Here is a 144,179-nt window from a genome sequence, read left to right as displayed (position 1 = left end):
GCGAAATACGTGGCTTCGTCGAATCATCACGAGGCATACGAGCGGAAATATAACGTGAATGCATGATGAGCCTTTATAAACGTAGTAAGTCATAATAATTTAATAAAAATACTTGTTTAAACATGAGTGCGAAATAACATAAATGAGCCAAAATGGCTATACGACTCCGAATGTCGACATAACATAACCGACTTATCTAGTCTATGAAACCTCTATCATGAGTCCGACCGGAAAACATACTTATCGGGACAAGGCCCCAAGATACCTTAGATGCGTAACTAATCATAAAATAAAGAGTTGACTAAACCCGAATGAGATGGGGCTCACCAATAAGCCGATACGAATGCGTCCTGCGAGCGTACGTGTCGTCACGTATATCAATACCGCGTCGTGGAAATGCAGGCCCCGGCAATAAAAGGGGACGTCGATATGAATGTACTAGTATGTAAAGCAACCGAATGAAATAACATGGGACATAAAGTAACAAAGATAAGCCCCGAACGTGAACCGAAACCTGGTTATGAGCATGAACATGAATACATATATAATATAAAGCATGAGTAAAACATGGTAGGTAGGGAGAGCATTTCATAACCGACATATATAATATCACCACGTGGGTACGCGAGTCCGGTCCTCGCGCGACCGGCGAGAGCCTCATACCTTGCCGGGGTATAAGATGGTATCGTGCCTGATGGATCCATTCAGTGTAAAATTAAGGTATCGTCCTATCTTGGCGGAGCGATCCTTGTCCTACGGTGGCTACGTAGTTTCAGGCTATCTGAGCCTTCTCGGTAATTTGTGCAACTCCCAAAAACATACGAACATAATATAGTTGGCTAAGAAGCCCATGATTTTCGTGAATTAACTTGTACTTGTCTTGTAATCATGATTTCACGAAATAACTTGTAAACATGGTTTCATGAAATAGCTTGTAAATATGGTTTCATGAAATAAATTGTATTTTAGTATGTATGTATCTTGTATCATAGCATGAAAGTAATTATATAATACGATTGTATGAAAACTTATAGATATGTAGGATATTCATGAAATAATCATCTTATTTAAAAACATGCATGCAAAGAGCCCATGGAATACAAGATATGGGTTTTCATGGATTACGGACGGATTCTCAATAATCATAAAGAAATATTAAGAACTCAATGATGGAATTATAGCAATTCATACATAATATAATCATGGACATGGACCTAGGGTTATCATAAGCATGGTATAGAAACCCTAGTTTTAGTAGAGAATCATAATTTATGGGTTATGAGGCGTGGGGAAGAAACAATGATGTTCCCACACGTAGATAGTATCTCTACATACCTGGTAATGCCTCAAACTTGAATTAAAGACTTTAACTTTGAAGAGGATTTCCAAAATCTTGAACTCTTGAACCTTGAGATAGGTTTACTCAAGTTAGAAAGAGATTAGGGACTTGAATTCAACCTAAAATCATGATAAAACTTACCTTGTAGGGTTCTTGAGGCTTGGTACTTGTTCTTCTTGACCTTAGGTTAATTTTTCGTGAATGGGGTGCTGGGGAAAGAAACCCCAAACCTTAAATACAACTTAAAACGCCAAACCCGACCTTTTGACCCGAAACTGACCCGTTTCGCGATGGTTCCGCGATGCGGGTGCATCGCGCAACATTCTGAAGCTAAAAACTCAGAGTTGTGCGATCTCTCCGCGAAGCGGGGCCATGGCGCGCTCTCTCACGCGCCCTCACGCGCCCCGAGAAGCGACGGGTGTCGGTTTTGCACAGTGTTCGGTAAAATGGGCATAACTTCTCGTAAGTAACTCTGTTCAAGACCCATAACATACCGTTGGAAAGCTATTTCAAAGGGCTACAACTTTCATCAAGGAAGGTTCCTCAAATTCCCAACGGATTTGCACGAAATTTGGATGGAAGTCAGACGTATCGAAAACTTAGCCGATTCTATAGGATATCAAGTGCCTTACTATTAGCCATATTGAGATGATCATATCTCCTCGATCCGATCTCTCGATTGGCTTGGTCCTTATATCGTTAGAAAGGTATTTCTACGTACTACAACTTTCATTGAGGGTACTTTTCCTAAATTCCCAACTAATCGAAGAGTTATCACTGCCCGAAGTAGGCCTATCAACCATTTTCGCAAAACGCTCAAACCTTCATTTTTTATTTTTATTTTCGCTACAACTCTAATGATATGAGTCTAACCTTAGTTCTAAGATACGGGGTGTTACACCATCACAACTATCACCATCACTACTGCAAAGCATCTCCACCATCAATAGCGAACTTAAATGATTCATTTTTTTATCAAATAATAATTTAATTTTATCAGATTTATATTTATTTTTCACTATTTAGTTACTTTTTTTATTTGAATTGTATATTGATTATGTTTAAATAAATATATTATGCACATTCAGATGTTGAAAAACAAACAGTCTTAATCATTCAATGTACAGATTTAGAGACATCATCTTAATCATTCAAACGTGCATTTTGATTCAAACGCATTAATCAAACAAATGAGGCCTTAGTTGAAAGCCAAGTTCATTTAGGAAAGAACTTACATCTTTTAGTTGGTTCTCTTCAATTACTATTTTCTACTAAATTAAGAGTCAAAATTCATAAAAAGTAAGATGAAAGAGTCTTATATGAAAGGTTGCCAAAGTGTAATTGTACTAATGGAAATCTTGGTGACACCTGAAAAGAGTATGAGCTTTTGAAAATCTTTTAAATTCTCTGGACACAAAAATAAACGAATCTATAAAGCCTCAATTATGGATATAACTATACCAATTTTAAAGTCATCTCTTTCATAATAGAGTTTAGGTAAGCTATATAATAGGATACTTGCGCAGTTGTGCACCTTGATTGATTCCTTTCATTTTTTGATTAAGTTTTATCTTGTTATTCAATTTCTCTAACTCTGATACAATATGAAAAAGCTACCACGGAATAAATAAAAGTTTAGGTTCATCAATTGAGGTTATCTATTGAAAAATGTAAATTCTGACTTCTTATGTTATCCTTCCAATTTGTTCGACATATTTTTGTATTTGAAATTAATTAACTTTAAGCGTTTCATTTTATAATCAATAATAATATGACATATTTAATCATAAGTTTTCAAGAGTTTTATAGCCAGACAAATTTTATAATAATTTTTAAAATCTTCATTACTTTCTTAAATTACGTATCAAGTTAAACTATGTCAAATAAATTAAAAAGAAAAACTAGTAGTAGGACACTTGGCGAAATACACCCTATTCGCTGTACTTAAAAAAACTAAGAAAAGTGCATTCTAGAAAATATTTAATTATTTTGCCTGTCAAATCTCTTGATTCTCTTCTTCATTATCTTCGGCTCGTGTATATATTTTTCTGGGGTCAAAAAAACACTTACCCACCTAAGATTGGACGTCAGCTCAACAAATCAATTTTAATATGATCTGAAAACCCACTACCGTATATAATATTAAATGACAAGGACATATAATATTGCGGTCCACTTTATTTTGAAGTACTAAAAGGATTCTATATATTTAATGATTTATATATATATATATATATATATATTGGTTAGAAAGGATGTCCCTGCTTAATTATGGACACAATAGAGAGCATCAATGTGTCATCCGTATATTACTTTGCACTCTGTCAAGCACGCACTGATAAGGAGTCGTTTGGTTGTTTTGGGAGAGAGTTATACTCTCTCATTTCATATTAAGTGACCTTTTCATTTTTTATTTTATTTTAAAATAAGTGATATTTTAAGATTTTAAGAAGAAATTAATCTTATTTTTTCAAACTTACCGTTATTTATAATCAAGAATCATTATGTAACTTTTCTTTTTCTAAGCATTAATTATGAGTAAGTTAGTAAAAATACTCATAATTTTCTAGGAGTAACTAATTTCTTAAAGGGTGTGTATGCGCTAAAAGAGTCACTTGTTATGGAATGGATGGAGTATTTATAAAGCAAAACTGACATAATTAATATTATATTTGGTAGCTTTTTAGTTGTTTGGTATAAGATTCAACATAACTAATTTCTGCACAACTAATTCATATATTATTAATACATGCACAATTCACACCAGCAACCAAACGACCCCTAAAGATCGTGATAAGTGGTAAGTATATTTTATACCTTTAATTAGAGATATCGGGTTCAATTTTAAATATAGAGTCTCCTTTAATAGAATTTACTTTATCTAAGAAATAAAATTTTCCGATGCTAATCTGAATTAACAAACTTCGAAGAAATATCGAACACCGGACGAAAACAAACAAAAATCTATGAACCAAAGATATTTTGAAGAGAATATGCACATTACTCCTAGAACATCGCTGTCCATTCGCATCCGAGAATTGCTCTATCAAGTCTTTTTCTTTTATGTTTCTCTTTTTCAACCAAATAAAGAGATCACTTATATGTTAAAACATTTCTTTGATGGACCCTTGCGCAGATTTTTACATGAATTAATTTTGTCTATCCCTTTCCTTTAACTTCTTGATATATGTAATAGAGAGTTTGACGTGCATTTGTTAAGATAAAATAGCCCACGAATATTATTATGTAGCTTAATTTTGTCTGTTCTAGTTATGTTAGTACAATTTTTATTTTATTTTTTTAAATATCTTACACTATTAAAAGAGTCTCTGTAATTTATATGGAACTACTTTTTCTTATTAAGTTTCAGTATGGAATTTGTCCGAAGACCCGATAATTTCTTTTTCGAGCTAAAATATCACAGGGTTCATTATCAAGGTTGATGAGGTTATTTACAATTCATTATATACCACTCATGTCATTCGACGAATTATGACACCAAAGACCATTGGCTTCCTTTTGCTGTGTTTCTCCACTACATGATAAGAACTACTCTCAACCATCTTCATATCTTGCGTCATTGAACAAACAATTCTGATTTTAATTTGTTGAGCTAATTAAGCCTATCCAAAACATCTGAATATTGCGTTATATTGTCCGATTTGACATAATCTGCATAATATTTCTCAAGAAACATATCATTAGGGATATGCATACCCGAACTTTATCTTTTCTTATCCACTTTCTGTAGAGAACTTTAACTATGAACAGAATCCAACAACATTATCCCTAAATGGTCGTCTAAATTTCCCTATTAGAAAATTATATAGTTATTATAGAATTTGATTAACTTTTTTTTTTTTTTTTTCATTTTCTCTTGTTATGAACTCTCAACATAATTTACAAAGATAACAAAGATATTAAAATTAAAGTGGTCACTGAGCACTAAAATCACATCAGAGTTACAACTCCACGGTCTACAAATGGCGTGCTAAATTATTCACACTTATTATTACTTCAAACAAATGTTCTAGAAGTATGAGAAGTATATAAAATTTTCCAACAACACACTACAAGAAAAAATATATGTGGCAACAAAAAAAAATTTGTTGGCATAGATTGATTATACAAATAAAAAAAGTAGCAGACACACTTTTGACCAAAAAAAATATTTTGTTGCATTAATTTTTTCAATTCGATCTGATTTTTCGTACTTGTGAACGGGGAAAGGGTAAAAAGGAATTACTTGTCCTACTCCTAGATCATTAGCTTCCTTTTTTCATTCTTCTTTCCTTTAACTTTTACTGTGGTCCACTTTTTGTTGTATATCTTTTTTTTTTTTTTTGTCCCTTAGTACAGTTGCCGACGTAGCACGTGTTCTACGGGATCACAAAGCGCTCATTAATTTTTGTATAGATTTTGTGTGTATGCTAGATGATGAAAGCTCGTGCTAACACTAATTCAACACAAAAATAGATATTTTTTTTTACCATTTTAAAAAATTATATATTTTTACGTTTAAAAATCATTTAACTCAAACTTCTCCTTTTTACCTTAAAACAATAATGCTTTAAATTCATCTTTGGCAACAAATTAAATTCTTTGGCAACAAAATTATTTTTTAACAATATAATTATGAAATTTTTATTATAGAAAGTATTATAATTTAATTAATTGAAATATAAAACCTTTTGTTGAGATATCTTGAAAGATATTTTCTTACCTAACAACACCGAAAAAACGTGGTTAGTAGCCATTTCGCATCGTGACAACAACAGTGTTTATGACAATGCGGCTATGTTCTAAAGTAATTTTAACGTACAGTTGTTAGAATATTAATCGTGTGAGCATGGAAAATATTGAGCAGCGGATGAAAAAGGAGAAAAAAATGGTAATAGTGACAAAATGACATACCTTACCTCCGCCGCATTATTATGGCCGGAAAAGAGAAAAAGAAAAGGATTAGTTACATTGTTTCCATAGACAGAGACCCCTCATATTTACCAATAGAATATATATATAGCTGAAAGAAAGAAAGAAAACAAGAAAGAAAGATGTAAATAGAGAAAAAAGATCCAAAAATAATAAGATACCAAAATTTCAAGATACAAATTAAACAAATGACGCAATATATAGTAAGTAATACACACATCAGGATAATGATCTATATGATATCAAAATAATATAAAATTTTCCAAGCTGAAAAAATACTTTTACTTCAATCTTGATCTGATTAATACAAAGTAGTAGGTATCAAAACAATTTAAGTACTTGTGAACGGGAAAGGGTAAAAAGGAATTACTTGTCCTACTCCTAGATCATTAGCTTCCTTTTTTCATTTTTCTTTCCTTTAACTTTTACTGCGGTCCACTTTTTGTTGTATATATATGACAATGACAATTAGTGAAAAGGAAAATTCTTGTCCCTTAGTACAGTTGCCGACGTAGCACGTGTTCTACGGGATCACAAAGCGCTCATTAATCAAGTCTTTTTAATTTTCGCAAACAAGGATTTCAGAAGCATAGATTTTGTATGTATACTAGATGATGAAAGCACGTGCTAACACGAATCTAACATAAAAAATAGTATTTATATTTTGTTTTTAGTCTATTTTAAAAAAATGATATATTTTTACGTTAGTAAATTATTTAAGCCTCAAACTTTCCCTTTTACCTTTAATTGAAATGATTTAAATACACAAATATTTATGACTGTTTTAGATCCATCACAAGTTTGAAAGATCTTTCTTTTCTTTTTTTAAACGTGCTTTTGGTCAAACTATGTCTACATAAATTGTGACATAGAGAGTACCTTTTAGTAATATAATTATGAAATTTTTATTATAGAAAGTATTATAATTCAATTAATTGAAAACATCAATAAATTATTTTCTTAAATCCGCTTCTCCCATATATGACTTTCTCGATTTGGTTCTCTAATTGAAAGATTTGAAATACACCTTTTCCTCTAGAAGCTTCTTGCCATCATCTCTTTCTACTCAACAACACCGACAAATATATATTTTATTTCCGATTTAAAAGCGATTGAAAATATCTACACAAATATCATGTCGGCGCCATCACACCCTGATCAAGATTAAGGTGTGACAGATTGAGAATATCCACACAAATATCATGTGTTAGCATCTGTTGCAGTCTTAAATTTTTAAGTATACACATACTTCATCATTTTAAGAAAAATATGTGTATATATTAATAAAATTAATTATTAATTATTAATTAAATATTTATAAATATTTTATTATTAATTCAATTATTATAATATTAACTTGATATTGTTGTATGCGCCTACAAACTTCAAATCTGAAATCTTATTCCGCTTTAATAACCACGCCAACTACTGAATTTGTAAGTGAGTTTCATCATTTCGTGAAAGCCTTTTTGTATTACTTTTTACTTACAACAACAATTACCAGTAAACACCATGTATAAAGAGAGAAGATATCATATTCTATGCGTTTCAAAAAGAATTGGGGAATTTGAAGTACGAGAGTGTCAAATTCTCAAAATTTCGATCTCAATTAAGTATCAATTTCTTAATTTTTTTAAAGAAAATAAAAAGTTACATATTTAGATACCGGATAAAAATACTTCATCTTTCTAATTTACGTGGCAGTATTTGATTGGGCATGAAATTTAAGAAAAAAGAAAAAAAATTAAAATTTGTGATCTAAACAAACCATAAATATTTGTGTATATATACACCATCTTCTTAAGGATAACATATAAAGTTAAAATTGTTTCTTTTTTGCGGACACACTAAAAAATAAAGTATACCGCGAATAAATACTATAAATTATAATTTTTTATTCATAAATATTTTTAAGAATAAAAATTATTTAACTCTCCAAACAGAAACAATGCCATATAAAATGAAACAATGAAAATCAAGATATTCTCGCATGTATCAAATAATTAAACAATAATATATTAAATCACAATAATATTAATTAAGGAAGATTGATGAAGTATCATTATCGGTCAAGGTTTAAAATACAAGGTCAAAGTTTAATTTGAATATGAGATCTGGTGAATTAGCTAGTGAATAAGTGGATTAGACATTTATGCTATTAATTAACTATTTTTATTTAGGTAGGAAATTGAAAGGAAAATTGAAGACTAGAAGTTAAAAAAAAAATATTGATAATAAATTAAAATTTTAAAAACTAACACATATAGAGTGACATTTTAGAGACATAGAGAATAATCTGGAAAACTAAAAAAGTGGATCAATAATTTTATTTAGGTAGGAAATTGAAAGGAAAAATCAAGACTAGAAGTTGAAAAAAATATATTGATAATAAATTAAAATTTTAAAAACTAACACACAGAGTGACATTTTTAGAGACATAGAGAATAATCTGGAAAAATAAAAAACAGTGGGACAATAATTTGATTAGAAATTAGTTATAAATGGAACCCACAATAAGTGAGGGTATTTTTGTCAAACAAAAGTTTGGCAAATCTAATAAAGCATATATCAAGAATAATCCCATTTTTATTCCACTCCTCCACCTTAAAATCTAGAGCAACTTGCCTTTTTGCCTTTAAGGGCCCACATTTCTTACTAATTCACTATCCGCGCCCTCAATTTCACAAAAAGTCAAAAAAGTGACATTTCACTTTGCTTACGTGGTACAACAAGTACTTTCTTTTAATGCCACGGGATTTGGAGCTGCAGCTTTTTGAACATTTCCCGAAAGGTTTCTTTCTCTTACTAAAACAAGAAGATGAAAAAAAAAAAAAAAATTACTAAAACAAGAAAAAAAAAATACTCCTCTTCTAAAATTAGGGTCTTTTGGGTTTTTTTCATTTTATTTCAAAATAAATAATATTATAAAATTTTAAGAAGAAATTAATTTTATTCTTTCAAAATTATCTTTATTTATATATTTAAAAATTATTAAATAGTTTTTCTAGGAAATATGTAATTTAGAAAAAAGTAAAATTTGATTAGAAGTAAATTAGTAAAAACACTTATAATTTTTTAAGAGTAACCAATTTCCTAAAGGATTTGCGTAAGCTAAAAACATCATTTATTATGAACGGAGGAGTACAGAAATAGTTTTGTAAATAACATTTTACTACCTATAACTTGTTTAAATATGAATAGGATCCCCGCTTTCTTTTTTCTTGTAGGACATTATTTACTTTTTGCCCCAAATTCATATAATCTTACTTTTGATATGATGAATTTAATTCCATTTAAAAGCCTATCTCTTCCATAAAAGGGAAAATGAATGCAATGCAATTCTTTTAACGTCATGTCATTCAATTATTGTACTTGCTTACCTTGTTGAAATTTTAAATAGGGAAGAAATAAATGTGATATAGTTTTTTTCACATCATTTCATTCAATTATCATACCTATTTACCTTCTTGAGTTTAATTTAAAAAAATAGCATTTAATGTTTTTTGTATACATATCGATAAAAAATAAAGAAAATACTTTAAAAAATACTAAATTCAGTACAAGTCTTTGTAAAATTTTCACTAATAAATGTTGACATGTAAGTTCTACATAGAGAAATTAAACCAATTTATAGGTTTAAATTTCTCATTTAAGTTTTCACTAAATAATTAAACACTGATTTCTTTACTAGGGGTCACAAAAGTGAGTCGTCTCTGAAGTCGTTATCCTTTTCTATTGAATCTGATCCATCGATGAAAGTTCTTTCTTTTGTAGCCCTGAAGAGTACAATGGTAAGCCCTGAAAATGATTTGTTTAGACATATTTCTTAATCTATCAGTGCATCTGATAATTTAATAGTTTTTTTTCATTAGCGGTGATAGAATAAAGGGTTAAAAGCACCGAATGTATTTACACCATCATCGGTAACACCACGAATGACGCGTTTTACATATGCCAATTCTCAGTCCAACACATTCAATTACACTGTTAATTTGACATATTACGCAATGTATTTGTAACATCATCATCTACAAATAAGGTATTTTCTACATTAACACCATTAATGGCACATTTTACAGTTGTCAATTCTCAATCGAAAACATTCAATTATAAAATTAATTTGACATATTTATTACTTTTTAAAAGTTGAGTGATTTTTTAATTTTGACGAAAAAGTTTACAGGAATCATAACACAAATTCATTCTCCTCCCATTCCAATTTAAATAGCACCTTTCGAATTTCAACAGTCAATCAAGTTCTTCTTTTGGCCGAAATTTTCTTATACGCCTTCTAATTATCTTAAGTTGTTAATTATCGTGATTTAATTTTATATAGTTTCACGACTAAAATTTAAAACTTAAAATGTCAAACTCGCACATAAATTAGAACAGAGTAAAATATAAAAATTTGACTTCACTTTTACTTCTCTTTTCAAAAGAGAAGAATCTCCTATATATTAGCATCCTATTCTCTTGGCTTACTTAAAAATATTCTTCCTTTTTAACTCATTTTTCTTCTTCAACTATTTCTAAAAAATTCTCTCTTTACTGTCCTTATCATTTCATCACCTCCCCTAGTAGTTCTTTCAAATTCCAATCCATATATCTAGAACCATCTATTCTTCTCCACTAATCTCTCTCTCTCTCTCTATATATATATATAATTATCTCACATTTACAGGGCGGCAGAGATGGCGGGGAATGATTGGATAAACAGTTATTTAGAAGCGATATTGGATGTAGGACAAGGTGTTGATGATAAGAAATCATCGTTGTTGTTGAGAGAAAGAGGAAGGTTTAGTCCTACAAGGTATTTTGTTGAAGAAGTTATTACTGGTTTTGATGAGTCTGATCTACATCGCTCTTGGATCCGAGTAAGTTTTAATTACTGGAACTCTATTAATGTGTGTTTGATGTGAAAATGTTTTATTTGTAAATTTATTTGAATCTCTGAATGCTCTCTGTAATCGAAAATAGCTAGCAGAGCTTCTATTTGTATCTGAGAAAAGTTTGAATTTTACTGTATTATTGTGTGTTTTTGGTTTGTTTGTAATGTTCTCTGTAATGAATATATTTAGCGGAGCTCCTATTTCGATCTGAGTAAGTTTGAATTTTACTGTATTAATGTGTGTTTTTGGTTTGTTTGATGTGGAAATGTTTTTATTCGTAAAATTTTATGAGTCTCTGAATGCTCTCTGTAATCGAAAATAGCTAGCAGAGCTGATATTTCGATCCGAGTAAGTTTGAATTTTACTGTAATTAATGTGTGTTTTTAGTTGTTTGATGTGAAAATGTTTTATTCGTAAAATTTTATGAGTCTCTGAATGCTCTCTGTAATCGAAAATAGCTAGCAGAGCTCCTATTTGTATCCGAGTAAGTTGAATTTTACTGTATTAATGTGTGTTTTTCGTTTGTTTGATGCGAAAATATTTTATTCGTAAAATTTTATGAATCTCTGAATGCTCTCTGTAATCGAAAATAGCTAGCGGCGCTCCTATTTGGATCCGAGAAAGTTGAATCTTACTGTATTATTGTGTGTTTTTGTTTGTTTGATGTGAAAATGTTTTATCCGTAAAATTTTATGAGTCTCTGAATGCTCTCTGTAATGAAAATAGCTAGCAGCGCTCTTATTTGGATCCGAATAAGTTGAATTTTACTGTATTAATGTGTGTTTTGATGAGTTGTTTGAAGGAAAATATTTTATTCATAAAAAATTCTGTGAGTCTTTTAATGCTCTCTGTAATCTACACAGTATAAAAATAGCTAGCAGCAATCCTATTACTTGCTCTTGGATCCGATTAAGTTGAATTATATATACTTGATTTTTTTTTGGAAGTGTATCAATGTGTGTTTTTGGTTTGTTTGATGTATTTGTGTACTTGAATTTTGAAGGAAAATGTTTTATTCATAAGTTCTATGAATCTCTGAATGCTCTCTCAAAATCTCTGCACTGTGAAAATAGCTAGCAGCACTCTTAATTATAGTATATTAGTATGAAACCTATTTTAACTCAATTTGAGGATCCTGCACTTGGTTGAAGAAGTAGAAAAATGGATAATTATAGTGATAATTTGATTCTTCGCCGTAGTAAATAGGAGAGAAAAGATCGAATTTAATTATTCCGTTTTTGTTGTAAGTTATGTGATTTTTTTCATGGATGAAATAGGCACAAGCTACTCGGAGTCTACAGGAAAATATTTTATTCATAAATTTTATGAATCTCTGAACGCTCTCTGCAATGTCCACAATATGAAATAGCTAGCAGCACCTCTGTTTATAATAGTATGAAACCTACTTTAACTGAAAATAGGAAAATCCGTGTTCCTGAATAAATTTGACCATCTATCCTAACTAGACATGAATTTAAAATACCAAATCCTAACCAATTTTGGTACCTTACCAATCCTAATGAGGTAAATAACCTCTACAAATTAACAGGCATGAAGAAAATAAGAGCTAGAAAGAACTAGGTATTCTATGATCACCATGGAGTTTGTAATACACTCTAGAATGTTGAGGATTTGTTGTTTGTTTATGTGATTTTTTTGATGGATGAAATAGGCACAAGCTACTCGGAGTCCACAAGAGAGGAATACTAGGCTTGAGAATATGTGTTGGAGGATTTGGAATTTGGCTCGCCAGAAAAAACAGGTCTCTCTCTCTCTCTCTCTCTCTCTCTCTCTTTGTGTGTGTTTGTTTCAAGGGAATCCATTGTTTCAAAAGTAGAATTTCTGTTGTGTATGTATGGTTTTTCCTCTGTAGCTAAGGATAAAAGTAATTTACTTTTGTAGTGGAGATGGAAAGTTTTCAATTAATTTTATTTTTAATAATACAAAGACTGAGCTGAAATGAACGTCAACTTTTCAGCCTGCCCACCATTTGTCCCATGGGAATAAAAAAAGTATAAAGGTGAACATTATTGACAATTGGATACATTGATCTAAAAAGTTTATAAAGGTGAACATTATTGACAATTGGATACATTGATCTAAAAAGTCCACTTGACTACATATGTTCATCGTTGTTTTTATATGTTTACTTTGTTCAATCTCTTGCTCTATCAAATGGAAAAACTGTCTGTTTACTTTGGTCGATCTATTAGAATATTTGCTCGCTATACTGGGGAACCTATATTTGTCAATATGCGTTTAACATTACATGTGAATAATGAGTTATACAGATCACTCCGTCAACTGTGTCTGATTCCAAAATTAGTTGGAGAATAACAAGCAATGTATGATTTTTATGGACTATTTTAATAGAAACATCAATTTTTTTGGCAATGATTGATCATTTGGGAGTCATTTTCTATCATTTAGCTTAATATTACTCAATTATATAATGATTTAGGCATTGCAAACTTGGCTACTTCAAATTTGTAAAGTTTCACGTAGGTTTTAGTTTGCATGCTTGCTAGTTTGTCCAGCTCCCAGTCAGTGATATGTTGTATTCTTCCTTCACTAGTGGTCCCACTCCCGTTTTACTGGCTATTCATTTTATAAAGATCATCTGTAGAAGTGTTGCCATTTCAGTGGTGTTTATAAAGTATAGGCATGTTCTACTTTCTCAAATTTCAGCCTTGTATTTATGTAGCTTGAGGGAGAGCAAGCTCAATGGAAGGCAAAACGCCGTCAAGAACGTGAGAAAGGTCGCAGAGAGGCAGTTGCTGATATGTCAGAGGATCTATCTGAGGGAGAGAAAGGAGATACAGTCAGTGAGATGTCATCTCTTGGTGAAAGTACCAGAGGTCGATTGCCTAGAATCAGTTCTGTTGAGACGATGGAAGCCTGGGTTAGTCAGCAGAGGGGAAAGAAGCTTTATATCGTGCTTATAAGGTGTGACTCAATCTTCTCCTGTAGTACTGTGTGATGAACTCGACTTTGAAACTTACTTCATATTCCAGTGCAATATCTATCTAAAGAGAAAATATGAAATACCATCATTGACCTTGTTCCTATAGTACCTTGAGGGACCATTCTTCAAATTTTAGTCTTACCTTCCTGTTTAAGCAAGGCAATTAGCAGCTTCAGAGCTTCTAGCTGCCTGCTTCATTCAGTTGAACTTTCTGTCTCATTAGAGAATTACAGCCTTTGTGTCTAATGGTTTTCTTCTTATTAACACTACATTCTTGCAGTTTACATGGTTTAATTCGGGGTGAGAATATGGAGCTTGGACGGGATTCTGATACTGGTGGTCAGGTGATTATTATTCCACGTGTTTTAACTATACTTCTTGAGTAGTGACTAGTCATTATATTTATGCTTATGCAAATTCATCGTGTCTCGGCTCTTTGCCGTTGGAAAGCTACTCGCATTGTTCTCTTGCCTTCTGTTTGTCGTCTATGGCAGAAGAAGATTTTATGATCTTTATGTCCCCTTTCAGGTGAAGTATGTTGTTGAGCTTGCGAGAGCCTTAGGGTCGATGCCGGGTGTATATCGGGTTGACTTGCTTACTAGACAAGTATCTTCGCCAGAAGTAGATTGGAGCTACGGTGAGCCGACAGAGATGCTGACACCAATAAGTACAGAAGGCTTGATGACTGAGATTGGGGAGAGTAGTGGTGCTTATATTATTCGCATCCCTTTTGGACCAAGAGAGAAATATATTTCAAAAGAACAACTATGGCCTTATATTCCCGAATTTGTTGATGGTGCACTCAATCATATTATTCAAATGTCCAAAGTTCTGGGTGAGCAAATTGGTAACGGCCGTCCTGTGTGGCCTGTTGCCATACATGGACATTATGCCGATGCTGGCGACTCAGCCGCACTCCTATCAGGTGCTTTAAATGTACCAATGCTTTTCACTGGTCACTCACTTGGTAGAGATAAGTTGGAGCAACTGTTGCGACAAGGTCGGTTGTCAAAGGATGAAATAAATTCAACCTACAAGATAATGCGGAGAATAGAGGCTGAGGAGTTAACTCTTGACGCTTCCGAACTTGTCATAACTAGTACAAGACAGGAGATTGACGAGCAATGGCGTTTGTATGATGGGTTTGATCCAATATTAGAGCGTAAGTTACGTGCAAGGATCAAGCGCAATGTCAGCTGTTATGGCAGGTTTATGCCTCGCATGTCTGTAAGTAGTGCATCACATCTCTAATATGCTAATATCAACTTCAATTGTAGTTGGATATGTGATTAAGCCAGTGAATGTGAAGCTCTCAGTTGCATTCAGTAGTTTCTGAAATAGGTAAATATCCACTATTTTTTTATGCAGGTGGCATTATTTCACATCACTACTTACAACGACAAGTTGAAAAATTTAGATTTAAGGAAAAAAAAAATTCCGTTCATAATCTGGGATTCTTTCAGCAGCATTAGTAACAGTTATATATGTCTATTATTCATATAATGGCAAAAAGAGATATTAGATGAGTAATTCAAGAAATTTTTTCCTTCATGATCCAGGATTTTTCAGCAATATTAGTAATAGTTATATGTCCCAGACCCCACTTGTAGTCATATCTTGGTGAAAAGCGATTTTGATGAGTAATGGAACTTGTTTTTATCTCTTTTTCTTCAAGCTGACCATACAACTTATGTAAACCTTCAAGTTAAATAGGTTCGACTTCTACTGTTCTGAATTTACCTGAAATGGCTGGCTGCATTTTTCTTTTGCAATTTCCTCAAGAGCCTCTTGTGATAAACTGAGCATCCATGTGCAGGTAATTCCTCCAGGGATGGAGTTCCACCATATTGTTCCACATGAAGGTGACATGGATGGTGAAACAGAAGGAAGTGGAGATGGAAAAGCACCGGATCCAGCTATTTGGACAGAGGTTTCCATCGACACCAGCTTTCTTTTCCTTTGAGTGGCCTTCCACTTTTTCTGCATTCTTGTATTCTTGCTAATTTCTTAATTTGATTTCCTGTTCCTAGATTATGCGCTTCTTTTCTAATCCAAGGAAGCCTATGATACTCGCCCTTGCTAGGCCAGATCCCAAGAAGAACCTCACTACTTTAGTGAAAGCATTTGGTGAATGTCGTCCATTGAGAGAGCTTGCTAATCTTGTAAGTTTGAGTTGACACCAGTGGTACAGGTGAATTGCGTGCTGTTACGGGGTAGGGAAGCTGAGCTAGCAGTGCAATTGATGTTCCTCTTTCCTTTCTTTTTGCAGACTTTGATAATGGGTAATCGAGATAATATCGACGAAATGTCTGGCACCAGTTCAGCACTTCTTCTTTCAATCTTGAAGATGATAGATAAGTATGATCTTTATGGTCAAGTCGCTTATCCCAAACACCACAAGCAGTCTGATGTTCCTGATATCTATCGTCTTGCTGCAAAGACTAAGGTACAGTCTGTCATTTTAATTTCAAGTGCATAGTTCTTTCACTCCCTTAGTTGATTTGATTGATTGTACGCATAGGGTGTGTCATTTCTTGGTTGAATATGTTCCAATTTTTTTAATTTTTATTTTTTAATTTTATGTAGTAGTAGTTTCTTTTTCTATTTCCAATTGGTAATATGTGGAAAGTATTTCATGGTATATGAAACAACTACTTTGCATTTTATCAGCGCATCATTACTCATTTTGTGAATAACTAGATTATACCAAGACAGAAACCACAGGAGGATGTTATTTGTCAATGAGATAAGTAATGATTTTTAGAACGCGGAAGAGACCGTTTTGTACCTTCTTCGTCATATTTCATGTAAATATAAGAGAATGGGCTCCTAATATGTCTCTCTCACGTGCATACCTGAAGCCACATCTAATAAAATGGATAGATAGAAAGGGTAGGATTATCGCATTGTAGTGGTGACAAAAGAGCAACTCTTATAAGTGTGGCATAAGAAACCTTCATTGCTTCCCACTCATGAATTAAAAATATGGACAAATAATTCTAGATGATGTTGTCAAGGTTGGTTCAGCTATTTCTAGAAATGTGCATGGAACAGGGGTATTTGCTCCTCTTTCATAGTCTCATACACAGGTGCAGAAATACGGATAGTGGTAGCATGCTTGTATTCCCTTCAGCAATTAGTGGCTTCAGTAAACAATATGGTGATACTTCCTTCTCAAATTTCCTTTTTACAGGGTGTTTTTATTAATCCGGCTTTTATTGAGCCTTTTGGACTGACTTTGATTGAGGTATTCTTCTTCACTCAGAGGTTTAAGCTTTAGTTGCTAATTTTGTTATTCTTCATCATAAGTTGGTAAGTCTTCTTTATTGACTTGTGCACTTATCTCCCTTGCAACAGGCAGCAGCCTATGGTCTCCCAATGGTTGCCACAAAAAATGGAGGACCTGTTGATATACATAGGGTATGCTGTTGCATTTATGTCATATACTGCCTTTGATGCCTTCCATCCTGTTCTGACTAGCTTCCAACCAAAGTAGATTCAAATTGATCGTCGACCCGTTTGCAGGTTCTTGACAATGGTCTCTTAGTGGATCCCCATGATCAGCAGGCAATCGCTGATGCTCTTTTGAAGTTGGTTGCTGATAAGCAATTGTGGGCTAAATGCAGGGCAAATGGATTGAAAAATATCCACCTTTTCTCATGGCCTGAGCACTGTAAAACTTATCTTTCCCGGATAGCTAGCTGCAAACCAAGGCAACCACGCTGGCTGAGATCCGATGATGATGATGATGAAAATTCAGAAACAGATTCACCTAGTGATTCGTTGAGAGATATTCATGATATATCTCTGAATTTGAGATTTTCATTTGACGGTGAAAAGAATGATAATAAAGAAAATGCTGATAATACATTAGACCCCGAAGCTCGAAAGAGCAAGTTAGAGAATGCTGTTTTGTCCTGGTCTAAGGGTGCACTGAAGAGCACACCAAAAACTTGGTCGTCAGATAAGGCCGACCAGAACTCTGGTGCTGGTAAATTCCCAGCGATGAGGAGGAGAAGACATATTTTTGTTATTGCAGTGGATTGTGACGCTAGCTCAGGACTCTCTGGAAGTGTGAAAAAGATATTTGAGGCTGTAGAGAAGGAAAAGGCAGAGGGTTCCATTGGATTTATCCTGGCTTCATCTTTCAATATATCAGAAGTACAGTCTTTCCTGGTTTCAGAGGGCATGAATCCTACTGATTTTGATGCTTACATATGCAATAGTGGCGGTGATCTTTATTATTCGTCCTTCCACTCTGAACAAAATCCTTTTGTTGTAGACTTGTACTACCACTCACATATAGAGTATCGTTGGGGGGGCGAAGGGTTAAGGAAGACTTTGGTGCGTTGGGCCTCTTCTATCATTGACAGTAAGGGTGGAAATGAAGATCACATTGTTGTTGAGGATGAAGACAATTCAGCCGATTACTGCTATAGTTTCAAAGTCTGCAAGCCTGGGACGGTAAATCGACTTCTGTTCTCCATCTTTGGGTGTTCCTTTTTCCTTCTCAATTTCGCTTCTTTGACTCTTTGATCACACCTCCTGCCATCCTGGGGGCGGTTTAATGCAGTAGCAGAAGCTTTTCTATTTTTTCTTTGAGAATCTGCTTTCACTGATGCTGGCTGCTGAAGCAAGTTATTGATTCAGGCTTGTGCTAGATATTCTTTGAAACATCTGCAATCTATTTTCTCCAAGCATCTGATGTTATAAGGCAATTGCTGGTCAATTGAATTTTTAATTACACCCTCTTAAAGTGATTGTTTTGTTGCTTTTGCAGGTTCCTCCGGTTAAAGAACTTAGAAAAGTAATGAGAATTCAGGCACTTCGCTGTCACGCAGTTTATTGTCAAAATGGGAGTCGGATTAATGTGATCCCTGTACTGGCATCTCGGTCCCAAGCACTCAGGTAATGTTTTTAGTTCCATCTGCTAGAAGGTTACTGGGGTATCTCTGCCAACTATTCTGTTTGAAGTTTCACCTCCCGATTTTCAAATTGATGCATCTATGGTGCATCTTGCTTTAGAATAACAACTACGCCTCAGTCCCAAGCAAGTTGGGGTTGCCTATATGAATTCCCACTTTATTCAAGCTCTTTTCATATATATATATATATATATATATATATATATATATAGTAATAATAACATTAGAAGTTCTTTAACAGATGCATCTCTGGTGCATCTTTCTTCATAATGCACATCAAATATTGATTTTGTTGAACTACAATTGCTAATCAATTTTTGCTTATACGCTTTTACTTACATCTCTAGAGAGACTGAATATGAGTGGCATGCTGTCTAAAATTGCTGTCGCATGGTCCTGCCATCTGTGCTTTGTAAGTGTTGTGTTAACTATGTGTGCCATTTTTGTGGCTAGTTCAATTATTACTGATTGCCTCGTCGTCTCCATCAGCGGAAAAGATGGCGGGGCAGGGATTTGGGGCTGCAATTCTTTTGGTTTGTTTTTCTTGATATCAGGATTTTGTTAGTACATTTAGGTGTTTGCATAGTCAGAATAATAACACTGCCCGATTAAAGCCAGCCCATAGCCAATAAGTAATAGATATGATTATTGAACTTGCTTTAAATGTTCTGTGGTGGTTGTAATATTCACTATTTGCGTCCAGAAAAGAGACTTCACGTCTATAGGCCCACCTCTTGTTATTTCTCCAAATGACAATATAGCACTCTCTAGTCTTTATGTTTTTCCATGAATATAGTGGTTTTGAGGTCATATCCTTTTCAGCTCTGCTGTTCCCTGCCAGTCAAACGCTTGCTACAATAATCTTGCTGTCATTCTGGATCATATTTAAATTGGTTTCTAACTATAGAGTAGTTACGCGGTTGTATCTTTCAAGAATTTCCGGGATCACTTCTACATGTTTAAGGGGAGGGGTGAACATAAAAGCTGAAGCTGAGGCAGAAAGCTTTTGTCCACTGGTAGTATGCACTGATACCTTGATTGCTATTAATGACTTTAACATTGTCTACAGGTACTTGTATCTGCGATGGGGAATGGACTTGTCAAAGTTGGTGGTTTTCGTTGGAGAAAGTGGTGATACTGATTATGAAGGATTGATCGGCGGTCTACGCAAGTCTGTCATAATGAAAGGACTCTGCACTAATGCAAGCAGCTTACTTCATGGTAGTAGGAGTTACGCGCTCTCTGATGTTTTACCACTCGACAGCCCTAATGTTGTCCAAGCTGCTGAGGAGTGTAGCAGCACTGAAATCCGTTCCTTACTGGAGAAACTAGGGGTACTCAAAGGATAACACCCTTCCCCTTTGATTGGCAAAAACCTATACGAGCTAAGATTATGCCATGAAAGAATGGCCATCCATTTCGCCCGTCTTTTGAAGCTGTTAATAGTTTTCAACAGACTACTAAATGAGATGAGCCTTTTGATGCTTTTTAAAGGACATAAAACCTTCATTATGTTCCCAGTGTTATGCAAGTCTTTAGCTGAATCAATGCTGTATAGTTGTAGATTTCTTTTGCTGTGACATTCGACAGGACCTGTTCTGGTTCATATACTGCAAGAAAAATAAATTTCAACTTGAAAACATCGACGGATCTTGTAAATTATTATACACATCCACCAGAGGCATTATCGGTGGTTTATCAATTTTTTTGAACTTTGTCGATCAGTTAATCTGATCATCCCTCATGTAAAGAGGTGCACTTGACATTTCATCTTTAAGTTCAATTTCATATAACGGATTCGGTTTCAGATCATGCAACCTGTATGTGATGCTAATCACCAACTGTTTCAACGAAGAACAGTAGATGTTCTAAACAGGCTTTTGTAACTTTTGAGTTTGGAATCGTAAGTCTCCATTTTGTTTCTTGGTCTTCGTTTTCGCCATGAATTTTAACATCAGTATTTAACAATTATGGTCGTCAAATTTGACCATAAATATTTAACTTGCCGTCGAGCGAGGAAACGCTTAAATGTATGTACGGCATTAGATGAGATTGATATCAAACTTGTTTGTTTTAGTCACTTTTAGCTATAACTGAAGCTTGAGTAGTCTTCCGCAGACTGTAAGTGTTAATTTTGACATTATAAATCCAATGTCTGACTGAAAAAAAGTACTTGAAGTGAAGATCAATGAGCAATTACGACAAGGCACAGATTCCTTGACAATGTGTTTTAAGTACTGCAAGCAGATCTTATGTTCTGTTTAGCATCCTAATTTTCCTCTTGGCTTTGTTACCAAGAATGAAAAAGAGAGAAACCTTTAAAAGAAAACGATCGTCATGTTGCACACTTAATTTTTGTTGTCCCCAATGGTTTGTGAAAGCAAATAAGCAATAGGAGACTTGCTTCATACAATCAGGGGAGGCAGAAGTTCAGATATGGATTCGGTCGAACTCAGTAGCTTTTGCTTAAGAAGTATACTTGTTTTAAGAAATTCATTTAGTATGTATAGATACTTACCGGAAACATGTACACATACTTACCGGAAACAACCTTCCTATCTTTATCTTAGAGGTAGAGGTGAGTCGTAGACACTCTACCCTCCCTGCACTACCTTTTCAGGAAATTATCCGGGATATGTTATGTCTTTAGTATGTACACATAAAATTTAGGGGTCGTTTGGTACGCGGGATAAGGTGAGATATCTCGGTAATTAAGTTTGGGATTAAATTTATATTGTGTATAGTCGTGCTAGGAAGCTTCTTAATGTTTGATAAGGTCCTCAGCCCAGATCGTAGATTTTAATCAGCATGACTATGAGAAGGGGCTTTGTATGACATAAATGCTTGATCATCAATTAAAGAACTCACATTGGGCAAAGCTTGGTGATTAGCCAAACGTAAAAGAAGAACGAGAAAGGATAGCATATTATGCTTTCTTATTGGAAAGATGAACAGGAATACTATATACTAGTTGCTATTTGAACTTCTTTATGAACGAGTCAATCTAACGCTACTTTCGGTTCCAAATATTAGTCGTTTCTGAATTTTTTTTGAGATATTTAGCGTTTTAGAAAAACAAAAAGTATTTGTTATTTTTTTTTTTTTCAAATCTACCCCTACTATTCTAATTGATGGAGTGTTAATATAGTGATAGGAGAGAGATAAATAGAGTTTAGACAAATATTCTAACTATTAAGACTATTAAATATTTTTTTTAAGGGGTGTGCAAAAACTTTTGGAACAGAAGAAAGTTTTTTCTTGAGAAAGAATTGTGGATATATTCCATTTCATTTTCAAACTTTTCTTTTCTATTGAGCATGACGTGACGGTCCAAATTGGATGACGTTTTGATACAAATTAAAGCTCAACTACCTTACAACTTGAAAGAATGGAGCACTTGCATGAGCAACAAAAAATAATAAATGAACGCATGGTGCAGTAACATTTGACTCTACAAAATGTTCACATTTGGCATTTAAGTTGGTTCTGCATCTAAAGTTTTTGTAAAAGTGACATACAATGTCCTCCTAATAAATGCTCCTGCCACTAGCTCCAGCCCTCCTTCTCAAAATAGTTGTTGTATTTTTTATTTACACGCTTTTTAAGAAAAACATTAATAAGGGTAGCATTTTGACTATTTTATTCTCTTAAAATATTGCATCATGTTATCTCTCCTCAATGATATTTATTATATAGTTATGCCAACTTCATCAATGATGTGCTCCTTCTTAAGGGCTCGTGTGGTACGAGAGATAAGGGATATTTAATTCCGAAATTAAATTTGAGATAAGTTTATCCCCACATTTGATTGGGATAAAATCGCGGTATAACTAATTTTGGAGTTAGTTATTTTGGGATTGTAGTGTATTTTCTATCCATGTCGTAGGGTGGGACAATGTCGGGATAACTAATCCTTGTGATAATTAATCCTGGAATAACTTGTTCCCCAACCAAACAATCCCAATGTTGTAATTAATGCAAAGGGTGAAATGGAAAAAAGTTACTTAATTTTATCTTGAGTTTTTAAAATGACAAATATTTTAAAATTGATATTTTTGATAAGGACGATAAGTATTTTGAGACGAAAAGAGTACCAATTGTCTATTAATGAAAGTGATGGGCTTAGAAATGTAAAAGCAAGACATGGAATGGACTTCCAAAACTGGGATATCAAACAGCTCAGGAAGTCAATTCATATTCAACTGATTTGCCAGCAGTAACCACGTTAGCTGTTAGTTAGTAGGCACCTTCCCTACAATGACGGAGTCAGAAATTTATGAGATTCAAAGAGATTCAACAAATATGTCAAATCAATCTTAAACTACTTTTGACCCTACACTAAAAGTTTTCCATATGTTAGAGAAATTATTATACGTACATACCTATACATATACATGCATAAATTTGCTTGTGTCTTATCTGCACGGTATAATTTTTGGACCATAGAAATTCAATTAAACCCTTACTATACATGTAGAGACGAATGCACCGTTTCAACGAGGGATGCATCTGAATCCAATACTTTAAGCATAGAAATATGTGTAATAATGCACTGAAATATAACAAATAGTAAATATGTACCAATACTCAGTTATAATTGTAAAACATAACAAAGTTTAAAGTTAAAAATCTTGAAGGTTGGAGTCAATGAGCTTAAACCTTCAATCCTTTGTACATGTAAGTTTTCTCTTGCTCTCCCTCACCCATGTTGTTGTGGTCCCTAATTTGCTTTACCATTAAAGTAGCTAGAATTTCCAACATCATGAACATGGAATGGCTTGCCATCAATCTTTTATGGGTATACCTCTGAGGATTGTATTTCTTTCAAGGATTTTAAAATGTGTATTAACAATTGAAAAATATATTTATACAATCAGATCGTTATATGATAATTACAGATAAATTTATTGATAAGTATTAAGCAATACAATAACAACAACATATTCAATATAATTCTACAAATAGGGTCTGGAAAGGGTAGAGTGTACGCAGACTTTACTTTTACCTTGGAAGGTAGAGAGGTTGTTCCGATAAGACTCTCAGCTCAAAGAAAAGAAATAACGGAAGTAAAGAAGTCAGGCAGAAACTATAGGAATCAAAAGAAAGCAGTCTGAAAAAAGAGACAGTAACTACCACAAAATAATACGATGATCGAAGTACAAAAAACAATAGATATTAAGTGATAATCTAGTTAAAATAATAATTAACTGGTTATCATGAGTTAAAATTCACTGATAATATAAAAAAGCGTGCACCTTATCAGCGTACATAATTTAAATCCTATTTTTTTATTAAAAAAAAAAAAACTCTCTGAGTTATGTCAGGAGGACACAAAATGCAAGCCTATGGAACTATCCGGAGTTCAACAATAAGTATTAGGTCCAGAAATTTGCTTTATTACACACCTCCCACCCACACACCTTCATTTTGAACCTCTTGAAAGTTTTTTTTTTTTTTTTGTTTTCCAAAAGGTTAAAATTCGAATCTCACTGAGTTTAATCTTAATTGTCTGTCGACACTTTTCAAAAAGGTAACGTTAAAACTCGTCTCGATGTGAGATTAAATGACTTTCAACACGATAATAAAGAGCTAAAGTCACATGATACCTCGGAAGGTCGTTCATCAATTTTACATCTTAGGTGATTAGTGTTGTATATATGCTCCAGGACATTGGACGTGTTTTACATTGCGAATTATCTATCTTGAATGCCCTAATTTTCTTATTACTGTATATATATTTTAAGTATTTGATTATAGTTTTAATTTAAATACTTTTTTCTAGAATAAGAGTTTGAGTGACTTTATGTATACTATTATACCTAGATATAAAATGTTTTGTACATTTTTTTAATTTTGTATTTTATGAAATTTGTTATATTTCCCACTTCTTGTAATTCTTAGATATAAATGTTTTGTACATTTTTTAATTTTTAATTTTATGAAATTTGTTATACCTCACCATTTTCTAGACCTCATTTTATTTTTTATTATACAAATACTTATAAATAAAACTTTGTGGAGATCTACATCCGTGCGTTTGGGTTGACGCCTGGTCATGCACCTACACTTTTTCTAGTAATCAGTTACTTATTTTTTTCGTTTTTAATTATTTTATTTATATTTTGACATAGATTTTAATGTAGAAACTATATAAAAAATCTAAGTCATTTTAGAAAAAACATAAACAAAAGAGAGTGAAACAGAGGAAGAAACATTTAATGTAGATCTGCATTTTACATAAACAAAGAGAGTAATTTTGCGCATACCAATACTACATTATATTTATAGGTGCTATAGATTTTTACTTGTTCTTTTGTTTATTATAAAACCTTATGCATGTGTAAATTTGATGATAACAAGTTTCAACTTGTTTAAGAAAATTAATTTAAGTTTGGATTTGATGTTTCTTAAGGGCAACAAAGAAAGATGTTAAGCAAAATCTTCCAATTGTTGGCCACTTTTCTTCAACACGCAAAATAACTTTGCCTAATTGCTAGGTAATCATCATTTGCTATAATATGACCTGTTTCACAATATTATACTCCCTTTGTCTCAAAATACTTGTCATTTTTCGCTTCTCTAGATTCAGACTAAATAAATTTTGATCAATATTTTAAGATGTAATTTTCACCATATTGATATGAGAAGAATTGCAACTTATTGCACTTTTCATATAGTCTTTGAATAGCTAAATTTTAATCTTAAAATATTAAATTAATCTAACCTAATTTAGTTTCGAAGATTCGTCAAATTGATTTTCGAGAAGCGAAACGTAACAAATATTTTGGAACGGAAGAAATACTTTTCAGCATGGCTTAATGAAACACATTCCAAGCATTTCACACTATAATTTGAGTGAAAGAAACTTTAAGCTAGAAATTAGCTTAGCTTCCTCAACCAAAACTGGTAGGAAAATTTTCCATCTACCCATTGCTCATTTCCCACTCTTACATATGTCAATATTCAAAGTACTAGGTGGACACTCAACATGTGAACATTGTTTAATTAAAAATGGTGTTATATGGCTATACCTTGCAAAGTTAGTCCAAAATATTTCTTGTTATTCAATTTCATGGAAATTCCAACACCGTCATATAAATTGAAATGGAAAAAGTACGTATGATGGTGGGAAGTACTAAATATTCTATGAAATAATTGAGATGTGTCTGTTGGCTCGAACCGCATTGATATAAGAAGAAGTTTTTACCTATGCATAAAAAATTATATTTGGGGATTGCATTATGGTGGTAAATGGTGACTATACTCATGATTTAAGTTGTTATAATAGTGTTGAAGTCACAGGTAAGATTTAGATGATAAAAAGTAATTTAGCTTTTAGAGAAGATGAAAAAGTAGAGAAGAAAGTAGAGGTTTTTACTTTACTTAGCTTTAGAAATTCTTCAAGAAAGGGGTCAATTACGTGTGGAAAGCAAATTAATTTGAGGAAAAAAAATTAATTAACCAAAAAAAAATTGTCTGGGAAAGTGAATTAGAAAATAAAAAAAAAAACGAATATCATGTTGTCATTTGACTTATAAAACTTCTCCTAATTTTTGAATTTCTTATCGCTTTAATTAGACCATCATTTTCTTAAATTATTTAGTTGATTCACTGCAAGTAAGACTTAATTATTTGGCACCTTTTAATCATAGTTCTGTGAGTCCATGTCGTAATTTATTTTTCTTAATTTGAGTGATTTAAGTTAAAATGGCATTCCACACGAATTGGTTAATTTTACTGCTAACATCAGTTTGTACTTGAAGAAAGAGAGAAATTATACTTCAAGATTTCTAAAGAACGTAATGTGAGTTAAGAAAGTTAGTTTCACATGTTAAGATTAAATTAAATTCATATGATTATCTTACTTTTTACACTTCTTTTCTTTAATATTTTTGTTTTCACATCAGTTAAAGGAATGCACTAATATCCAGCAGGGAATGCTTTATCCTTGATCATTATGAAATTATTTCTTTCCACAAAAGGAAAAATATCATTATCCAAGAAAAGAGAAATTGCTTTTAAGTTTGTTATTGCCTTTTTAGCTACTCAATAGTAACTTTTTCATCTTAACTACCATTACCCTTACGTGTATATATCAATCTTAAACCGTTCGATAAGATAATCTACTACTTGGCTTATAATTATCATCCCATTCCCCACAATTATTTAATATGTAAAATTTGAATTTTAGGTAAGTCGCTCGAAGCACAATACGAGTATATATTTTCAATACGTTTAATATAATAAATCAAAAGACAACTAGAGGTAAAGCTCCTTAAAATATGAGATTTGAAATTTTAAAGATAAACTATTTTATCTGCTACAACAAATAAAAATGACTTGTCGTTTGTCGGTATAAAAATTATTTACACTAAAGATGTATAGTTCTTAAACTCATTGCTAAAACTACATGCATATCCTTTATAAGATATAACTACTAAGAAAATGAAAATGTCACTTATTAAATAGGATGTCGAAATGCTACATGTCGGAAAAGAATAATCCGAAAAGTCAAAAATATTAAAAGACAGATAATATGGACCAGTTGGAGATAGCAATCACTACTCGGCTTATAATTATAACCTCATAGTCATGCCACACCTATTTAATTTTTAGGTAGCTCAAACCATGTACAATACGCGTATGCATTGCAAAACAAATACATATATTTTTCAATCAACAAATCTAACAATGAATTAAAAAAATAGCAAATGTCACCAATTAAATGGGATGTCTAAGTGCCACGTGTGCCAATTTTTTGAAAAACCACAAGGGTGGTGGGGGTAGGGTCATCAAAGTAACATGACAAAGAAGTTATTGATGACCTAACTTATAGGCATTGTCCTAACTGTTAAAAGTCTTAGAAATCAAAATAAAAGAATTTAAAAAAACTCTATAAATACTCACATCTTCTTCTTACACTTTCTAACATACCCTAAAAACCTTCACTTATTACTCGGACAAACACACCCCAAAAAAAAAAAACTAAAAGAAAAAAGAGAAGAAACTCAACCCAAAAGACAAAAGAAAAATTGTTTTCTTTTTTTCTCTTAATAATTTCAGATTGATTTGAAGGAGTAATGATTAAAAGCTCTGAAGGGTCTGTTTTGAAGAGGAAAAATAATAAGGAGATAATGAATCAAGAAAAGGATGATCAGAATATTATTACAAACAAAAAGTGCAAGAAGATGAAGAAGACTATTGGAAAAATAAACAAAGGAGAAAATAATAATTACCCTTTGGTTTGTTATCATGAATTGCCAGAGTACATGAAGGATAATGAGTTTATTTTGAATTATTATAGAGCTAATTGGCCTATTAAACAAGCTCTTCTCAGCATTTTTCGTTGGCATAATGAAACTCTTAATGTCTGGACGTAAGTATATATCCATCTCATTTCATTTTTGTATATTTTCTCTTGGATATAACTTATATACACTACTAAAAATGCAAATTTTAGATGAACTCCGTCGAAAATTGGCTCATCGAAAATGTTTCCAACGAACTTTCTGTCTGACCGCGTTCAAACGGGAACAACCATCAGAAATTTGCGGTTTTTTAGTAGTGTAGTTACCGTCTGAAAAATATTATACTCTCTGTCTATAAGTGTATATTAATATGTTGCATGTAATAAATAACTTACTTATTATTGGTTACTTTAATCTGATCGTGTAGAAATTCTAATACACATATGTGTTAAAAGATTTAAACTCTTTTGCTCTTTCTTTTTGTGGTTAATTTTTAAAATTGGATTTGTTAGGTGGAGTATTTATTAATATATTGATCTATTATTCTATTTTCAGTTTGTATATTTAACCTAGTTTAAACAAAGGTTAAACTTGTTGATTCTCTTTTGCAGGCATTTACTTGGGTTTATTCTATTTGTGGTATTAACCTTATCCAATGTAGTGCAAGTGCCTCAGCTTGCTGATTTCATGACTATGTTTAACTGGTAAGTCACCTAAATTCTATGTTTATACTTGTTTTTCCTTTCACTCTACCAATGACTAATTTTCACATTAAGTTTTGTTTATGAAATTAAAAGTAAGAAAATGGTTCTTTTTTTTTCGTTCCTAGTGAATGCAAATAAATTCAGAGATTGCATTTCTTTAAGATCCCTAATTCTCATTTTTCTCATTAATAGTTGTTCATTTTTTTCAATTTTCTCCCTTTTCATGTATAGACCACCTTTTCCTTCAAGCAATCGAGAACCCTTTTTTTGTACGGTCTCCAATTAGGTATCTAATACTCGTATTGAGACTCCCGACTAAATTCAAATTTGTGCTAAAAGTCCCATGTTGAGTTAAACGCTCCCTAATAAAGTAATAATAGCGACTCCATATTCAACGATTTGAACCCGTGAGCTCTTTATTTCTAAAGTTACCTAAAAGAGACACTTTTGTAAGTGTTATTAAATTGAGCAAGGTAAAAGAGAGTTAGGTCACCTAACCTATAAAATCTTTTTGTTTTTTCTAGTTTCCCAACAAAATCCATTTGTCTCTTATTTCCCACTAATCAAAAATGCAAAATTAGTACCATGAAAAGTGAACTTTTTATTTTTTTTTATTTTTTTTGGAAATTTGAATTATTTCTATAGTAGATCCTAGTCCTAGTGACAGCTAACAGACACCCTATAGGGGTCCATTTTAATAGACGAAAAGTTGGTGAATTGGATAGTAGTTTTTAGCATATGCTTTTATGGAAGTTGTTGGCTATCAAACTTCCAACTACATTCCATAAATACGTTCGCATTTATTTATGCTATAACTTTTTTCTTGGCTGACACCCACGTCACATTTTGTTTTATACAGTAATAAAAATAAACTTAGTCTATGCTTCATCAAAGTATCACACCCTCCAACAATTTTTTGGAATTTATATATCAATTCACTTTAATATAAAGTGAAAGAAGGAAAAAGGACGGAATATAAAATATAAGTACTAAATAATGTTTAATTTTTTTTCATCTTGCTTCACTAATTAAAAAGCGTTTCAATTTCATCAAAGGCCTTAATTTCTGATGTTATTTGGGGTTCCCCCCCGCCCCCCAGCCCAACAACAAAACAAATTACAAAGAAGAAAAGAAAAAAAACAATTGTTGGATTTATTGTTTGATAATTAATTGTTAAATTTTGATTCAATCTTGCAGGAACTTACCCACGAGTGGTGATGTAAATGTCTCCAATAAATCAAAGGAATATTTCGGGGTGAGTTATTTAATTCTAAAAGGCCAGGAAAAAAATAACATGAAACATGAACAATGTGTCTCTTTTTGTAAAACAGAAGTAACTGTCTATGACAAACAAGATCTAATAACTTGGAAAATAAAGTAAATAACAAGTTATAATTTGTTAAACTACACTAGTAACAAATTTCACTTCTTTTCCATAGTGACATGTATAATAGGGAAATTAACATGAATCATCGCCCACCAAGAAAATAGTTGGTATTTGTATATTTTTTATATATTAATGTATAAAATACATATTTTATACATAATTAGTATATATCTTTTGTATATTTGGTTAGCGGCTGTAATTATTTTCGGCCTAGCAGTAAAATGTGTTAAAATCCAGGGAAATTAATTTAATAACCCCCACCACCACCACACCCCCCCCCCCCCCGCGGCACCTCCACAACAAAAAAGTAGCCGACAGATACGTAATATATGTATAATTAGCATATAATATTATATTGGTTCGGCCGAGCAAATAAATGTGTAACATCCCCTAATTTAAACCCTCTTATATTTCAGGGTCCAGCTAGACTAATTGATTTGAAGCAGGACCAAAACTTACAATTGGACATGATGTCAACAAATAGGGTAACAAGTGAAACAACATGGCCATTTTATGTATTCTTGGCTGGTTCAATGTTCTGTCTGCTCTCAAGCAGCATTTGTCACCTCTTCTCATGCCATTCCCACAAATTAAACACCCTCTTGTTGAGAATGGACTATGTTGGAATCACAGTCATGATAATCACCTCATTTTTCCCACCAATTTACTACATCTTTCAATGTTCACCACATTGGCAAATTGTGTACCTAAGTGGGATTACAATCATGGGAATTTGCACCATCATCACCCTCCTTTCCCCCGTGTTTTCGACCGGGAAGTACAGATCGTTTCGAGCTGTTCTGTTCATGTCCATGGGATTATTCGGCCTGGTACCTGCTGTCCACGCGATAATATTGAACTGGGATGTGCCCGAGAGGAACGTCACGCTAGCTTACGAGTTGGCCATGGCGCTGTCTTATTTAATTGGGACTATGTTTTACATTACTCGTATCCCGGAGAGATGGAGACCTGGATTTTTTGACCTAGCTGGTCATAGTCATCAAATATTTCATGTATTTGTGATCTTAGGTGCATTGTCACACTATGGTGCTGCACAAGTTTTCTTGGAGTATAGGGGTCGATTGGGATGTGACAATCAATAAATTACAATGCACTATAACTTTATTTACAAACGAAAAAAAGGAAAGAAAAGAACAGGATTATCATACTTTTTCTTTTTTTCTTTTGTATTTTAAAAATTATTTATTGTTGATGTAAGGTATTGCTTTGTGTTATGCAAGGGGTTAACTTTTTTACCCTTTTAGATATAGGACAACCATTCATTTGTAATGTAATGAACTTCTAATATACGATTGCCATTATTTTTTACTTTTTCATCTCAAGAAAATGTTAGGCTCAGTTTTTCTTTTAAATTCTTCTTCTTTTCCTTCTTCTTCATGTATAAAAAACAATTAATGAAGATGCTCACCACACCTTATGTTTATCTCATCAAAATTTAGGAGTCAAATATTAAAGTGAGAATATACATAACCGAATCATTTTTTAGGGATAAATTTATCAGCTAGTGCAAAGAATTCCTTCACCGATCATTTGAATATCTTGGTTGTAGGAAAGTTTTCTGGAATTTACACAAATAACAGGTCGGATTCACTGTTTACTTTGCATAGCTCAGTATATATAAATTATACACTGATTATACCTAAATTATACATATATGATAGACTATGTAATAGTACACGTAAATATTGTAAATATTCTCTTCCTTATGTATTGTAATCAGGTCCTATAATTTAGCCTAGTATCATTCTGATAGGAGATACCTACTTTGTATATAATGACTTTAAGGCTTTTTTGATCAATCCCAGTAAACGGATTGATTTCCTACATGGGACTAGGTTTCTCCCAAAAAACCCTAGCATCCCAAACCCTAGGCCGTCCCTCTCTCTCCATAACCCTAGCCGTAGCCGCCGCTCCTTCCTCCTCCCTCTTTTCTCTTCAATGACAACAAAAATTTCCATTCTCGTCACAAATGTGAAATCTTTAATCCCAATCACTCTGAGACATGAACCGCCACTATCGCGAATCACATTATTCAAAGTTCTAGCCCGCATCCACTCGTACTTGAACAAACCAATCGACACCTTAGAACTCACGCGTGCAACGCAACAAAGGCACTAACCTTCCGCTCCGGAAACGGCTAGATGCGGTGGTCCTTCAATGGATATACGCCACCGTCTATATATTTCTTACCTCTATTCTCGTGGCGGATGATGTTGCGAGAAGAGCTTGGAATCGAGTTGCTCAACTTTTCCAAGATAACAAGCAAAGTACCTTGAAACCGAATTCACCACCACAAAAATGGCCGACTTCGGCTCGGTTATGGCTATTATAATAGGCTCGAGTCTCGCGGATCGACTTGCCAACGTGGGGTCGCCGTGTCCGACTAAAGCACTACATATACACACTTTGTCACCACCATCCAACGAAGGATGTGTTGCCCTCTTTCTCCGAAGTGTGCTCCGGACTCGAAGCTCGAAGACGCGGCGGCCGAGAACGTGCCCGCGATTCCAATCCCGAGGATCTACTAACGTTGATAAATCCTCGCCACCCGGCGCGTGACAATAATTCAACCGTCGTGATAATAATCGTGGCAGGAATTCTAACAGGAACAAAGGAAAGGGTAACAATAACAACAACAACCGCGGGAAACTCGGTGGCGGCGGCGGGGGACGGTCTGATGTTACCGGCGAGGGGGCTCTTGCGCGCCGGCCGCCCCCGGCCGGGACGATGCCCCCCTGCCGTATCCGAGGCAGGTGGCGGCGTCCCGCCACGGCGGCGCGGCCCGGCGCATTCTCGGTGCGGGTCCACACACACACACCACGTGGAGGCGACCATGCACAATGCATCAACCGGATGATAACACGTGGACACCGGAGCGACTTCCGTGACCGCCAACTCGGGTTGTTATATTTCGTATTTTTGTACGTCGGATTAAAGGCGAGGTGGGGCCCACACATTGAGATTTTTTTGGGACATGCGACAATTTATATGAATCACATATGTGAAGTTAAATATAACTCAAGAAGGACCCTTGAGCCAAATCAAAGTGGAAGTCCTGCAAATATTTTTAAGTAACGTTTTCGGGTGATCGCGAGGGGAAGAAACGGTATTATAAGTTTGGAATTTGGAAAAATACCAAAGATAGAATTTGTAGATAATTGAATTATCTTTCCAACCATAGGTCGTGGGCCCCACGGGGTGACATCGGGATAAGGAGATATGGACGTTTTAAGACGGAAAGGTCGGTGGGCTAGGCCCAAACCGGCCCAATCGGGTTAGGCCATGACCCATGCCTATTTAAGTGAAATTTCAGCCCTTTTCTCTCATTTTCAGACCAAGAACACCAGAAAATTCTGGAAAGAGAGAGAAGAGCCTTGGAGAGAAAAAAAACCAATTTTGACCAAAACATGAAGCCCATGAAGAGAAAAGTGTTGTCTGTTGCGTTGTCTTCAATTTGAGCTAAAAATCAACCAAGGAGAAGAGTGATAACGTGGAGGCTGCATGCTTAAGGTATGAATACGGTTCCTTTTCATTGTTAACGAGTTTATTTAGAATTTTAACGGATTAACAGAGGAATAGTCCGATAAATTCGTTTAAAATGAATTATGGAAGGAGATTTGAAAGAATTTTGGATGAAAATAAATGTATTTACCTTGTAAAATGTGAAGGCTGTTGTTATTGATGTTGTTCATATGAATTTCGACTCCTTTACGGAAATAAAATTATTAAATAGTTATATCGCAAATTTGGTTGGTTGAGAAATTTAGAAAACCTGTTTTATGGCATACGTCGGTATTGGAAATGATGTTAATACTATTGGTATTGTTGTTGGTGTTGTTGGTTCTTGAATTGAGAATTCGGGCTAGGCATATAAAAATGTGGGAAATCTTGCCCAATTTCGTAAACAAAAATAGATTGAATTCCTAAGTGCCTATAGCTAATGTTTGGTATTTATTGACGTATTTATGAGAAGCCGAGACTTAAGTTTGGATTAGCTTAGGAAGCGGACGAGGTATGTAAATACTCTTTTTTGGCATGTCTTAGACGGGATTAAGGTATGACGTGATTTGTGCATAGGGTAACTCCATTCTTAAGTTAGAGTATGTTATGATTCTTATTTGCTTTTTGATGTTGACATTCTTCATATGGTCGGACTATGGTCCTTAAGTCTTACGTATGATTGAATTTCAAATGTTGCAAAAAGAATTTTGTTCTTAAAAGATCCTATGTCTATAAATGTAACTTTCATAGTTAACCGGATTGCTTTGATATGTTCGCAAATGATTCTATAACGTATAATGACTTTAAATTTCATGGGCGAGCCCGGATTGGTTTGATGCATATCCGTGTTCCCGAGATTTTCGCCCACGACTCTTTTGAAAGAACTTGATATGATTATCGTTTTAATCGACTACTTACTTATAACGTAATGATGATTTATGTGCATATGGTTTCTCACTTCTCTTCGCTCGTGCAAAGCTAATATGTCTTTCACCGAGTGTACGTATTCGTGCACATTCCATTTGCAGTCCCTCGCCGAGGGCGGGGCACGGTATATATATGATGATATGATGATGTAATGATATGGGGATGGCGGCCGAGGATGGCATATGATGAATTCACCGAGTCCCTCACTAGAGGGCCGGGTACCTGTGATATATGTATATGACGACATGATGACATGATGATATGATGATTTTATTTACCGAGTTCTTCACTAGAGGGCGGGACACGCTATATGTACATGTATATGATGATTTTACTACCGAGAGAGGGTCGGGACACGCTATGCATGCATATGTACACGATGATTATTTGTTTATGTTTAGTCAAGCCTTATGATTTTTCGTACTCCTTATTCAGATGATGTATTTCATGCTTTACAACATATTCGTACCGACCCGCTCTTCGGGCCGCGTTTCGTGCCAGTACTACGGAGTAACAACGTTGAGATGATATCCAACAGCTCTGATTCCTCCGGAGGCCGCCGAGTCGAGTGCTTTGTTATGGTATCCGGAGTTGTTAGAGACTTTGCGAGACAATGTCGTGTGTATATAAGATGTCGGTTTTGTCTGTAAGCCGATGTATTATTGTGCATTATGTTACAAGTTTCATATGCGATTTTATTTGATTTGAGAAAGATGAAAAGCATATTGTTCTTCGAAAAGCTTTCCTTTCTTGGATTTAAGGGCCCGGCATGATTATGAGTATAACCGGGTTCGCTCACAGTAAGGGTCGGGTGCCCGTTATCGAAAATTAGGGTGTGACACCAGTACTCTCACGTCTTATTTTAATTTGAGCAATAATTCCCGGAATCATTGTTGGTAATGGTAGCACTATTCCAATTCGAGGCTATGGTCATACATCCCTTCCCCACCTAATCCTCGATTACGTCTCCGAAATGTCTTTCCCAAACTCATCAAAAACCTTATTTTCGTACGTAAATTCACTAAGGACAATAATGTTTCTGTTGAGTTTGATCCTTTGGGGCGTGAAGGATTTGGAGTACCTAATGAGATGTGAGAGCACCGGGAATTGTATCCTATCAATGCCATAGAATGGGAATCCACGCTTCATTGCCGTCACCAGGCTTGTGGCATTCCCGACTCGGCCTCGGAAATGCTATTCTTAGTTCTCTTCGTAGTAATGCCTTAATTGAATGTAATAGGGCCCGAACTTCTTTTTGCACTCTTCGTCCTTTGGGGAAACATGTTAAATTGCCATTTTATGATTCATTGTCATTTACTACTATGCCGTTTGACATCATTCATAGTGATTTATGTCTGTTTCAAGTTCTAATGGGCACCGCTATTATGTTTTCTTTCTTGATGATTATAGTAATTTTCTTTGGACTTTTCCAATCTCTAACAAGTCCCAAGTCTATTCCACTTTTCTATCTTTTAAGGCATTAATACGGACCAATTCGAAAGAGACATTAAAAACATTCAATGTGATAATGGGCGGGAGTTCGCCAATGGGCATTTTCAATCTTTTTGCGCCTCAAATGGTTTAAATTTCCGATTTTCTTGCCCCCATAGAAAGCAAACTGAAAGAAAAATTAAATCATTAACAACATAGCACTCTTCTTGTCCACTCCTCCGTCCCCCCTCTTTTTGGCATCATGCTCTCCAAATGGCCATATACCTCCTTAATGTACTTCCCACCAAAGTCCTTGGGTATAAATCACCCACGCAAGTTCTCTATCAACGAACCCCCTCCTATTCTCATCTCCCTAGGGTTTTACCATGTCTATCTATCCACTTTTTCCCATCTACAACTATTCATGGAAGATCCACCCCGTGTGTTTTTTGGGCTATCCGTTGAATCATAGAGGATATAAATGTTATGATTTATCCACCAACAAAATCATCATCTCACGGCATGTCATCTTGAAGAAACTCAATTTCCTTCTCCAAATGCACTCCCCAACCCCAACTTCTTATGACTTTTTGGACCTTGGGATTTCTCCATATACCTCGGGTGCTACTCCACCCGTCGTTCCCTCGGTCCAGCCCCCCTTCCCCCACCAGGCCGCACCCGGCCACCGCTTCCAAGCCCCTTTTTGCCCGCCCTCACCCCCCACCGCCCCGCCGGGTCCACCCCGGTGGTCGCGGCGGCCATCGCCCCACCCGTAACCCGCCCGGTGCCACGCCCCACCCGTATGGTCACTAGAAGCCAACATGGGATTTTTAAGCCCAAACAACCGTTCAACTTAAATACTTACAACTCTCTCCATCTCGCCTATCCCACGAAATCTCGTTTATCTAAATGACCACAATGGAAAAACATGGTTGATGAATATAATGCTCTAATTAATAATAAGACGTGGGGAGTTGGTTTCACGTCACCGATGTGAATCTTATTCGTTCTATGTGGATTTTTTTAAAAAGAAATCGATGGTTCTTTTTTTCCGTGATTGTCTAAGGTTGGAAATTATTTATCCGAGTTGTCAAACCGGCTACTATTCGCGTGAGCATTGCACTTGCACACTCTTGGCCCATTCATCGGTTGGACGTCAAGAATGCTTTCTACACGGTAATCTTTCGTTTATATGCATCGGACTATTGGGTTTAAGGATCCAAAGCATCCCCATCATGTCTCGTCTCTTGAAGAAATCGTTGTACGGACTTAAGCAAGCTCCCGTGCATGGTTCCAACGCTTTGCGTACTATGTCTCCACTATTAGTTTTTCACATAGCCAATCGATCACTCTCTTTATTTATTGTCGAGGTTCCGACATTGCTTACATTCGCTATATGTTGATGATATTATTCTTTTTCATGCTCTCAAAAATCCAATGTCTCTCGCTAGTGCCGAATTTGCTATGAAGGATTTGGGTTATTTTTTTCGGGTATCGCCGTTACCGGACTTCATGTTTCTCTCTCGAAAAAATTGCTGCATATTATTCTTCGTTCGACACCAAAGCCAAACTTGTGCCACGGCCGGCCTCCTGCGATGATATATCGTAAGTTGGCCGCGCGTTGCGCCTTACATTTACATCTCCTATGCGGTTCAACAAGTATGCCTTCACATGCATGATCCTAAGGTTGCACATATACATGCTCTTAAACGCATAGTCCGATACATTCAAGGGGTAATTTTGAGTTTGGTCTCCATCAAATCCTCCATCGTTGCCTCTCTTGTCTCTTATACAAATGCAGATTGGGGTGGTTGTCCGACACTCGCCGATCCACATCGGTTACCGGTGTCTTCCGGTGATAACCTCCTCTCATGGTCATCCAAACGGCAACCTACTATGTCTAAGTCGAGTGCGAGGCCGAATACCGTGGCGTCGCTAAAACGAAGCTCCGTTGTCCCAGGACATTTCTACGTTTCGTTTATTGTAATAATGTTAGTGTCATATACCTATCGTGTAATCCGAAAAGACCAACGCACTAAATATATTGAGACGGACATACATTTCGTACGTGAGAAAGTTGCCGTGGGAAGTTCGTGTTCTTCACGTCCCGTCCGTTACGGATCGCATATCTTCACTAAAGGTCTTCCGCGCGTGCTCTTTGATGATTTCGGGGACGGTCTAAGCGTACGACAACCTCCCCCGCTTTCGACCGCGGGGGTGTGATAGACTATGTAATAGTACACGTAAATATTATAAATATTCTCTTCCTTGTATTGTAAGTCCTATAATTTAGCCTAGTATCATTCGATAGGAGATACCTACTTTGTATATAATGACTTTCATACATCAATACGAACACGGATTGATTTCCTACAATATATTATATGTTAACTCTTCAAGTTTAGGCGGAGGATTATTTAGGTCAATTCTTCAAGTTTTCTGTATTTTCGGGCCTTGATATATATGTTTGCTGATCTGCTTGAAATACGGACCAATATTTTGAGCTTCTTGTTTCTGGAAGATTTATTACAACTGGGCCAACTTCTGCTTCATACTTGGTAATGGTGGGGTTTCAACTAGCCAACCCAAGTTCATTTTAGGACCATACAACAATGACTTTAGAAAATAAAAACCAAGTATATTATATTATATGGGAGATGACCCCAAAATGTTTTGTAAGATAAATATAAACACGAGTGAGATAGACACTAAACTTACTCAAAGTGTATTTTTCAAGTTTTCCGGTTGTTTTAAAAACAAAAATTATATTTTTCAAACACTCACAATTTTCATGGCCAAACAAGCCCTAAATATATCACAAATTTTTTTTTTTTTAAAATGCAAAAATAAGGCAAATGCATATACATGAGACTATGAATGTGCACTTAAACCAATAAATACTCGCTAATCGCAATTTTGCAGCTTTCAATTAACTCGGATTTTTTTTTTACACTTGAATAATTAAAAACAATAACTTTAACCAATAAAAATCCTTAAAAAAAGAAATTTCAAATTAAGAAAAGCAGAAAGCCGAGAAGAAAATCCTTAAAAAAAAGAAATTTCTTAATTTGAAATTTCTTTTTTTAAGGATTTTTATTATTAAAGTTATTGTTTTTTAATTATTCAAGTGTAAAAAAAAAAAATCCGAGTTAATTGAAAACCAAAATTGCGATTAGCGAGTATTTATTGGTTTAAGTGCACATTTATAGTCTCATGTATATGCGTTTGCCTTATTTTTGCATTTTAAAAAAAATATTTTGTGATATATTTAGGGCTTGTTTGGCCATGAAAATTGTGAGTGTTTGAAAAATATAGTTTTTGTTTTCAAAACAACTGGAAAACTTGAAAAATACACTTTGAGTAAGTTTAAGTGTCTATCACGGTCACCTTGTAAGTTTATATCCTATCTTACAAAACATGCCAAGTTTAAGCCATTCATCTAGGTATTAAGCCTTTATATAATTATAAATACATGAAAAGCAGCCGGGGTAAAAGAAGAAAGAAGGGATAGCAATTTTGACCCCTCAATTATAGTATTATTTCAATTTCGATCCCCGTAATATTAGACTAAGCATTCTCAACCTTCAATTAAATGAAGTTGGTGGTATTAATTCTATTACTAATGAAGCTGAACAAAGTTAACGGACCGTTGCATATTAATAAAGGTAATTTGGACATTAACCATACTGAAGTTAGCTATGTTTTATTAAAGCATTTGATAGTACGTCTCCAGATCAACACATCTCACATTCACACAAATGCGTTTTCCTTTTAAGCTCTTCAAAACGTTCTCCCATCAAAACAAGTGTGAAGCCCCGAGCTATTTCAATGCTCCTTAAAGTCTTGAATTACTCTTACCGCGGTGCTTATATGAGAGGATTAAATTTCTAAGTCCCAAGACGATATGAATATACAAATTAGTCCCATGAGATTATTTGGAACTTAGTTATATGTATGTTCTCTCTTCGAAATAATATATAGTCGTAATATAATGAATATGAAGACTGTGTTATAAAATAAATAAGTTTGCTAGTGGGCCACGGTTCATATGTAGGCATATAGCAATGCATTATGGACCCGTTTCCCCATTATTTATAAGAATAATTTCCTAGGCATAACCTATCTATCCTGATGAACCATAGAGGCATTCAAAGCCGAAAGTGGCTCCGATGTAGACAGAGATGATTTTGAGCGTAACCCTACTGAACACTTTCGCAGACTTCGTGATTATGTCACCAGTGATCAAAAGCACTCCATTTTTTACGATGGTGATGGAAATTATTGAAATCTAAGAATTCCGCCGCACTTTGCAAGATCGTCTAAATTAAAATAACTCTTTAATTTTATTTTTTGTAAATGAAAAAAAGTTTCAAAAAATTACTACTGATTTCCTTACTTCTATGAGAATTACACATCATACTTTCCTTTCAATCTTTATCTTCATGTTTGTTTGTTTGTTTTTTTTTTTTTTCCTATGAGATGTAATATTGAATAGCTTTTCTTCGGCGTAAGTGTTTATTTACAAATCATTTTTTGCACTTAAAGAATTGCTTCTTAAACACGTAACAATCTGAATTGACAAATACTGTACTGCTTTACATGAACGGCAAAATTATTAGTCCATAATTTAACGTAAAGGCAGCTATTAATGCAGTACGTTCCTTCGTTCTCTAGTATGAAATTAAGTTAAGAAATCTTCTAAAATAAAAAAAATGAAATGTGTGTCCTCTATTTTTCAATTGTATGTAATAATCGTAAACCAAACTCAGAGTACATTAGAAAATGTGAAAGAAAGAACCAAAAAATATGCAAAACAAAGAAAAGATTTGAGAAAATGAAATAAAAAATACTTTGTATGATGTGACCGTAAATTGACTTTTATTTTCTCAGGCAGCCTAAATCTTCTCCTTTACCATTGACACTGCCTATGGTGTTTCACACTTTCACCTGCCAAAGTTCCTAATTTTTCCTTGAACTCTTGATTTATAAAAGGTACCAGCTGGTTAAGCAAGATATTTCATTTACCATCGTGGATCACTTATGCAGTCTCTCACTAAAATCATGATAAAAGCATTGACAATTAGTCTGCTTCCTTCTAATAACCTCGTCCTACTATTTGAAAAATAACAAATTCTCCTGAAATTCAAATTGAAATATCAAACGTAAATATTATGATTGGAAGGTTTATTTTCAAAGTTTAAAAGAGATAAAGGAAAAATAAAGCTGAGAAAGATTTGGTACAACCGCCAATGTGATTGGAATATAATTCCTTGATGAATATTACAAATATGTAAACAAATAGTTATGTGAAGGAATAGATTTTAACAGACAATGGCGAAATTTGGAGAAGAATACCAGACAGTAAAGGTGTCACTCTGCACCGGACTTTGGATAGTTATTATGTGTACATCTCTATCACTCTCGACAAACTGTAAAGTGGGAGAATAAGAAAATATATAAGAGATATATGCTCTTCACTTTATACTACTAACAAACAAATAGTTAATGAAAAAAACAACTACTCTATAATATTAGGAGAGTACTTTCACAGACCTTTACATCCGCTTCCACCTACTTGATTGTTTGAGTTTTTTCACTGGGTCTGCCATGGAATACAAATTGCTCAAGCAGTAGCGGATAACAACATTTTATGAATTAATATGATATATTTATACTATCTTATTATCCTCACCTTATCTTCTTGTTTGCTACTTCCATTCGAAGGAGTTGGCAGCGGCCTCCGCATTCCATCATCGTGTCATTGATGGAGATTTCACGGACACTTTTGCATCACTTTCTATAGAATTTAATTAGTGTTAACAATGACATTGGTTAAAAATTGGTTCTCTTTGGGGAGAGTAGAGGCTATTACTTCATTATTATATTTGTAAAGGATGAAACGTACTTGTTAACAACATCGATGGGTTCATGTAATGGGATAGTTAATGTAATACAATAAGAGAAAAAAGTTTGTAGAAGTAATTACTTTTCATCTTTTATCTTACAAAGTAATGCTTTCAGAAAAACCGTTTGAAAGTAATGACTTTTCATCTTTCATTTTACAAAGTAACTGCTTTCCGCTTTAATTAAATAACTATGTAGCTAATTTTAGGCTTTTTAAATTAAGATAAAGTGGGAAATAAGGAGGAAAAAGTCAAAAAAAAAAAAATTAAATGAGTTTCTTGGCCAAAAAGAGGTACCACATCACTCTTCTTTTGTCTAGCTTTATATTATATATAGATATAGATTAAGCGCAGTCTTGTTTTCTTTAAGTTGGAGGTTGTCTTCAGAATTGATAGTTTGTTAACTATTAAGCCAGCATCTTCTTAAATTGATCTAATGATCAAAAGAAAGGTATCAAGGTTGATTTGGTTTATTACTTGCAGCAGTGGGAATTACATGAATCAAGCTTAGATGCTTGGATTGAATCATAGAATAACGTGAAGTTGGGATTTATAATGCAAGGTATCAAGATTGACGCTTTTGAACAGGATGTGAACGTCGGAGGTGCTTCGTACACTTTGGAGCTTTGAGGTAAGTTAGACTTACTCTTATAATAAGAAATTCTAGTAAAACCTAGGTACTCTGTGTGTCCGAAAGAATGTCCTAAGAAGAATTCTTGTCATTAAGTACTCAGTTTAATCCGTTCTTATCATTACGATCATAAGTAGTAGTGCAAGAATCTTTTTATATGTTGCTTGATGTCTTATATGTGTTATATAATTTTTAGATTCAGTTTTCAAGAAATATATGCTTACGTGTTACACTGTTAAAAAAATATTATATCTCAAAAGAATATTTTCATTAACCTCCTTAATGTCTTTCAGCCAATATAGTCAAATGTATTTGTTGCCCAACGTATTTGATAATTCATTTTATTGTCTTTATGACTAATTACGCTTTTGACTCATATTAAAATATTTGCGACGTTTGCAGATAACAAAAATCATTAGAAATCATCTCTTTCTTTGGACTATATAAATATGATCTTCAGTGGTCATGTTGGATGTAGAAAAAACCAAGAATCAAATTCCTTCTTCTCATTTTTTTTTTTTTTGTTTTGTTTTGTTGGGTTTTATAATTTTACTTAAATCATTGTTAGATTCTGGCTCCTAGTTTTGTACTAGAAGAGTTTGTTGAATCCTGGGGATACGCTTATACCGGGTGAAATATTCTTAAGGACAGTGTCTTAATTGACATGCCTCAAGCTTTGAAAAATTCGCTTCAGTGTTCGTGATGAGTATTTTTCCGTAAGATTTCCAATAATCTTAAGAATATTTTACACTATAATTTTATGGAGAATACGAATTACAATGTGAATCAAAGGGGCGAGACGAGCAAACAATAATAGCAGACATGGATGGAATACAAAGGTTGATGAGGTAACAACTTTTGAGTTATGTAATGAGGTATGCAACGATACTATAACCTCTATGTTTGAATAAGTGAAAGAAAAAAAGTTATTGTTACAAGTCCAAAGATAATAATAACGATTATTTTATGTGTGGCAAACTAAGTCATCATGTCGCTCAATGTAATAGAAGATACGGAGAAATGATAATCCCGCTAAGAAAAATATAGTTGATTGAGCGGATGATATAAATTATTTTGGTCATTTCTTAAGCGAATCTTGTGGCTAACGTGAGAGATTGGGTGTTAGACTGTGATGCTACTAAACATATTTGTGCTAATATAATTTTTTATTCTACACCCAAATTGAAGAAGAAAAAGAATGATTATTTATGCTGGTGGATCTGGAACTACTCAAGTTCTTGGAATGAAAAAGTTCTTCTTAAACTCACATATGAAAAATATTGACATTAACTGGGGTAATTCATGTTCCTAATATTCGGACCGATTTGGTTCTTGCGAGATTTTATTAAAAAAAAATGAAGGTTTTATTTGAGTTTGATAAGGTATTACTAAAAATAAAAAATTTGTGGGCGATAAATGTATATATTATAATCATTTTTTATCTGTACATAATATTTTTCAGAGAAGAAAATGATAGTGTGCATTTTCCACCTGCTCTAGGCTGAAATTGATTGCATGGTTCTTGGCATATATTTTAATGTCATTATTGATATCTTATAGGGGCTATGAATACAGTTATCAGACTTTTCTTTGTTTAATTAATTTCAAGATGATTTTAATACTGGTGAGATTCATCAAAAAAAAAAAAAGGATAGAAAAATAATTTGATGAAAATTTTTAGACTTATCTTGTTAATTGAGGTTTTCATCCAGTTTGAAGTCCTGTTGGTGTCTCATAAAGGAAAAAAAAAAGAAAGTTAAGAGTTGTTTATGAAAATATAACTACAATTTTCATGTTGCTTATATTTCTGTGATGAAGATATTACATTTTTTTTTTAGACTTGAATAAACTCTTTGATATGTTTAGTTATAAATTTGTGTATCACATACAAAATGTGAATACCTTACAAGAATTTTCTTTTGTGAATTTTGAAAAAATTATCCCCTTGGATTGAAATATTTAAAAGTGTGGGGGTGTCTTGTTAATGTTATGCTACTTTTTTATGGAGGGTAAAAAAATATTTGAGAGATACCACAATTATGATTCTACATATACTGAAATGTTTCCTGTTTTACTAGAGTGTTTCAATTGGTTCTCAAAATTTATAAGTGGTTATGTGTTTATCCTTTGTGGGGGGTGTAATTATATGAAAATCAGCCAAATAGACCATAATGAATTTTGAGTTTGTGGTTTGAAGTTGGCTGGTAATGAGGCTAGGAGACTCTTAGTGAGTATTCCAATCGGAATAAAACCAACATATTTTGTGTTTATATATTGTTGTTGCCGAGCAAAAAATAATTTTTTTATTGGCAAAAATAGACACATTTATTTGAGATATAATGTGATAAAGCAGATGCTGTGAGATGAAATTATTTATGTAAATTATGTGAAGTCGGAGGTGAATCTAATCAATTCACGGAGTATAAGAAGCATCGAGGGGATTGAGATTTTTTAGTCAATTTGGGAAGATCAACAATGATGGTGACCCAATCTATGTGGTTGGAGATCCACGAATTAGGTTCATATGGGTAATAACAAGTCATTAGTTGATCAAGTAAGCACTATTAACTTATGTCCCTTCCTATGATGTGTGAATGTAGTGCAGCTGAACAAGGCAAAGTGAGGCTGAGTTATAAACTCTTAATCCATTACCATATCCTTTATAGGTGGTGTATTTCTCTACAAAATACAACTTGATGTGTGGACCTATATGAGTGTGGAATGGTGCCGCTCCTATGAAATTGTGACAGATTTCTAGAGCGTTCATGAATAGCAGGACAAGCGCATGGCCTCTTAGCGCAAAATCGCAATAAAGGCAGTGGATTGTGAATCCACCATGCGCGGGTTCAATTCCCTTCGTTCGCCCATAATTCATAAATATTAGACAAATGATTGGCTAAAAAGGGATTTTTTTTTAGTGAACGTGTAACAAGCTTACTCCTTTTTTTTTTTTTTTTTGTAAATTTTTTGTAAAAACGAAGAATTAAATTCGATTTTCTCTCCTATTTACTACGGCAACGAAGGCGACATGGGGGCGAAAACGGAAAGAGAGCGATGGGGTTTCTCTCATTTTTGGCATAGCGGGCCCCCAGTGGGAGGCTCGCACGACGGCCTATTAGCTCAGTGGTAGAGCGCGCCCCTGATAATTGCGTCGTGTCTTCTTTTCGATTATAATCGATGGAATCGACCATTTCGCTACATAAAGAATGATCGGTCTGAACAGGCTGTAAGAACGGAAATGTCACAATATTTTTTTGACACATGTAAAAGTGATGGAAAACAAAGAATATCTTTTACATATTCGCCAAGTTTATCAACTTGAGATGGAAATTCCTATACATTCTCTTCTATTTGACTATTTGTTAAGATTGTGCTAGTATAATGTGATAGAATAAGGCTATGGGCTTATAAAAGAATTCTTGGTCCATAGAAGTTCTAAGCTTCACCAACTATTCTGTAAGTATAATCTTATTTTACCTAGGTTTGGTTCATAGTCTATGCGACACCAGATTTGATGCACTGTACTCATATGTGGAAACCCAGCAAAATTCTATTTTATTCCTTATTATTCTTTTGACACACGAGGGGGATTGTTAAAAATATATTATATCTCAAAAGATTAATAATATTTCGTTCCTTAATGTCTTTCATTCAATTTGATCAAATGTATTTGTTGCCCAACGTATTTGATAATTCAATTTATTGTCTTTATGACTAATTACCTTTATGGCTTTTAACTCCTACTAAATATTTGAGACGTTTGCAGATAACAAAAATCATTAGAAATCATCTCTTTCTTTGGACTATATAAATATGATCGTCTATGGTCATATTGGATGTAGAAAAAAAATACAAGAATCAAATTCCTTTTTCTCATTTTCTTTTGCTGGGTTTTATAATATTACTTAAATCTTTGTTAGATTCTGGCTCCTAGTTTTGTACTAGAAGAGCTTGTTGAATCCTGGGGGATACACCTATACCGGGTGAAATATCCTTATGGATAGTGTCTTACTTGACATGCCTCAAACTTTGAAGAATTCGCTACAGCGTTTGTGATGAGTGATTTTTCCGTAAGATTTCCAATTTACACTTTATTTTATGTTCAATTGCTTGTAAATTATATCCTTAGTTCATGTCAAGTTACTGGTGTGATCACATCCAAACTCAGACAGAGCTAGCCGACCTCCCCTTGCATGAGTGCCACGACCGCATGGGTTAGATACCCACAAGCTCGTAGTGGCTATTGTTTGCTAGGGAAATAAGCTGACACTTCCCAGTGCGTGTTGCTAAACCCTCATGTACGTAGGGCCATTTTGTGAAATGTTCTTTTTACTCAGAAAAGTTATTTCTACTACAAAATAACTCAGATTTTAGCTTTAGTTTCAGTTATCAGATTCAGACTCTGTTTCCCATTCAGTTATCTTATGTTAGTTTTCAATACTTTATATGATTTACACGTTCTTGTGAAACTAGTTTTTCCTTGTTTGTTACGCTCTTATCCCAGATTGTCTAGATCCGCCCTTTTTAGGAGGTAGTCTATGAGACTTATTGGGCACCCTCAGAGATACTTATCCTATTTGGGCCTCCCACGTTGTGTGGCAGGTGTTGAGTATGCATGTGACAAATCACATGGCTGGAGGCAGATGTTCTAGACTCCGTTAGCAGGCTTCATTGATTCATCCCACCGTTAGCAGATCCTTCCAGTCTTTTATTTACTTTAGATATTTACATTATTCCCGGAGAATGCCCCGAAGCTCTGTGCATTTAAAGTTCAATTAGAGGCTCATGGCTTGACAGTGGGTTAGCTTTATAGACACCTTGAGATTATGTTTCTTAGTTAGTTTGCTTGACAATGTTTAATCAAGACTTTTTTTTTCTTTTTACTATTGAGATCAGTTTAGACCTTCAGTTAGCTAGCACGGGGTTTACTCAACGGGTAGTAAGAGTTGGATGCCAATCACGTCCCATCCTAGCTTAGGGGCATGACAATAAGTGCAAAATCATCTTAGCTAAATTTCACCAAATCCTACCGTTTGTGTGTTTTGGTAGAAGTGACCAACACCCCAACTGCAAAAGTCCCAATGGCCAAGGAATGGGCCAGCTATCCTTACACTCATTGGTGTCATTGTTTGTTAGAAATTTCAAAAAAAAAAAAAAAATCCATATTCAATTATGAGAACTTAACTTAGTTCAAATTCAATTTAATTTATCAGAGACTCAAATTTTATACATTTAGTTTCAGTTATCAATTTCAGACTCAATTTTTAGGTTCAGTTTCAGTTATCAATTTCAGACTCAATTTTTAGGTTCAGTTTCAATTATCTGTTTTCAAACAAAATTTTCGAATAGTTTCATGGTTAAAGATTGACAATAATTGTTATGTGAATTGCTTGCTTTATTTTTTGCATTTTATTCTATATGTAAACATAGCCCAGATTAGTCTCGTCCTCCGCTTAAGGGGTTGTCAACGAGATCTATCGTTTACAGGTACTTAGAATGTTTAGTTGCCACGTCATGTGGTAGGTGTTTTGTGTGCAGGTAACGAAGCAAGTGGCTAGAGGCGGACATTCCTACACTCGGTGACAAGCTTCGTTGATTTAGCCCACTGATAGCAGCCTCGTCCCAAAATTTTATTTATTCTTAGATGTTATGTTATTAATTTTGCGGGGAAGGCCCCAAAGGCTTTGTATTAAGACATCATTCCTTACAGGTTCATGATTTGTCAGTGAGTTACTATAATATAATTTACATTATGTCCATAATTTGATTTTCAGCCTATACTCATTGTAGATTTGAATAACATTTATTGTTGTGTTAAGTTTATTATTAGCCATCATACAATTAGATTTTTTTTTTCAGACAATCAAAATAAGGTTTACTCGACGAGTAGTATATATAGGTGTTAATCACGTATCACCCCAATTTGGGGGCGTGACACATTATCTATCTTTAATTGTTTTTTGAATCATTTTTTACTACAAATTCACACTCACAATAAAGACAATTTATAATAAGACAAAATGAATTCTACAATACAAAAGTATATGCAGTAAACCAAACTTTGAACTTTCTCTCGAAGACCTTGCTGGCCACCAGCGTTTCTACGTACACTAGGCTGGGATGTATATTCATTCATGATCGTATAAGTTATCGATTTTCGTGTTCTTATTATTTGTTTATAATCTCTTGTCCATCTGGTTATGTCATTTTCTAATTTGTTTGCTCTAAGGAATCATAACCTAGGATTTTGGTTTTAAAAAAAAGGGATTCAGTGTGTTCTTACTATTCCTTTATAATTTCTTATCGTGTACGAATTCAGTCCCGTTATATCAAAAAATTCAAAAGATCAATAGGATCCCTAACACCACTACTATTGATCACGGTGTAACTACATCCGCCGACAGTCTTGATACCAATTAACAAGGTATTGAGGGAATTCGAACAGGAAAATAGAGGAAGGAGAAGAATTGAGAGAGAGAATTAGGAAGAGAGGGAAGAATTCAGAGAAAGAAGGGAGATAATTCCACCAACACATCAAAAGTGTGTATTCCTATTACAAATGAGCAACTGGAGGGAGATAATTGCATCAAACACATCAAAAGTGTGGATTCCTATTACAAATGAACTACTTATACTTGTTAAACTAAAGCAATTAAAAATGAAAATGCAAATTACAGTAATTGAATAATTTGAAAGTGCAGAAATGGAATTAACTAAAATAACCAAATTTCTTGCCAAAATCCTGCAAGCTCAATTCGTGTGACTCGATCCATTTGCCAGCTGACTTGGCATCCCATGTGCGTTTCCATGTGCTTTTCCATAACTAAGCATCCAAATGTGTATCAGTCTCATTTCAGTAGCTGCATAATCTTTTAGCAGTTATAAAATGAACTCTCTTTTTTTTCTCATAAACAAGATGCACTTGTTTTCCATTTTTGACATTGAAATATTGCAAAACTCAAAAAGAATAACCAAATCATATAAATCATTATTAGAACAAAGATGGTTGGAGAGTCTCATATAATAAGGTCATACAGAGTGTAGTTATAAAATTAGAAGTTATTTTTTCTTACATTTATGTGAAACTTAACACTTTAGATTGGTTTCTATAAATTTGTGTAAAATATTACATTTTTATTTGATATATTTTATAAATCACGAAAAATACTTGAGAGTTGAGATTATTTGAATGGATAAAAAGAAGTTTGATCAAAGCCTAAATTCCTTCTATTAATCGAATGAACAATCAAGAACTAAATTCATCGACTTCTCTCTCGTTGTAACACAAGTAATATATAATACGATATAATACCAAATTGTTTTATTTATTTTTGCTTTTTTGCTCAGACTTATATATCCTGAGTTTATGTAACTTTCAAGATGTTATTAATTTAATAACTACATTAGATGCTTTCGAACTAGCCTTTTACATGAATTTCAGCATTATGAACTTGAAAGTACAAGAGGAGGTTGGGGGGAGGGTGAATTGTAATTTTTCTTTTTCTAGTCGACTGATTGGGTTTAATAGTCGACAGTAAATTATATAGAGGATACCTTAAAGTCATGCAGTAAGTAAATTGCATAAAGTAAATGACTCCGAATGTTTTTATACTGGTTGGGATTCAATGTGGATCTTAGTTCAGTCCCCTTGGGTTTCAAGGGTGTTCTCTGTAGCTCTTTCAAGTGTTCTTCGTACAATGGTGTTTAGAGTAGAGCTCCTACACTCAAACTCTCATAATCTTTTTGATACAATGCGTCACCAACTATAATTTTTCTTTCTTTCTTTTTTTTTTTTTTTTTTTGTGTGTGTGTATACACAGTAAATAACTTGGAAATACAATGCATGTTAAAAGTAGAGCAAAGAACTCGAGATGTTGAGACAAAGTATGTCTCTTCTTCGTTGGTTGAGCCTTTATATATATTCTTCAGGATATAGTTGTTTGGATCTTTAATCAGAGATGGTGATAAGCCGTGGATTTTGGACCATTTACATCCCCTCCTTATACTTTTTAGGAGTCTTTTAAGTATTATTCTCCGTTTTTATTGTGTTTTCTTATGTTTTTAGGTTTTTGGGAGTTGAAGAACAAAAAGAGAACAAAGGAGCTGAAACAGGACTAGAAAGGGCGTAAATGCGGCCTCTAATGCGACGTTGCAATGTCCAAATGCGACCACATGTGCAAATAAGAAAGAATCAACCAAAATGCGAAAGCGACACCGCAAACACTGAATGCGGCCGCATACTCAGAGCCTGAGTAAAATAGTGAAAAATCCAAAATCGTAGGAAATGTGGCGCCTACTGGAGGATGCGAATACGTCTGCATACTCATTGATGAGAAGATTCAAGATCTAGGGTTTTGGAATGCGGTCAACATGCGACCGCATACTCAAGATGCGGCCTGAAATGCGATCGCATTTGGGTCGACGCAACTTATCATTTTCAGGCTTTTTTGTACTTTTTGTGCTTTGACTATAAATACTTTGTCTACGGCTATGAGCTCATGTGTCACACCCCACCCTAGGTAAGGCGTGATTGGCACCCGGCACCTTGCGAAAACCGAGCGAACCAACTTACAACTCATAACCTATATGTCTCGAATTGCAACAATAAGATCAAGAGGCTAAATATGAACATAATATCATTCATAAATATATGTACAATAGACCCATGATGCGACATTACTCTTTGCCACACTATGACTAATTCGTACACTGGAGGCGTCCGCAAAGCCTCTATGAACGTGACTGAGGTATGCAAGTCGAGACAGGGCCCCCGACGTACCCTTAACACAATTCATATATATATGTATAGACTCAGACTCGGCAATGCTCCAGGAGGAAGTGGAGCCACCGCTCAAGACCAAGACACGGCGGCGACCTACGATGAAAGATCCTCGTCTCGCCTATCTACACACGCGGGCATGAACGCGGCGTCCGAAGGGGACGTCGGTACGAGTAATGTACTGAGTATGTGGCATAAATAACAATATAATGAAAGTATGAAGATAACGTAATATAAAAGAGATCAGCCTGTGTCTCTGAATGCCTTTTTAAGGCGAATGTCATGCACGCTTAGCTTTTAAAAAAAAGAACTTTTCCGTATATAGCCATATATACTATCTTGTTCGGCCGTTAAGGCGCGATAATATATATACATATATATAGCATCTTACCCGGTCATTAAGGCACGGTAACATATATATATATAGCATCTTGCCCAGCCATTAAGGCACGGTAATAGATATAGCATCTTGCCCGGTCATTAAGGCACGGTGTTATCTTGCCCGGCCATATAGGCGCGGTGTTATCTTGCCCAGCCATATAGGCGCTGTGTTATCTTGCCCGGCCATGTAGGCGCGGTATTATCTTGCCCGGCCATGTAGGCGCGGTATTATCTTGCCCGGCCATGTAGGCGCGTTATTATCCCCAGCTGATCAGTGAGATGCAATGCATACATACATACATACATACATACATACATACATACATACATACGCATAAAAATACATAAATGAAACCAACGCCATCATTAGCACTGCCATTGTCACTATATCATTCCTTGAAGAATCAACCATCGTAAGATGAAATCGATAATGTCATGGGAGTCTCGAGAATCATGAACTTAGATAGAGTTGAAAATAGAATCATTATCTTCTCTACATCTCACCTCGAAAGAACGAGTAACATGAGGTGAGACCATCAACAATAAGTAAGATCAAGAGATTCATGAAATGACTCAATAATCTCATAATGCCCTCAAATCATAGCTTCGGAATTTCTAGAATTAAAATCATCATCATCATCATGTTCATTATAGAAAATGTCTCATCCTTAGCATCATAAAAAGCTTTTAAGAATCATGAACTTCTAACTTTTGGAAGTAAGAAGGTTATGAAAAATATGTATGGAATCATAACATAGAAATCATGCCTTTGAAAGAAAGGGACTAGCCTTAACATACCTGTTCGGCCTCTAATTATCTACACTTATTCGTCCGAGCTCGCAAGTCTACATTTAAGAGGATTCACACAATCGTTAGACTCATCGTAGTATATTTGTGCTAAGTTCTCAAGTCAAACTATTTTATATCTGTGAAAATCGGGAAGATCTCCCCCCGTTTATATGCCTAGCCCGGAATCTCAATTCGACAACCAACAACAACAACAACAATACCAACATCAATAATATCATTTCCAACACCAATATGTACCATAAAACAGCCCACACGCTGTTTTCCAACTTCTAGAACTAACCAACTTACTATATAATTATTTAACGACTTTATCTCCGTAAATAAGCCTTAAATAATACCAAAAGAGAAAGATTCATACCTTCTTTCTTGTTAAGACAGCAATATCCTCAATATCCACACTAAAATCCACCGCAAAACAATACTAGAATCACAACCATGCGTTACCCGGACATAAACCACTACTCCGCGACTTAAAAATTGCTCACTTTTTGTTTCCCTCTCTCTCTCTCTTTAATTTTCGGAATTTTCTAGGAAAATCTGATGAAAAAAGGGGGTTATTACCCTTTATATAGGGGTCAAATTCAGGTCGGGTTCATGTAGCGATCTTTGTAGGTGCGTTTTCTGCTCTGTCAGCTGAACTTGTAACGTCCATAATTCTCTACTCCGATGTCCTCTCGACGAGTGGTTTATTGCGTTGGAAACTAGACTCGACAAACTTCATTTTAGGCTTTTGTTTCACTTCAAAACACTTCATATGATAAGAGATATTCGTCTCTCAATTTAGATCAAAATTTTCACACGAAACTTTACCCATCCTTTCTCCAAGGTTGTATTACTCCATTTCTTCCACTCATTTCCTTATAAAACCTTCCGGTATACCTTATATACATCCTTCACTCATTAAATGTACTTGATAATGCTTGCTTATATTTCGAAGTGGTTTTACTTAACCATAACTCAACGTACTTACGTTTCAAATTTGATAAATGCTTCTTTGAAGATACGGGGTGTAACATCATGATTCAGTATTCCAACTTTAGTTTTTGTTCTTAGCATTGAAGAAAATATTAGTGTTGGTGAAGCTTTTAATAGAGATTTCCTCTTCTTGTCATCTTGTCCAACTACTTTTTGTAAGCATCATGAATACTTATTCCATTCTTGTCTTTAATTTAATGAATATGAGTAGCTAATCCCATTAGCTAAGGTTGTGGGACCAAAATGTGTTAGTTATGTGATTGGGTTGTTATATTCAAACTCTATTTGTACGTAAAATATGTTTTCTATTAACTCTTCATGCTTTAATGACTTTTAATAGTGGCCAACATTACTTGTGCCTAAATATTTTTACTTTGCTTGGAAAAGAAAGTAGAAGTCAGGAAAAGAGTCAAATAGCAAGAATTTGGGGCTTTAAACCCTATTTAATAGCTTGAGCTAGGGATAGGAAAGCTAACTTGAAACTAAAATGGGTGCTCATATTTCTACATTTTGTGGCTTGGAAAAGCTTATTAATGACATTTATCGATTTGATTGGTAAACTTTTGGTAAACTCAAAGAAACCCATTGTTTATTACATCTAGACATATAAGTGAGTTGAATCGATACCCACTTGCATTACTTCCCATTTGGGACTACAACCTTAGTCCCTTTATCAATTGATTGTAATTCCAACAATATTCTCTAGCAATTAGTATAACAATCGTCAAACCAAACAATTTTTATACCCTTTTTCCCTAGAAATATAGACTAATAGTCGAGCATTATACTGAACAAGTACATTTATTCATTGTATTCTCTGTGGGATTCGACCCCAACATCGTTGGGTTCTATATTTGACCAACGACCGCTTTATACTTATTTAAAAGGTGTAATTTGGGCGTATCAGCTGACAACCCAAGAGATTTGATATTTGGAAAAGAGGAATATTGAGGATCCTAATTTCCAAGAAAAAAGTAAGAGCATTTATTGCCGCCTAAACTTCAATATCTTCCAACGCTTGTTTCCTTGTGAGGAGGCTGCTTGTGATTTGATTTGATAATCTCCAGTACTTGCTTCCTTAATTGTCTCATGTTGATTTGATTCCCTGATACTTGCTTCCTCAATTACAGAAATCTTATATATGATTGCTTTGATTGACAGAGTGGAGACTATATTCTTTCCTTTGGTTGAATATCCTTTTGATTCTTTTACTGCGGCTTAATATCCTTTTCCTTAGTAAGTTGGGCAGAAGTGTGTGAGTAGTTCATAGCTTTGTGGGCTGAAAATATATTTTGGTTCATTAATCTCTTAGTTATAATTTTCCATTTGTTTGATAAGATCCTTTGCAATTCTTAACTTCATTTATCTAATTCAGAACGCCCAAATATGAAGTGAATATGCTACAAAACGTGGAGAGTAAAAAAGACCAACTTAAATCGCAATATCACATTGATTGTTCCATATGATTGTTTTGCATCTTTACTGAAAACTGGATAATAGAACATATCGGATGAACATTACAGATGAGTTACAAGAAGCCAAAGAGATAAAAAAGGTGGGCGATTAAATCACCGTGATTTATGAGACGAGAAAGACAACATTTTTTAAGGGATGAGAGAGAGAGAGAGAGAGAGAGAACAACGTTATATTTTAGAAGTAAAAAAGTAAAAAAAAAAAAAAAAAAAAAAAAAAAAAAAGAAACATTGACAAGTTGCTATAGCAGGTAAGTAAATGTTACCTGATAGTGTAAAGAAAATGTATACACTAAACATGCACAAAGTCTAAACTGTTGAAATTATGGAGTCCGCATTAGATAATTGGTAAGTACGGATGTTAAATTGGATATTAAACCAAATTTAAAAGAAAAAGTGGATTAATTAAGGGTGTGTTTAGAATAAAGGAAAAAATTTTCCACACGAAATACTTTTTGAAAATATTTTCCTGAAAAATAAATGGATATCTTACATTTGTATATAGTCTAGGCAAACACTATAGGTATAAAACTAAGCAAACACTATAGAGGTGCGGGTGAGAGATAGGGGTGTGCACGTGGTGGGGATGAGAGCTATAGGGGTGGGGTTGGGTTGACGTGTGTTGACGGGCGTAGAGACAATTAGTGTGAAATGCTACTTATAAAACTTATTTCCCCACTTTCACTAGGAAATTCATTATTCTCATTTTAAAATAAACTACCAAAATTGAAAAAATATCTCATACCAAACACACTATAAATTTTCTCATCTTACTTTCTTTTCTTAACGATTTATTGGTTACCAAGTGAGATATTTACAACGCCATAGCAGATTGAAACTTTATTTGCTATCTAACATGAAAACTCAAAAAAAACTATGAAGAAGAGCTAGACTCTAGAACTTAAATCTATTAATTGGCTTTCTAATTCTAATTGAAGCTCTAAGATAGCAAACTACATTAATTTCTCGAACCAAACTTTCCAAAGATACTCTTAACATGGTGTGATATTATTCGTTTTGGGCCAAGCCCGCACGGTTTTCCCCAAAAAGCCTCACACCATTAAGAGTATCCAACACCTTATAAGTAGCTCATTTTTCTTTTCAGCTACTAATGTGGTACTTTGTTCACACACCTAAAAAACTCCCCCGCGAACTAAGTTCCACATGGCTCATTACCATAACTCATGGATCAGAGATTCAACATGTCTCTATGCCACCCACATCGTCAAAGTATTTACGGTCACCGAAGCCCAAAGGTTGGGTATGCATCTTCAAAGCTATGGGTAAATGTGGTAAACAATCCCATATACGGTAAAGGCACTAAGCCGGGCCCCACGCCACACTCCGCCATCTTTATACTCGTCCCACCAAAGCATTGGCTCTGATATCACTTTGTTTGGAAGAAACAAGCAAAAACTAAGAAACAAGAAATAACTAAATAACACAACAAGGTAACAACGAAAGAAAATACCCAAGTCAAACTTCCCACACTATTTGAACACGAGAAGCAAAGTAATTATAAGTACAAATGGAAATCCGGAGAGCAACTACAATAAAATAGCAAAAGCAAGCAAAATAAACCAATTGCAAGAGACATCAAATTTACGTGGAAAAAGCCCCTTCAATGTGAAGAGGAAACAACCACGGGACCTCCGCCCACAAAAGCTCCACTAAAATCAACAAGAGTTACAATAATGTTCTCCAAATGGCTACAACATCAGCGCCAAACACGGAGCAATAATACATAAAAGATAGCACCAAAACTAGTGAAGAAATGAGAGAAATCACCCCCAAAATGAGCCACTGTTCATGCCTCCAAAATTGAATCTACAGACAACAAAATCCGATCTCCACCATTAAAATTCAAGAACTAGATGTTGAGAACCCCCATTTCAAATTTGTGCACGATCCAATTAATGAATCGGAAAATGGAGTTTTAAGCCGACTGCCTGAGCAAAAAAATTCTGGAGCGAAAAACACAATTTTTCTCTCTCAAGACTTCAAAAATGGTTGCACCTCTCTTTTTCTCTCTTGTTGTCTTTAAGACCTAAAATATGTCATATTTATATGTCCTTGACATTAGTGGGCTATAAGGAAAAGTAAGCTAGGTCCAAAAGGTGTTTTATTTATCCACATAGAAAGGAAAAAAGCCCAAAAACCCAACAATTCTCCCCCTCCCGACTATTTGTGTCACGACCCAAACTGGAGGCCATGACGGGCACCTGACCATACTAGTCAAGCACCATCCAGCATGCATCTGTGACATCAACATAAACATAGGTGGGCCGATAGGGCCATCATATGACTCTCAGTAAACTCATAAAGAACATGCATGTATCAACTAATCTGAAAGACTCATCTGTATGAATATACTGGACATACTGTATGAGCCGATAAGGCTATCATAACCACCCTTGTGATGACATATGAAACCTCAAGTCTGGACATCATTTGACTGTACATAACTGACTACAAGCCTCTACTGGGAAGCATAACATAACGTGGCCAGGAAAGGGACCCCTCATACCCACACATATATAGACATATATATACACATAAGACCATGCTGACTCCTGGCATCTCCGGAACAAATGGAGTGCATCAACCTCATCCGTTGAGCTGACATCCTAGTAGATGGATCGCTAACCTGTATCTCAGGACCTGCGGGCATGAAACCTAGCCCCCCCAGGCAATAGGGGAGCCAGTACGAATAATGTACCGAGTATGAAAGGCATGAAAACAGCATATACATAAAAATCATGAAAGGAATCTGAGATATGAGAGTCAATTTGTACATCTGAATGTGTCTGCATGACTGAAAGTGTTTACATAACTCTGTATACCTCTGAGAATCATGAAGCATGTAAGTATCATGCTTATGCATATGAAACATGAGGTCGTACATAAATATGTGCATATATCATCATCAAGCCTCTGAAGGTATCCCATCATAACATATCATAGCCCCTCTATGGGCATCATCATCGTATACCAGCTGATCAGGTGGTGATGCATGTATAACGCCTATCCCTTTCCCCATACCCCATATACATATAATATACGCGTATATAACGCCTTCTGGTCATGGGTCAATGTGCATAGGTATAAATGAATGTAATGCATAAGTAAGATGAATAAATAGAACTTCCGGAGTGACGTAAGGTCGTGCTACCTCCGATAAACATCTTTGAGCTAATATCATCAATATATGTAATCTCAAGACCCACGAACAGAAGGAATAATCATAAAAGGGGTACAGGAACATCAAAGATTAGAGTACTCCCAGTGCTTGTAAGAGTAGAGTGATATGGGAATTCATTCATTCATTCGTTCGTTCGTATCATAAAGATCATGCCAAAATAGAGGAAAGGATAGCCTTAACATACATTGTCATTTACCTAAAAGTCCAACGCTTATCTTTCAAGATCACAATTCTACAAATAAGGTAATTATATACCATAATCAGACCATATGTATGCTTGAAAACTTGTTCTAGACTAGCGAGTGATTTAACAAAATTTGGGCAGCATTTCCCCTATAATTTCCATTCCAATCCAACTCAACATAGCCCAAAACATACAATAACATCAACAACGACAACAATGAGATATACTAACATAATCAAGTAGAAATCTCATCAAAACCTTATTCCAAATCAGCCCCAAAGGCAACCATGACAACAAGTCAATTTATACCCCTCATAACATGTTTTCTTCACTTCAAAACTTACAAATTCCTCCACACAAGACTTATAACAAAGTTAAAGTAGCATTCTTACCTTGAATACTCAGAATCTCCAAGAAAATCTTCAGCTTCGATTCACAAACAGGTAGCCACGCAACAAGCACGCAACTACTACGATTTCCTTACTAGTTTCAAGGTTATAAGTTGGAACCTTCACTCAATTTGATGGAATATAGTTAGAAACACTTAGAGAGGGTTTAGGAGAGCTTATGCTTATGTGGAAATTAATAAAATGAAGGCAGATTGTGGTATATATATATTTGAGTCGTTCTGGAAATTGCACCGCCTCAACTTTGACGGTGCATATTGACGCTCGTCAATCATGTCGACGGTCCGTCCAATTGCACCGTCCAATTGCACGGTTCATAATTTAGTCTATATTTCTCCAAATTGCGATCTGCCAAATGCATTGGAAAGAAGACTCTCTGAACTTATGTTTACATAGGCTATAGATTTCGTAAGTCCTCGTATGCTAGCAGATATGCCCCTCACAAATGGACCCAAAAAATCTTGTCTGAAAACTTGCCAAGTTCTCCCAAAGTCTAGACAACTAAATTCCTTTGATTCGTTTGATCTCCAAACTTCCAATACTTGTTACATATGAACTTAAACCTTCATATATGAGGGATAACATATCCAATATCTCATAACCTCGAAGGCTAACACTTGAGACAAAGACGACTAGTGTACCATATACATCAATGCAACAAATGAGAGGCGTAGCGTATTCTTTCTTGATTCGCTTAGCTCTCGACTCTCACATTCTCTAAGATATAAGTTGATGATTATATCTTCCTTTAACAAACACTCGTAAGCTACTTGTACAATTTCCCCAATAGATCCTCGGCACGAGTCTAAATCACTAAGATCATTATGGAACCTCAAAGTACGGGGAAAGAGTGACACGAAATCTTATCTTGTCTTCTTAACTCTGGAAATTCTTGAAACTTGTCCCACTCATACCAGCTTGCTTACGTCGCAAGATAGCAAAATTTTCCAAGGTGTAACAATTTGGAGGAGACCGCCATCCCGACGATGATGCAACACTCTTCAAATTTCCCTCTTGGCAAAGCTTTAGTCATCATTTCCTAACCACGACATCAGTGTGAATCTTCTCAAGTTCAAGCAACTTAGAATCCAGTACATCTCTAATCTAATGGTATCTCACATCATTATGTTTCGACGTACCATGAGAGTTCTTACCAAGATGAATAGCACTTTGACTGTCGCAATAAAGCACATACCTCTCTTGAGCAAAGACAAGTTCCTCCATAAATATCTTCATCCATAGCAACTCTTTACAAGCTTCAACGGCAGCAATAAGCTTAGCTTATGTAGTAGATAAAGCAACGCATTTTTGCAACTTATATTGCCAAGACATAGCTCCCCCTGCAAAAGTAACCAAGTAGCCTGAAATAGACTTGCAAGTATCAATATCACCGGCCATATTTGAATTAGTGTAACCATAAAGAATAGGCTTCCCTGTCCCAAAACACAAACTCAGACTAGAAGTACCACAAAGATATCTCATAAGCCACTTTACAGCATTCCAATGCCCTCTTTCTGAATTAGAAAGAAAATGGCTAACAATACCAACAACATGAGCAATACTTGGTCTTGTACAAATCATCGTATACATCAGACTGCTAACAACTGAAGCATAAGGAGCTTTCTTCATACCTTCCTTCTCATTATCACTAGAAGGACACTGCTTCATGCTCAATTTGAAGTGCATAGCTAAAAGTGTACTTACAACCTTAGTTTTATCCATGTTGAACCTGCGAAGTACTTTATGAATGTACTTCTCTTGTAATAATCACAGCTTTTTGGCCTTTCTGTCACGAACAATCTGCATGCCAAGAATATGCCTTGCTGGCCCTAAGTCTTTCGTAGCAAAAGACTTATTCAACTCTTACTTTAACTTCTGAATTCTGCAAGCATTATGACTAACAACAAGCATGTCGTCAATATAAAGCAATAGAATGATAAAGTCACCATCAGAGAATATTTGCACAAAAGCACAATGATTTGAAGAAGTCTTCTCGAAGTCCTGTTGACTCATAAAAGAACCAAACTTCATGTACCACTGTTTGGGAGCTTGTTTTAAACTATACAAGCTCTTCTTCAATTTGCAAACATAATTCTCTTTATCCTTGACTTCAAAACCTTCTGCCTGCTCCATATAAATTTCTTCATCTAAGTCACCATAGAGAAAAGTAGTTTTAACATCTATTTGCTCAACCTTTAAATCTAGACTTACAGCCAAGCCCAGAACAACCCGAAAGGATGACATCTTCATAACTGGAGAAAAGATTTCATCAAAATCAACTCCCTTCTTCCTATTAAAGCCCTTTACAACCAATCTAGCCTTGTACCTCGGAACTGGGTTACTATCTTCATGTTTCACCCTGAAAACCCACCATTGTTCAAAGCTTTTCTATCTTTAGGAAGCTTAACCAGATCAAATGTATGATTATCATGCAAGGATTTAATCTCATCTTGCATAGCGTCATACCACTTTTCTTTTTCTTTACTATCCATGGCCTCATCAATACTTCCAGGTTCTCCCAAATCAGTCAAGAGTACAAACTCATTGAGAGAATAATGAGATGAAGGTACTTTCTCTCTAGTAGATCTTCTGAGAGAACTCTCTAGAGCATCAATAGTAGCTGGTTGCTGGCCAACCACATCATCTTCTACTGGAGCATCAACAACATCATGCTGGTAATTCTGAACCTGACAACTACCTGCATTATCAACTTGATCTTCATTATTTTGAAGATTTTCTTCAAGTGCAATAGTCACAAGAACTAGATCAACATCAACTAAGCTCTCAATGCTTTGAGAATCAAACTTCTCAGCTTTGTCAAAATCTTCAATTGTCTGGTCTTCAAAGAACACAATATCACAGCTTCTAACAAGTTTCTTCTCAACTAAATCATAGAAACGATAGCCAAATTCGTCTTGATCATAATCAATGAAGATACACTGCTTAGTTTTAACTTCCAGCTTTGACTTCTCATCCTTAGGAACATGCACAAAGGCCTTACACCCGAAGACTCTCAAAATAAGCATTAGAGACATCCTTACTAAACCAAACTCTATCAGGGACATCACCATCCAAAGCAACAGTAGGAGAAAAATTGATAACATAAGCAACAGTATTAAGTGCTTCTGCCCAAAAGGAATCTGGCAAGTAGCATCTGAAAACAAATATCTAACCCTCTCAACTAAAGTTCTGTTCATTCTCTCTGCTAAACCATTTAACTGAGGAATCCTTGGAGGAGTTTCCCTGCTCTCTGTAATAATTATCAAAAGGACCAATGTATTTACCACTATTGTTTGAGCGAATATATTATAGTTTCTTCCCTGTCTGTCTCTCAACCAAGGCCTGAAAAGTCTTGGACACATCAAATGCTTGATTCTTGGACTTCAAAGGAAATACTCAGAGTTTGCAAGAATGATCATCGATAAAAGTCACAAAGTAAAGTGCACCACCACGAGACCTTACTTTAAAAGTACCACACAAATCAAAATGTACCAACTCCAGCAAATCAAGCTTTCTTGAAGGCAAATGACTCTGAAAAGAAATTCTTTTCTGTTTCCTAGCTAAGAAATGGACACATCTCTTTAACTTTGCTTGTTTCACTCCAGAAAGCAAATTCTTATTAGCCTAATTATCAATCCCTTCTAGCTCATATAACTCAACTTTCTATGCCATAACTCTGATGAAGTATCATTCTCCAACAAATTTATTAAGTCACTACAAATGGAGCCCTGAAATAAGTACAAGTCAGATATCTTGTCACCTCAATCCATAACCATTGAACCTCTAAGAAGCTTCCACTGGCCACTACCAACGGTTTGATCATAACCCTCATCATCAAGCTTTCCTACAGAAATTAAATTCAGACGAACATCTGGAGCATGCTTGACATTGTTAAGAACCAACCTTGAACTATTCTTACTTTTCAAGAAAATTATGTCAATCCTAAATACCTCAACCTCACTATCGTTGTCCATTCATAACATTTCAAAATTACCTGGAGTATAAGAAGAAAATAATTCCTTCTTTGGCATGACATGAGAAGTGGAACCTGAATCCACAAACTAGGTAAACTCATCACAAACAAGATTGATATCATTTTTACCACAAGCAACAAGAAGATTATTTTCAGCAACAATAGCAACACGATTTTCATTATTGCCATTCTTTTTTTATTGTTTCTGGTCTCTCTTAAACTTGTAGCAATGTTTCTTGTTATGCCATTCGTTGTGACAATAGTGACATGTAACATTCTTGTACCTGGATCTTGACTTGCTTCTACTTTTGCCTTTGTCATTCTGACCTCTGAAGTTGCTTCTTCCCCCTGTCTGCAGTAACCAAAACATCAGAGTGTGAAGTTGAAAAAGACGAAGCTTAAGATCTTCTTCTCATCTCTTCATTCAAAACACCACTCTTATCATATTTCGTAGTTACACTATCACTGGGAGCATAATTAGTCAAAGAAACTCGAAGAGTTTCCCAAGAGTCTAACAGAGTATTAAGAAGCCAAAGTCTTTGTATTTCTTCATCAAACTTGACACCCATTCCAGACAGCTGATCATGGACACCCTGAAAATTAGTTATATGATCAGAAATAGGACTACCCTCTTTGTATCTAATATTCATCAATTGTTTCAATAGGAACAACTTGTTATTTTCAGTCTTCGGAGCATACAGTGTCTCGAGCTTTTCCCACAAGCTTTTAGCCTTTGTCTCATTCACAATATGATTTAGAACATTATCTTTAACCCATTCCCTAATATAGCCACAAACCTATAAGATCTCGAATTCCCAATCCTCATCACTAATAGACTCGGGTTTCTTAGAAGCAAACACAGGTAAATGCATTTTCTTGAGAAATAGAAGATCTTTCATTTTGCTTTTCCAAATATGGTAATCACTGTCATTTAAACAAACCATCTTGCTCATATTTGCCTCCATCATTCAAATAGATAATCAACACAATCAAATACAACCACAAGCTCTGATACCGTTTTTTTGGGCTAAAACGACCTAAAGATACTCCGAACATGGTGTGATATTGTCCTATTTGGGCCAAGCCCGCACGTTTTTTCTCCAAAAGGCCTCAGACCATTAAGAGTATCTAACACCTTATAAGTAACTCTTTTTTTCTTTTCAGCTATCAGTGTGGTACTTTATTCGCACACCCAACAATGTTGTGGATGAACTCAACATAGATCATTTGAAAGATTTGAGCTTGTTGTGACTTTTCTTTTGATCTTCTGATTATATTTTGTATATGTGGTCTTTTCTAGGAAACATATAATGTTGAACTTATATCAATGTTATCAACTTTTGCCACAGTTAAGTTGCAAACATACACTCTATGAACAAATGATCATGTGATTCCTCATGACTATGACACAGTGAGCATTCAATATCCACCCATTTGCTAAGGCTATTGGAAAAAGTAAAAGGTAAACTTTTTTTAAAAAAAACTGGTAAAGTTGTATTCCTCAGCATTAAGGGTATGCTGGCCACCTCCAAAAAGTGAGTAATCGAAAGAAAGGAAAAAGATTTACAAGAAACCTAGTAAATCTACAATCTGATCTGTTTCCTCTATACAAAATTGTTTACAGCAAAAAAGTAAAGATACAATACAATTCCATTTAACTTTCCTAGATGAATTGGATCTATCTTCAAAACATCTCCCATTTCTTTCACTCCACATAGTCCACCATATGCGGTGGTATTATCCTCCACCACCTTTTCCGACTTTTGCTCCCTCCTTTTAATCCAACATTTGAAACGGATACGAAGTGTGCTTTGGCATGATCCATCTTGTATTAGAATGTTTGAGAAATATTTCCCAAAGATGGGTAGTGAACTTACAATGAAGAAATAGATGTTTGTTAGTTTCCCCTATTTTGTTGCAGAAAAAACATCTTGGTACTAATTGCATCCCTTTCTTTTGTAAAACTTCTTGAGTAAGACAGGCTCTCTTACCACTAACCACGTGAAACATTTCACCTTGGTAGGTACCAAGGTTTTCCGGACGGAACTCCGTTGATATTGTGGCCTTCCACCTCCACCGCATCTCTATCTTGTATGCCTGTTGTTGTGTGAAACAACCATCCTTGCTATGCTTCCATATTATCTTATTAGGTTCTGTTGTGATACCGCTGGAGCCTCATAGTTTTACAAGTAATGATGCCACCCTGCACTTCCCAATCATTTAGCACCTTCAAAAAAGGTCCCACCCGGGGTGTCCAACATTCACACACTCTTGCTTCGGGATTATTACAAATAATGACCGGATCTGCGAATGATTCCATTAGAGGTTTGGTTAATCCATCCTTCTTTCGAAATTTAATCTTGACCCATTACCTACCTTAACTTTCGATTTGCTTCCATCGATAGCCACAAAGCCACGATAGTTCTCACACTCCAACTAAAGGGTTCGGTGATTGTTTACGTACACCAAGAACTAAGTTCACCAAATTTAGCCATGATCACTTCCTTCCATAGGGCATTTTCCTCTCCATTATATCTCCATAGCCACTTCATCATAAAACTATTGTTTTGTAGTCTTAGACTTCTGATTTCCAATCCACCCCTTGCTTTGCTAAGTATTACTTTATCCATTCCACCATTTATGTAACCCTTTCTTCTTTACACCTTGCCGTAGAAATTTTCTTTTTAGCTTGTCTAATTTTTTCACTACTGTTGAAGGAATAGGAAATAAGGACATCACATATATGGGGAGAGAATCTAGCACAGAGTTAATTAAGGTTAATCTTCCCCTAAGTGACAAATATTCTGATTTCCAACTTGCAAGCTTCTTCTCAGTTTTCTCCACTATACCATCCCAGATCTCAAGTGCCTTATGCTTGATACCCAATGGCATACCTAGGTAAGTCGTAGGCAAATTCTCCACTCTGCACCTTAACATGCTTACCAGATCTTGAATATGAGGGACTTCTTTGACAGGGAATAGACTGCTTTTCCCCCAACTGACCTCAAACTTGCTACAACTTCAAAATTATCAACATCAATCTGATATAGTAGATCTGTTCAGCCTTTGGTTCACAAAAAAATAATAGTGTCGTCAGCATACAATAAGTGACAGATCTCCATTTCCTCCCCAGCTCTACCAACAATCTGAAATCCCCTGATCTATCTATTATGTATTCCAATTCTCATCATGCAATCAAATCTTTCCATCGCCAGAATAAAAAGAAAAGGAGATAGAGTGTCACCCTGTCTCAAACCCCTTTTAGATGGAAAACCCCCCACAGATTCTCCATTTATAAGAACAGAAAACCTGACAGTTTTATTACAAAACTCAATCCAGCTCAGCCATTTGCTACCAAACCCCATCTGCACGAGTGTTTAATAAGAATTACCAATTTACATGGTCATAGGCTTTTTGAATATCAAGTTTGCACATAACACCAGGTTTCACTCCGTTCATTCTTGAATCAATACATTCACTCGCTATGAGTGCATCATCCATAATTTGTCTCCCTTTTATAAAAGCCATATGATGTTTGTTGATTAGCATACTCACCACTTTCTTTAACCTTTCTGCTAGTAACTTTGCAATAATTTTGTAGACTCCACCTACCAAACTTATTGGCTTGTAGCATGAAAGTTTTTTTCAAAAGTCTGGTTAGAGTGTAAGAACTGGATAGTGCTTATGATATCTTCCTTCAACATGTCCCAGAAAGAAAGAAAAAATAACATAGGAAAGCCATCTGGTCTAGGAGCCTTCTCCATAGCATATAAATTGATACACTCCAGAATTTCCTCCTCCTCAAATTGTCTTTGTAACCATATCTGTTCTTCACTAGAGATCACTAAAGTTTCCTGAAGCTGCAAATCAGGTCTCCAAGATTCAGTCTCCTTATATAATTCTTGATAAAAATTCTGAGCAGCCTCCTTAATCTCCTCAAGGTCAGGGACATTAACCCTATCCACGTCTAGATGATTCATGGAATTAAATCATTTGTGAGCCGTAGCAATTTTGTGAAAAACTTTGGTGTTCTTATCACCATATTTCAATCATTGTATCTTAGATCTTTGCTTCCATGCTAAATATCCGTTTTTGCAATTATTATAAAAATAGCTAGATTTGTTATTTTATAACAGATTTTTACTGTATGTATAATATATATGCATTATGTATGATGTTCAGTATATGTATGTATGACTTTGTATGTATTTACGCTCCCTAGTATTTACGCTCCCTAGTATAAGTATGATATGTTTTGAAAAGGAAACTACTATTGCAGATTTTTACTGTATGTATATATGCATTATGTATGACGTTCTGTATATGTATGTATGTATTTACGCTCTCTAGTATGTGTATAAGTATGATATGTTTTGAAAAGGAAACTACTATTGCAGATTGTTACTGTATGTATATATGCATTATGTATGACGTTCAGTATACATATGAATGACTTTGTATGTATTTACGCTCGCTAGTATGTGTATAAGTATGATATGTTTTGAAAAGGAAACAACTATTGCTATGTTTTAAAAACTCAAAAATATTGCCATAATTTGTTATTAAAAGCATAAATAGTACTCCTATTTGTGAATATTCACCTAAAGTAAAAACTAACAGCCTATTTGGCCATGAATAATTTTCATTTTTTTTTGGAATTGTATTCCTCAGTCATGTTTGAAAATAAAATTGTTACAATTTTTCAAAATTCAAAAAACTCCAGATACCTATTTTCACATTTTTCACTTCAAATCACTCACAAAACTTTAACTATTTTTTAAGTTGTATTTACGTCCAAACACAACTCCATTTTCAACTTTTTCCAAATTTTATTTTTCCCTTTTTCAAATTTCACATTGGACTAAATCGGGTCGTGAAGGTCCATATCCGATAGGGTCCGACCCATTACTTGCCCTACCATTTTGATCACATGAATTCTCTTCTATACACTTCTTCTCTTTTCTTGCAGCAATAGCACGCCAAAACTTGGATAGTAATCACTAAATTTCAGTTTCAAGAATCCAACTTCTTTAGTTTATTTATTACAAAATCTAGCACATACCCAGATAAGTTTTGTTTCAGTTTGTGGAAAAATATGGCAGATGTTTGTGAAGGTGAAAGAGATAGAGAAGTACCAATTTGCCCTTCAATTCCTTCTGGTGAACAAACTGTTTGGGCTGATGCTTCTTCCCTTCTTCACCTCGCTTGTAACGGTATCTATCACTTTATTTTGTTTCTTTTCTTGACAAAATGTGATGGTCTATGAGAGATTATTTGTTGCATTTATATTTTTGATTCTTAGGGTGTTCTTGATTTCTGCTACTATCTGTTGTTTTTTATACTTTGATTATCGTATTATTATTTTTTGATGACATGGGAACCCCATATTTACCTTTCGGGTGCGCACAGGGTAAACCAGCTCCTGTGCAATAGCTCGCAAACCCAGCTTATGGTAGTTATGGCTCTTTTTTTTTTTTTTTTCCAGTCAGCTTTATCATGCTTTTTATAGTATTTTGCTACGGCTTTTATACTGCTTTGAATTGCTTGTCCTTGTGCCAGAGGGTCTACTGGAAACAACTTCTCTACCTTGGGAGGTAGAGGTAAGGTCTGCGTACACTCTACCCTCCCCAGACCGTATGCTGTTGTTCTGGCGAGAAAATATCCTGGTCCATGAGAGATTATTTGGTGCATTTATATTATTTGATTCTTAGGGTGTGTTTGGTACGAAGGAAAATGTTTTCCATGGAAAATGTTTTCTTGGGAAATAAGTGGGTTCTTACTTAGTGGGTGTTTGGACATAAAAATTGTGAAATTTGAAAAAAAAGTATAGTACTCCCTCTGTTCCAATTTATGTGGCACCATTTGACTAGGCATGGTGTTTAAGAAAGAAATGAAGACTTGAAATTTGTGGTCCAAAACAACAATCCTTTAGATATTTGTGTGGTTGTATATCATCTGAATTATTTCTAAGTATAGAAAGGTGACATTATTTTTGGGACAGACTAAAAAGGAAAGTGTGCCACATAAATCGGGACAGAGGGAGTATTTGGTTTCAAGTTGAAAATGTATTTGGAAATTGGAGTTGTGTATGGACATGAATACAAACTTGAGTTGTTTTTGAGTTTCTGTGAGTGATTTGGAGTGAAAATTGTGAAAATAGCTTTTTGGAGTTTTTTCGAATCCCGGAATTCAACTAAACAATTTTCTGGAATAAAATTCCAAAAAAAAGAGTGAAAACTATCCATGGCCAAACAGGCACTTAGTTACTTGTGTTTGGTAAATAAGCTGAAGATATTATCCAAAAACATACGTATATAATTTAGGTAAACACTATTGGGGTTGGCATTGGAGGCTAGGGGTGCCCGAGTAGTAGGGATGGGGGCTATGGGGTTCGGGGTGTAGGTGGGGTGGGCTGTGCTAGAGTGTGGATATTAGATAATTAGTGTGGAATGCCACTTATGGAACTTGTTTTCCCTTATTCCACTACGGAAGTCATTTTTCTCATTTTTAAGGAACTTGTTTCCCTAGAGAAAATATTTTCCGAAAACTTTGACCAACCAAATACGAGAAAATTGAAAAACATTTTCCTCCATACCAAACACACCCTTATGGAAAAAAAATCTGGAATGTGATACTATAGGGAAGCAGGGACAAAGTAGAGCTAGAAAGTATTGATGTTGTTTTAGCTATTATCATGTCACTGAAGTACCATGTATGGTATCATAGGTGTTATTATATTGGATGCAATATGTTAAATACTTTGCTAAAATTTTATGTGCAGCAAAATGTTGGGATCATTAAACTGGGTGTATTGCACTATGTTTATTCAATTAGATTGCGAGATGTAATAATATGAGATGAAGCTACAGAAGGCAAAGGTTGCTTTCGAAGAAGAGACTTTTATCTATAAAATTGCCAGTAATATCCTTATAGAGAGGATTTTTTTTTTTTTTTTTTTTTTAATAACCGTGGTGTCCGGGTCAGCTTGCGCGCACCTTGACTAATTCCACGGGATACCTACTAACTTCCACCATCAGGTACTAGGTAACTCTGTTCACCAAGGCTAGGCTAGGAAAGATGGGAAGAAATCACCTAGTGTTTTTTGTCTCTGCTGGGATTTGAACACGAGGTCTCATGATTCTCAACCCACTTCATTGCCCGCCACACCCTTGGGTGCCTTATAGAAAAGACATTTCCTTATTCTTTTTTACCTTGTTGGGACTCGACCACTAGGACCACACCATTGGGTGCCATTAGGGGAGGAAGAATGCATTGTTATATTAGATGTGACGTTTGAGTTGGAAAGAAAATAAAGAATATTGAAGAAGCTATGAATTTAATTAGTGAGCTTGATGTGGTCTTGGGTTTTTTTTTTTTTTTCATTACGCGGTCAAATATTACTTCTGTGTAATTCAAGGAAGAAGATTGACTTATGTGGATCTGGTTCAAAATATTTGGTCACAGATCTTCAAGATGGGGAGCTGATACACGGGGAGAATTTTAATCTTTTTGCTGCCATGTCGGCGTTAGAGGTAAATTTGCGTTTCCAGTTTTGTGCTTTTCTTCAATTCTCGGATTATCTTGTGGATGGTACCAGTCATCCTTTTTCTTGTTACTTATATGAAGCGGTATAGATTTCTTGGATATTATCTGCTAGATTCTGCTTGATATTTTTCTTTATTTTCAATTAATCCAATCGCCTATATTATGATCACCTGAGGTGTTGGGTGGTTTGGCTTAGACCCCTACCTCGTCCGTTTATTTCGCAAAAAGATAATACTGTATAGACTCTGCTTGATATGTTGTTACTTTTGTCATACATTAATGAACTGTTTTTTTGCTTCATGACGATACTCTCTATATTTGTGTTGCACTTACATGTTTCGTGAATTGAACTAGATAATGGACCCAAAGATGGATTCAGGCATGGTACGTACATACTATTCAGTAGATGAAGCTATTGAGTATGGTGTTGCTCCTATTCCTTTGAGCTTTGACAAAACAGTTGATGTTCAAGGTACCATTGATATCATGGATCATCTTCTTGCTTGTGAGGTACTCCTAGCTTCTTTCACAAAGCAGTTAGCTAGTCGAGCAAGAAGTTTGTTTTTGGCTGATATATATTGAAATGCAGGCAACATGGCATAAAGGTTGTTCACTGGCTCAGACTGTTTTTTCTTGCTTATACCTTTTGAGGCCTGATAGAACGTCATCGCATGCACTACTACATTCATATTGCAGAGTCGTGCGTGCAACCTGCAATGCGGTTGTTTGCACAGTCTCAGATACACGTACAAATGAAGTAAGCACCATGCAACTCTTTAATGTTTATCATTTTGTGTCCTCATGGAACATATTTCCGACAAGTTGAATTTCTGACAAGTTGAATCTATAGAAAAGGTGACAAATGTGATCTGTTTGTTGTTTTAGTCAAGTGTTGAATATGATGGTTTAGCCTAATGTATAGGAGGTAGATGAGTCCTATACTGCTGCTTTACCATCTTGATACCTTATTAAACTTGTCCTCATAACATAAAAAACTGATGTATATGATATTTCTGGAAACAGTTTACAAAACTGGGCAGCCCTTTTAAATGCAGACTTATGTCAGTGCTTTCTCCATTTCTGCACCTAGGAGGGGGGACTGAAACATTTATCTTTCACTTTCTTCCTAAAATAGTGTTGACAGTAAAGAAAGTTGAATAGCTTTGACGCGAACCATTCCCTAGGTTCCTTCTTTTATGTGGAGCGCTCGGTGGGTATGCAATGACGGAATGCCGAAGATTGACTTTTCCTTTTTCCTTTATCTTTTGAGGATTTGGTAGGGTGGTGGTAGTGAATAGGCCGACAGGGTACCATTTGGTTAAGACAATAGGAAGCCAGTAGGACTACTACATCACCCCTTTGAAGAATTTGCAACAATATGAATCATTTAAGGCTTTGTTTTTTTGATAGATAATGGAAGGCTTTGTCTTTTGTATAATTATTGAGGTGAGTAACTATCACATCTAAAAGCTTAATCTGTTAGAAAGAGCACTTTGCTTTTACTTATTATTTCTTCAATAAACCTCCTCATGTGAGGGATTGATTTTTTTTTTTCATAGGTCAAGACTGTGGAAATTCTTTTTGATAATGGGTGGCGATGAGATTCGAACCCAAGACCTTTGTCTGCTATGATGCCATGTTGAAGTGTGTGACCAACTCATCTAAAAGCTTAAGCTGTTACGGGGAGCACACTTTTAATTGCTTAATTATATTATTTCTCAACACACTTCCTCATGTGTAGCCCCAGTTTTTGTCACAGGCCAAATACGTAGAATATTTTTCTTTTTAGGTCGTGGTGAGATTTAAATTCAGGACCTTTTGCCTGCAATATCATGTTGAAGTGTGTAACCATCTCATCTGAAATCTTAAGCTATTAGAAAGGGTAGACTTTTATTTACTTAATTATATTTTCAACAATATTTTCTTGTACTTTATCCCTTTAATGACTTCTTTTGCTTAGCCGAGGGTCTTTCGGAAACAGCCTCTCTACCTCCCAAGGTAGGGGTAAGGTCTGCGTACACCCTACCTTCCCCAGTCCCCACTAATGGGATTACACTGGTATGATGTTGTTGTTGTTGTTTTAATGACTTATTTTGCTTCTCCTCCTCTCCACCCATAATATAAAGTCCTTTTTTTTCTTGGGTAAGCACCCATATCTTAAAACTTCCCCCTACGAGTGTTTTAGTAAAAGAAAAATGTTGCAGTCAATTGACGACAAACGTAAAACCGATATAATTATGATAAATACTTTTAGTACTTTGGAGCATTATGGAAGTTTCCATCTAAATTTGATTGATGCCGTAGTTAATGCTCCAATAATGAGATTGGCTTCTGATGACTACACATAAACAGGATACTGTGTGGACAGATACGGGCCATACAATTCGTAGCACTTGGAAAAAGAACCTTATTAGAAAAAAGATAAATACTTTTAGTACTAATGAAATGAGCATGAAATAGAGTGGAATTGCTTACAGGATTCATATAAGCCGAGCTAATTACTTGGAGCTGAGGCGTACTTGAACATATTTGTGTATAGTTTTCTTAAAGGTAAATAACCTTATTGATATATTGGCAACCAGTATACTTGTTGTATGCATGAAGTAGAGAATCTAAATTATATTATAGCTATATATAAGAGAGAATGTGAGCTTCTTGTAGTCCTCACACGGCTATAATTGTCATTTACTAGATTCCTTTATTTCCTACATTGAAGGAGTGACACTTGTTACCCAACTTTTAGATTTTGAGCCTCTTTTTTATTTTGCCCCTTGTTTACTTCCGTATTGCTTCAATTGTAGGAGTAGTAACTTTTTGTGAACTTTTTCTTTTCCCTTACTTCGCCCAATCTATTTATATGGTATTTTTTAGCTTTTACACTTATTCAGAATAAATACTCTCTCCGTCCCAATTTATGTGATATAGTTTGAGTAGACACGGAGTTGAAGAAAAATTAGGAACACTTTTGAAACTTATGGTCTAAAACAAGTTATAGTTATTTGTATGGCTGTAAATCATTTTGTTAAGAGTAAAGGGGGAAGTTTTGTTAAATTATTTCTAAATATAGAATTGTATCATTCATTCATTTCGGGGCAGACAAAAAAGGAAATTGTATCAAGTAACTTTTTACATAATAAAAAAGATATTCATAGTTTTTTTTTAAAAATAATCTTATTTAGATAAGTGAATTTTTATATAACCAAGAAATTATATTAAAATTGGTACTACTATTTAATTAAGGATACTTTATTGAAAATACTTCTTACTTTTTAAGGGTAAGCTAAAAACACCATATAATATGAATCGGAGAGAGTATTAAATTACCCTCAACACAATTTGGTAACTTTGAAGCCACATTTTCGTTTCCAACTAGAGCATTTATTAAATCTTACAATTTTTTTTTTTTTTTTAGATGACAAGGAACCCGCAGCTGCTACCCTTTGGGTGTGCACAGGGTAAACCCCGCTCCTGTGAAATTATTCTCCCTTCGTTTCAATTTGTCTGACACTTTCCGTTTATTGAGAGTCAATTTGACTAAACTTTGAAGCTAAATTGAATTAGATTGACTTAATAGTTTGGATAATTTTTTTTTAAATTTTTTTTTACTATAAATAGTCATTTTAACTGATAATTAATAACCGCCAAAAGAAATGGTGCAGCGGATGAGGCTGCTCCTTCCTTACTCAGAGGTCTCGAGTTCGAGCCTTAGGTATGGAAATCCTTGATAGGGAGCGCTCCCCCGGAATGGGGCCCTAACCAATCCGGATATAGTCGAGCTCCAATGCGGATATCAGACACCGGGTGGGAAACAAAAATAAAATAAAATAATGATAATTAATAAACTATATATGATGGACTAAATTGATTTTTCAGGTTCATTTAATGAATTTAATTTTGTCCTTAAATCATCACATTTAACTAGCACAAACTCTTGCCGCATGGAATATCATGAGTGAAACTACAACTTAATAAATGCCAAATATATCTATTTCTATCTATAAATACAAGTTATATGCCCACAGATTCATAAAAATGCCAATATTTTCAGTTTATGGTTTTCACTGTGTTGTAATTTTTCACATGATTTAAAATCATGTTACTTTACAGAATGTCGAATCGATTGTGTCCCGTTGGTATTTGTAATCCTTCTGCCAAAATTTCTTCTCCATAAATAATTTTTTTATTTAAAAATTATCTAATTATGTGGCTAAGAAACTTCAATAATCATGAAGACTTATCAACAATACATAATGAACGTGCCACTGAATTATCTAATTATGCGGTAAGAAAATATGATACATATTCTACTATTAAAATATTACTATTTTTATATCGTGAAGCCCGGACCTCAGGTAATTAGTAGAAATATAATTGTATACACATGTAACTCAGTCATTTATACTAACTGGAATCTTATGGGTGCACAATTCTTTATTAGAAGCAAAAAACTAGCCCTTATCTGACAAAAGCATCTTCCACCCCTTGAAAAGCTCGCTGGTTTCTTTCTCCCCAAAGTAACCATATCAGTGCCAAGGGAGCTACATTCCATGCTCCGTGTCCTTTTATGTATCTTAGGCATAACTGTGGCTTGTCTGCGGACAATTTTAGCAGTGTCCACCATAATTGGCTCCCAACCTGACAATGCTTAGGACTTAGGTGGTTCACATCCTCTTCTAAACATATACACTTGTGACATTAGCTGATATTTGTTCTCTCTTTCCTTAGATTTTCAGTTGTGAGGATAACTGCCTTGCTTCTATTTTGGCAACCGTACTGAGAAATGTGGAAATGTTGTATCCTCTCTCTTTAATAGCATGTGATAGAACGATTTAACATTGAAGATTTCACTCTCTTCGTTCTATTTCCATGCATCTTGATCCTTTAGTGTGATATTCTGTTGTGTAGTAATTTAATAAGGTTTTGGAATGCCTCCACCTTCCAATCCTGTGGGATTCTTTTCAACCTCAAATTTCCTCCTCATAGTGTCTTGCATAGTTGAGCAATTGACATTGTCTTTGCTCAAGATGTTGAACCTTGTTGGAAAAACATTACTTAGGATGTCAACACACCATGACTTCCTAAAGTTCTTGTTCCTATTTTCAACTTTGACCTTAACATTGACAAAGGAGGTAAAGTTATTGGTAAGGAACCTCCAGGTTCAACTGAAAAGTTAGGTTTCGAATCACCAAAGTGGAAAATGACCACTATTGAACACCTTGGTAGAAAAAGTTTTGTGGGTGGGGGGTTCCATTTCCAAAGAATCCCTTTTGAAGTTGATGTCTCCATTGGAATGCTCTCATGCTTCCATTATGTTCGTCCACGGGAATCATGATGATTTTTGTCCTACAGTCCCTAATTGAATACCATACTTGCCTTCTCTCAATGTTCTCCGGAGTGTTTGCACCTTGTTGTAAAATCTCCATAGCCAACAACAACATACAAGTGGGGTTTGGAAAATCTCCATAGCCATTTCCTTAAAAGAGCTTTGATGAATACCCTTTAAATATTTAACGTAGGACCTTTATACTTTATCAGTTAGAACTTGATAAAGAACTTAGAAACACACAATAGCTACAAAGAATAAACTTATCACTTTTCAATTTACCGAGTGGGGTTTTTCCTCATCCTTTGCATCCTAAGAGAAATTCCTTTAGAGGTTCTCAAACTTTCCAATAACCATGATAGGTGCATATTTGAGAGACATGTAGTATCTGGTTCGTTGGTATTACATGTCTTTGATTTTACTGCTAGGTTCGGTATTATTATTATGAAGGTGGCAAACTCTCTTATCTTAAATTATCAATCTCGTCCTTTACCATGTCTCAACATTGATATCCTCGGGTCATGCAAAACTCTCCATACTTCCCTTCCATGAGAGACAATGTTATCTGACCAAATTCTAGCCCTCCTAGGGTTGGCCTCACTACTCTTCTTCTTTGTACAATTGAGTATAAGGTACATGTCTTTGATTTTACTGCTAGATTGCTTGTCGGTATTATTATTATGAAGGTGGCATTAAGGCACTTCCCTGACTCTCTGGATATCTTAAATTTATCTTTATAATCTCGTCCTTTACCATGTCTCAACATTGAAAAAAGTAAAAGTGAATCCTCGGGTCATGCAAAACTCTCCACTGTTTCCAGCACTTCCCTTCCATGATATCCCCGTCTAGACATTTCGTCAACTTCCGTTATCTGACCAAATTCTAGCCCTCCTAGGGTTGGCCTCACTACTCTTCTTCTTTGTACAATTGAGTATAAGGCCCACAATTGCCCTTTTCACCTCCTCTCTACCTCTTGCACCATTCCCTCTATCTCTATTGATTGTACAATGTTTCTTTTCGTGGTCGCCTCCTATGAAAGAACTTTGTATTCTCGTCTTCTTTTCAACCAAAGAGCCAAATATTTTTGGAGATTGAATCAGACAACAAAAAAGGCTTCCACCTGTGCGGCAACTCATGCCAAGAACTCCCATCTTTTTTTCTTTTTTCTTTTTTGAAACAAGAACTCCCATCTTTCCTGAACTTAATCTGACTTAATAAATTTTATCTCTGGGTGGTAAACATTGGATGCTTAGAATAGAATATAGAAAATGTTGTATTACTCAAAAGTGATATGAAGGCGTTGTCTCCCTTTCTTTTATGCGACGTTAATGAAATAGGTCAATTTCTTAATATCTGGCTGACTTTCTTTGTTCTTCTTTACACACACTGTAAAGTTATATTTTGGTTGTACTTCTGTCCAGCTTTTTCTTAAAGTTAGCCCCTTCTTTACATCAATAATATTCTTTCAGTTACCTATCAAGTTTTTTTCCCCCCTTAATATCCCTTTGCTGATCTGCAGTTATGTTGGAGTTGCTTGTTTGTCATAAGTTTAAGGAAATTTGGTCCTCACTCTAATACCCCTCTCTTCGAATAGAATATTCTTTCTACTGAAAGCACTCAGACTCAGTTATCTTGAAGTAAGTGCTCAAATTTGTTTTTTTGTTATTGATTATCATTGTTTTCTTGTTATGTTGCTGTCAGGAAGAAGATCTCTTTACTATGACACATGGCCTTCCTCTAAAGGTAGATGGAGATGACAAATGTTTGACAATGCTACATGCAGTTGAAGAAACAATTGCTCGTCAATTACGGGCTTGTAAAGCTACATTGTCTAAGAAGAGAGTTACAGAAGGTAGTCATTGTGCATGGTGAGAGCAACTTTAAATATAAAATAATTTAGACGTGAAAAAGCTCAGTAGATAGTGCATAACAGTTCGTCCTTTGTACTTTCCCGCTTCTCTGCCTTATCAAAAAAAAAATGGAAGAATTATTTACATCTGGCTTGGCAAACAAACTTCAATTCTAATCTTACAGCTGACTTCAGGAAAAGAGAAATTGTTCCAAAAATTTCACTATTCCTTTTTACTTTTTGAAGTCTGAGTTGTTACTTTGTATTTACCATCATAATGCCTAAAATCATTTGAGAGAGGGGCACTACCATGTCTCCTCTTGGTATCTTTTAGCTATTAAGGGCAGCCCGGTGCACTAAGTTTCAGCTATGCGCGGGGTCCTGGGAAGGGCCGGACAACAAAGGTCTATTGTACGCAGCCTTACCCTGTATCTTTAAGCTATTATCACCTCAAAAAAGTTTGCAAAATGAAGGCATTATGTTATTATCAATCATGAGATATTGCCTTGGCTATAAAGTACGGACTGTTGAAGTTTGTTTTTTTGAGTGAGGCTGTATTGCCCTTTTAGCAAGAGCCGGCATCTATTTTTTTTTCTTGTTTTATTTTTTCCCATTTTGGAACCGGTCTTACATAAATGGGTAATTTTATGCTGTCACTTGGGCAGCTTTGATTGGAAATTTATTACAATGAGGTAGCCTTCAAACTTCGTATTCTAGGTGTATTATATTGTGCAAAAACATTCATGGTCCTAATATCTGATAAAGCTGAGCTTTCTCAACTTTCTAACATAATGAAATATTTCCCCATAATCTTTGAGCCCTTAAAAAGGTTGTAATGCTTGCATTAGTTATGGTACATGAGGTGCATCTTTTGAGTAAGAATGCATGATACAACTATTTTAATCAAGATTATATTAATACCATGAAAGCTTGTGCTTTTTATGAGGATTTTTTATGATAAATTTGGCAGAATCATAACTGTGTCAATTTTGGGTGTTTTATTTTTTTAGATTTTTATCCCTGTATTAGTATAAGTCTGGTCCTCCAATATCTGAGAACTTTATTTCTCATAAACAAAACCCTTTTCTATTAAGGAAAAAAAGAACACTTCATATTTTCTGAAAATTATAGTTATAAAAGTTTGACGTGGTCAGAGAGTCATTCTCATGGAGAAAACTGCAGGAAGCTTAGTGAAAATTTAACTATACTAATCCCATTGACCACCATATGTTCTTATGGGTTGCTTATCTTTTGTGCAGATATAGAACCATTACAAAATAACCCTGATTTGGAGGAAGGATTCTGCAAATCTTTGTTATGCCGATTACGTTTTCGTAAGGTCTTACTCTGTGTTGTCATTTCAATAAAAATCTGTTATATACGTCTCGCTATGGCTTTTATTCTTTTTTTATTTTTTTTATTTTTTTTAACTGTCATTTCACTCTATTAAGCTAGACATTGATAATGATCTTGAGGATGTAGAGAAATCTTACTTGTTGACCAGGTTTCATGGCTCCCGAGTCTTTTCTACGTGTCTCTCTTCCGATTGATTTCTCTACCTTTGTATCTCTCTCCAAAGTTGATGATTAGATATCTGATTTTGCCTTTCAATTCAGTAACCTTTGTTCAAAAGAAGATTAAATTAGGAAAGTGACTGAAGCCCACTTATCAAAAGGAAAAAGGATATAACTCAAGACCAAGATTTTTTGAGTTTCACTGGGTCCATATGAATCATACAAATGAATATTAGAATGTTATCTGTTATTATCAGATTGTTAGACTAGTAGCCTATTTGGCCAAGCTTCTAAAATCAGCTTATTTTGAAAAGTGCTTTTTCCAAAAGTGCTTTTCAAAGATGTACTTTTGGTGATAAGCAGTCTGTGTTTGGCCAATTAATTTGAAAATAATTTTTGAGCAGCAATTAATGTTTGGCCAAGCTTTTAAAAACTGTTTCTAAGTGTATTTTTTCAAAAGTGCTTTTCAAAAAAATGCTTTAGGGAAAAGCTACTTTTTTCAGCTTTTGAAAAACAGCTTCTGCTACTCCCTAAAAGCACTTATTTTCTCCCAAAAGCTTTGCCAAACACCTTACTTTTTAAAAATAAGCACTTTTGGCCTCCCAAAAGCTTGGCCAAACAGGCTATAGAGCTTTAGAACTGTTGAGTTCTTATTAGTGAAATAACTATTAGTGTTTTTTCTCTCTTCGCCCTCTCTCTCTCTTGGTGAATGAGCCTCTGCTATTTTTTCTCTGAACCATGCTCCGAAAAGGCTGTTTTCTGGGGACTCGTTGCTCTCTTTACTTCAATTATTTATTTTGTATAATGTTGATTTGAGATGAAATTAAATGGAGAAACACAGTCAGTGAGGATTCATATGACTGACCATACCTTTGTTGAGATTGAGGTGTAACGATTGTTGTATTTTGTACAGAGGTATTCCTGATACTTTTACTGCCTTAGCACCATCTTGGTGCCAAGTTGCTTCTTTTTAAATATACAATCTACTTACCTTTTTAAAAAATAATTATTCTTGTTCAATATTGACTATTCTGCCATCAAATGCACCATGAAGGATAATTTTCTAATCTAAATTTTACTGGTCAGGGTTTATGGAATATAAGCACTTGTGCATGCTCTAACCAGCATAGCTGTTAAGAGTTAAGACAGTACCTTGCTGTTGCTAAATATTGCCATGGGCAGAGATGGAAAGAAATGGAGTAAATTAGTTGTTTCTTTAGCAATAAGAGAATTACTTTTATGCTTGTATTGTAAACCAGCTCCCTTGTTGAAGTATGTATGAAAAGGGTGTTGAATAAAATTATATTCAACTTGCTATAACTTTTAATTCTTCAGAGTTTTTGCTGGTTCATTCCACAGTTGATTAATGAACAAATGAATGAGGCGTAGTGATTCTACATCATAGCACATTTCTATTCATTTTGTAAACATATAATGTATGTCATCAGGGCTTACTGCGAAAGGTCACTGCTGTTCCTCTTAATACTTATACTATTCTCACTTTGGGTTTTCAGCACTTTTACCATGTTGTGACAAATATGAAGAGACCACAAGGCAGAGGTTTGGAATTGGCAAAGAAACATATCGTTTGTTGCTTTGAGGAGTTAGATTCCATGATTAAGTCGGCAGAATTCTTGAGGTCTATCAGTGCACCGGGAACTTTGGAAGATGGAATGAAAAATGAAACAACTGCTTCAGGTAGTCAACCTTTTGGGTTTGATTCTACCTTAAACAGTAGATTATCGGCTCCAACTCCACCTCGTGCTATCGAGACAATTAGCTGGAAGAAGGTAAGGCGTGAAAACGCACACAAGCACCTTGCTTTGATCCAAGTATTACAACAAATCATGTTTACGCCTATATATGAATTTCTTGGATATGCTAGGAAGAGTATAGTAGGCTGCTTTTTGTATTTTCTGTTGTTTTTGTTTCTTTTCCTGTATCATCTTGGTACCATTTAATAAAATCTTTACCTAATCAAAAAAAAAAAAAAATCATGTTTGCATTCTTCTACCAGGCAGCTGAATATTTCCAAAAGCTTCTTCATGAGCTAGAGATCATATGTTCCTACAATTTAGATCCAGTCTTTGAAGGTGTTTTACGATTTGTGGTCGAGTTTCAAAAGATTCAACCAGAATTGGTTGCTCGAGCTCATCTCCAGGTAATTTCTAGCACATGTAAATTCTGCATGCTTTCATTCACGAACATTGTGCACAGCAATTTTGCATGTTCTATTCTTGTTAATTCACACGGCTCAGTCCCTGAAATGGGAAACTGATGTAGGCAACTCTTAGAAATGCCCACATTATGTTGCTGTCTTTACTCTTGTACTCCAGAGAACAAATTGTGCAGGCTAAGGACTTTATAATCCTAAAAATCATTGTCTGTGTATAGACCCAAAGACTGGATCTTAGAGTTCATAAAAAGGTATTCTTAAATTCAGGCCAAGTTGTTAAGCCATGAAGTGGACTGTACAGGTTGGAAAGTTTATATTTATCTGCTCCCAATGTCAATGATTTTGCTAACATATGCAGATGATCACTTTCATTTTCATGTTCATGTATCTTGGTATGTGTGGTGATGACGTGATTGGAAATTTGTACATGAACAGGATTTTATTAATCTGTTATGCCTATCTTTTCTCTACAAGTTTTTGGGGAACTCTGATGTATAAACTTAATTAAAGTATTTGCATAATATTTTATTATTATTGGACCATCTTATGACTGAATAAGCCTTGTAATTCTGAAGCAAAAGGTTGGCTTTAACTTTTCGAGTTATCGATAATCAATGAAGAGATTTGCTATCTGAATTCCCATGAAGAAAAATATGTCACCAACAGATTATTTGTTTATCAGTCGCCCAGAGGGGTTGCCTGGGGTTTTGGGGGTGGGGGGTGGGTTCATATACTGGTATGATTTACCTTCTATTGTATGTAGCAGAATTAGCTACCCAGGTCCACTTTTTTAACTTGTTGAACTTTGAGATGCATTTTATCTTTTCACAATGACATTCTCATGTGAAAGACTAATCAACAGCATTTGCTGGTTCAAGATGGGAAGCTTTATGGGCGTGATTCTATCTTTGCTGTGATTTGTAAAGCTTCTTTGTTACCTGAGGTGGCGAAGAACCATGATATTCAGAAGAACGAAACTGTTGTACAGCTTGGGCAAGTAAGCATGAATTTATTTTTAGGGAGATTATTTCTATGTCCAGAGCTTTGATAAAAAATCTATCCTAAAACTTTTCTGTGCCTTTTCCTGGTATTGGTACTTGTAAAATGTCGAACTGATCTGTTTTAGGTTTTATTTGTTTTGAATAGGCTAGTCTTCTGCTTTTATCAAATTTCATTTGCCTAGTCTATTTAATGAGATCTTTCACCATTAAAAGCATGTTTTCGTCAAATGCAGTTGTTGATTACTTTGCTTCGAGTTCTTTGTACCAACATTTCCTGGCAAAGGCGTAAACTTGGAAAGATTTTGCAAGATTGGCGCATCATACACGTACAGGTTTGAACATTATATACTTGTCGAAATGCTGTTTCTTATCCCATTTGTACTTCTGATTCTTGTGTATTTGTCTCTTTCTATTTAATCATGATCATTACTCTGCAAACATTTTGTGGCTACCTGCATCTTAGATTCTTGCATGGATATCTGCTCCCTGTTCAGATGGAAAAGGAAGAATAGTTGAATTTGAACTCTTCACATGTTCGAGTTGGCAGATTAAAAAACGTATAATGAGTAAATCACAGTCCTTGAAATGTTCCCTTACTTAAATTTAAGCATGATGATTGGTGCGGAATGCAAGTGGAATATGAACAAGTATCTTTCTTTATGATGGTTTACATAAGGTGTGTTTTTCCCAAGGCTGCATTTGTGCCTTGTACATGGTAATAAGTAAACTGCTGATAGGGGATGCATCAGTTAAGCTATTAGGGGGAATTAATTTAGTTAGCAATATTCTTTTGGTGTTAAAGAGAGATATAAAACTTAGAAATTGCTCAAATGTATATGTTTTGCCCTGATGTTAGAGTAGTAGTCATTTAGTAAGCTGGTATTTGTATCAAATTTAGTAGCTCCGCTTAATGATATTTAGATGTTTTCTTAAAGATTTGTATAAAAAAGGGGCAGCCTCATGCACTGAGCGCCCACTATGCCCAGGGTCTAGGGAAGGGTCAGAGCACATTGGATTTATTGCAGGCAGCCTTACCTTGCATTTCTGCAAGAGGCTATCTCCATGCCTTGGACCTGTGACCTCCTGGTCTCACTGCGACAACTCTTACTGTTGCACTGAGGTCTCCTCTTGGTTCAAATAGATTAAGGAAATTTAGACCGAGTATTTCTTCCACTGCTACCTTTGTTGTGCATTATTGTATTGCTTGTTTTCCCCAACACATGGATGATTCACACAACTGACCCCATCTAGTTTGGATTGAGGTGTAGTTGGTTCTAAATGATCTTTAGTAAATCTACATTGTATAGCACATCGTTTCAAAGCAAAGAAAGAAGTAATGTTCTTGTTGGCCTGTAAACTCGTCTACCCCCCTCTATATATATACACGCACTAACTGTGTACCTCTGGAGCCTTTTTGCCTTTCTTTAGGCCTTAAGGGAAATCTGACTGAGTGCATTTTCTGGTGTGCAATGGAATCAGATTTCTGGTGTAAAAAACCCTCCGGTGTATATTGATAACATTGGTTTCTATCCAGGCATTTGTAGAACTGGGATGCTGTATATTGCACTATAGCTAAACTTGTTTAAAGTAGAGGCTTCTGTTTCTGTTGCTGCAACTGGGTCATCTGTACTAATCTAGAAATTTAACATAACCTTCTCTTTGTGATGCGAAAATATGCTCCCAGGCACTAAAATCGAGGTTGGACCTAAAATAAACTTTTCCAGCACTCCCTCTCCTCAAACCTTCACGCCGACAGTAGCAACCACTGTTCCGACATGACCCAGCCTCCTCTCTTCTTTTCTCTCTCCTCCCTAGACTATTCCGACACAACCCAGCCCCTTTTCTCACCTTCTCTCTCCTCTCTAGCATCGATTCAGCCTCTCGTTGTTATTCTCTCTCTCCGGTGAGGCCTCTCCTAGGTTCAGCCATCTTTTGGGATGGGGGATAGGCTGGTTTTCCCATCAGGAGAAAAATCTTTTGAGATTTTAGACATTAGTGAAGGGAAATTCCGTTGGTTCCTTAATACAGAGAAAAGTAGTCGTTTTGTTAGCAAGATTAAGCTCGATGAAAGTAACCTTCGATGGGTATGTGACTCTTTGAAGCAAGCATCAAAAGGGGCGGGGAATTTATATAGAAGATGGGGAAGAAAGCAGCAAAACATATTACATAGGGTGTATCAAAATTACAATATTTATGGGCGATTCACTTGAATCGAGAAATGGAATGGGACAAGGAAAACTGCAATCATCCTCCCAGAAAAGGATTACAATGCAGGCTGGTGCGATTTTGCTGAAAAGGTGCTCAAATTTCTGGGCAAGTCAAAGCCGGTATTGCAAAGGTTTGTTTCACCGGAGATATCCTACTCTCAAGCTGCTAGAATCCAATCTTGGCCTGTTATGAATGGTCAGTCCACTTCAGAGAGCGGAAACAAACACATTCTGAGCTGATGTTTGGTGGCGGCTTTCAATGACTCTTTTAGTGCTAATCCGACACTGGATGTTATCCAGAAATGGTTCTATAGTCGCTGGTCGATGACAGCTGGGTTGAAGGTCTCAGCTCTTGCTCACAACCTCTTCCTTTTCGAACTGCCATCGAGGCAAGAGGCTGAGAGGGTCAAGTTTGGCGACTGGTACTACAATGGGAGAAGGCTCTCACTCGACTGGTGGTCGCCGGTCTTGAGGAACAATACGGTGGCAGAAGAGCAGGGGAGAAAATGGATAAGGGTCTTTGCAATCCCTTTGCATGAATGGTCTGAGGAAACCTCAGGTTCATTGGTGGTAAATGCGGTGGATATGTCGATGCTGACGAGGATACCAAGAAAAGAAGCAATCTCCTATGGGCTCGTATCCTTGTTAAGGATTCGGATCTCGTTCTTCCTTGTAAACTGGAACTTCCGTCTGGGGATTGCTCCTTTGAACTCTCCATTATCATGGATAGCCCCTTGAAAGTTGTCGCTAATCGGAATATGGCTGGAAGAGACAAAAGAACTTACCCTAATAACCTTTGGTCCATGGACCTTCGGTCCAAAGAAGGGGATTAGCCTGTTCAAATTTTGAATTCCAAAAACTCTCAGTGGGCTGGATCTTTAACTGATTCAGCCCAACAAGTGGTCAACTGTGAAGTCAATATTTCTAATTCCCTTAATAGGGACCACCCCTATTATCACTATAACAACAACAGCAGCAAGCCCAAAAGGAAAAGGCCCAAATCAAGAGCAAAGCCCAGACCGATAAAGAGTTGGAAAGCAAAAGGGCCAGCCCAAATTCAGCATTATTCCAGAAGTTTCATTAACGACCCCATCATTGAGAAGGCTGTGGTAGCCCTTTCTGATCAAAATATAGAGAACTTCGGAGCAGAGGACGCAGATGATGAAGCCGATCCCCCTCTTTACTCTATTCTGACATCGCTAAGCGACTATCCTATTGACAACTTCATGGATTTTGAAATCTCTCCCTTCTCTGGCAGCGAGACACACTTGTTAGTTCTGCATGAGGGGTTAAATAATGGGAATTGTTTAATCAACACACCTACGGTAATCGAGACTTCTCACTGGACCAAGCTGTTTATGAATAAGGCTTGCAAAGCCTTTGGAGTTAATCTGGCTGGATTCGAGCACGAGATGTTCGATATGATTCTCAGGATGGAACAGAGAAGGCAAGCTCAATTAATGCTACAAAAAGAAAAGAAGAGCGGGGGAAGGAGCTTTGCAAAGAAAGGGGTAAGAGAGGCCAGGAATATGGAATGCACTGTTACTTATGAAAAAGGGGAAAGATCAGCTAGGGGCAGGTTTCAAAAAGCTTTCTCTGAATGAAATTAAAACTTATTAGCTGGAACGTGAGGGGGCTCAATGATATCAGCAAAAGGAGTACTATCAGGGCTCTTATGCAAAAATGGAAACCAGACATTTTGTGCTTGCAAGAGACCAAAACAGATGGCTGTCCAGTGGCTACTGTCACACAAATTTGGGGCTCTAGATGGGTTGGTTGGGCTGAATTGAGGGCTCGTGGTACTAGAGGAGGCATAATTATTATATGGGACAAGAGACAATTGTCTGGACTCCCAACAAGGTCAGTTTACTATCACAACTATGTTGGAAGGGGTGCATTCAAATTTTAGGTTTTGCTTTACTGGAGTTTATGGACCCCACACTAATTGGGAGAGGGCTGAATTATGGGAGGAACTGGCTGATGTTAGAGGATTATGGGATGAAGGCTGGGTGGTTGGTGGGGACTTCAATGTTTGTAGATTCGAGAATGAAAGATACAATTGCATCAGGAGATCCAGGGCAATGACGCAATGACTGCTTTCTCTGATTTCATTCAAGATATGGGACTGATTGGCTTTCCTCTTCAAGGGGCATTCTACACTTGGACCAGGAATGCTGATTTTCTTCAAGCCTCCAAAATTGATAGGTTTCTTGTCTCTTCCGAATGGAGTGATCACTTTGGGGTTATTTCCCAAAAAGCTCTACCCAAAGTTGTCTCTGATCATTGCCCTATAGCGCTAGAATGTGGGGATTGGACATCTGAACCTTCCTACTTTAAGTTTGAGAACATGTGGTTGCAACATGAAGGCTTTGGTGATATGGTGAAACAGTGGTGGCAGGGGTATGAAGTGAATGGATCCTCAGAATTTGCGCTTTCTCAGAAGCTCAGAATGCTCAAAAAGGATCTGGTCACGTGAAACAAGGAAGTATTTGGTAGCCTCAACACTAAGATCAACAAGGCTTTGGAGGAGCTGCAGATGTTGGATCAAGTTGCTGAAAATAGAGTGTTGACTCAAGACGAGACTAACAAATCCTTGTCACTAAAATTGGAACTTCAACAACTAGCCAAGGTTGAGGAAATCTCATGGAGGCAGAAATCTAGATGCTTGTGGTTGAAGGAAGGGGATAGAAATACTAAGTACTTTTAGAGAATTGCCAATTCCCATAGGAGGTACAACTGTATCGACAGGCTGCAAGTGTCTGATGACATTATTGAGGATAAAGAACATATTAAGCAAGTGATCTTGGACTTCTACCAAGAACTATACTCTGAGAATGAAGAATGGAGGCCTACTACTGATTTTGAAGGTTTGAATTGTCTTGACAATGAAGACAAAGAAACCTTAGAATGTTCTTTTGAAGAAGAAGAAGTCCTCAATGCTATCAACTCTTGTGCTCCAGATAAGAGTCCTGGACCAGATGGATTTACTATGGCTTTCTTTCAGAATTGTTGGCCCACTATCAAGCAGGATGTCATGAACACCTTCAACCATTTTCACACCGTCATATGGTGAAATCCTTTAATGCCTCATTCATAGCCCCTATCCCTAAAAGGAAAGGGGCAATTGAACTAAAGGACTTCAGACCCATCAGCTTGATAGGCAGCGTGTACAAGATAGTGGCTAAAGTGCTCTCTGAAAGACTCAAAAGGGTAATCTGGAAGTTGGTCTCAGGCTATCAAAGTGCATTCATAAAAGGTAGACAGATAACTGATGCTTCTCTTATTGCCAATGAAGTATTAGATTGGAGACAAAAAAGTGGTGTTCCTGGTCTGCTTTTCAAACTGGACATAGAAAAGGCTTTTGACAAACTCAACTGGAAATACCTAATCTCTATTTTGAGGGAAATGGGATTTGGAGACAGGTGGATCAGATGGATCAGGTTCTCCTTTTCTACTGTTAAATACTCTGTTCTTGTTAACAGGAGTCCAGTTGGATTTTTTTCTCTCAAGAGAGGAATAAGGCAAGGGGATCCTCTGTCCCCTTTCCTTTTTATCATAGCAATGGAGGGACTTAGCAGGATGCTTGACAAGGCAAAAGAACTTCACTGGTTGGAGGGATTTGATGTGGGCAACAGGATTGGTCAATCAATCTCTATCCCCACCTTCTATTTGCTGATGATACCCTTATATTTTGTGGTGCTGAGAGGTCCCAGGTTCAACATCTTAATATTACCTTAATGATCTTTGAGGCTATATCTGGACTTCACATCAATATGTCTAGGAGTGTAATCTATCCGTTGAATATGGTTAATGGTTTGGAAGATCTGGCCGAGATAATGTGTTGCAGTACAGGGACCTTCCCAACTACCTATCTGAGACTTCCTTTGGGTGCCAGCTACGAATCTGTTGAAGCTTGGAATGGGGTGGTTGAAAATTTTGAAAAAAGATTGGCCTCTTGGCAACAACAATATCTCTCTCTCGGAGGCAGAATTACACTGATCAACAGTGTATTGGACAGCATCCCAACTTATTTCATGTCCTTATTTCCCGTACCAGGTGAAGTCTTGAAGCAGCTTGATAGGCTTAGGTGCTTATTTTTATGGGATGACAAAGATGAGAACCACAAACTTCATTTGGTGAATTGGGATAAGGTCACCATCCCAAAATCTCTTGGTGGCCTAGGAGTGAAGGATTTGGCACTCCATAGCAAAAGCATGCTCATGAAATGGCATTGGAGGTACAACCAAGAGAATATGGGATTGTGGAAGGAAGTGGTCCAGGCTAAATATGGAAATGATAGCCATTGGGTTTCCAATCTCAGCAGATTACCTCATGGCTGCGGATTGTGGAAAGAAATTAGGAAGCTGTGGACTGATTTTTCTTCTAACTCATCTTTACATGTAGGCAATGGGAACCGCATCCGCTTCTGGGAAGACAACTGGTTAGGGCAGAATCCCTTGAAGGAGCTCTATCCTATGATTTTTTCAATTGCCTCTAATCCTAACTCTACTGTCTCACAAAACTGGGAGGGGCATACTTGGTGCCCTAACTTGAGAAGGAACCTGAATGATTGGGAATTTGATGAACTTGCAGTGCTTCTGGGAAGATTGCAGCCCAGTGTTGTTAACACATTGAGAAATGACATGCTCAAATGGGGCACTAGCATGGATGGATTTTACTCAGTTAAGGCTAATTATCAGCTCTTGAATTCCAACAAAATTCTGATTGATCAGTGGCCATGGAAGCTGATATGGAAGGTCAAATTGCCCCCCAAGATCAGTGCTTTCTGCTGGATAGCTTTGAACAACTCTTGTTCCACTATAGATAATCTTAACAGAAAAGGCTTCAATACTGTTAACAGATGCTATACGTGTTTAAACAAGCTTGAAACTGTCAACCACCTTTTTTTGCACTGCCCTATTGCTAGAGACATTTGGTCAATGTTTTTTTCCCTTTTTGGTCTCCAGTGGGTTTTGCCAAATAGTCTCAGGGAAGTTTTTGTAAGTTGGGGCAATTGGAAAGTTGAGAAGTCCATCAGAAGAATCTGGTATATGGTTCCCGCTGTTGTTGTGTGGGGCTTATGGACAGAAAGGAACCAAAGATGTTTTGATGGCATCGCAACTAACAGCTCCAATTTTAAAGGCAGATGCCTAGTCTTACTTTTTAGTTGGGTTAACCATACTCCTTTGTATAACCCTGAACAATTCTTGGATTTTGTCAGCTCTCTAGTTTTATGATAGGTCCTTTTTTTTGGCCTTTTCTAGAGCTGACTTTCCTACTTTTGTAAATCTCGCATCCCCTGGATGCCTTGTTATTAATATACCACTTATTTCATCAAAAAAAAAAAAACTGGGTCATCTGTACTATTTTATTTTATTGTTTGGCTGTTGATAAATTTTCTAGGATGCTAAATAATACTCCCTCCGGATCAAAAAGAGTGTTCACTTAGCCATTTGCGCACTCCTTAAGAAAATACTAACTCCTAAAAAAAAAAAAAATTAGGTAATTTGACTAAACTGCCCCTAATTAAATAGGTATTGGAATTTGATCACATAGCACTTAGTAGGGGAAAATCTGGAAAAATAAGGTTAATTCTTTCTTGATTTGATAAGTGAACACTCTTTTTGACCCAAGAAAAAAAGGCTAAGTTCCCCACTTATTTGCTTATGTCTATCTTTTGATTAACAATACTGTTTTTACTCGCAAGGGTGGCTCAGTTGGTTGAGCATGAGGCTTTCATAATGGAGGTCTCAGGTTCGAAACCCTCTGCCTATAGCAGGGAATTTGCCTTCCGGGTCGAGCTCGTCGCACGGGCTTGCCTAGTGCGGGTTATCTCTCTGTGTTGTTTGTGAGCTATTGCACGGAGCCGGGTTTACCCCCGTGCGCACCCGAAGGGTAGCGGCTGCGTGGTTCCTATGTCATCAAAAAAAAAAAAAAAAAAAAAAAAAAAGCCAAGTGGACACTCTTTTCGATCCGGGGGGAGTGCCAAACTTGTTTAAAGTATAGGCTTCTGTTTCTGTTGATGCGACTGGGTCATCTATATTATTTCTTTTGTTAATTGCCTTCCTTTGAACTGAATTCTGCATTTGTTTCTTTGATTTCTCCTTAGCTGGAACTGGCTTTTAGGAAAGAGTTCGGAGATATCTCAGCCACTTCAAGTAACGAGGTGAATATCTTCTGCAACTACAGGGCATTATTTGAGGGTTCAGAATAATAGCTTTCCAAAATAAAATGTGTCTTGAGGACCTGTAAAAAGCAGCTCTTGCTGCTCTGGTTTCCACTTTGTGCTATTTTTTCAAAGTGGAAATTCCTGATCTTTCTTGCTCTGTCATCTTCTCAGTGAACATTTTTCTTACGGAGAGTATTATTCGTTTTCTGAATTTTGTCGCAGAATATTTGCATGAAGATATGCAGACACATTCTCATATGGGTGGAGGAGCAAACATACTGGATTGCTTCCCGTTTCCTGATGTTGGGCTTTGAATTAGACTTGTATTCTACTGGTGAATATTGTATGGTCTATTGGTACATGTATATTATCCTGATCAAGCTTGCTGAGAAAACACATATGAGGGCAATGACGAGCAATGAAATCAGTAAGAATGCTGCTTACTTGTTTAACCATCTATTTTCCCCTAGTAATTGTTGTAAGTCTCTCAAACAAGGAATTTGGGTCTACGTCCTTGGTGGTTATATGTGGATTTCTAGTTTCCCACTGGAAGTTTTGTTGTTCAAGGGTCAGATCTTTTGGTTAATAGGTTCTTCCTTTCCTGTACCAAGTTTATAGAAATTGATTTACTGGTTGGAGTTTTAAGATTCTTGTCATAGTGAGGCTCTGAAAGAATTTAAGATGTGTATCCATGTTACCAGTCTCAAAAAAAAAAAAAAAAAAAAAGAATTTAAGATGTGTATCACTGTTTTCCTGTTTAGGTCTCTTGATCTTGAATTGCTTGTTTAGGAAAACTTTTTGCTGGCTGGTTGAATAGAGCTAAAATGTTATGTCATTAGATCATTAACTGGAATGCCAAAAAATAAAATAAACCAGAAGTCGAAAAAGAAGGAAAGAAGGGTCATCGACATCTCATTTTTCATGATATATGTCATTTTTTGACTCAAAGTGTATTCAACCAAAAAATTGTGAAGGCATGAGTTGAATCAGTAAAATGTTTTAACATCTGATATCTAGACGGCGTAGAGGTCTTAAGATATTTAGACTAACAATTATGGCTTCATCAGAAGCAAGTTAATAGTGTTTGCTTAGTAGTCAATGAAGTGGGTGCAAATGTTGGAGATGAGGGTTCAAACTATAGCAGAGATAAAATAACACTAGGTGGGTATTTCCTATCTACCTAAGCAGTGGCAGAGTTATCCAGTACCTGAACTGGTAGGAGGTAGCAAGTGGCGGACCTACATAGTGGGTTGAGGGTGCAACGGCACCCAGAAACTTCACCAAATGTATTATTTGTAATATCTTTAAGGATTATGCATAAACAGAGACACTAAATTAATTGGATATTACCCCCTACGGTCTTTATAGCCAGGGATAGATTTATATTGAATGTAATTGTGCACCCTCCACTTGCAAATCCTAGGTTTGCCTCTGCAGGTAGCAGGTATCCGGTGAAATAATCGAGTTGTGTACAAGCTGACCAGACACCAAAGTTAACAAAAAATAAAACTAAAATACTAGAGTGCTGAATAGGTTCTCAGTAGTCAGTCCTGAATAAAAATTACTTCATAATTGGGGTATAGATGGTTAAGAATTCGAATGTTTCTTTGATCTCTAAGTTACCGACTCTCAAACAGGGATTATCGAATAGTTTCCAAAGGGAAATTTACTATTAGCCATAATAAATCACTAAAGTCGTTGACTGAGGAAAATCTTGATCAATTGGTGGCTACCTCTTGCAGACGACTTCGGACTTGCTACTACCCACCTAAATGCTCAAATCTGATGTGACTCATTCACATATATAAAACAAATAGACAAATGAATCTTATTATGGATTTTCCAGATAAGGGACATGTTATCTAAATGTTTGACTTGTATCAGGTAAAAAGAAAGGGAAGAAGAGACGAGATTTGGTGAAAGATGGGGGAAAAGATTATCAACTCCCACCTGCAATTTTGTTTCTTCAGTGCCATGTATATCTTGCTGAAGGTCTTACCATGGTAATTAGCTTTTTTTGCTTTTGTTTATGTGCTTTCATTAATGCTCACGGCCTGCAAATTGTTCTCCCATTTTGGTTGTAGCATCTCTTTCATATCTGCACAATGCAATTAGCCTTTTAGTTAAACTTACAATTGATTCTGAATTGCTTGAGAACTTATTGGTTATTGGTTCCTCCAGATGCTTGCAGCTTTGAGGAATGAATGGCAAATCTATCTCAGTACAGGACCTTTCAACAGTGAGCATGAGGTTTGCCTTCTCATATTTGTCACGACTTTTTTCTTTTTGGACCACCTTAGCTGGATTTGTAGTGGATCTTACTAACAGTAATGACACATAGAACTTGACCTACTTAATATTCAGACGAAGCCCCCCCGCAACCCCCCCCCCCCCCCCCCACAAAAAAAAACCATAAAAAAAAAAAAATGGTCATCCATTGTTGCTCGGTGTTGCATCTGCTCTCATTGATATGCTTGTCAAATAGTTAGGCGATATGCGTTTCCATTCTTGACTGATCTTGCAATAATTTTCAGAGGTTTGTCCAGCACTTTGAGTTGCTTCTGAAAGCTTGCCTGCCCGATCATGTCTCATATTATTCATTTGAGGAGACAACTGCTCATGCTCGGCTATCTGTGAGTCATCCTGTCATTGACAAATTATGCCTTTCTGAATTTTTTCTTTTTATTGGATATATTACGTGCTCTTTCTTTCTTGTTTATTTTTTTTCCTTTCGAGGGGTTTGCAAAACTTGGTCTTTTGCTCAGTGTGTGACTTGAACTCTAATTATGCAGAACTTATCTATGTATAACTGCTTCAAAGAAGCTCAGAGAATAACGAAGGAGCTAAGGAGCAGTTTTTCTAATGATTCGGATAAAATGGCAGAGCTTCGTCGTATAGAACAGGTAGCAGAACATAACAGTGTTGCGCTTGGTCTTATTTCCCGGCTAGGGACCGTTGACCCGTCGCTTAAGGTTCAATTTGAGTTCAGCCATCATCCTTTCTTTGCAACTGCTGTTGTGAAGAGATCTTGAAGATAAACTTCTCTTGATCTCCAAATTTTGCCTTCATTGTCACTGTTGTGAAGAGATCTTGAAGATGATTTTCTCTTGATCTCCAGTTTTGAAGTATTGTTAGGTCTCATTGGATGATGTAGCATATTTCAGTTAATTTCACCTCTGATTTTTTCTTTGATATTTCCATTTATTTATTTATTTATCGTTTCCAATTGATTTGATGTAATATTGTAATTTGGCAAGGAATAGTCATATATTTCATGTATAATATAGCATCTAGTGTGGGACATATGAGGCTTTGCTAGATCATATACTGTGTTTTAAACATAAATATAAAACCTTCATTTGAAATCTCATTAGTTTTGTGTTTATGTGAAGGGTAGAGGAGTAAACCCATCATCCATCGAGTTTCGAATTATGCACCACGCTCTAGGGATCTCTCAGTTTTTTTGGTAAAAGAATCAAGGTAGTTTTTAACCTGCACAACTAGGGGTGTCAATGATACCGGTTCGTGCGGTTATTTTAGAAAATTTAGATTGTATCAATTTTTCGATTATTTTATTTTGTAGAACCATAATTAGACTTTGCGAAATTGTCCCATCATCTCAGTTTCTCTTCGGTATCGGTACGATTTGGTTAATTTTTGGGGTTCCTTTTTTTTTTTTTTTTTTTTTTGGTTAAAAAAAGAACATCGTGTTATAGTCACTGGTAAAAGTTAAAAGACACGATATCATGCATACTTCTGTAGGACTTTGGCACAATTCTTTACTCATTTTTACCTTTAAAAGGTGATTAATCTAGAAAATATGAAAGACGATAAGAATAAAAATTGATCACACTATTTTACGATAGTGTAAAATATGTTAAACAAAAACAAAAAGTATAACTTAGATCGCACGAGGGGGTAAAATTCAATCAAGATGGGACTCAAGAATTGAGTCTATTAAGATTTGAGTATCCAATAAGAGATTTAAAATCATACGAGGGGAAAGACATCTTAATACTTTGTAGCTTTCCATCTAAGATCGTTGGAATACCTTGTAGCTTACAAGCTAATTACTACTTGAGATCTTTGGAACTAATTTAATTTCCATAGGAATAATATAATAGGTTTCAAGAGTTGGAACTTTAGGTGTTAATTATATTGCTGACTTGTAGTCATTGTCATCATCCTGAACCTAGGGCGAAATTTTTTCATTATATTTAAATTTAATATATAGAATATATTTAACACATATAAACTTATTCGGTATGATTCGGTATTTTTCGGTTTATTTTTATAAAATTAAAAACCAACCTAATTATTCGGTACGGTTATAAATTTATATAAAAATCGTCGATTTTATTAAAAGAAACCTAAAAATCGGTTCGGTATGGTACAATTCGGTCAGTTAAGTCGGTTTTTCGAAAACCATGACACCCCTATAACTGCACAAGCACTGTATAAGTGGTGTTGCATTCAGATTAAATGCAGTATTAGGTTTTTTAATTTTTTATGTCTACCCACTTCAAAACAACTTAACTCTAGACATTTATGTCTGAAACCAGACAAATATGGATGAACTTCAGATAAAAATATTTGAATTTCAATCTTATGAAACTTCAGACTTTTTGTTTGGCGTTAGGCTTTGTCAAGATTAACTTTAGACATTACACTTCTGAAGTTGTTTCAAAGTAGGTAAGAGTTGCAAAAAATTATAAACTAATGGCATAACTTAAATATTAACACCAAAAAATGGTATTCAGTTATCCATATCTGTTGTGGGACTCGACTAATCAGGATTTAGGCATGCACGTTTCATTTTGGGGTTAAAGTGTTTCCTATTAATGGTGATTTTATTTTTACAGTTTGAATCTAAAACTTCTAATTAAGGATAGATGGATATTCACCATCCCGTCACAACCTTTAGTAGTAAGTAGAGTGCTAGTTGTTAGCCCTTTATATTTCCTTTTGCAAGAATAGAAACAATAGCTGTCTGAACGCAAACTGTATAATAGTATTAGGAGACAAAAATGGAACTTCAAAAATAAGTTGTAGAATAAAAGAACAAGCTGGTGCACATGAAACAGTATTAATTATTCTCCTTAACTGGCAAAACCACGAGCTTAATTGCTGGATAACGAAGCATCTTGCTGCTAGCTGGAATCCATTATTTCATACTAATTAAAGATTGTTGAGTAATGGATTGCTCATCTAAAAATTTATCTATTCTTGCGTAAATATTTTTGGTTGATGCAGTGTTGGAAATCAAGAATGTTTGTCTGCTTTAATGCTATGTTAAAATTGTATGGATTTTTTCATCTAAAACTTAAACGGTTCGATAAGACTCTTTTATTACTAAAACTAATTTTAGATGCCTATTCTTTTTTAATGCCATATCAAGTTTGGACAATGGATGTCAAATTAAAATTCCATATATGGAAATTATAACCAAGAGAAATCCACAATGAATTGCCACTTGCCAGCTCCTTTTCAACCGACCAACAACACTCCCAATCCCATGGACCAAAATAAAAGAAAGGCAAGAATATAACAATAATAATAATAATAATAATAATAATAATAATAATAATTATTATTATTATTATTATTATTATTATTATTATTATTATTATTATTATTATTATTATTACCATTTATATATTGTGAATTTGTTTTTCACTATAATAATGAAGGTATATCAATAATATAGCATTCACTATAATGTTACGCGTGACTTTAGGTCTATGAAACTATCTCAATCGATCTTTTCTTATTTTATTCTCAATCCGTGCTACTTACGCCTTCTGGAACCTGTAATATATATACACATGCACCACGTGCTATAGTATAATTTTGTGTAGATGATCTTGTTGGTTATTTCATATGGTCTATATTTCATTTAGGACTATCCTAAGCTTTAGATTTGAATAGCGGGTAATTGTAATTGACTTCATGATTAAGTTTGAATGCATAATTAGTCACCAGTCGCAACATGAGGAAATGATGCTAAGTTCTAGATAGAATAAAATTCAAAGTTGAAAACTCCAATTAAAAAGGTATTCTAGGGTCCTTTTAACATCTAGAAGAAACTAATATCTCTTTTAAACTAAATTAAAAAATACACGTAATATGCTCTTTTATTCTTTTGAAAAAGAAACAAAAGACATAAACTTTAAGTCCACTGCCACTAAGTAACCATTCAAAAATGAAATAAAGAAAAATCATAAAGGTGGAGTTTAAATTAGTAATATTTGGTTTTTAAATTATGTAAAAAATCATTGGGATAATTTATAATGTTTATAATTATTTATATAAATATTCGGTCATAAATAATTAAAGATATTTTATACTTTTTTATTAATTTAATATACATAGATTTAAAAGAATATGTTATGCACATACTATACATATATTAAAAAGTAAAAACCCTACTAATTTTTAAATTAAGTGATTGAGTGGACGGATATTTAGATTAATTCTTTTTGAGAGAGGATCGTCTATTTATCTTATATTAAATAAAAATAACAACTTTTTGAATGAATTGCCACTTGGTTTGATTATGGTTTTAACCTTTTCAACCAACCAACAACACTCCTAAGTAACCATTCAAAAATGAAATAAAGAAAAATCATAAAGGTGGAGTCAAAATTAGTGAGTTTTTAAATTATGTTAAATCATTGGGTTTAATGTTTGGAATCTTTATATAAATAAATGTATACATAGATTTTACAAATTATTTCGTAATTTTTTAAATTAAGTTATTTGGACGGATTTTGTAGAATCAAATATTAAATAAAAATTTTTCGAATGAATTGCCCTTGTCAGCTCCTTTTCATCACCAACAACACTCGATCTTAGTGGTATCGATATCGATTCGGGCGGTTATTTTATAAAATGTATATTAATTTTCAATTTTTTTTAGAATCAAAAAAGAACATCATTTATAGTCGGAACATCATGTTATAGTCAGTAGTAAAAGTTAAAGACACGATATCGTGCATACTTCTATAGAACTTTGGCAAAAACACTCTAGACATTTTTACTATTTAAAGGGTGATGAATCAAGAAAACATGAAAGATGACAAGAATAAAGATTGATCCCACTATTTTACGATAGTGTAAAACAATGTTAAGCAAAGACAAAAAGTATAATTTAAATCACACAAGGGGGCAAAAATCAATCAAGATGGGACTTAAGAACGAAGTCTGCTAAGATTAAGAATCCAATAAGATAAATTTAAAATCATACGAGAAGAAAAATATCTAATACTTTGTAGCTTTCTATCCAAGATCGTTGGAATACCTTGTAGCTTACAAACTAGATACTACTTGAGATGCTAGAACTAATTCATTTTTTTGCAGGCATAATGTGCCTGCAAACTCTGCCTCAAGGTAGAGTTTTGCAGGCAACTATGCCCGATGGGGCAGAGTTTGTAGGCAACCTCTGCCTAACGATTTTTTTTTTTAAGTTTAGCCTGAGCAGGGGTTAGAACCTGGAACCCTGAGGTTTTAGGCGAGTTAAATACATTCATTTTGATGGGCAAAAATTAAAGACCACCCCAAAATAATTACTGCGAATTGCCCGAACTAATTTAATTTCAATAGGAGTAGTATAATAGGTTTTAGCGTTGGAACTTTAGGTGCTAATTATGTTGCCGGCTTGTAGTCGTTTTCATATTTAAATTTAATATATAGAATATATTTTACACATATAAACTTATTTGGTACGGTTCGGTATTTTTTCGGTTTATTTTTATACAATTAAAACCAACCTAATTATTCGGTATGGTTATAAATTAATATAAAAGCCGTCGGTTTATTAATGAAACCTAAAAATCGGTTCGGTCGGTTAAGTTGGTTTTTTTAAAACTATTGACACCCCTAGAGATAATAGTCAAAATACTCCCCAACGTTTGACCAAAATGCCAACTACACACCGAACCTTTGCGTTGGTCCTATTACCCCCTTGGACAATTTTTTTAAATATTAAAATCCCTTTTTGATGTGTGATCCAATATGACAACCCCAAATTATTAACGTGTGCTTTGTCCACACGCGCCTGGCCCACGGGCCACATCTTTAATTTCCCCTCATTTTTTATTAATTTCCCCCCTTCCTCCATCCATCTACTCTTCTTAAAAAAAAAAAAAAAAAAAATCTCTCAATTTTTCACACTCCATTTTCAGTATGAGGATCCAAAAACCCATACCAAATTCTCCTTCATCTTCATCAACATCATCATCACCATCATCTTCATTAGGAGTTGAAAAAAAAAAAAATCACACCAACCATCAAATTTGATAAAAAAAACCCAAATGTGAAAGGAAAACTTCCAACACCAAGTAGAACAAAGTTCATCCATTAATTTGATCAAACAATCAAGAATTTAAAGAAACCCACTTTGTGTTCTTCATAACTTTCTCCAAATTCCTAGCAATGGAGTTTAATTTTCTCCCCCAAATCAACTCAAAAATTAGTGCTTAGCTTAAACAACTCCAAACAAGCAACAAGTAGCAACTCAAACAAGCAACTTTCAATCGATTTTCTTTAACAAGATTAGATTTTCAACTTTTTTTTTTCTAGATTTTGGTTTTTTTTTTTCGGATTTTTTTTTTTGAATTTGATTTGGAAAAAATCCAAATGTGAAAGGAAGCTTCCTAACACCAAGTAGAACAAAGTTCATCCATTAATTTGATCAAACAATCAAGAATTTAAAGAAACCCACTTAGTGTTCTTCATAGTTTTCTCCAAATTCCTAGTAATGGAGTTTAATTTTCTCCCCAAATCAAAGAATTAGTGCTTAAACAACTCCAACCAAGCAACAAGTAGCAACTCCAAACAAGCAACTTTCAATCAGATTTTCTTTAACAAGATTAGATTTTCAACCTTTTTTTTTTTCATTTTCGTTTTTTTTTCTTGATTTTTTTTTTTTAAATTTGATTTGGAAAAACAGTGATTATAAGAATAATCACTATCCTAGCTCTAAATTTATAATGAGTATTATTTTGACCAAAAAAATGGAGATGGGTGTTAAATGGGGTGAAGAAGAAGATGAAGTAGCCTAAAAATGGAGGGAATTTAAATTTATCTATGTGGCATCTATGTGGGTCCGATTAGCATTTTAAAACACATCGGATGCTTTTTTAAAGGTTATAACGCGCCAGGCGGTGTAGTCACGCTCTTGTCCACAGCAAAAAAGGGGCATTTTAATACTGAAAAAAATTATCCAGGGGGGTAATAGGTCCAACGCAAAGGTTAGGTGTGTAGTTGGCATTTTGGTCAAACGTTGGGGAGTATTTTGACTATTATCTCGACACCCCTACTCCCAACCCAATGGACCAAAATAAAAGTAAGACAAGAATATAATAATAATAATAATAATAATAATAATAATAAATAAATAAATAATACTCCATAATAATTGAAGTTCTCGATATTTTTACTGACATATATAAATGATAATATTAAAGCACTCCTGGAAAAGCATATGTTCAAAATCAACGTACTAACGAGATTAAAATCTATTTCCAACTAGTAGATATTATACATATGGGTCTTTTTCTTCCATTATGTCATAACTTTAGTTAAGTTTGCATGATTCTAATAAATTGTAGGTCTTTTAAGATAATATTATTACATGTGATTTCAGCTTTATCTCATCCCCTTTTAATACCTTCATTCATTGTAGTTTCACACCTACAAACCGATCACTAATATTTTCACGCATTATTATTATTGTTACCATTTGTATATTGTGAATTTGTTTTTCACTACTATAATAATGAAGGTATATCAATAATATGCCCATTTACTGTAGTTTTACTCGTGACTTTAGGTCCATCAAATTAACTCAATCGATCTTTTCTTATTCTATTCTCAATGTGTACTACTTACACCTTCTGATACATGTACATGCACCGCATGCTATAGTATAATTTTGTGTAGATGATCTGATCAGTTATTCATATGGTCTGTATTTCATTTAGGACTATCCTAAGGTTTAGAGTTGAATAGTGGGTAATTTTAATTGACTTCATTATTAAGTCTGAATGCATAGCTAGTCTAACTTCTAGATAGAATAAAATTCAAAGTTGAAAACTCCAATTAATAAGGTATTCTAGGATCCTTTTAACATCTAGAAGAAACTAAAATCTCTTTTTAAAAAATTACAAAATACCCGTAATATGCTCTTTTATTCTTTTGAAAAAGAAACAAAAGCCAGAAACTTTTAAGTCCACTCCCACTAAGAAACCATTCAAAAATGAAATAAAGAAAAATCATAAAGGTGAAGTCAAAATTAGTGTGTTTTTAAATTTTATGTTAAATCATTTGGTCTAATGTTTGGGATCTTTATACAAATAATCGGTCGAATTTATTGTTCACTTTTTGTAGTCAGTATATACAAATTATACGCTAATTATACACGGTCTTACACATATTATATATAATCTATATATATAATAAATATATCCGTTGGCTATTTCTAATTTTAGCAGTTAAGTAGACGAATATTTAGATTAATTCTTTTTAATGGGATTTTGATGGGATCATCTATAAATTTTATATTAAATAAGAATACCAACTGTTTGACAATGGAAAACTTAACCTCTGATTTGGTTAAAAATAACAAAGAAGTGACACCAAGATCTTAACTATCAATTACTTTCATATGAAACCAAACAAATATATAAATACCTTGTGGTTCATATCTAGAACTATTTGTTATTTGTTTATTGCTCAATTATTGATGTAGATCTCTCCTTAGGTTTGTGTGAGTTTAAAAAGGAGGACCAATGACTTGTTGAAAAGGAATATTACAGTAATTGCCCACCAAGCATAGAGAATACTTAATATTTAATCATGTAGTGTCTTAAATTTTTATAATATTTCCTTTATTAAAGAGATGCTAGATTTTGTTCTGTATGTCTCAGAATGTTTTTTACCCAATTAATTAACAGATAATCAATTTCTTTGACGCTTTACTACTCACCATATACCTTTTCAACAAACAAAAACGGTCTCAGAATGTTTTTTACCCAATTAATTAACAGATAATCAATTTCTTTGATGCTTTACTACTCACCATATACCTTTTCAACAAACAAAAACCTTAAAGCTGGTCCTCTATTTATACTGTATAAATAATTTATTTTCCAAAGCCACTCAATTTTCAGTAGATAATTATATTCAATTTCAACTTTAAATAACTTTTATTCAACTAATTTACTCATTCAAACACCTACTAAATGTTACTCCCATCATTTTAGTGAATTCCTGATTTTCTAATGTACTAATTATGAAATGGTAGATATCAAAATATTAGGACGGCAAATGGACGTATTGGACTGAATCTGTGCGGGTTAAAGTAGATTGAATCAACAAATAGGTCATTGTCCAACCCCATTCAAAATTTACATGGACAAAGATGAGTTAGGTCAAGATGAGCTAAACAATGGCTCATAGCCTAACTCGCTCTACTTAACCCATCATTTTTACAATTTCAAACTTATGTTCCATGACTCCACCAATATAAGACTCCTTTAACATAAATAAAATGGTGATTCAAATTTGTTATTCACTACAAGAAAGTATAGAAATGACAATAAAAAATTTAATATTTGACAACAACTTAGTTTTATTGTTGGCAAAGAACTTTTTTGTTGCCAAAGAATTTAATTTTGTTGCCATAGTATTGATTATTGTTGCAAAAAGTACTTTTGGCAACAAAAAAAAAAAGGTTGTTGCGATAATGTAGTTGGGAAAAGTCATAACAAAAAAAAGTTTTGTTGCCAAAAAGATCTTTTTTGCAACAATAATCAATCTATGACAATAAAAATAATTTTGTTGCCAAATATATTTTTTCTTGTAGTGATTGTTAGACATTAAGACCAAAAGGCAGTACAATATCAAAAACACATTTGTATAGGGTAAGATTAAACATTTTCATGAGTCAAGGTTGGACATTACCGTGCGATCATTTAGACTACTGACTTTTGATGAGTTAACTTGAACATAAGTCATAGCCCTAATCAATCTATTATCAGAATCACTAAACCTCTTATAACTTGAGCGGGTTAAGCGGGTTAGATAAGTTTGGCTGTACTTTCACCTAATTCACTAATGTTAATGACCGAAATGTACCAAATAATAATGAAAAAGATGATTTCAACGGTTAGACTTTTCTTTGATATATATTCTCTATTCCTAATTATTGTTTTCTAGAAAATACTAAAAAGAATAGACAAAGAATTCAAATATCCTTGCCGATGTATTTTGACATCGCGCATTAATTTCACCACCCAAAGAAAATACTAATAAATCTGATAGGCTTAAACCTTTATTGACATTTTCCCACATAAATTTTATTGAAAGTGGCCACATGAAGCACAATCACGTCCATGAATATGTTAAAGACCCTCAAAATAGCAAATGTTAATTACCAAATCAAGAAAAGAGTGTCCTTCACCCCCCCACCCCCTTTACACCCCCCACCCCACACCTCCTTTTTTTTTTTTTTTTTTTTGTTTAAAAAACAAGATTGATCATTAGCAGGTACAGGTTAGTACAATGTGGTCAGTTTCACTAAATTGCACATGTATGTAGTTGTGGGATTTGTCTTTGTGCTCAACTCAGCTAAAGCTGTGGACAGCTACTTTACATCTCAAATTTTTGGGGTCCCACTCCTCACTCATTGATCCATCTCATCACCATCAAATCTAACGGTCCATATTGGATCATTACAATAATATAGTACTCCCTCCGTTCCATAATAAGTGTCACCTTAGCAAAAAATACGCATATTAAGAAATCAATCATGCAATGTAGATTTTACTAAACTACCCCTATATAATAAAAATAAATTACTTTTCCCTTTTGATTAGAGCATGTATGAAAAGTAAGCCTTTTGACATTGGGACTCTAATAATACCAAGTTTCTATGTGTTTTTTATCTTGAATACATAAATTTGTCAGTTTTTGTCTAAGGGCAAAATTGGAAAAACTTGTCAATATATGAATTGATTTCCTAAGGTGACATTTATTATGGGATAAAAAAATTTGGCCAAGGTGACACTTATTGTGGGGCGGAGGGAGTATAATATAAGAAAATAATTTATTGCTAAGGTAGATTTATCGTACGCTTCCGTATTCTGACAACTTTTGCTTCTGAGAAAGAGTAGTTAGATGGGAGAATTTTACTGCCACTAAAATTTTTCTAAAATGTTTATTGGGCTTAGCAAATCTTTTTTTAAAGCTTACCATTAATAGAAAATATAATTCTCCTGAATCTAATTTAAGTGGCAACTTCTTTTAGATACGAAGTTTGGATCTTTTTACAAAAAAAATTATGATTTAAAATAAATCTTAAATAATCGTGTGACTATAAATCATTCATTAAGAGTAAATTAATATTTAAATTTATATTATTTTAAATATAAAATATGATATTCTTTTTTCAAATAGATTAAAAAGGAAATATGTCAAAATTGAGATTGAGAGAGTAAAGATATGTTGCCGGAATGTACTCTCTCCATTTTCATTTAATTGTCATATTTATAAAAAAATAATTGTATTCAAATACTTATCATCTTTAAAAAAAAAAAAAGACAATGGTTTAGTGTCGCATCTTCGGGATTACGCTTATTTGCAAAAAAAAAATATGTCTTATAGCCTTGATGTCTTATTTAGTAAGAAGAAATTAATGTAACTAAACATTAAAATTTTAATAAAGATAATTAATCGATATACTCTTCTTATCTTATTACTCTCTCCGTCCCAATTAAGTGTCTTAGTTTGACTGGCATGAAGCTTAAGAAATAAAGGGAGACTTTTGAATTTTGTGATCTTAAATTAAAGAAGTGTATAGTACTTTAAATCTTGTGGTCTTAAACTATCATGTAGAATGTTAAAATTGGAAAACTTACTAAATATAAAAAAAAACCATTTTTTTTTAGAACAAACAAAAAATAAAATAAAAAATAAGACACTTAAATTAGGACGGAGGGAGTATTATTTACTTAAAAAGCACGTACAAAACTTATGCTGACAATTAAATGGAAACATGGCAGTAAACATTTGAAAAGGGTGGCAAAAGAAATACAGTCAAATCTCTTTATAACAATTTCGTTTGTTTCGATATTTTTTACTTTTATAGCGATTGATTTTTATAAATTTATAACAAACTTTGACATTTAAACCTTATTATGCTATTATAGCTAAAAAGATGTAAAAATCTAATTTTTCATTTTAATGTTATAAAAAGGAACAAAATTATGTAAATAAAAAATCGCAGAAGTATTTGTATTTCAGTAATTCAAATTAAAGAAAGCTAATACATCATTAATAAATTTTGACCACCTTTACAAGATGGAGAACTTTTATCTAATGAATATAACTATGAGTAATTAAGTTGTGGAACAATTAGTAATGATGATAAATTTTTGAATATATACAAATAAAAAGATTAAAAGTGCAGAATTTAATTAATTAAAAATTTAATGTGCTTAATTAAATATTTATAACAACAACAACATACTGAGTGCAATCTCACAAGTGGGGTCTGGGAGGGTAGGATGTATGCGGACCTTACTCCTACTTGTGTGGGGCTAGAGAGGTTGTTTCCGATAGGCACTCGGCCCAAAAGAAATGTAAGCGACGTGGGATGTAAGAAAAATGAGACGATAAATAGCAATATACAAAACAAGTGCAACAACATATATTAATACACATTGGAGAAAAAGAAACCATGCAATACATAAATCATACTACTAAAAGTACGACGATACTCAACTACCTACTAACCTTTTACCATAATCATTGACCTCCGTTCAGCCAGCTGAAGATGTGTCATGTCCCGTCTAATCACCTTCATTAGTTCTTCTTTGGTCTGCCTCTACCTCTCCTAACTTTCGCTACAGTCAACATCTGACACCTCCTTACTGGCGCATCATCACACCTCTTCTTCACATGTCCGAACCATCTCAGCCTCCTTTCCCCCATCTCATCTGCCAAGGAGGCTACGTTCACCTTGCCCAGTATAATTTTGTTCCTAATCATATCCCTCTTAGTATGCCCACATATCCACATGAGCATTCTCATCTAAATGTGGGCCTTTTTGACTGGCCAACACTCTGCACCACAATAATGTTGGTTTAACCACCATTCTGTAGAACTTACCTTTAAGTCTTGATGACACCTTCTTATCGCACAACGCTCCAGAGTCGAGCCTCTATTTCACCAATCCTCTTCAATACGGTGTGCGACATCATCATCATCATCAATGGCCCGGTCTCCTTGAATTATGGACCCAATATACTTTAATCTTTCTTTCTTGGGTATGACTAGTGCATCGATCTTCACTTCCACCTCCACCGTATGCATTACGTCGCTGAACTTGCACTCCGGATGCTCTGTTTTGGTTTTGCTTAATCTGAAACCTTAGACTCTAGGGCCTTTCTCCAAACTTTCAGTCTATCATTAACACGCGTCTCGTCAATCAATACTATCTCATCCGTGAATAACATACATCAATACCCCTCCCTTTGCATATGCCATGTCAATTCGTCCATCACTAAAGTAAGAAAGGAACGGGCTAAGGGCTGATCCTTGGTAATTGGTGCAACCCCATCACGACCGAGAAGTGTTCTAAGTCACCTCCCACTGTCCTAACTCGGGCTCTAGTCCCATCATACATATCCTTAATAACCCAAATGTAAGGCACATGTACACCTCTACACTCCAAACATCTTCAAAGGACCTCTTAAGAACTTTATCATATGCCTTTTATAGGTCAATGAACACCATGAATAATTCCCTCTTCTCGTCCCTATATTACTCTAACAATCTTCTTAAAAGTAAATTAAAAGTTATAAATAATTGACAAATTAAAAGTGCGATTAACTTTTAAAAAAATATATATAATTAAAATTAAATTTATAAAGAATGACAAAATCAATTTATCCATGTCAGCAAAGTTTGACTATTAAGACACAGGAGGTGTAAATGATGGTTTCCATAAGTTACATGTACACTCTCTTTCTTACAAAAAGGTAAGGCCATTATTTTATTTTGTTATTTGAAAGAAAAGAGAGAGAGAGAAAAAGTAAAGGTAAGAGAATATAGACACAAACAACATGTACAATTATGAGTATACTCTAATCAACACAAGTACTCCTTCCGTTTCAATTCACGTAAACCTTTTCAGTGAACCTTTTCAGATTATGAGAATCAAACTTTATAACTTTGACAGTAAGTTTTGACATGGAGTTTTTAAGTTTGTAAAAATAAATTTTATATATTTAGAAATTACATTAAAAATATAATAAGTCATGATAATTTATAATTCAAATAATTTAAAAATAATGTAAGAAAAATGTGATCAAAATAATATCTCGTAGACTCCTCAGATAGTAATAGATTCATATAAATTGAAACTGAAGGAGTATAAATTAACCAAAATAAAAAAGTAAACAGATGTAGATACACAAAATTGAATACTATATGTATATAATAATTTCAAGAAATGCAATAAAAAATAAATGGTAAATGACACCGACCGCCAACCAAAACAAATTCATTGTTGGAGACTTTTCTTCTCTGCAGGCCACCAAAATAGACTACCCCCCCCCCCGGGCCACCCCCTCTTGTAGTTCTCTTTCCTTTTTCCTCAAATTTCTCTTTGAAATTCTTCAGTTTCACTTGAGTTTCAACTTTCATAACTTGCTTTTTTGGTTCTTGTTTTTGTTCATAAGAAGATACAATTTTGGCTTTCTTGGTTGTGGGATTGTTGGTTGAGCTGAATTTTTTGAGGTATGAATGTGTAAAGATTGAATTTTTAGTGTGTTGGATCTTTGATTATGAAGTTGTGTGTCAGACTTGTCTTTTAAGTTTTATTTGTTTATAAGAAGATACCCTTTTGTCTTTCTTGGTTGTGAGATTATTGGTACTTTGGTAGAGCTGAATTTTTGAGGTAGAAATGTGTAAAGATTGAATTTTGAGTTTCTTGGATCTTTGATTATGAATTTGTTTTTCAGACCTGCTTTTTTGATTCTTGTTTGTTCATAAGAAGATACCCTTTTGGCTTTCTTGGTTGTGGGATTGTTGTTTGAGCTGAACATTTGAGGTATGAATGTGTAAAGATTGAATTTTGAGTGTGTTGGATCTTTGATTGTGAACTTTTTGAGTTTTATTTGTTTATAAGAAGATACCCTTTTGGTCTTTTTGGTTGTGGGATTATTGTTTGAGCTGAATTTTTGTGGTGTTGTTGAAATTTTGAGGTGTAAATTAGTAAAGATTGAAATTTTGAGGTATGAATGTGTAAAGATTGAATTTTTAGTCTGTTGGATCTTTGATTATGAAGTTGAGTTTCAGAGCTGACCTTTTTTTTATTTCATTTGTTCATAGGAAGAGACCCTTTTGGCTTTCTTGGTTGTGGGATTGTTGTTTGAGCTGAACATTTGAGGTATGAATGTGTCAAGATTGAATTTTTAGTGTGTTGGATCTTTGATTGTGTACTTTTTGAGTTATATTTGTTTATAAGAAGATACCCTTTTGGCCTTTTTGGTTGTGGGATTATTGTTTGAGCTGAATTTTTGTGGTGTTGTTGAAATTTTGAGGTGTAAATTAGTAAAGATTGAAATTTTGAGGTGTTTGTTGGATCTTTGATTATGAAGTTGAGTTTCAGAGCTGACCTTTTTTTATTTCATTTGTTCATAGGAAGATACCCTTTTGGCCTTTTTGGTTGTGGGGTTATTAGTTGAGCTGAAAATTTGAGGTGTAAATGTGTAAAGATTGAATTTTGAGTTTGTTGGATCTTTGATTATGAAATGTTTGAGTCAATGTACAGCCTGATTCTTTGTGGGTTCTTGGAATAAGGTTTCTTGTTGGGTTTAAATTTTGACGGTGCCGACTAAAAATGTTTTTGTTGTTTCTGATGTTTTGTTCTTCTGTTGAGCTTTTCCTATGTTTCCAACTTTCCCTTTGTTTCTTGAACTGTAGAATTTCGCCTATAAAAAGTTGTAGAGATATGATAAGCAAAGTTTTCTTGAATTCTTGGATTTTTAGTTAGATTCACCAAAATCATACTGGGTGTTTCGATTTTCAGGTGAAACGAATACCATATAAAAGATTTGTTCAAAATCATTGTTTTGTATGTTTTATTTATGCAATCTGTTGCCTTATGGATGATTATCTTATAATAAAGAGGATAGCAAACTGGTACTTCTTTATGGAATTCTATTATATAAATCCTGGCCAATGGAGAAATGTTTAGTTTCATTATGGTACGTTTGAATTCATTTACTACAGGGCTTATTATTATATATATAGTCACTGCCTGCTTGCCGCGAAGAGCGAAAATGTCGATGTCGGGAGGAGGTACGCAGAACAGCTTAAGAAAAACCCTTGGAGCACTCAAGGATACAACCACTGTCAATTTAGCCAAAATTAATAGTGGCTATAAGGTAATGCTGTTTATTTTTGGGCTTTTTTCATTTTTTGTCCATTGGCCGGAATTAATTACGGGAGCTAGCCAAAATATACAGAACCTATACGCTGATTACGTATATTTGTGTATACAATATGTATATTTATATATAATATACAAAACCTATACATTTACTGGCTATGATACTTTTGAGCGGTCCAAATATGTAATTATCCCTCTAATTTTTTTTGATAAACAAACTAATTATCCCTCTATTCTTTCCACTTGTTCTCGTTCTACGTCTATTTTGAGTGCTCTCTTGATACCTGTTTTCTTAATGTTCTTCAGGAATTGGATATTGCTATAGTCAAGGCAACAAATCATGTTGAACAGCCAGCAAAAGAGAAGTACATAAGAGGTAAAGCATCAGATCGTCATGTTATGGAGATGTAACTTACGGAATTATAGCAATAAAACAGCATTCAGAATGGGATTTGATAGAATTTTTTTGATTCTCATTTTCAGCCATTTTTTCGGCCATTTCGGCTACCAGGCCTCGAGCTGATGTTGCATACTGCATTCATGCTCTTGCGAGAAGATTGTCGAAGACACATAATTGGGCGGTATGAATAATAAATTTAATTTGGTAGCACCTTTTCATGAAAGTTAAATTGAAGATACTACTATCATAGTAGTTTTCGAGATACTGATTTGGAAAAGTCCCATTAGCTTTATCTTTTTTTACCTTATGTACAACTGCACAAATTACCATAGAGATTCTAAAGGTAGACGCGAGAAACAATGGGGTATTATGAACTGCTCTTTCACCCCACAAGGTCCTGAAAATTAAATAAAACTAGTTTCTTTCTGGAAAAAAAGTTAAAATCTCTCGAACAATTCCTCCATCAAGGGAAGAGAAAATGTTCATTTTGTTAACTTTTCACTACCTGATCTATTCCCTTGCGCAGCCTATAGTTTCTATAGTTGAGAAGCATAATGAATTCAATTCAGTAGCACTTTTTTCATGAAAGGTAAATTCTTGAAAAGTTTGTCCCATATCTATCAATCATTATTAGTTCTCGAAATGCTGATTCGGCAAAGTTCTGTTAGTTTATCGTTTCTTCTTTTCTACATGCACAAATTACCATAAAGATTCTAAAGGTGAATCTGGGGGTGCTATGAAACTCTCATCCCTGTGTCCTGCAAAATCAAAAAATAAAAAAACTATGTTCTTCCTGGAAAATTAATTAAATCCCTTGAACAATCCCTCCATTAATGTAGAGAAAATTAAATTCCTCTTTCCTGTTTTGGAAGGGGCCAGGACATGGGAGGGAATTTTTGTGTAGTGGCCAAGCCTATAAGCTTGCTATTTTGACTAACTGAGTTACAGTCCCATAAATGCCACGTTATTACATTAATTGCGCCAAATTATGCAAAGCCAGAAAGTGATATTCATTAAATTGTGTATCAGCCCCCAGTTTCATTAGCTTTCAGGTTTCCACTATTGGACTGAAGTTAAAAGGATCCACATAATTACCACATTCAAACCAACGACTTCCCTCTAAGAATATTTGCTTTCTATTTTGAGGGTTGGATGAGCTAGGATTCATATGCGCTATACTGCGGTACTCAAGTCCACTACTACTTTCATCCCAAATCATCTTCCAGTACTACACAGCCTGATTCTTGTGCAACCCAAGATATGTTGGCAACTCGAAAACCAGAGTTTGGCTGCAATCATTCAAATCCTCCTTTTGTTTCCACTTTGTCAATTTCGAGACAAAATTGGCTATTACGTCTTCTTTGTTTCCACTTTGTCAATTTCGAGACAAAATTGTCTATTACGTCTTCTTTGCCCGAAAACTTTTACATCATCTCCGGTGAAAGAGAGACTACTGTTGACACCCAATTTTGGCTCTCCGTGTTCCATTGGGCTGCGCCACAAAGCTAAAGGTACTACTACATCTATTCATTGTTCTTAAGGAAGATGTAAAAAAAATTCTCTTCTTTGATTAAATGGGACCCTCAAAAGGGACCAGCAGTAGTGTGACCTTTGTGGATCACCAGATGGTTCTCACTTCTTGATTTAGTACTTTTTTCTTGTATAGCATTTTGATTACTGCAGCTTCAGCTGGCTTTTATAGAAGTTGATCACGTTTCAACTGCCAATATAGCTGAGAGCTATTATTGTAGAATCTTGGTTGGTCTAAGACACCATCATGGTACACTGTTGGTCTAGGTATCCGATAAACTCAAGTTGGTGTAACCCAATTGGGGCATCAAGGTGGGAATGAACAACAAAAAAAAAAAATAAAAAATAAAAATAAAATAAAAAAGAAACACTCAAAATTGGTGAACTTTTGCCATGTAGGGTTGTTTTTCACCTGAAGGAGCTACTTCGAGAGAACATTGACATGACTAAGGTCCAATTAAAGTATACGACGATATTCCTGCATAGCATCATGATTCAAAGAACATTTATGTGACTAAGGTCCTATAGAGACCCCATAAAGATCTGGATCGTCTCTCTTGTTCATGTTGCGATCAAATATATTTAAGACCTTATGTTGAGCATATTACGAGACCAATTGTCAACAGTTTTTGTGCTGTGATACTTTGTTTTTCTGGTCTATTGACACATGATAGCCACTGGCCTTAATTTCACTGGTAAAAACAGATAAGATTATAAGCCCATACATTCTGCAATTAGCTTCAGTTGCAAAGGAGTAAGTAGGTGTTTGGACATGAAGAGAGTGATAGTTGATGAAAAAAAAAAGTATTTGAAATTAAGTTGAAAAAATGGTATTTGGTAGTTGAGGTTGTGTTTGGACATGCATTTCACTTGAAAAAAAAAGTTCGATGTTTTGCGAGGGAATTTTCTTTTTTTAACTTGAAAAACTTCTTTTCAAGTTTGGCGTGAAAAATTGACATCATGTATAACCAAACAAGTTTTTGAAAAAATCTTGGCCAAATGGACCCTAAATATTGCCTTGCTTTTGTGAAGGTCTAACTTCTGGGGCCGAGGAATAATGTTGATAATCAAGTGTTGGTTCGAATGTTTTAAGACTCATTCTTCTTTGTTTTCATAATCTTGGTTTCACATCAACTCGTCAAGAATAGAAGATTGCGCTTTAAGGTCCATTGCTGATTCATCTTTCACTGTCTTTGGTTTACAGGTTGCTCTAAAAACATTGATAGTCATTCACCGTGCTTTAAGAGAGGTGGACCCCACATTCCACGAGGAACTTATGAACTATGGCCGCAGCAGAAATCGCATGCTTAACATGGCTCATTTCAAAGACGACTCTAGTCCAAATGGTATGCATATTATCAACTTTTTTTTTTTTTTTTTTTTTTTTTTTTTTTGTCCATAGTGCTCTCCTTCAATATTTGAAAATTGCTCCGATAAACTCTCTTCAGCATGGGATTACTCTGCTTGGGTGCGTTCATATGCCTTGTTCCTGGAGGAGAGGCTGGAATGTTTTCGAGCTCTGAAATATGATGTGGAGACTGATCGTCCGGTGAGAGAAACATTTTTTTTAATCTCTTCAATAGTTTTAAAGGAATTGTGTTGGATATGTTTCTGTGTATGTGTATGTATTCGGTTGTTCGGGCAACTTTCGCCCCCCTCAATGGATCGACCGGGTTGCTAAGGTAATTCTGCCTACCAAGGTCGGAGCAGTCATACCAAGTGTTGTAGTAGGGATTCGAACTTGGGATCTCCAGTTTGTTACTCCCATATAGCGGGTTGGGCTGAATTTGAGCGGATTAAAATGGGCTGTGTTAATAAATTAACCCGCCCAAAAGTAACTTGGGCTGAAATGCGCTAAAAAGCGGGTCATAACCCAACCCCCCATTTCCTTTACCCAAAAAAAAAAAAAAAAAACCCAACCCCCCATTTCTTACTGAGTTTTAATTTCTTTGTTTGTTCGTTTATAATTTTTAGTAATGAATAAAACTATTTTTTTCCCGTATAATGACTATATCTAACATATCAAATAAAAAAATGTCTTTTTGAAAATATTTTGACAAGATTTCTCATGGGTTAATTTGGGCTACATATCAGCCCAATTTTTGATGGGCTGAGGTAATAAATACTTGGGCGGGTGGGGCAAGTCATGTTTTCATCGGCTAATTTTGCCATCCCTACTCTCATACTAGGCTATCCTTTTGGGAACTAGTTTTGTTGGATATCTAATGGCCTATGTGTGTGGATAGTATTTTGTTTTTGTGCAACAATCGTTCGTCAATATTGCGAGGATCCAATTGCTTTCGATACCAATCTTCTTATCTTTAGGTGAGAACATTTTATGTTGGGATTTTCTTATGTTTTTAATACATTTAATGCAGAGAACTAAAGATTTAGACACGCCGGAGTTGCTTGAACAGTTACCAGCCTTACAGCAACTTTTGTATCGTATTATCGGCTGTCAGGTATGTTGCTCTTCATAATCAGTTCGATATGGTTGCTACATGAACAAAAATGTGCTTGATTCAGATGGCATATTCCATTGTGCTTAAATTTATGATCACGAAATTTTCATGCAGCCACAAGGAGCATCTGTTCACAATTTTGTGATTCAGCTAGCACTTTCAATGGTAAGTAATCTGTTCTTCATATATTTATCAGAAACGATTTGCGTATTTATTTCTTCACTCTCTGATTGCTTATTATAATTTTGATAGGTTGCTTCAGAGAGCATTAAAATCTACAACGCCATCAGTGATGGTACAGTCAATTTAGTTGACAAGGTAGTCTTTCCTTTTGTCAATAATATAGATAGTCTTATTTCCCCTCAGTAATAACTAATAAAGTTTAACTGAGTTATTTTTTCGACAGTTCTTTGAGATGCAACGGAATGATGCTCTTAGGTCTCTGGATATATACCGCAGGGCTGGTCAGCAGGTACCATCCTGAGAGATTATTTTCAGAGCCAGCAAATACATAAACAAAAAAAAAAACTGCATGACTTTAGGAATTTAAACACCTTTCCTGATATTTCTCCGTTTATTTTATAGGCGGAGGCGCTTTCAGAGTTTTACGAAATATGTAAAAGTATTGACGTGGGACGTGGGGAGAAATTTATTAAAATTGAGCAGGTACGAGAAAACTTTTCTGGAAAATATATGCAATTTTTTTTGGTCTGATTGCCATTGTATATGTCTGCCTAATCCTATTTGCATTTTTTTATAATCTAGCCCCCTGCATCATTTTTACAAGCCATGGAGGAGTATGTTAGAGAAGCACCACGAGCTTCTACAATGCGGAAAGATTCGGTAAGGAGAGTCCTCACACCTTGATAAACGTTAATTATCTCTGGATCGAGCTAGTAAACATAGACGAATATTTTTTACTTATTTAATTATGTTTAACAAGCCCCTTCACATGAGAACCTCGTTCTTCTACTGTGGCCATGCATGCAAAGATACTTTTTCGGTAACGGTAGCGTTTAGACTTGAATTTGATATGTACAACAGTACAAGTCTGTTTTACACCAATGAGATCTTAAATTTCATTGCAATTCATTTTTGTGCTTTTTCCATTTTCGGCCCGTTGGCCAAAATTAATTACAAGAGCTAGCCAAAATATACAAAACCTATACACTGATTATGTATATTATTATATTTATAATTAATATACAAAACCTATACAACCGGCTATTTTGTTTTAAAGCAGTCCAAAAATGTAATAATCCCGTAATTGTTTTCAACTTCCAGGAACCCAAAGTTTTGGCTATTGAGTACAAAAAGGACCCGGAGGTCAAAGATGCCAGTTCCCGTTCTCCCCCTCCACCGGAACCTGAAAAGGAACCTGAACCGAAGCCGGAACCTGTTAAAACGGAAGCTCCTCCGGCAGAACCTGCTGATCTTTTGGTAATAGTTTGAAAACAATATTTCATCTGTAGCCTTGTATCGTATTTAACTCTATGATTGGATATTTGAAGCCTTATATTTTTGTTGTCCGTAGTCTATGGATGATCCTTCTCCAGCTGTTGCAGAACTAGATGAGAAGAATTCTTTGGCTTTAGCTATCGTACCAGTTGGTAAGTTTTTAAACTCAATTCCACTATATACCAACAAATGTTCGAAACTAACCCGTCACGGTCCTCAAGATGGAAATTCTGACTTATTTTTTTCAATTATTATTATTTTATATTTTTTGCTATCACAGGCTCTACCAACCCACCGACTTCAACAGGTTCAAATCTTACTAATGGAACTGGCTGGGAATTGGCTCTTGTGGAAGCTCCCAGCTCGAACGAGAGCGCCGCTACTGCTAGTAAATTGGTACAATTACACATCTTCTCATTTCGCTGGTTTTAAACGGCGCCCATTGACTAGAAAATTGAATAAATGGTATAGTAAGAGACATGATTATAGTCTCACCAATCACCATCTCTAATTTGGGGGCTAACATAATGCATGCAAGTAGAGATGGATGCAACCTCCGTACAATGGGTTCAATTGAACCCGGTATTTTCGGCACGAAATATAGATATACATGTGAAAAATTGATAAATATTGTAATTCTAAACCCATAATTTCGGAAAAAAAAAAAAAAGGAATTTTAAAGGTTGAACCTACTAAGTTTAAATCTCGGATCGACATGCAAAAGATTTTGATGCACCGGTGCTTCACATGTATAAGGAGCCATACTTATACCGACGCCAGTGGCGGATGTAGTCTTCTGATACTTTTAACACAAAGCATAAATTTCTGTGCAAAACAAATAGTGGATATGAACCCATTCTTAAGTATGTAATGGGTTCAATGTTAAGAACCTTAAAAATTGAACCATAAAATTTAAATCGTAGATCTGCCTCTGACTGATGCTTCCTGCTTTTGTAAAAAACTAGGCTGGAGGACTCGACAAACTTACGCTAGATAGTTTGTATGATGATGCTTTGAGACAAACCAACCAAAATGTGAGCTATAATCCATGGGAACCTGCACCAGCTGCTCCTCCCATGATGCAAAATGTAGGATACGACCCGTTCTACGTCTCCAACATGGTGGCGGCCCCCATGAATGTACAGATGGCAGCCATGGCCAACCAGCAACAGGCTTTCATGTTACAGCAACAACAACAACAGCAGATGATGATGATGACGACTCACCAACCACAACCGAACGCGAATCCTTTCGCCAACCCTTACGGAGGAAATGCTAATCCATACGGCCCCGGTATGCCTGTACAAACTGCCTATAATCCGTATAATACTGGCCTCATTTGAGCAAAATTCCAAGGGAAGATGTTGCTGTATTCAGCTATTGATTTTGATACTCAAATAGGTTTGTATCAATGCAGGGGGGTAGGAAAAAAATTATTTGTTAAATATGTAGGTAGCTTTCTTGGTTCATTCATTATTTGCAAACATCGCGGGCATGCTCAATAATTTTCGACTCATAATTTTTTATCAGTTTTTTTTGTTTTTGTTTTTGTAAGATTTGTGATTGTTGAACACCCGATGTATTGTGAAACAAAATTTGTTTTAGTGATTTGTACATCGTTTGAATATGAAATGGTCTTTTTTTTTTCCTTCAGGATTTTCTTACTGTCCTCTTTGTATTAACTTTTCGTGGGAAATTAATTTTCCTTTACTTATTATGCATTTTGCAAGACAATGTAATCGCATCATATATACTTGACCAATATAGAATATGAAGCATTTTGGATAGACCTTTGAATTAGTTACAGAATCCCCACGAATAGGATCATGACTTATTTCAGTAGTATTTACAGCACCGTCTCCTTTTCTCCTTGTTATAAGTTGTATCGTAATTTAATATTTTCAGTAGTATCATACCTTATTACATTACACTCTGTTTGGATTGTTGTTACCCATCGTTTCATAATGTATTGTACTGTCTTTTGTATTGTACTGTACTGTTTGTAATGTTTGGATAGATTGTATCGTTTGCTGTTGTTTAATAACAGTTTTTTTGTTTGGATTGACTGTATCGTACTGTATTGTAATTGATAGGTTTACTAAAAATGCTCTAAACTATTGTTAAGATTGAATTTACTAAGTTTATAATGCATTGTAAATATATGAATTTAATGCAAATTTTAACAACAATTAATGAAAACAGGTTTATGCAAATTTTAACAAAATTAATGAAAACAGGTTATGGACAAAAAGTAATACATGTAATTGCGAAACAGGAGAAGAAACGTGGGCAAATAAAAATAGTACACTAAAATCACAAAAGTTTTTCCACCAAAAAGTAGGAGGAGACAAAGATGAAGAAAGAAAAAGGGAGCAGATACAATAAGTTGACGAGGTAGAAGAAGGAAGACTTAGGGCTGGGTAGATAATGTAGGGTAAAGGGTAAAATAAGATTATGAAATATTAAATAAAGACATAATTGGAAAGAGAAATTAGATAATAACGGGATAACACTTAAGCGATTGTTACATAAAATGGGACTTTTTATTGTTAGATGACGACGGAATTTAACAATACGATACAATACATTTTAACTAACAATCAAAATAAACATTGTATTTGTAGTAACAATACGATACAATGGGTAACAACATTCCAAACATAGTGTTAGTATTTACATCACCTCATCTCCTGTTCTCCTTGTTATAAGTCGTATCGTAATTCAATATTCTCAGTTTTCATGAATCTCAGAAGTCATGGTAGTCGTGCTAATTTTATCTTTCTTTGTCTGCGGAGAATTTGACTTGATTCACTAGCGAGAAAGTTTTATCAGCTTTTTCATCCATTCAAATTCTGTCTCTCACCGGGTGGGAATGGAAAAAATCATGTTGGGAGCGCTGCCTCAAAATGAGCCCTGCAACGCACTATCCGAATTTAATCGGATTTAATGAGGGTACCGAATACTGGATGGAAAATAAAAAAGAACAAAAGGCGGATGCTGGTCAAAAGCTCAAAAAGTATAAATTCAAGTGTTTGTTTGTCGATGAGTTCTCTCTAAGTAGCGTTTTTGCAAGTTTATATAAATTGTCGAGTCAATATTTAACTACAATTTTATTTAAAATTATCTTTAAATATCTTTTAACTATAAACTTTTTGCGATTCACGATACTTATTGTACGTAACTTCAAATATCAAAATAACTTTGAAATAATTAAATATATATGTCTGAATTCACGATACAATTTAAATATAGATTTTTTTTTTTTTAAATCAAAACCGAAAAAAGTAGATTCTTTATACTCCATCCATCTGCCCTATGAGTCTATTAGAGAAAATAACGTATTTATATATTTAAAAGAATTTAACTTCAAGCATTGCATTTTCTCAATAATAAGAAACTTTTGTTATGACACGTGCAGAGTCACAAGTTGCAAAAAAAAATCTTATAACTCCATTAATATTATGACATATTTAGGAGTGAAAGTTTAGGTTTTTAAGTTTTCATTTCTTTTCTAAATTTCCTGTAGAGTCAAACTATAACGAAAATATTATTCTACACTTAATTTAAACCCACTTCTACGAGGAATCAAAAATGTGTCTTCTTTTATCTATCTAAAACTTAATAGATAAAATTATTAAATACAGTATTTTTATATTAACGGGAGGTAATAAGTATTCGATGAAATAATCGATAGCTCTCCGGAATATTCTCGAGCTGTTCCCAACACTGCGTCGTAAAAGAATAAACAAACAAAAAAAGGAAAATGCATGTGGGGGACCCACCGGTCTCAATACAACTAGACAAGTTTCGGTGTTTGAGAGAGACAATTGATAAAGTTAAAATCAATAATACTCTTTTAAAGCAACCAAATAATTTGAACTTTATTACACACTTCTCCCCACAAAATAGTAATAAAAAATAGAAAAAAACAAAAAGGAAAGACGACAAAGAGAGTCAATTCAAAGAAACTAAAGTGGAATAGTACTACTCACCTTCCTTTGATAGTAACCTGCCCAAATTAAAACAAACAAGAATATCTATTTTTCTTATATCTCAAATTAGTTAAATTGAGCATACAATTAATTTTTTTTAATTGAGTATATAATTTAATCAATCTTAAACCAAAACAAGGTGATTTATTCTATGTGTTCAAGTCTTGGTGAATAGAGTTTCAATAGGAAATAGCAGGTACCTGTGGAATTAACAAGGTATGCACAAACTGGCCCAAACATCATAATTATTAAAAAAAATTAAAAATAGATTATACGAATTTTCACTAATTGTTATGCTTCATTAGGATACTTCATATTTTCGTACTTAATTATTTTTATGGAGAAATTAATCTATTCTTAAACTAGTGATTTGTTAAAAAAAATGATTTTTTTTATGTCACATTTAGCTTCCTACTGATAAATAATTTTTAAATATACTCTCAAAAGACCTCACTTATCCCTCTACTAACATATGATCTCTAACAAAAAAATCGTTAAGTAATAGACTTAATATAAATTTACCAACGATCAAGCAAAAAATTTCTTTTACCAACAATGACTAAATTTAAAATTTAATCATAATTAGTTGTCTCGCTCGTACGAATGAAAGGGATTACTATCATAATTTTTTAACTATATAACTCTTTTTAATAGAAGAGATAAAAAATAATATAGGAAATTGTTGTAGGATCAACTTTTTCTCAAATAATTTGCTTCTAATATGTATTCTTGCAAACAACAACATTAACACTATACTGTGTATAATTTTACAAGTGAGGTATGAGAGAGGATAAAATGTGCACATACCTTACTCTTACCTAGTGGAGGTAGAGATATCGTTTTTTAAAATACTCTCAACTCACGCGCAACAAATCAAAGTAGTTATTAAAAAGAAAATACAACAGTGAAGAAAATATGACAACTAATAAAAAAAGCAATACAGCGCATCCAGCGAAAAATAATAATCAAAACACAATAAACTTTTCAAGCAATAGAGAAAAGCAAAAATAAAATAAAAAGTTTTAAAGGAGGGAAAATGGAAATAATAAGTGATCAAAATAGCAAATTTTAGAGAGGACCATGGTCTCAATACAACTATACAAGTTTCGGTGATTGAGGGAGACAACAATAGAGAAAGATGAAACCATACCTAGTACTCTTTTAAAGCAACCTAATAAATCAACTTTATTACACACTTCTCCCCATAAAAATAGTATAATAAAAGAAAAAGAAAGACAACAAAGAGTCAATTCAGAGAAACTAAACTGGAATAGATTATAACTCACCTTCCTTTGATAATAACCTTCCCAAATAAAAACAAACAAGAGTATCTATGTTTCTATCTCAAATTAGTTAAATTGAGCATACAATGAAATTAATTAAATTCAGCATATAATTAATCAATCTTAAAAATCAAAACTAGGTGATTTATCCTTCCCAAATAAAAACAAACAAGAGTATCTCTGTTTCTATCTCAAATTAGTTAAATTGAGCATACAATGAAATTAATTAAATTGAGCATATAATTAATCAATCTTAAAAACCAAAACTAGGTGATTTATTCTGTTTGTTCACGTCTTGGTGAACATAGTTATGTGGTACCTAGTTGATAGGAAATAGCAGATACATTTAGAATTAATCAAGATGCGCACAAATTGTCCCGGACATCACGATTATAATAAAAATAAAAATTGAGCATACAGATTTTCACTAACTGTTATGCTTCATTTGGGTACTTCATATTTTCATACTTAATTATTTTTATGGAGAAATTAATCATTCTTAAACTAGTGATTAAAAAAAAAAGATTTTTAAATCATCTTTCCACTTATAAATAATTTTTAAATATGCGAAAGAATTAATGTCAAAACACCTGATTTCACACTTCTACACTAACTTCACACTTATCCCTCTACTAACATATGAGTTCTAACAAAAAAAAATTGTTAAGTAATAGACTAACATAAATTTACCAGCCATCAAGCAAAAAAATAAAAATAAAATTACCAACAATGACTAAATTTAATTTCAAATCTCGTATGAATGAAGGGGGTGACTATTATAATTAATTATATAATTTTCTTTTTAGAAGATCAACAAAAATAAATATAAAGAAATAGTTGTTGGATCACATTTTTCGTCAAATAATTTGCTTCTAATATGTTTCTTAAGCCTAGGTCTATCGGAAACAAACTCCGTACCTCCCAAGGTAGGAGTAAGACCTGCATATACACTACCTCCCCACAGAGACAAATTCAAGATTTAAATTTTACAGGTTCAACCTTTTAAGATTCTTAGTTGAACCTATTATATTTTATCAGTTACGGGTTTCATGTCTACTACTTATTACACATAAATTTATGTTTGAACCCCCGCCTTTAAGGCTACCATACTCCCCTGCCCCTGCCTTCCGTACTCCACTTGTGGGATTACACTCAGCACGCAGTTGTTGTTCTTAATTTGCTTCTAATATGTCATTATTTCAAACAAAAATAAAAGTTTTAAAGGATGAAAAAGGAAATAATAATACTCCTTCCTCCATTCACTTTTACTTATCCAGTATTTCAAAAATAAAATTTTCACTTTTAGCATATCCAAAGAAGACAATTTTATTTTTCCTGTTTTACCCATATTACTAATATTCACTTCAAATTATTTTTTAAATTTAATAAAAATATACACCAATTAATATGAATACATTCATAAATAAGGAGTAATAATAAGAGACGAAAATAGCAAAATTCTAGAAAGAGAAAACACATACAATAATGTCATCTTGGTTCTCTCTTCCCAAAAATCCTTTCAAATCCGACGACGACGACGATGATGACGTCATCACCGGCGGCGAGAAACCGTCGGATCCGAATTCGTCCGGCATAAAAGAAGATTTCTCAGCAATTTCCAATACATTCTCCCACCATCTCCGTGGAGTCGCCGCTTTCCTGACTCCAACATCACCTACTCAGTCGTCCGAGCAAAAATCTTCTTCGGAGCAACAATTTAGTGGAATTAAGAGCGATTTAGTTGAGATTGGAGATAGTTTTAAATCAGGATTCTCTTTGTTTTCTTCGAAATTGTTGGCTTCGAATTTGTTGCAGTTTAGTGATGAGGTAAAGGATCGTGAAAATGATGAATATGAAGATGAAGATGAAGATGAATATGATGATGAGGATGTTGTTGGTGTAACGGATGAAGTTGTGGATTTTGTTACTACGATTTCGCAACGGCCTCAGTTGTGGACTGATTTTCCAATCTCTTTACCTACTGGTAATTAATTCCGTAATTATTTTGTTTTTTTTTAGTTCACTTACTGTCAGTAGTATATTGTACTGTGTTGTATTGTGTTGTATCGTACTGTATTGTTCTGATTGTATCGTTTCGCGTCATTACATAATGTAATACATTAGCAACCTACCAGAAAAGCAGGATACTGGGTAAAGTTACTATAAAAAGGTCGGGTAAAGATAAAATAGGTTGATTAAATAATAAGTAAGGACAAAATGAGAAAAAGAAATAAGGTAAAGGATCGTGAAAATGTTGAAGATGAATATGATGATGCTGTGGATTTTGTTAGCACTATTTCACAGCGGCCTCAGTTGTGGACTGATTTTCCAATCTCTTTACCTACTGGTAATTAATTCTTAAAATGTTTTGTTTTTAGTTCACTGACTGTCATATTATACTTTACTGTGTTGTATTGTATTGTTTCCCGTCATTACATAAATGTCACACATTAGCAATTTGAAGGATAAACCTACAAGAGAAGTAGGATACTGGGTAAAGTTACTATAAAAAGGTAGGATAAAGAATAAAAAGGTATCGTACTTTATTGTATTCAGAGGCGTATCCTTTCATAGTAGTAGTTGTCTTACTCTTGTAGTTTCTTGTTCTTCGATTTCTGCTACTATCTATTGTTGCTTGAACTTCATTTATGGTTTAATTTGGTAGTTAATGCGCTTTTTTCGGACTGCTTTATCATGCTTTTTATATAGTATTCTGCCATGGCTTATTTGCTTCCGTTATTTCTTTTCCATACTGCTTTGTACTACTTGTCCTTGTGCTGAGGGTCTACCGGAAACAACCTATCTGCCTCCCAAGGTAGAGGTAAGATCTCCGTACGCTCTACCGTCCATAGACCCACTTTGTGGGATTTCATTGGGTATGTTGTTGTTGTTGTGTTGTATCTTACTGTATTGTTTTGATGAATACAACATTTGGATTTATTGTTTCTTTTCACGTCATTACGTAAATGTAACGCATTAGCAATTTGAAGGATAAACCTAAAAGAGAAGTAGGATACTGGGTAAAGTTACTATAAAAAGGTAGGATAACGGATAAAATAGGACTAATAGATAATAAGTAAAGACAAAATGAGAAAAAGAAATAATGTAAAGGATCGTGAAAATGTTGAAGATGAATATGATGATGATGAGGAAGTTATTGGTGTAACGGATAAAGTTTTGGATTTTGTTAGTACGATTTCAAAGCGGCCTCAGTTGTGGACTGATTTTCCAATCTCTTTACCAAGTGGTAATTAATTCTTAAATATTTTGTTTTTAGTTTACTGACTGTGTTATATGAGTATGATTACTTGATTAGAATCTTTGAGTTGATTAGATAGGACATGGCACAACTTCAGTTTGACTGAGGACATGACCTGCAATAGGAAGGTATGAACGTTGAGGATTAGGGTAGAAGGTTAGTAGCTAGCTGAGTGTTGCCGTACTTTTAGTAGTATGATTTAGGTATTTTGTAGTTTCTTTTTCGCCTATGTGTATTGATATATGTTGCTGCGCTTATTTGTACATTACTATTTTACTGTCTCTTTTTTGCTTTCCTACTTTTTTTGCTTCGGTTACATCTCTTTTGAGCCGTGGGTATTGAAACAACCTCTCTACCCTGCAAAGGCAGAGGTAAGGTCTGGGTACATCCTACTCTGCCTAGATCCCACTTGTGGGATTACACTGGGTGTGGTGTGTTGTTAGTTTCTTTGAGCGGTGATCATTTTGCTGAATGTGAAACTAGTCCACCGTAGATTTTTTTTTTTTTCCCTTATTTAAATGAACTCACAATGACCAGGGTTCTAACAGTTGTTATTCCTATGCATCGACCACTTATCCATGCCATTGTTGTGTTTATTTTTGCTAGATATTGGCTATAATTAATTTCTGTATGCCTCGATCCCAAATTGTTTGGTGTTAGGTTACATGATCTTCTATATTAGTTCTGCTCTATTCAGGTCCATTTCATTCCAATACTAAATAAGTGTTCTCTAAGTCTCATAGAGATTGATAGATACAACAACATACCCAGTATAGTTCCACAAGTGGGATCTGGGAAGGGTGAGGTGTGGGATATCTTACCCCTACCTTTGCGGGGTAGAGAGGTTGTTTTCGATAGACCCTCGACTCAAGTCGTTTTTCTGAAAAAGGTAAAGAAATGCAAGAGTAAAAAGCTATGATGAAAATATTGAAAAAAGAAAAGTACTGACAGTACAAATTTGATAAAATGGACCTTGAGTCTAACTCAACCCCAAAAGTTAGCTCATGGAAGGAGGATTGCCCAAGACCATATCAGAAGGCCTTCCCATCCCTAAATGGGCGATGTGGGACTCAACACTCCCCGGCATGCCCAGGACTGGACATCTGGAGCGTGGACAATATAAGATGGGGGCCCAACATCGGTAAACGAATTGGGATGTAGGGGAAGTTATACACTAACTAAGGCATAGCAAAATGATTAAACAAAAAGTGTGCATGACACTTGGTATTTAATGCCGTTTGTCAAAATCATTGAAATATTACTACACTTTTGACTAACCCTCTTCCATCCAGACCATCAAGGGTATAGAATTCAAATCATGAATATGAATTCTAGATCTTTGCTTCTTTTTCTCTGTCCACATTTTCTTTCACTAATTTTTGGGGCTGAAGATATTTTGTTTTGATTTAAGAAGTTTATCGGGTAAGTGACTTTGCATATCTACCTGACAGAATGTGTTGGCAAATTGTAGCATGCAACAACTTCCTAAGTTGGAAATCTTTATGGGTTATTCATTTCACATTTATCAGCAACTCAAGTGGTTTTTGCATGACCACTGGACTCTTCATCTTTAAGAATCTCTTCTTTATCTGTTTTTGTAGTGGTTTCCTTAGAGCAGATAACAATAACATGATAGGTGAAACAGAAACTTGAAAGGGGAAACGACTGTGTTTGCTAGTTCTTTATGCCTGCAAAGTAAAAGAGCGGAAACCAAAAAGATAGTAAAAAATATGTAATTAGTGAATTTGTGATTGGCTGATTGCCTGTGGGCTATAAAGTTACACATAATTGATGGTTACTGGAAACTTGGAATAGCTGATATTTATCATTATGAAGTTTCTTTATGTTTGTTTATGTTGGTGCCTCATGCTCATCTGATAATGCGATGCAGTTCTTTTGTATGCTTGTAGTGCAAGCAGTGGTTTTCCTCAGAGTAATTCTTCCTGAAGGATGTTATGCTCAACTTTTTGTTCTTTAATTCTCTTATTAAGATACGTTATTTTGAAGCATATCTTGTAATCCTATTTGTATTTATCTTGAATTAGCTTGTGGAACAATTCTACATTGCTATGCACACTTCCCAAAGAAGACTTTATGGTGTACTGTTTCAATAGAAGTGAATTTCCTTTCTTGTTCTTTTCCGAGTTTTGATCATTTCTGGATGCTTACACATACTTTATATGCCAATCAAAAGGAGTAGTTCCTTGGTGAAGGCCTTGTTTGCACAACAATTCTTCATGTTTCTCGTGGCCTCTGGTTGATGGTTATCAAATTTTTTTGCAGATTTTTCCATGTCTGATAGTCAGAAAGAACATGTGGCATCCATTGTGCAGTTTGTGCCTGGACTTGAGTCCTTGAGGCAGAAGGTTTGCCATGAATTATCTGATAGGCAATTTTGGATGATCTATTTCGTTTTATTGCTTCCAAGGCTGAATGGGAATGACTTGGAGCTGTTGTCAACTCCTGAGGCAAGTTTCTCTCTGATAAGTTAATATATCAAATAACGTTTTGCCCGCAATTCTTTTATAAATTTGTGAGCAGACAGCCGTCAAGTATCAAATATTTGTTTAACTATGGAGAGAGAGTACCAAATGGAAAAAAGGGATTTTGAAGTTAACTAGAAGCAATGTTGTCAAAAGCGGAAAGTGCACAAAAGCGAGAAGTCCCATGGGGCTTGTAGCGAAAAGTGAGAAGTGAAGCGCACACTTTTCAATTGAAGTGCACTGTTTAAGTAATTAAAAATTAAATCATATTACAGTTAACATAACAAATTCAAGAATCGAATACACAATATATCGCTGATATTAATCCAATTCCTCGGTGTTGAGATTGAAAGAATTAGTCATTTCTAGTTGGGATCACTCTTCGTGTCATTATTTGAAGTGCACATTTCTCTAAAGCACATGGCTTCAACTAATTGCTTTATTGCTTTAAGCGAAAAAAATGATGACTTTTAATAACACTGATTAGAAGAGTTTCTCATTGGCGCAGTTATTAGAACAGAATTGAGAGAAAAGCTTTGACTTAATTAGTCATTGTTTGTAAGTCCAACATGTGAGAAACTAGATGGAAAGTGAAGAAAGAACTAAGAAATCCCAAAATAATCCGAAATATATCATCCTGGATATTGATAATCCTTCAAGTTTACAAAATTGGGTCACTTTCTATCCATAGTTAAAAATAAATGCCAAGAGAATAATGGATAGGTGACTATTATTAAAACCTCAAAACGGTTGGCTATTAGAAACAGAGCAGTTCAATAGTCCTTCAAGTTTACAAAATTGGGTCACTTTGTAGTTGATAAGAAATGGATCTTAGGCCTAACCCAATCCTAAAATCTAGCTCATGACGTGAGCATTGCCCAAGATCATATAAGGAGATCAATAACCCCATCCATAGTTGATGTGGGGACTTTAGACACCCCTCCTCCCCGCGCACCCGTGCCTGCCAACTGGAGCATGGACAACATAATGTAGGGGCCCAACATCAGATGGCTAATCCAGCCCAAAAATACTCTTAACATGGTATCATATTGTCCTCTTGGGCCAAGCCCACAAGGTTTTCCTCAAAAGGTCTCACGCCAGTTGTCAAGTTTGGGTGTGTGAGTAGGGATAGTGTTAAAAGTCCCACATTGGCTATGGATGGAGTTGTTAGTCTGCTTATATGATCTTGAGCCCTTTTGGGATTGAGTTAGGTTCAAGTTACATTTCTCATCAGTAGTATACTTATTATTTTTTTATTTTTTTGATGAAGTGGTTTGTTATTAACAAAAGCATCAAGAAGATGCATAGTTACAAAAGTGGAGGAAAAATGAGCTCGTACAAAGATAACAAAAAGACTATCATAAGACTAAAGAATTGATAAAATCCCAAAGGGAGTCTGGGTTATGCACAGGGGTAAGATTAACCCAGCTAAAGAGACTAATCGGGCATCTGGCCTTGAGTTTGGAACTGGCAGTTGAAATACCATCAAAACATCTATACGTTACCTTCTCAAAAAAAAAAAAAAAAAAAAAAATTCATCAAAACATCATTGATTCTTTTCCACCCATAAGGACCACAAAATACAAGCAGGAACCCTAGACCAGATTCTTTTAATGGCCTTCCCAAATTTTGATGAGCTCCAGCACACAAAAGCTTCCCTGACAGTGAAAGACATAGACCATTGCAATCCAAAAAGAGAAAGGAACATATTCCACACATCTGCAGCAATTGGACAGTGTAGGATCAGATGGTTGATAGACTCCGAGTTGCAAAGGCACACGTGGCATCTGGTTGATAGATAGAAACTTATCAGTAGTATACTTATTCCACATGTTTTCTTTGGGCTCATCAAACTGGATGATTTGTCAGCACTGCTAGTAGCTTGGAACTCATTCACCATTGAATTAGGAAAGTAAAATGAAAAAGAAAAGAGCAAAAGAGAACGTGAACGTGAAATTGGTTTGCTGGTTTCATTCTTATCAAACAGTAGTTTGTTTTCTACTATCATTGGTACACCTTGGACAATTTGGAGAAGACCTACGTACCGCTGCCATCTGAAGATGTAGATAATTCGTGGAATTGGCAGGTTACAACATTGTGCAGAGTGTCTGTATGCCGAGGGAATGTACAAGTATAGCCTACTGAAGAAAAAGATCCATGTCTCGACTTGGCATTTGAAATGGAGGGAAGAATGATGTATTCTACTACCTGTGAAAGATAGTTCTGTAAATTGTAGTGTAGGCTTCAACTGGATTGACTTCAGTAAATAATAGTGTTGCTCTATGGAGGAGATGTAGTCACATATCTATTTTTTTTTTTTTTTCATTTTCTGATTCTTGCACGTGGTTCTCTTTCGTTGACTTTTTCTGATTTAAACTTTATGATGACATAATCATCTTTTTCAAGTTAATTTCTTTTACTGTAGATTGTTGAAGTGAGGGAGACACTTCTGCAGCAGTTGCAAAGTAAGAAAGAACCACAACCTGAAGCATCTAAGGACTCCGAGATTGTTGATGCATCTGAGAAGGATGTCAAGGTCAGTGGACAGCAAGCGTCTGAAAGTAAATTGGAGGAGAAAAATATTCCAGCAGAGACTGCAAATACCTCTAAAGATAAAGACAGTTTGAATGTTGAGAAACCTCAGCAGCAGTTATTAGCTGAAAAGACCAAGAATACAACCTCATATGCCGACAAGAATGAGGACGACGTTTCTTTCAGTGATCTTGAGGATGATGATACCGATCTATCAGATAGACTGCAAGGAAGCAAGCCCACGCACAGAAAGAAAGTTTCCTCATCTAGTGAGTCCCATGAATGGATTCAACTAATTGAGAACTCTAGAGCTCAAGGGAGTCAGCAGAAGGCTGGCCAATCGATTCACCGGGATAAAGATTCTGAAGGTGAGGACTGGCTCACCGTTGATGACATTGATTCAGACAGTGTGGCCACCAATTGATTCCTCTAAAGTCTAAACTCTGTAAATGTTTCTTTTAGCACTCTTTTATAAGTTTCACCCTGTAGATTTTTATGGTTGCCTTGGAAAATAAGCCCCCCACCCACCCCCACCCTCCACCCCTCAAAAAGAAAAAAGGGAAGTAAGAAAAAGAAGAAAAGAGAAATAGAGAGATCAGTTGACATGAGTTCATATGTCATAGCTGACCTCCTTGATGCCAGAATTGGCAAAAATGGATTTGCTGTTTGTTGGTTTGATTGTCACTTGTTTGATATTGTACATGATTTACAGCTCCTATTCTTTCAGAATGCTTTTATTTGTTTACATTAGTAAATTCACGCAGTTAGTCATGAGGTTTAAAAAAAATGAACGTTCATGCCTTGCAAAAACATAAGTTCAGGTGAGTGCTTGCCAGCTCTCTAGAGTAAATGAGGAAGAAAAAAAAAAGATAGTTAAAAGACCTTTTTGTTGGGGTATTATTGCTCTTATCTATTGGAACTATACCCTCACCTATGTATTAAAGAAGTAGATCTGAGCGAAGAGAATTAATAATGCATCAGAAGGATGAGATGCTCGAAAATAGTTGAAGTAGATGAATAGGAGGATTACCATAACAATAAGCCTTTGTCCAGAACAAATAACGGGAAAAAAAGTTCTTTTTCTTCTTTTTCATCTGACCCTAGATTTCAAACACAGTACAACAACAACAATTATGCTTCAGTCGCTAACAAATTAGGATTGGCCATGAGTATTAAGTGTTAACTGGAATTTAATACCACGTGCCTCTTATGGGTGTTACTTTTCCAACTTCAAGAACTAAAACTAGGAGAGTACTACATAAAAATACATATATGCCTACTGATCTGTTGTTTCATCAATTTATTCGTCAAAATTAAAAAAGAGAAGCCTTCACAATAACATTGAATAGTAAAAGGTCTTTCAGTTGATGAATTAGTTATAAAGGGATAATTATAGCTATACATGAAGAGTTATACAATGGATGAGTATTACCAAGATCATCACATAAGAATTTCAATCATTTTAGGTACTCTTATCCAAGTATTGTTAGTAGTTAGTACATGCACCTTTTTTTTCCATGAAGAAGAATATCATAAAAGGCATCAAGAAGATGGAAAGAGATTACACAATAAAGAATGTCAGCTCATTTATGTTAAAGTGCTAGAAAACTAGAGAGCTGACGAAGTTAAAAAATATGTCGGTTATTTACAGGGGAAATTTTAACCCACATCTGTGATTTGTTTCAGTACTATTGCACCAGAAAATGCTTGTAGGCACCATTTTTTAGATTTTCTTGATGGTTTTGTCAACTTTCTCTGAGTTCCAACCCACATAGGCATCTCTGACAGTGAAAAGCATACTCCACATCAAACCAAAAACACTGAGAAACATATTCTAGATATATATAGTCACTAGACATTTAAGCAATATGTGGTTGATGAATTCGAAGTCAATTTGGCACATGAAACACCTGTTTGCTGGCTCAAAACTTCTTTTGATTAGGTTGTCCTGGGTGAGGCAGGTACCATTTAGGGCCAACCAACTGAAGCAACTCACTTTTGTTGGTAGTTTTGTCTTCCATATACAATTTATAGGCACTTTCCATTAGTTAGACTTCACACACTATATAAACAAATAGTTGAAGCGTGAGATAGAAAGCGGAAAAATGAATTGATTGACTAAAGGCCATAGATCAATGATCATTTTGTTGGAGCACATAGTAGCATAACCTACCTTAAAGAGTATATTCCATTCTTAAGCCACAAACACTTGGATTTTTCCTCCAAGAGACCTCTTCTGCTTGAACCAACTGTTGGAGCTCAGTTTTAAAATTTAGAATAATAAATTTCTCAGCTTCAGTCTGAAGCCTACCTTCCACTGCTTGCTCTAACAACAATAACTCCTCCAAAGCTTTAGTTTCCTTCTACTTGCCAAAGAGTTCTTTGTTCAATAAGGAGATATATTTTTTTGTGTTTTAGTTTTTGAAATAAGGATAAATTCATGGGAACCATTCACAAATATAGATCGCCAATATTATGTAATATTCTCACTGAAACCTTCATATTATAGCCTCATGTTTTCATCAAATATAAGATAGGATGGATTTGTAGACCAGTCACCACTTTTCAGCACAATTAGTCTGTGGTCTGAGATAACATTTGGGAGATGATCTATAGAGCCAAAAGTATCATTCCATTCATCAGAGATTAAGAATCTATCAATGTAGAAATTCTGGAAGGTTGAGCAGATTCTTCTCCGCTAAATCAGGCGTAGTGAGCTCCTGGTAACGGGAGATCAATCAATTCCATGTCTTGGATAATGTCAGAGAAGATCCTTAGCTCTCGACCTTCTTATGTAATTGAATCTTTCATGTTCTAATTTCACATATTGAAATCACCTTGTACCACCCATTGATCATTTCATAAACCCCTGACTGCAGATAACTCCTCCCAAATTTTGATCTTTCTAAATTGGAGTGTGGCCCATAAACTCCAGTGAAGCACCACCTAAATTCTGTAACAATGTGCAGATAGAGTAAGTACCCTGCTGAATCTCAGTACAAGTCCACTGCCTATGATCGCGGACGATAGTGATCCCACCGCAGCTACCCCAATCCAACCATTTAGAACCCCATATTTGCCTTGTCAAACCTATTGTACAGTCCTCGATATTGGTTTCATGTATACATAGGATGTCTAGCTTCCACTTTTGTACCAAGGATTTGATGGTGCATCTCTTACTTACATCATTCAGCCCGCACGTTCCAACTAATAATTTTTACTTTCATTTTGAGAGAGCTTTTTCGCTTCCTTCCCCTTATAAGCCCTTTCCCATGAACTGCAAATCCTTTTTCATAGTTGATTAAGCAAATGGAGATCCTTCACCTCTGCGACCTCTAGTCCAAACGTTGCACCATTAATGCTTTACCGGTTACTGCTGATCTGGGCATCATTGAAAATGGAAATTTCAAAATTTCACTCAATCAACCTTCAATTCAATCCACCCAGGGAGTTCGTATTTATAAGTTCTTCATACAAATAGGAACCAAGAGAAGATGAGACCTTTTTAAGTCGCATGTACAAATATAAGTACATGCGACTAGCGAGCATGTATCTATATAGTCAAATATCCTTCCTTTTTCACCCATCTACTCTTATTACACATTCTATAACGTATAAGATAATACACAAATTCTTGCATAAGTTATGCATGTATCATTTATGTTATCTCGAAAACCAGCATTCTATTTGTAATGCAACACTTTTTTTTTTTGAGAAGGTAACATGTATTTGTAATGCAACACTTTATTACCAAAACCAAACATTGTATTAATATATATATATATATATATATATATATATATATTTTAAATTTTTTTTTATGAAGGAAACAAAATGAATGTGAAGGCATGAAAACTTAGTGCAGTAACCAAGTCCAAATAACCCTATGGATACATGTACTCGACACACCTAGATGCACAAGGAAATCCACATAGGATCACTTGGCTTTGGAAACAGCAAACATATTTTGTCCAATTATCTTGTGAATTGAATAAAATCCTCACTTGTCATGTAAAATGAATCAATGCCAACATAGTAGTTACAGAACTAACAAGAAAACCACTACTTGTTTCATGTTTCTTACACATTTGACACTATTAAGCACATTATTTGTAACAGTTATACTATATTAAGCACATTATTTGTTACACACACTACTAAGCACATTATCTATCTTTTTTTTTTTTTTTTGAGTAAAAGGTAACTCTAAGCACATTATCTGTCTACAGGAAACAGATATAGCATGAACAATATACAGGGGCTTGGGACTGGTGAGGGAACTGGAAAAAGAAAATCGACAAGACAGCTAATTAAGGCAGCTAAATGAACCAAGTATGAGATGCAGAAGAGCCTGTTCACAACAATAGTCCCCTGTTTGACTGTTACTGTAGGAACACTACTTCACATGAAGGGAATAGAAAAAGAAGTAAAGAAAGAAAAACCAACTATAGCCTGTCTCAATTTACTCCTCTGTCCGTGAGCCTGACTAGCTATCCATGCATATTTACAGCTTTGGAATGCGCTGAATAATTTTCAAAGAACTGCCCAACTGTTGATTGAGGTTACAAGCTACTATCAAGACCTCCTTACTCTTTTATCAGGAGGCTGCAAAGAACTTGCAGCAGCAAGTGAACCAGACTGTGGCCTTGGAACAGTATTAAAGGTGAACCTGTCAACTAACTAGGACCACTTGAGAGGGTGTGGGGGGTGGCACTTTGGAATTGGCAGGTAGATGATAGAGTAGAGGAAATGGTTGTGAAGAAAAACTGTTATGGGCTGTGGTGGAGGACGGATAAGGAAATACTGATCCGGAAGAGGGGGCAATGTTCTTGAGGTTGAGTTGGAAGATTCAGGGGGTAAGGTTCTTGGTGGTTCATTTATACGTTCATTCTGAGCATCTGGTGGCAACCATTCAGGCATATCATCACAAATTAAGTTTTTCTTACCCGAGCTATCAAACAGAACAATCGGTGAACCAGAGGCACAAACTGTAACTGCCACTGGAATAGCATGACTTTGGCTGTGATGCTTTTCTTCCATTTGCCTAGAGCCAGTGACCAGTTGACCATGGTCATTAACATTTCTAGCTAGAGGCATATCTTTACTGACCGATATTACCGACCTAGGAATACTCATGGAAAAGGAAGGTGCCACAGGTATGGTTGGCTGTTTAGACATATCTAAAATCCTACTTCCAGAAAGTTGAAGCCTATTGCCAAGAATGGATCCATCAGAACGATGCAAACTTGAAGATATTCCACTAGCAGTTCCAAAGTCAAATTCAGGGAGATCATCATCATCTGAGAATGCCATCTTCCATTTTGATGCATTAGGCAGCAACGGTATTACAGCTTTTGGGAGGTCCGTACTTTCCTTGGGTGGTTCAGCAATTGACTGATGTGATGCTTCACTGCTCGATCGGCAAAGACGCGAGCTCAAAAGTTCAGATTCTTTTTGCTAAAAAGGGGGTGGCTTCACACCTGAAGTTGTTAAGGTTGTCCCGCTTGAGGACCCATCTGGAACCTCCTTTGCCGTGTTAATCCTATTGTACAGTCCTCGATTTTGGTTTCATGTATACATAGGATGTCTGGCTTCCACTTTTGTACCAAGGATTAGATGGTACATCTCTTACTTCCATCATTCAGACCCCGCACGTTCCAACTAGTAATTTTTACTTTCATTTTGAGAGAGCTTTTTTGCTTCCTCCCCCTTATAAGCTTTCCCATGAATTACAATTCTTTTTTCATAGTTGATTAAGCATTGGATATCCTTCACCTCTGCGACCTCTAGTCCAAGCGTTGCACCGTTAATGCTTTACCGGTAGCTGCCGATCTGGCATGGGCATCATTGATAATGAAAATTTCACTCAATCACCTTCAATTCAATCCTCTCAGGGATTCTTATTTAGAATTCTTAGTACAAATATGAACCTAGAGAAGATGAGACCTTTTCTAGTGTTCATCAGTGCCAATATAAGCCCCCACATTTTCTGACCATGCATGTAGAGGGATACCCACTGCCTGAATCCATAGTTGTTCTTTCCTTAAGTGGGTTCTTTTTCTTTTATGGTGAACTTATTAAGTCCATGCAACTAGCAAGCATGTATCTATATAGTCAAATATCCTTCCCTTTTCACCCCATCTACTCTTATTACACATTCTATAACGTGTAAGATAATACACAAATTCTTGCATAAGTTATGCATGTATCATTTATGTTATCTCGAAAGCCAACGTTCTATTTGTAATGCGACACTTTATTACCAAAACCAAACATTATTAATATTGCAAAGTTTTTATGTTAGATTTTTCTTTTTAATGAAGGAAACAAAATGAATGTTAAGGCATGAAAACTTAGTGCATTAACCAAGTCCAAATAACCCTATGGATACATGTACTCGACACACCTAGATGCACAAGGAAATCCACATATGATCACTTGGCTTTGGAAACAGGAAACATATTTTGTCTAATTATCTTGCGAATTGAATAAAATCCTCACCTGTCATGGAAAATGAATCAATGCCAACATAGGAGTTACAGAGCTAACCAGAAAACCACTACTTGTTTCATGTTTCTTACACATTTGACACTATTAAGCAAATTATTTGGAACACTTATACTATATTAAGCACATTATTTGTTACACACTTACACTACTAAGCACATTATCCATCTACAACAAACAGATATAGCATGAACGATATACCCGGGCTTGGGACTGGTGAGGAAACTGGAAAAAGAAAATCAACAAGACAACTAATTAAGGCAGCTAAATAAACCAAGTATAAGATGCAGAAGAGCCGGTTCACAACAATAGTCCTCTGTTTGACTGTTACTGTAGGAACACTACTTCACATGAAGGGAATAGAAAAAGAAGTAGAGAAAGAAAAACCAACTATAGCCTGTCCTGACTAGCTATCCATGCATATTTACAGCTTTGGAATGCGCTGAATAACTTTCGAAGAACTGTCCAACTGTTGATTGAGTTTACAAGCTACTATCAAGACCTCCTTACTCTTTTATCAGGAGGCTGCAAAGAACTTGCAGCAGCAAGTGAACCAGACTGTGGCCTTGGAACAGGATTAAAGGTGAATCCTGTCATATAACTAGGACCATCTTGAGAGGGTATAGGGGGTGGCACTTTGGAATTGACAGGCAGATGATAGAGTGGAGGAGATGGCTGTGAAGAAAAACTGTTATGGGCTGTGGTGGAGGACGGATAAGGAAATACTGATCCTGTAGGAAGAGGGGTAAACATTCTTGAGGTTGAGTTTGAATATTCAGGGTGTAAGGTTCTTGGTGGTTCATTTATTCTTTCATTCCGAGCATCTGGTGGCAACCATTCAGGCATATCATCATCACAAAATAAGTTTTTCTTACCCGAGCTATCAAACGGAACAATTGGTGAACCAGAGGCACAAACTGTAACTGCCACTGGAATAGCATGACTTTGGCTGTGATGCTTTTCTTCCATTTGCCTAACACCAGTGACCAGTTGACCATGGTCATTAACATTTCTAGCTAGGGGCATGTCTTTACTGACCGATATTACCGACCTAGGAATACTCATGGAAAAGGAAGGTGCCACAGGTACGGTTGGCTGTTTAGACATATCTAAAATCCTACTTCCAGAAAGTTGAAGCCTATTGCCAAGAATGGATCCATCAGAACGATGCGAACTTGAAGATATTCCACTAGAAGTTCCAAAGTCAAATTCAGGGAGATCATCATCATCTGATAATGCCATCTTCCATTTTGATGCATTAGGCAGCAACGGTATTACGGCTTTTGGAAGGTCCGTACTTTCCTTGGGTGGTTCAGCATTTGACTGATGTGAAGCTTCACTGCTCGATCCCCAAAGACGCGAGCTCAAAAGTTCAGATTCTTTTTGGTGAAAAGGGGGTGACTTCACATCTGAAGTTGTTAAGGTTGTCCTGCTTGAGGAATCAATACTGTTCACATTCTTGTCATCCGTGACATTTGCCTGTTGTGGGGCAGATCGTTTTGAACTCTCAGTTGATGGCACAGATAAAGAGCTTTGTCCCTCACCTTGCAACGTAGAAGAATCACATGGTGACTTTTGAAGCTGCTCCTGCGAAGAATTAGCCGTTTCCTCAGACTTTTTAGCAACAGAAGTCAAAGCAGTTCGATTCTTCTTCCATACAACACAACCAATCATCAACTCAGAGTTTCCTTCCACAGCTGCCATTCCCTTAAAGTAACCATATTTTGCTAGAATAGTGATAATTGCATCGCTCCGAGGACAAAGGTAGAGATCAACACCTGGAGAGAGCTTTGCAAGTCCGACTCTTTCACCTATTATATATCCTTTTGCAGCCTAATGGAGACAACACTACCTTGAGCAGGGAAACATTTACAGACAATCAATATGCTTCATTTAGTGGTAGGGATAGTAGCATTTACCTCTTTCATGTCCTTGAGTCCTTTTTCAGAAGCTCCCTCCTTGGAGCAAAGAGAAATTACCTGAACAGAAAACAATTTACTTAAATACCAAAATAATACTTCGGCGAAGAGAACATTTTCCTCAGTAACAAAAAATTTAAAACTTTATCACTTAGATAACTCACCTATTAAAAATCTGAACACTCTAATTCCATTAAGAGTTACAACCACCTGTCAACATAAATCAGACTAATACAGCCAATGTATCCGAATCATCTGATCACTAGAGCATATAATTCTGAATTAGCCTTATTGTGCCTTGATACAACAAATATTAGCTTTTATGCACTACAGGTCTTGTAAGGCCTTGGAGATTCAGGGTGGGGCTCCAATCCTTATGGAGAGGGGTGATAGTAGATCAATATGGGGTGATGGAAGGGGGTTGGAGAACTAATGATACCACTTTGGCGTTTGGCTGTGGACTGTGAAGGAATATCTTTGAAGGGATGGGCAGATTTCTATGATAATACCTCTTTCAGGGTAAGGGAAGGGAGTAGAGCTAGTTTTGGGGAAACAAATGGTGCGGAGACATGTTGCTAAAAGATGAGTTTCCGAGCATTTATGGGGTGTCTCGTCAAAGGGAGACGGTAGTCCAGCACATAAGGGGGACTCAAGGGGAAGAAACGTTTTGGGATTTGAGGTTTAGGAGGGATTTTCAGGATTGGGATGTGGATGAGTTTCAAAGATTGCTAGCTCTACTCCAGCTTTATCGTGAGCCGGTCGATAGACCAGATACGTTGAGATGGAAGTTGGGAAACAATTATGTATTCTCTGTCAAGTCCTTTTATGAAAAGCTTTTGGTGAGGGACGAGGAGATTTTTCCTGTAAAGTTGGTCTGGATTCCTATGGTAACGAGGAAGGTGTGTTTTTCACGTAATTAGCTGCTAGAGGGGTGATCTTGATGGCGGAAAACCTTAGGAAAGGAAAGGTTATGTGCATCAGCTAGTGTTACTTGAGCAAGGACGCAGTGAGGATGTAAATCATCTTCTACTACAATCCACTCTGGCCACAAGGAAGTGCAGGGCATGCAATGTGGTCCCTCTGGCCACAGTACATTGTCTATTTAACATATTCCCTTTGTACAAGGGATGATCTTAGGGCCTTAAATAGGTGCCAAAGTTATATAAATTTTGCTGCTTATTTCACATTAACAGGTCAATGCAATAGTTCATGAGGTTCCTTGATTCACATTAAGCAACGCAAGTACTGTGAAAGCGGGCAACTACTTCCCTGTCCCATTTCATTTGACACTTTCCTTTTTAGTTTGTTAAAAAAGAATGACACACTTCAATATTTAAAAATAATGAATGACACATTTCAATATTTAATAATGTAACTTAGATTTCTCATTTTTCCCTTAATTAGATGATTTATAGCCACACATATGTTTTATGGTTTGTCTAAACAAGTTCCAAAAGTCTTTCTTTTTTTTCTTAATATTTGTGCCAGTCAAACATCATGACATAAAATGGACGGAGGGAGTAGTTTCAATGAACAAACTCTTCCTCAAGCTGGGGATGCAAGTGATTTTTTGAATAATGCTTTGTATATATTCCAGCGAGAAAGGATGAGCAGGCCGATCATCCAATGATTAATATCGTAATTTAGCTAGGTAACGTATAATATACAACAAAACGTTGATCATCCAATGATTAATATCATAATGTAGGTAATGTATAATGTACAACAATATGTTCAGGAAAAAATAATACTCCTCTCTCAAAGTAACAATTCTAGTTGACTATTATGGTCAACATTTGAATCTATTACTGTCAAAAAATTAATTAATCTCTTTAGTTTTCTTTCGTCAACTAAAACTTCATCCTATGGTAATGCTTTTACCATGCTTCGGTGCTTTGTAATAACTCCTGCTATCCCAAATTAACTATCTATTCTGTTAGTTTAGTAGACCCACACTAACTTGGGATTGAAGTGTAGCTGATTCTTTATTTTAATATGTTTCAAAATTGTGACCACTGTTTTTTATCAATTCTTTTTCATTATTTTCTGATCAAAAGATGCATTCCAACTTTAATCCTATATGATACTCAAAGTTTTCCAAAAATCAACATTTATGTCCCGCTTTTAGCCCATTTTCATTCATATAGAATAAATTCAACTTTCCAAACCAAAATGGGACACCTAATAGGGAATGGAGTATTGTTTTGTGACTTAAACAATTATAAGTCAAATCTCACTTAGTAACTTTGATGTAACGACCCGCTTGGTCGTTATGCGTGCGTTGACCATTCTAACCTTGCTAGGACTTTCCCAAGGTTAGGAATGAGCGGACCTAAATAAATTGGGGTGTGTTTTATGTTGTGTTTTGTAATTTATAAGTGACTCTGTGATGTGTTTTTAACTTGGTTTGTTTGTTGGCTTGTGTTCATAGGGCCTTAGAATGATTTTGAGAGACTAAGTATAAAAATGTAGAAAAATTCGTGCTCACTGCCTAAAATGCATCGCTGCAGCGGAAGGATTTCTGCTGCAACGAGACCGCTGCAGCGAAGGATGGATTTCTCAAAGGCCCGCTGCAGCGAAGGTGGTTCTAGTTGCAGCGAAGCGGGGACCGCTGCTGAAGTTAAATACCTTATTTCGACCCCAATCCTCACATAACACCAAAACCAGTTCCCAAGAACCCTAGAGGCGAATTTTCTAAAGTAAGGTCAATACTCTTCGTCAAGGTAACTTTTCCCCATTAATCTCGTTAGTTCTTTAATCGTATTAACTCCTAGCACCAAATAAAGGCTAGTTTGGGGAAGAATTGAAGGGTTAGAACACCTAAGTTCATGAAACCCTAGAATATGAATGGGTTATTGTTTATTGTTGTTTATTGATTGTTTAAACATCTAAGGGTAGAGATTATCACTTCATAGCATGAGAATTGGATATTCAATGATGAGAATTGTTTGTTGAGACCTAGGGTTCCAATAAAAATGGGAACTTTGGCTAAAACCAGATTTGTAGGGTTGAAATGATTAGAGAACCCATTAATTGATTCAATATGATGCTTGAGACTAGCATTAGGATGATTATGATCCTAAGGATAATTAACCCATTTGATTAAGGGTAGAATTGGTGGGGTTGTCATCCCCAATTTGTTATTGTTAAGTTGATGATCCTTTACTTACTTACAATTGTAATTCTAGAATTGTAATTCTAGACTTTGAACGTTCCGAAGCTTTGAGGAAAGGAAAAGCTATTGCGGAGTGATTGCATTGTTCCAGTTCGGCTTCGAGGTAGGTTACGGTTTACTTGAGTTAGACTTTGATTAGTTGATTGTATATGTCGTAGAATCTATGGGAGAAAGCATGTCTAGGACTTCGGACATGGAGTTTGGGTGATTGTTGTTAGTTGTATGATTAAATTGTGTGAAGTGTTTCTCCATTGTTGAGGTTAATAAACTTGAATGGTATTCTTGAGACCATTGCAGGGAAGGTGTTCATACATACCCTTCAGAGACTGATTGAGATAGCTTCATATTATATTATCATTGAGCAGATTATTTGTGGGTCTTATTGTGACTTGTGTTATTTGGTTATACTTCATTGATGTTGACTTGATACGTGTTCTTGAGTCATTCCTTGTGATTTGATTATAAGACGTTGTTGATGATGATTGAGATGGAACATATACATCTTTTAAGGCACATTTGATAGGGGGTGACGATGTAGCCTAGTGTGAGCTCGTGGTCCGAGGTTCGTTCTGGAACGAGTGGTACATGGACATCATGAGTCCCCTGCAGGTCATGGCTATTTGGGGAAAACATTATCACTTAGCATGTGTGTACAGATATGTGACAGAGCTGGAAACTTCATTGTTTATTGTTTTACTTTCAGTTTGAGCATTGGTGTTTCATTTTTTGGTAATTGGTGATTGATTCTGAAAGAGGATTATTTGAGGATATTTATTGTGATCCATGTTTGTTGTGCTTGTCTGCCTATTTCATTTATTTTATGTATGTATGCATGATACTAATCTTAGTCGGCCTATGATACGTATCACTACGTGTTGTTTGTACTGACCTACACTTGCTGTACTTTTTCTGTGAGTGCAGATTTTGAGCCAGAAACGTCTTACAGACCTCGCATCTAGTTGAGATTATTCGTTACCAAGAACAGAGGGTGAGCTCCCATCCGTGCCATGCAGCCTGAAGATCTTTCTTTATTTCAGATGTCTATTTTCATCCCAGACATTATGTTTATTTTTAGACAATATCTCTTCTTTTAGACATTGTTGGTTAGAGTCCTTGTACGGTGACTTTCAGATTTTGGGGATGTAATAGCTAGATTTCCGCACTTGCTATATAGTTTATTTTATTGTCAGACATTTTATTCCATTATTCGTGAGCAATGTTTATTAATTGGTTTAAGTAATTGGAATTGGTTTGATAATGGGTTAAGGGATTGGTTCACCCACTGTAGGACTAGTGTGGGTGCCAATCACGTCTGTTTGGGACGTGACATTTGATTGCTCAAAGCTAATTAGATACTTAAAATGAAGTATCCACTTTAAAAATCCCAATAAGGTCACACTTTGATAGAATGGAGAAATTACTACTCTCTCTGTCCCAATTTATGTGATATAATTTGACTTGGCACGGACTTTAAGAAAGAAAGGAAGACTTTTGAAACTTGTGGTCTAAAACAAGTCATAGATATTTGTGTGGCTGTAAATCATTTCATTAAAGGTAAAAGGAAAAGGAAAAGTTTCAAGTCAAATTATTTTTAAATATAGAAATGTATCATTCTTTTTGGGGACAGACTAAAAAGGAAAGTGTATCACATAAATTAGGACAGAGGGAGTACTTTTTTTCTTTTTGATTAAGAATAAAAATTTCATTTGGTTTAATCCAATTCAAATGTATGGATAGGAGGCCCAATTCATGAATCCCATTCATCATTAACCTTCGTCTTCTACATTTCCATCTTAGAAAGTTATTACTTGAAACTTCAAGAATTGTTTTTTTTTTTTCTGAAATTTGTAACATGTTGAAACTTCAAGAATAGTGTTAAGTAGCGGAACTCTCTCTCTTTTTAACACACCGTCTATGACAGATTACTTCAGGTAGGACAAGTTTTGGTTAAAAGATTGTAGAAGCTGAAGAAATTTAAGAAACAATTGCATATGCCACTAAAGGCTCGTTGGTTGCATATAGCTAATTTGATTGAAGCAGCATTTTTATGTTATGATTTTAGTGGTTTTGACGACCCTATCTTATCCTGTCTTGATTACACAATTCCCCTGTTTGACAAAAGTTGCATTTGTATGTAATAATCGGATTGTAGCGGGTATAGTTTGGTCGTAAAACTGCGATTCGTTCTATTATACCTTAAATAAATGGAAGTAATCACTGGCCACTGTTGTTTATACTGTTACTGGTGATAGTGCTAATACTGTTGTATTTGTATTGATAAAAATTTGTATAAGAGGAATGCTTTATTTATGGTGAAACTTCAGATAATGTTTTTGTTTTGCCATTGCTTCTGCCTTGTTGGAGGACTGAGGGGTAAATGATCCAAACAAATCTAGAAGCCTATTGAAGACAGATAGTAATAGAACAAGTTGTCTGGAGTTCAAAGACTACAAGATCTGGCAACTATTTCTGAACATGAAAGGAATCAAGTGGACTATGCCAAAGACTACAAGAGAGCTGCTGGAATGTTGGAATAACACTGCTGGCAATGTTAGACGGAGAAAATGGTGGCAAAGGCAAACAATACCTGCCTGCGTGCGGTGGACTGGTCTTCAATAGCAATTTATGGCATGAGCTATTATCAAAAATTGCAGATCGGTCTTCAATAACCTATTATTATGGCATGGAATGCCACACTCAACTGGTTATTTATGTTGTCACTTCATCAAGCTTTGCATAAGAGGTTTCAGAAGAGTCCAATGTTTTCACTTAGAGCCCGTCTGTGTTAGCTGATTGTAAATAGCCGATAAACTTTAAGAGTTGAAAAGCACTTTTAAGTGCTGAAACTGATTTTATGAATAAGTAGCTACATGTTTGGATAAAGTGCTGGAACTGATAATAAGCAGTTGGCGTGTTTGGTAAAAAAGTGATGATAAGCTATTATTTTATTAAAATGATTAAAAGACCTTTAAATTTTTTTACCAACAATTATGAATTCAAAAGTATTTTTGTAAGAAAAGGAGGAACGATGGATACGGAATGAAGAGAAAGTTAGGAACTTTATTTTGGAATAGGTATTTTGAGAATTAGAAAAAAATAGTAGGGACAAAATAGTCAACGACTTGGTCAAACCAAAAGTGCTTAGAAGCTGAAAAGTGATAAGTTGGAATAACCAAACATGTAGATAAACCAAAAAATTCTTTAGGTGTTTTCCAAACGTGTAGATAAGCAAAACCTTTTGACTTATTATGGCTTATAAGCACTTTGGGTATTTACCAAACGTGTAGACAAACCAAAAGATTCTTATAAGTCAATTTGACCAGCTTATAAGCTTAGCCAAACACACACTCATTTTAGCATTGTTACGATGGTTCTTAATAATATTTCTGATTGTTGATAGTTCACAAAATTTAAGTAGGGATATTACATCCTTTGAGATTGATCAGCGGTTTATTTTCTCAAATTATATAGGTTTTGATTTTTTATCATGACTTTTTGCAAAACCCAGCCTGAACAAAATCCAAAGACAGAAAAGGTTGCAAATGCCTGGTAGCCGAATTGGAGGTTTGGTTTAATTTTAATGCAAACAAATTAGTAATAGCAGGTTTTTAGCAAGTATGCAGCAATGAGCATTCTCCACTTGATCTACAAGCAGATAATGTCAGCTTTGTGCTGCCTTTGCTCACTAACTTTGACAGGTTTCAATGGATTTCTTAAATCAGCAAAATCACCAGTAAACCAAACCTTCTACAATTGAGATGAGTATTGGCTCTTGAGTGCAAAGTTACCTGATCTTTTATACCTTTATCAGGAAACAAAAGATAACCCGATCTTTTCGTAACAAGATTTATGTCTCAGTTCAGTTCTATTGTTTTCTGGGAGTTCTTAGATGATGATTCTGCTGTATCATTTCTAAATTCATAATTTCTACCAATATCCTAACTTGAGT

The 144,179-nt window shown here is 35.1% G+C and overlaps 6 protein-coding genes and 1 long non-coding RNA gene across 15 annotated transcripts in view; 5 read left to right on the top strand and 2 right to left on the bottom strand.

Annotated features, from left to right (window-relative positions):
• The first annotated feature begins 10,780 nt into the window (after positions 1-10,780).
• LOC132039528 (probable sucrose-phosphate synthase) lies at positions 10,781-20,857 on the top strand. Of its 2 annotated transcripts, none has more exons than XM_059429994.1 (13): positions 10,781-11,145; positions 12,833-12,922; positions 13,865-14,106; positions 14,406-14,469; positions 14,654-15,352; positions 15,942-16,055; positions 16,156-16,287; positions 16,395-16,571; positions 17,319-17,372; positions 17,483-17,545; positions 17,651-18,589; positions 18,906-19,033; positions 20,120-20,857. In XM_059429994.1, exons 1-13 carry the CDS (start codon positions 10,963-10,965, stop codon positions 20,397-20,399), a joined length of 3,165 nt encoding a protein of 1,054 aa, XP_059285977.1. In that variant the 5' UTR covers positions 10,781-10,962; the 3' UTR covers positions 20,400-20,857. The 2 variants fall into 2 exon arrangements, with proteins under 2 accessions (XP_059285977.1, XP_059285978.1); XM_059429995.1 differs by lacking the exon at positions 10,781-11,145 and adding an exon at positions 12,062-12,069.
• A 7,112-nt stretch (positions 20,858-27,969) lies between these two features.
• LOC132039806 (heptahelical transmembrane protein 1-like) lies at positions 27,970-31,718 on the top strand. The gene is made up of 4 exons (XM_059430333.1): positions 27,970-28,426; positions 28,910-29,002; positions 30,200-30,257; positions 30,806-31,718. Exons 1-4 carry the CDS (start codon positions 28,131-28,133, stop codon positions 31,490-31,492), a joined length of 1,134 nt encoding a protein of 377 aa, XP_059286316.1. The 5' UTR covers positions 27,970-28,130; the 3' UTR covers positions 31,493-31,718.
• Positions 31,719-41,122: 9,404 nt separating this feature from the next.
• On the bottom strand, positions 41,123-42,113 carry LOC132038933 (uncharacterized). Its single transcript, XR_009410317.1, has 4 exons — positions 41,962-42,113; positions 41,823-41,871; positions 41,625-41,698; positions 41,123-41,405 (listed from the first exon to the last, which is right to left on the bottom strand). It is a non-coding gene; the product is annotated as an uncharacterized LOC132038933 (long non-coding RNA).
• A 25,784-nt stretch (positions 42,114-67,897) lies between these two features.
• LOC132041045 (uncharacterized) lies at positions 67,898-94,140 on the top strand. Its single transcript, XM_059431791.1, has 16 exons — positions 67,898-68,199; positions 70,451-70,518; positions 70,886-71,041; positions 71,121-71,288; positions 77,556-77,706; positions 78,963-79,042; positions 80,732-81,007; positions 81,235-81,378; positions 82,256-82,390; positions 82,628-82,726; positions 90,711-90,767; positions 90,993-91,197; positions 92,655-92,773; positions 92,952-93,020; positions 93,305-93,403; positions 93,563-94,140. Exons 1-16 carry the CDS (start codon positions 68,082-68,084, stop codon positions 93,800-93,802), a joined length of 2,184 nt encoding a protein of 727 aa, XP_059287774.1. The 5' UTR covers positions 67,898-68,081; the 3' UTR covers positions 93,803-94,140.
• A 13,230-nt stretch (positions 94,141-107,370) lies between these two features.
• On the top strand, positions 107,371-116,722 carry LOC132038957 (putative clathrin assembly protein At5g35200). Its single transcript, XM_059429463.1, has 16 exons — positions 107,371-107,573; positions 109,071-109,225; positions 109,537-109,606; positions 109,714-109,811; positions 112,365-112,506; positions 112,609-112,709; positions 113,539-113,622; positions 113,737-113,787; positions 113,875-113,940; positions 114,029-114,094; positions 114,208-114,288; positions 114,388-114,474; positions 114,907-115,062; positions 115,157-115,232; positions 115,361-115,476; positions 116,046-116,722. Exons 2-16 carry the CDS (start codon positions 109,121-109,123, stop codon positions 116,421-116,423), a joined length of 1,677 nt encoding a protein of 558 aa, XP_059285446.1. The 5' UTR covers positions 107,371-107,573; positions 109,071-109,120; the 3' UTR covers positions 116,424-116,722.
• Positions 116,723-121,803: 5,081 nt separating this feature from the next.
• LOC132038970 (uncharacterized) lies at positions 121,804-127,610 on the top strand. Its single transcript, XM_059429480.1, has 2 exons — positions 121,804-122,339; positions 125,898-127,610. Exons 1-2 carry the CDS (start codon positions 121,841-121,843, stop codon positions 126,104-126,106), a joined length of 708 nt encoding a protein of 235 aa, XP_059285463.1. The 5' UTR covers positions 121,804-121,840; the 3' UTR covers positions 126,107-127,610.
• Positions 127,611-135,375: 7,765 nt separating this feature from the next.
• Positions 135,376-144,179, bottom strand: part of LOC132041077 (uncharacterized) — a 21,952-nt gene continuing 13,148 nt past the window's right edge. For all 8 annotated transcript variants that reach the window (XM_059431846.1, XM_059431848.1, XM_059431847.1 and 5 more), the window contains 2 exons: positions 137,056-137,115; positions 135,376-136,969 (listed from right to left, as the gene is read on the bottom strand). In XM_059431846.1, coding sequence (XP_059287829.1) covers positions 135,632-136,969; positions 137,056-137,115 — 1,398 coding nt within the window. In that variant the 3' untranslated portion in view covers positions 135,376-135,631. The remainder of the gene's footprint in view (positions 136,970-137,055; positions 137,116-144,179) is intronic.

Source organism: Lycium ferocissimum, chromosome 12 (genome assembly GCF_029784015.1).
Source record: "Lycium ferocissimum isolate CSIRO_LF1 chromosome 12, AGI_CSIRO_Lferr_CH_V1, whole genome shotgun sequence".
In the NCBI taxonomy this organism is placed as follows: Eukaryota; Viridiplantae; Streptophyta; class Magnoliopsida; order Solanales; family Solanaceae; genus Lycium; species Lycium ferocissimum.
This window is presented reverse-complemented; position numbering and strand designations above follow the sequence as displayed.

Excerpts from the sequence above, each read along its gene's own strand:
- LOC132039806 (XM_059430333.1), top strand. The coding sequence starts at position 28,131 with ATGATTAAAAGCTCTGAAGGGTCTGTTTTGAAGAGGAAAAATAATAAG. Across the intron at positions 29,003-30,199 it reads TTCATGACTATGTTTAACTG|GAACTTACCCACGAGTGGTG; the intron begins GTAAGTCACCTA and ends TCAATCTTGCAG. Across the intron at positions 30,258-30,805 it reads AATCAAAGGAATATTTCGGG|GGTCCAGCTAGACTAATTGA; the intron begins GTGAGTTATTTA and ends CTTATATTTCAG.
- LOC132038970 (XM_059429480.1), top strand. The coding sequence starts at position 121,841 with ATGTCATCTTGGTTCTCTCTTCCCAAAAATCCTTTCAAATCCGACGAC. Across the intron at positions 122,340-125,897 it reads TCCAATCTCTTTACCTACTG|ATTTTTCCATGTCTGATAGT; the intron begins GTAATTAATTCC and ends ATTTTTTTGCAG.
- LOC132039528 (XM_059429994.1), top strand. The coding sequence starts at position 10,963 with ATGGCGGGGAATGATTGGATAAACAGTTATTTAGAAGCGATATTGGAT. Across the intron at positions 11,146-12,832 it reads TACATCGCTCTTGGATCCGA|GCACAAGCTACTCGGAGTCC; the intron begins GTAAGTTTTAAT and ends TGGATGAAATAG. Across the intron at positions 16,056-16,155 it reads ATCCAGCTATTTGGACAGAG|ATTATGCGCTTCTTTTCTAA; the intron begins GTTTCCATCGAC and ends TCCTGTTCCTAG.
- LOC132038957 (XM_059429463.1), top strand. The coding sequence starts at position 109,121 with ATGTCGATGTCGGGAGGAGGTACGCAGAACAGCTTAAGAAAAACCCTT. Across the intron at positions 109,607-109,713 it reads AAAAGAGAAGTACATAAGAG|CCATTTTTTCGGCCATTTCG; the intron begins GTAAAGCATCAG and ends TCTCATTTTCAG. Across the intron at positions 114,289-114,387 it reads AATTTATTAAAATTGAGCAG|CCCCCTGCATCATTTTTACA; the intron begins GTACGAGAAAAC and ends TTTATAATCTAG.
- LOC132041045 (XM_059431791.1), top strand. The coding sequence starts at position 68,082 with ATGGCAGATGTTTGTGAAGGTGAAAGAGATAGAGAAGTACCAATTTGC. Across the intron at positions 81,379-82,255 it reads TTGCTCGAGCTCATCTCCAG|CATTTGCTGGTTCAAGATGG; the intron begins GTAATTTCTAGC and ends ACTAATCAACAG. Across the intron at positions 82,727-90,710 it reads GGCGCATCATACACGTACAG|CTGGAACTGGCTTTTAGGAA; the intron begins GTTTGAACATTA and ends ATTTCTCCTTAG.